At 41.7% G+C, this 144179-nt stretch overlaps 3 protein-coding genes across 3 annotated transcripts; 1 reads left to right on the top strand and 2 right to left on the bottom strand.

Annotated features, from left to right (window-relative positions):
- Positions 1 to 49555: 49555 nt before the first annotated feature.
- On the bottom strand, positions 49556 to 96732 carry MPHOSPH9 (M-phase phosphoprotein 9). The gene is made up of 24 exons (XM_065417775.1): positions 96610 to 96732; positions 90586 to 90724; positions 86879 to 87032; positions 81828 to 81917; positions 78094 to 78617; positions 76538 to 76664; positions 72983 to 73073; positions 71777 to 71883; positions 70069 to 70191; positions 68956 to 69410; positions 67591 to 67749; positions 67418 to 67505; positions 66053 to 66268; positions 63310 to 63357; positions 62556 to 62620; positions 58532 to 58633; positions 57020 to 57157; positions 56014 to 56193; positions 54906 to 55048; positions 54435 to 54555; positions 53440 to 53543; positions 52213 to 52463; positions 51620 to 51688; positions 49556 to 50149 (listed from the first exon to the last, which is right to left on the bottom strand). Exons 2-24 carry the CDS (start codon positions 90690 to 90692, stop codon positions 50048 to 50050), a joined length of 3564 nt encoding a protein of 1187 aa, XP_065273847.1. The 5' UTR covers positions 90693 to 90724; positions 96610 to 96732; the 3' UTR covers positions 49556 to 50047.
- A 341-nt stretch (positions 96733 to 97073) lies between these two features.
- On the top strand, positions 97074 to 103315 carry MTRFR (mitochondrial translation release factor in rescue). The gene is made up of 3 exons (XM_065417880.1): positions 97074 to 97187; positions 100673 to 100990; positions 102274 to 103315. Exons 1-3 carry the CDS (start codon positions 97095 to 97097, stop codon positions 102484 to 102486), a joined length of 624 nt encoding a protein of 207 aa, XP_065273952.1. The 5' UTR covers positions 97074 to 97094; the 3' UTR covers positions 102487 to 103315.
- Positions 103316 to 105326: 2011 nt separating this feature from the next.
- CDK2AP1 (cyclin dependent kinase 2 associated protein 1) lies at positions 105327 to 127834 on the bottom strand. The gene is made up of 4 exons (XM_065417852.1): positions 127606 to 127834; positions 110121 to 110227; positions 108784 to 108910; positions 105327 to 106118 (listed from the first exon to the last, which is right to left on the bottom strand). Exons 1-4 carry the CDS (start codon positions 127832 to 127834, stop codon positions 106051 to 106053), a joined length of 531 nt encoding a protein of 176 aa, XP_065273924.1. The 3' UTR covers positions 105327 to 106050.
- Positions 127835 to 144179: the final 16345 nt, after the last annotated feature.

Here is a 144179-nt window from a genome sequence, read left to right as displayed (position 1 = left end):
TTCTTGTCGGGGGGAGAAATATTGCATTAAACAGAGCAGCACAGCATCTATTTTAGATTTAAGTAATGATACCATCACACAAGCTTTCTCTTACAATCCTTTGATTTACCACCTTATATGTACATTTTCCAGGGTTTGTTCACTTTTGTTTTATTAAGTAAGATGCCAATATCCTACAGAGTCTTGCAATATTGACAGCAAATTATGCTTAATAATGCATTACACTTCCATAGAAATTTGCATCCAAGAATCTCACATCAGAAGACAGACAGGATAAGAATCATTTGTGGAACAAAAGTACTGTTTCCACTTCTGGAAAAAGTCTGGCCATGGAAGTGATCTACACTTTATGAACAGGTTATTCTTATTTATTTGTAAGCATTTCCATGGTGCTCACCATTGTAATATCCGAGTATCTATTGTCACCTTTGTACAGTTTAAAAGGGAGAGAACAAAAGCAAGGGATTAGCCTATAAAACCAACATAGAAAGCCTTCTACATGCTTAAATCTTCAGCACAGAAATATAAGCACAAGTTCAATAAGAGCTCAAATCACGGCTTCAGACCCTAATGGCTTCATATCAGTAATTAAGGCTTCGCCCTGACTTGATAAATACACTATAACATATTGATCAAGAGCAGATTACAACAATATATGCATTCACTCCTTCCTTAGTATTTTGACAGCTCCCCTTAGACACTTCTGTCAATATATATAATCTCACATAGTCCATGTCACATGGCAGGGCTTCTCAACAGCTTGCCAAGGCCTCAAAGCCACAACAACAGTCTCTTTTAGGCACGTTTTTATTATCCAAACATAACCAAAAAACAGTTCCTCAGTTCACCCTTTGCATCTCAGGCTTTCACTGCCTCCCCTCCCAAGGGACATTGGCAGTCCTGCTTCCAGCAGCTTCCTGTCTCTCTCTGGTTCACTCTCCCTCATCCAGTTTCTTCTCACTGGAACTCCCTCAAACCCCTTACAGCAACAAGTGCAGTCCCGCCTTAACTGGCCCAACTGGGACCACCTGCTCTGGCAAACGGGAGCTGGACCTAGTTCAGTTATGGGGCCAGCCACTGTGTGACATACCCCTCGCCCCTTCAGAAAAGTCTGCCTCTTTCACATGCAGATTTTTACACTGGCCTGTGGGGCTCTATCTGGACTGCTCTGACCCCTAATCCAAAACACAAAGTCTCTATGTGAACTCATACATATAAATGTATTTATATCTATTTCCATATTCCCCAAGTTCCCCACAGGCCTTAACACCAGTCGGACAATTCATATCTTCACTAGGGATCTTCTAGAATCTTATCCTCTCTGGGGTTTTGAGGTCTCTGCATGCAGAGTCTCTACTTCCCCATCATGCTCACTGACCATCAGGATCAGGCAACCTCTCTCTTCTTGAGCAGCCGGAGGTCCTGCAGCCAGCTGCTCTCCCTCTTTCTCGTCCAACGATTTGTAGCTAACATTCTGTGGCCTCCGGTCATTCCAGGAGCTCTCCAGTCCTCAGGACGGGAGCCATAAAACAGGTGTCCGTTTCCCTTTCCGCAAAAGACCACTGTTTTTGCCCTTGGCCTCTGACCTGGCCCCCAGCACGCTGATGAAGCTCTGTCTGGGTCCCTACTGTACCCCACTCACTCAACTTCAGCCTCTAGGCCCCCACTATACTCTGCCCCCCGTTCTCTATCTGGAGCCTAGCCAATTCCTGCTCTAGCAGTAAGCACTACCGATTCTCACTCTCTGCCTCCATCCTAACCCAGGCTAAACTGATGTTCCAGTTCTATTGAATGATTGATAATCTTCTGCTGGGAGGCTGAAATCATCTTACCCATCTTTGGGCTGCCATCTGTAGTACCTTCAAAAACTTTTCCAGGATGACTTGGTCTATGATTTTCTCTACTGAGCTGATGTGGGGGCATAGCCACCAAGCTGTGAGGTCCTGTAATTTTTGAGCTACTACCGAGGGTCATATCCCATGCTGGAAGGGTTCAACCAGTTCTGGAGTCAGTCCCAATCTATCTAAGATGGCAGCCTTCACCACAGGATAGGAGCCTTCCTGCTCATTGCTTACAGCTCAGTAGGCTGCCTGTGCCTCACCAGTCAGGAACGGAGGAGCTATATGGGCTGCCCAAATTGATTCCTACCAGCACTCACCACTCTCTCAAAGGTCTTGAGGAAGGCCTCCGGGTCATCTTCTGGCCCTAGCTTTGCCAGGCCAGAGACTAGCCAGCCCAAGCTTCCCTCTCCAGCACCAACCACATTCCACTGATACCCTTGGTCCAGCAGCTTCTGCAGCCACTACTATTGCTGGAACTGGGCCTCTTGCCTCCACTGTTGAGTGCCGAATTCTGCCTATTCTTGCTTCTGCAGGCTCTCCATCAGCTACCAGAGCACAGTCTGTGTTTGTTGCTGCTGTTCCTGCTGCCACTGTAATGTATGTGGCTGTCTGCTGCCGCACCATCACCAGTAGACGATCGCCTTCTCCATGTTCCTTAAACATTCAAATGAGGTGGGGGTCAGTCAATCTTAGAGGGAAACTTAAAGTCCCTTTCTTTTCTTTCACCAGCAATCCTCATTCTCTCTTGGAATCAGAAGCTGATTGAAGAGCCTGAATTATCCATTACGGGTCACATGACAGGGCTTCTCATCAGCTTACAGAGGCCTCAATGACACACCCAGAATCTCTTTTTAGGCAGGTTTTTATGGTCCAAACTTAAACAACCAACCAAAACGAACAGTTTCTCAGCTTACACTTTGTATCTCAAGCTTTCACTGCCTCCCCTCCCAGGGGACTCGAAGTCCTGCTTCCAAGCAGCTTCCTGTTTTTGGTTCACTCTCCCTCAGCAAGTTCCTTCTCACAGCCAACCCTATACTGGAACATTGGGAACTCCCTCAAACCCTTTATAGCCGCAGCTGCAACCCCACCCCCTTAATTAACCCAACTAGGAGCACCTGCTCTGGCACAGGAACGCTGGATCTACTTGAGTTACAGGAGCCAGCCACCCTGTGACAGTCCAATTAAAGAGATCATAAAAACCAAATCATGTGCTATAACCACAGCTACAAGTTTTTAAGTGCTCCAATAGGCATGTGAAAGATGTACAAACACATTTTGAATACAATGACGATGTCATACTAAGAACAACTCTGGGAAATTGGAAGGGTGGGTTTTTTAAGCATCTGGGGGGAAAAGTTATTCATGAGCTTCTTAGTTTCATTGCAAATGGAGGAGAGATTTTGACAGTAGAGCTTTCCCATTGTCATGCGCATTTTGGAATCTACTCAAGCTCCTGACTTGACAAACTGGAGTGGGAATTCTCAAAAAAACCCAAACAAACACACACACATACCACAATGTGCAACATACAGCAGAGTTTTCCCAAATGCATAGGGCTTCTCAAAGTAGAAGGAAAAAAATAGAGTTAATGAATTACTTCCCCTTTCTGCCCTCAACCCACCTCCAATGGGCTGTGACAAGCACCACAAAAGAGCACTTTTCAGAAGCTTGTCCCAGTATCTCAGTTGTGTGGATTTCTTCTCCCTCCTTTCCCCCACCATGCTGTGGCAAAAATGAGTCTACACCACAGGTTCAACTGCACGACAAGCTGTGCGTAGGTGAAATTCACAGTGTGATGATTGCTACTGGAAGTGCAAATCCAAGTGGGTGAATATTGGCATGAACTGTGCTGTATGTAACTAAGATTAGGACTAGCAATATGGAGAATCCATAATATCCTCTGCAGCCTGGGTAGCTCAATACATCTCTAGCCCAAACATGCTATAATTACAGGAGGAGGGAGCAAAATACAGATGGCCTTCCTCCCCTATTTCCATCAGAAGAGATGCCGGTGCTAAATCTCCATTATTCATCCTGCTGAAACAACAACTCATAGGCTTTTAGTGCTGGATATAGGATAGCAGGTTCCCAATGTGTCCAACACAAGACAGAATAATTTTAAGTCCTAGAGATGGTTTACAATTTGGTACAGTCAGTGGTTCTCAAAATTTTTCAGACTGTGGACCAACCACTTCTAAAGAGAGGAAGATTTTCAAAGGCACCAACTCAACTCCCAGACTCTCAACCCTTGCCCTGAAGCAGCTTCTGTGCTTGATTATATAAAGAAATAATGCTAGGCAGTATTAAAGATGACAAGAGTAAAACAAACTCACTTTACTGTGCAGAGCAGAAGGTGCCATCTGCCCCCCAATTATTTTTCCCCTTTATCCATACTTTATTTCCTGTGAGGGCAAAGGTAGAGTTTTATTGGTTCTGAACCTCCTCTTGTAGCCTACTGCACTGCAAAATGTGATCACGGTTGAACTTACCCCAAAAGGGATATGAAGCAGCCATGCAGGATGCAAAGGAGCACTTGGAAATTTTTTTATTTTAATTTGTCAAGAAAGCCTCTAGAAGCCCTGACGATTAAAAGAGTTCTAGGCTGGGCTATAGCTAAGAGGCAACATAACTTGAAAACTAACGTGACAGAAAACCACCTGGAAGTGTTACACTAACCCCTGTGTGAAAACAATGGACAGTGCTATACAGGGGACCTTTTCTAGGTTACAATCCAGAAATGGACTGTGACCTTTCATTCAGTTACATACTCTTGAAACAAAACCTTTCCTGTGCTGCCCACGGACTCTCAGCTACAGCAAAAAAAAAAAAAAAAATTTAATTACATATTCTTTTTAAAAGAGTTCACCCAAGATTTTCTCAGAGAGCTCGTCTTCATTGAGTGTAGCTCCACAGATAATCTACCAGTGTTGTTATTACTCTAAATTCTTCCCCAACCTCAATACCCAATTTCATTCCTCCTGACATTCCCTGATGGAATCAAGTCAGGATTCTCAAGCTGAGCCCATCAACACCACTCCTGAAAGCAATGCGCTCCAAAAGAGCGCACACAACAGAATGCAGGGCCTCATATTTAAAAAGAAAGTGTTTCTGCTCTTTCTCCCCTGTTGATGTTCATAAGGGGCTTTTCAGTTATCTTCTCTTGTGCTAATTGACCACACATGGAAACAGTGACGATGACTGAACATGAAGCTCTACCAAAAGCACAGAGTAAACAAAGAGATTTAGAGGTTACTTGTAACGATAGGAGGTCCAAAGATTCCTGGCAAAACAAGTTTAAGAAGATATCCCTTTAAGTTGACTGGAGAGGTAGCTGTTGAACAATGCAAGGTATTTTCCCTCAGAATCACCTGCTCTGGGAGTGCCTCAGAGTGAGAGTGGTCTCCAATTCCCTCAATCTCTGACAGTTTCTACCTGCTCAGTAGGGTTGCCAACGCTGCATTTCAAAAATACAGGACAAACCCATGGGCCACATAGGGATGATGGAGGGATGGCCAGGCCAAATTCGAGTGGCGTTTGGCATTGCAACCCTGTGCCCCAGGTCAAGTTGCCAACCAGAAGTATTTCTCTGATTTAAATACTGAATAAAAGGCGTCCCATACTGATTTAACACAGGATGGGCAATTTTTTATGTAAATAAGGGACATCTCTTATAATACAGAACTGTTGGCAACCCTATTGCTCAGGCTGTTCTCTGCCAGGTCCATTTCTCTCCCTCACTTGCAGGGAGCCAGGCACCACTTAGAGAAACACTACTTGCTTCCCTTACGGGCAGCCTGGCCATTTGTTTCAGGCAGAGCAAGGAGTGCTGATGATTGGACTAACTGAAGCAAGAGAGTATGCCAGCAGTGTAGGTTTCACCCTGCCAGCAGGCTGGAAGGAGTGGAGGGGAATACAAAGGAAAGGTGCAGGTTCAGAGAGGGCAAGGAAGACAATGAGGGGGAAAGAAGGACAAGGAAATCCAAGAGTCCTTCCAGCCCAGTCTCCCTCTCATCATGAGAGTCTCATTAGTCCCTTGGACTCTGCCAGGGACTTATCACACTGAGCCTCTAGCATTCCAATCCATGTCACTGAGAGAGAGGGACACGACATATCTATTACAAACCTCAACTCTATGTGTCCAGTAGCATAAGTCATGACACCAGCTCACGATGCCTCGCAGGCATAGGATCCCATTGACAGAGCAGAACTCTAGAGCCCTTCAAAAGACGTGGGCTTATTTCTCACACGAGTAACATTGCTCACACGCTAGCTCCACTGAACTTTTATTGCTTCGCACATCTTTGTACAGCCATTTTCCTCCTGGGAGTCCTACCAAGGCTTCACAGTCAATTGCAGTGAAATGAGAAACTGGATGTGATGCAATTTAAAAAATTTCGCCCAACAAATGTCAGCAATCACAACTGTCAAATAAATAGTCAAGATGTACTCTGCTTCGAAACAGAGAGGAAAAACACATCATTGTCCAGATACCCACGTCTACAAACTGCCCATACCACTGAGCTGGCAAGAGATGTTTATAGCCCATAAGATGCTCGAGCCTAGATGGAAAAGCAATTGATCTCTCTGCCTCCTCACTTGGCACATGATATTTCAGAGAGGGAAGAGTTGTCTATTTCAAGGCTGGACTGTGATTACGTAGACAGCACCTAGCATATTGTGGGAGTCACAAGAACACAGATAATAAATCGTGGAAAGAAGATTTGGGTTTTTTTAAATGAATTATAGAAAGACCTTTATGTGAAAAACAAGCACATCACTTTTTTATATTGAAATTTCACTTTCAGCACGTTCCACTTAGCCATCCGTTACTGAGCCAAAAACAACAAGGCACAAGGGACTTGTTCAATGAGCAGCAAACAGGAAAGATGAAGATGTGCATAGTGTTTAAAGCACAAATGGTACACACACCTTTGCATTTTGCAGAAGGTCATACACTGGGTCTTTATATTTAATGTATAAAATTATACTTGACTCAGCATTGGATACAATATGTGCAGGAGCCTTGATTTCAAGATTCTCTAGGGAGTGATCAAGTTTCTGCATACATTTCCCCTCTCCTTCAAAAGAGAAATAAAACAACATTTTCCATTTCTACAGCGATTTACATCTGAGGATCTCAAAGTGCTTCACAAAAAGTACCTCTTAAATAGATATTGACACTCATTCTACAAGTGATCTACTGAGGCACAAGGAGGTTAAGCAACTTGCCCACAGTCACATAGCAAGTCAGTGGTAGTTCCCATAACAGAGCCCAGGTCTACTACTCACTCCAAAACCCCAGATCTAAACACTAGAAATACTGTCTCCCCTAACAAGCAGTTTTTTTATCCTGCATTGTTCCAGTGTATTCACATCATAAAAAATATTAGTGTTTACTCATGAGTAATTTGAGGAAAACCAATATGCTGCCACTATATGGTGGTGGAATTTATGCAGATCATCATCAAAGAACAGGACTGTGCATCTCTGTCAACTATCAGCACCATTTTAGCCTTTAACTCAAAGAACCCAGAGGCATGTGTGTTCCAATTGCATTATTCTGCCCAAATAAAATTATTTTTTCCTTTTCTAAGATATGAAACGACAGCATTATTATAGTCACAACCACAATGATTTAATAATTTAAACAAAGGCACATACGAGAGGAGCATATTAAGAAGTGTTTCATTACTGCTAGAAACTGGATTTCTGATCCCTGAAACTACAAGTACTATTGAAAATTATATGCCAAAAATACTTAGTTCAAAACTACAATTTAATCATATAAAATACTGTAACAGCGCTGTAAAAACCACTGACACCTTTTTAACATGAAATAAAGCTCTTGGAGTTAATGAGTTATCTGATAGTATACGATTCCCACCAGTGGAAACGGATTACTCACAAAATAGGATTTACAATGCAAACAGTGAATCAGGAAGCTGTACACACCTTACTCTTCCTCATCCATCTTTAGCCAAGCCTCTCTTACCAACTTGGCCAATGTCTGAGGCCGGAGACTGAAAGAATTCTCCACTTGCTCAATGCCGATCCGTAAGACAGGGATGATACTATTTACAGGGCTATTTTAGGATTTAATTAAACTACACAGAGATAGCACCAGGTACATGCAGGTGCTTTAAAAACTCTAGACCTGGCTGTGGAGATAAGTTATTATAGTAAGACATTTTGGAACTCTCAGCTATAGCTGAAATCTAGTTATTAGCCAAGATCAATGACTAACATGTTATTACCTAACATTTAATTATACACCCATAAACATAAGCTTAGAGCAAGAGCATATAAGCATGTCTCTTTAGATCTACATTTATTGTTCTAATAGTCCATTAAGAATTAAAAAAATAATTTTGTATTCATTGTAATAGCACTGAACATGATTTATTTATCTGGCATTAACGTCAGTGTCATTTTATTTCCATAGGACTTTTACTGTTTCCATATTAATTAAATTATACCAACAAAACACAACATTAATAAAAAACCCATTCATTTTAACTGGACAGTTGTAATATTTTATATATTTAAAATCAGTAAGATTATTTTCAATTAACAAAGCAAAATTTCTAGAACTAGTTATTTTCTCCCAACCTATCAAATAGAAATGTTTTTAGAAAAAGGGGAAGAGGATAGGGTGGGGGGAGAAACCTTAGTATTACAGTACTAACAGTTGCCTTAGATCAAATGAATCTCTCTCATATCCCAAGTAGAGAGAGAGAGAGAGAGCAATGCAGCTCTTAGCATACAACACAACATATAACCTATGTATTTTTCTTTTAATGCAGTTTTGCAACTAAAAACAAGTTGGAGACAGCAGCATGTGACCAGCCAGCCTTCTGCAAACCACTGGCAACTGCTCTGTGGACCATGATGGTGGAATATTTGTACTAGATCATAATGAAGACTCTGCCCCTGCCAAGTTTCAAACTTCAGCCATGTTTATAATGTTATAATAAAAACTCTTCTGTAACCTTATCTTTAAACAGGCAGTACCAGGAGACCATTATAACACTCAAAATGGTAACATTTTAGCACTTAACAGAGAGTCACCAAGGCTGGACAACACACCATAACTACGTGAGTAGAGGAGATGTGATCATACACCCAACATTGGCAATTTCAGTGAACTATAAGGGGCTACTTAGAAAAAGTATTCGCTGAAAGCATATGCTTTGCCTATACATTGTGTAGATGTTTCTTCCCCTTCTGCCACATTATGCGATGAACATCAAAATGTTGTCTGAACAAGATGCCATCTTACCTCACTTGATGCGGGCAGGGGACTGGACTCGATGACCTCTCGAGGTCCCTTCCAGTCCTAGAATCTATGAATCTATTAATCTGCTTGTACTTTGATATCAAGTTTTCAATTGCTACGGTAGATCTGGGTAATACGTTTCTTTCTCAGAATCTTTGGTATGTAAGTGGATACAGACATTTTTGTATCTCTTCCCCCTCCTCACCCCACTTTAAGTGCGTGTTTATGTAAGCTGGACTGGAGTGAAAACAGCAGACAATTTTAATGGAAGTGAAGGAATTAAATTAACAACAGATCTTTAAAGTCATTAGAGGCTACACTAATGGGTCACTCAGGATATGGAGGTTACTCATCTGTAACTGCAGGTTCTTCGAGATGCATGGTCTCTATCCGTATTCCACGTGGGATACACATGCACACTATGTGCTTCAGTCCAGAATTTTTGCAAACAGTGTCCATTGGCCCACACATGCGCCATCGCTCTCCCATGCTTCTAACCAAGGGCATAAAGGGTGGTGCAGGCTGACGCCTCTCCAGTTTCCCATTCTTACTGCAGTGTAATGAACCTGCAGCAGAGGGAATGGAGAGTGGGTAGTGGAATACAGATAGGAACCATACATCTTAAAGGACCTCTAGATACAATAAGTAACCTTCATTTCTTCTTCGAGCGATGGTCCTTAGGTGTATTCCACACATGAGAGATTAACAAGCAGTAGTCAAACAGGTGGTGCAAGGACGCAGAAGTAATGGCTGATCATAGTACTGCTGTCCCCACAGCCGTATCAACAGCTGACGATTGTACCAGGGCGTACTGTCCCGTGAAAGTATGCAAAGAGCTACAAGTGGCTGCCCTACATATCTCTACTGTAGGTACGTCTCTAAGAGATGCAGATGAAGTAGCTTGCCCCCTGGTGAAATGAGCCTTTGCTCTTTCTGGGGAGATGAGGGGTGGGGAAGCAGGTGGTAACAAAGGATAATACAACCCAAGATCCATTTTGAAAGTCTCTGCACTATATAGGTTGACCTCTTGATCACTCTGCTATGGAAACAAATATTTAGGTGTCTTTCTACTGTCCTTTGCTCATTGCAAATAAAAGGCCAAAGCCCTCCGAATGTTCAGAGAATGCAGTCGTCTCTCCTCTTCCAAGGCATGTGGTTTAGGGAAAAAATACAGATAAGTGGATGATCTGACTCGTGAAACTCAGAAACTGCCTTGGGTATGAATCTGGGGTGGAGACATAGCAAGACCTTTTCCTTATAGAAAGGTAGTACATGGTGGGCCCAATCGGAGTGGGTAATGCAGGTAGGAGCAGCATATATGTCTTCCAGGGAGATGTATGTCTCTGACCATCCTGGAGTATGAGGAGGGTCTATTGATGGAGCCAGAGTCTGTCTGGTCACCATGGCAGTCTGCTCCCTCTGGGGCTGCGTCATTAACTGGTACCACCTCAGTTCCAAAGTGGATGGAAGCACCAGGAGCTGTCTATCCCATGTCTTTACCACCAGAGCCAGTGCTGGAACTGTCAGATCTGTACCCTTCCGCACCACCTTCTCTTGTTGAGAAGATTTAGTCGGGCCTAAGATCTTAGCGCCCAAACACACTGGCTCTCCTGACTATGGCGAGGTTGGGGAGGGATCTCTTCTCTTTGGGACAGTCTTAGACATAGATGACTTGTCCTTATGTCTATGAGAGTGTCCTTACTCTCCTGTGAAGCCTTCTCTGTAGACTTAGCAGACAGCCTCCATTCCCAAGCTCATGCTCGGAGGAGCGCTGCCTGCTTGTTGAGGCCATGTATGAAGGGAGGGGGAGAGTGGTTCCTAGACTGCATTTGATTGGGGCTTCACTGACTTCTCCAAGAGGTGTTTTCTGAGTCTCAGTTCCTGACCCTCACAAGTTCTGGGGAGAGTGAAAGACTGGCAGATGCTGCACTTGGAGGAAACATAAGCCTCCGAAGAAGTAGAGGCAGTGTTGATGTTTGTCACTAACAGAAAAGGAGCAAGGCCAGGAAACACAGTTTTTGAACCCTATGACTCTGGGCATAATCCCAGACTTCCTGGGGGGAAAGCTATCTATCTATCTATGCTATACTATAAAAACTACTATAAACTAAGCTATATATATTTCTTAAAGGAATGACGTAGCAAAAAGGAACTGAGGACATTGAAGAGTCTAACTCAGACCACGCGACAGTGAGAAGGAAATGGAGAGGTATTGGCCTGCATCGCCCTTTATACCCTTGGTTTGGCACACGAGGAGAGCTACGGTGCATGCATGGGCCAATGGACACTGCTTGAAAGAAATTCCAGACCCAGGCACATGGTGTGCATGCATCTCCCACGTATGGAATACAGATAGGGACCATCACTCAAAGAAGAAATTAATCCATCTGAAAGCTTCCATGCACTACAATAAAGTACATATTTTTTTGTAAAGACTTATTTATAGAAGGTATAAGTCAACTTAATTGGCAAAAGTACCATTTGATTTAGCTTAGCTCTCAACAAGTCTTCCTCAGTAGGATTTCGTATTTGTATGCAACAGATGTTAGGATCAGGGCTGGTTCAAGAAAATTTGGCAGGCTTCTGCAGAGCCGTTCATTTCAATCCAAAGCTGCAGAATGAAGTAGTCAGTGTGCTGTATGTTTCCACTCACCTGCCTCAATTCCCTCTTCTATAACAGAGGGAGGGTGTGGGGAGATGTTTCACAGATGAGGGAAGTCAATAGGTAGCATGTCCAGAACTGATGTGGTTATTTGCGGAGGGACATAGAGGGTTATTGGCTGGATGCTTTCCATTGAACAGAAGGAGGGGGCAATTATGAGAGGCTGGCCTATGGGGCAGATACCCCAATCCCCTACACGGCTCTCACTTGGCATGAACCCACTCAACCCCAAGTCAAGTGGCAAGAGAGCAGAAAACGTCACGCTGGCTTTTCAACATGTCCCTGGTGAGATGGGGCATCCCATGACTTGAGGCCACTGTTGGCTGCAGGTTTGGCAAAAATGTGTGAGACTGGTTTCTCTTAGAATATGACTACTTTAAAAAAAATATGAAAAAAGATGTATTGCTACATTCTACAGCAAGGGTCCCAAGCACTGCAGCTTATACTACCTGGTATGTTTTTTCATTGGTATAATTTAATTAATATTGAGATAGAGGTAGGAACCTCTTATGGAAATAGGCATGGAGGATTTTTTTTTTCCGTTTATAAAAAGGGAATGATTCCGAGAACACAATCAAGTGAAATAAGTTCCCCAAATTATATAAATTTTTCTGACACAGTCACATGCCCAAACAACATCCTCATTTTGCAATGATCACATATTTGCTAAAAGTGTGTTTCTAGATGTTTAGGGAAGCAGATATATGTCTAATGCCAACTGTAAAGGTCCTGTTTTTATAATCCTCAGTACAATAAGAGTTAGAGATGGGGCCAAACCAAAACCCTGGGTCCAGACACCTCAGAACTTGGGACAAGTCTCGATCCAGACAAAAGCTTTTCATCTTAGTCTTTATCTCTACTCACAGCCATGGTGACGACCTAGGGTTAAGTGCAGCCGTCTAGCGAGACAATGGGTAACGCACTGAGTACGCCAGGAAATGAAGTACAGATCCCACCAACACAAAGCGAGCATAAATCTAAACCAGGATTGTATGCAGCCTGCGGTAACCCTGGATCATACTACTGCTTCCTGCTTTCCCACCTTCTGAACTTCCTGGCATCCTGTTTGGAGAACAGGTCTTTGTCCTTGAATTAACACTGCTAAAGACAGCACAAAGAGCACAAGCACTTCAGTGTTCATTTTACTACAGGTGGCCCCTCCGGTCCAATAAGAACGCTGGATTAACAGTCTGTTCATTTTGTCCCAACACAACTCATGCTATCAGGAGTTTAGTCATGTGAGGTGGTAGTGCCCTTTATTCCTATGGACTTGAGTGGGAGCCAGCGGCCCTCAGCAACTCACAGCACTGGGCTCTGTGTTCACAGTAAAATGGCTGGTGTACGGTCAATTTTAAAGTTGCCTCAACTGCCCACAAAGTGAGGATGCTGCATCCCGGTGACTCAGCCCACCCAAAAACGAACAAAAACAACTGAATTTGTTAAAGACAGAGACATGCACAAAACAAAAACACCACCCTGATTACCAGGAAGTGTAGATGTCCCCCTCCGCCCTGCCCCCATTGAATAAAACAATACATCTATCTCATGCCTCCACACCCCTCTGCCAAATTCTAACTCCCACTTGAATCCAAGGAAAGGGGGGGGGTGTTAATCATTGATTCAAGATGGCAGATAAGTCAAGAGTAGGGATGTAAAAATGGGCTGGGGATTCAAGAGAAATGCCACATGAGTCTACCTCCACAGGTGGGGGGAAACAGCCATGAGTAAAGGGGAAGGGGTTGAAAATACATCTGCGGGAAGATCTCAGTGCAAAAAGTCGTTAAAGGGCTGTGAGAGAGATCTTACAATCAATGCCTGAGCTCTGTTGGCAACTCTCACAATTTTATCACAAGTCTTGTAACATCTGGCATTTTTCTTAAGAGGCTTAGCTTCTGGAGTCATGTGATTACACTGCACAACAATCTCAGCTTTCATTTTAAAATGTTGTTTCTTGTCCTCATGATTGCTGAGAAAACCTTGAAAAAAAATGAGATACCTAAAAACTCAAACCAAAAAGGCAAATTAAAAAAATTATGTACTCTTTTTAAAATTCTCATAATCTTTTGGGGCCAGACTCACGATTTTTCAATGCTTGGAGTTGGGAATATTCTGAGAGAGGGCAGGTACCAGCTGAAGGACAGTACTTTGGCCACTACACCTCTACCCTGATATAACACGACCTGATATAACACGAATTCGGATATAACGCGGTAAAGCAGTGCTCCGGGGGGGCGGGGTTGCGCACTCCGGCAGATCAAAGCAAGTTCGATATAACGTGGTTTCACCTATAACGCGGTAAGATTTTTTGGCTCCCGAGGACAGCGTTATATCGGGGTAGAGGTGTATTTATAAACCAAAAAAACCCAAAGTCTTATTAATGTTTCAATAAATGTATCACAGCAGCATTCTACCAGTGCCATTCTATTTTCTTCAATAGTAATCCAATACTTATAACTCTTACTCTATCTACTTGTGAATCTGCTATGATTTTAATTAATGCACCATTTCACATGGACATGATGTGACAAACCTACTGAGCAAAATTCAGGTCAGTTTTAACTTCTCTGTGGTCAAAAGTGTTACATCAAGGGGCTCTCTGTCCACAAGTCCTATAAATTCATTGCGAACACGACCACAGTGAATGCTACAGCTAAAGAATTTATGGGCACTTTAAGCATCCTCTTTTTTTTGGAAATAGACAAGGGCAAATTTTTCAAAAGTGACTTAAGGCTCTTAAGACATAACATCTCCAGCCACCCCAGAAGAAAGACAGGAGGCAATGGATGTGGTTTACTTGCCGCAACTTTATTCTCTTAACATATCTGGGAGTACCCAGCAACAAATTGTACAGTACAGGTCATCTCCCGTCCCCTAATCATTTCCACAAATCCCCAGCCTGGCCCCAGCCATCTGGTTGCTGGGACCCCATCGTCCCCCATTATAGGAGGTATAAGGGGCTAGAAAAGGAGAGGGTAAACTCTTCGCTGTACCAGATGGAGTCCCAGCCCCCCCCCTCAAGCTAGAAAAAAAAAGGGGGGGGGGGTATTTTCATATACAAAATGGATATGAAAAAAGTCTGCAAACTAAATGCCTTGTCTATCCTTACGCTCCAATTCATGGTCCCACTGGAGCTAGTGAGCCCATGCACAGGAGTAGAGATTAGAGCAGTAGAAACGCTCAAGATTAGGTTCTAGAATCTATCACCCCCACTAAGAGCTCCCTCCCACCATAAAGGAGTACACATTTTCCATTTGGAATTAAGGAAGCTAACAAAATAAGTATGAAAATTAAGGGGGTGGGGAGAGAAAACAGACCATAAGAACATTATAACAGCCATGCTGGGTCAGACCAGCGGTCCATCTAGCCAAGTATATCCTCTCTTCTAACAGTGGCCAGTGCCAGATGCATTCCTTGTCGTCCAGTTCCAGCTTCTGGCAGTTTTTTCACTGTTTATACTAGTCAATGGCACTTTCTGTAGTGCTCTAGCAAAATCCTGCAAAAGCCTGCCCACTTGAATTCCCTTACAGTGCATGCACTCACATGCGCACAAGGAAACACTGCCCCCTAAATCAGCAAGGTATTTCTTTTGCAAGCCAGTTGCTTTGCATGCTCAGAGAATTATGTCACCAAAAATGTGAAAAGCATTTTCCTCATCATGGAGAATTATTTGCATGTCCAGCAGTACTCACCTTGAAATGCAAGAGGTCAAGAATGCTTTAAAAAAAGAAGTTGCTAACTAGATCTTGACCAGATATAGCTGTTGCCATCTAAAGTGCCAAGAACCCATAGCTTAATGAGTTCCCAATTACACAGCTACCCTATACAACAAAAATCAGCATTTCAAGAGCTGAACTGAACCAGTACTCTGAAATTTCAATCAGTAACAACAAGCCTCATTTTTTCTAACGATTTCTTCTCCCAAATATTGCCAATAGGCTCTGAACCAAAATAATCACTTTATGAATCAATGGCATAATTTTCAGAAGTGCTGGGTATCTACAACACCCACAAAAGGAGCTGGGAGACACTAATGACCAGCACTTCTTAAATGTCCACAGTACTTGTCCGAGTTTTCAATTTGTGCTAAGCCTGCAAATACAGGAGGTTGTTTTGCTGGGTTTTTATTTTTGGTTGGGGAGACGGGGAGATTTAAGACAACTGTTATTTACCTTTCTGTAGTGGTCAGTATTGTTTTTTGCCTTCAGTATTGCCTATGCCTTCTCATTTCCACAGCAGGACAAAATTCTGGAAACAGGGCAGGTGGAAGCTATTGTGTCCTTGGTTTCTAACCTGGTATACTTCAGCCACGACAGTTCTAGAAGGCAGTGAGGAAAAGGAAAACTTGGCATCTCAATAATAGACACAGTCACTTCTCTAAAATCTGGTTCAAAATTACATGTCTCAGAACGTCGTTTCTTAAGAAGGAGGGATATCAGAGTAGATTGCTCTATTGGGTCTTTCAGCATGCAAAATGTAAATCTGTTGTAGAGGATACAACCCAGCTGACTTCCATGTACGTGACTAGTTCTAAATTCGCCCCTTTAAAATGGATATACTCTGAACCGATTAACCTTTCCCTGGTGCCACTTGTGACAACGTACCCTCCAGACTGCAAGTGCATGTTACACTCTTCCCTTATGAAAGGGTCCTATCTAATTTCATAGGGATGGAACCAAACTGGTCCTATAGAATTTAATAGAAAATTAGATCCCTTTTATCGTATCCCAGGGAAACAATTCTCTCTAGGTCTTTTCCTTAAAGGTTTGCTCATCAGGTCTTACTTTTAAAGAAACTGGGCCAAATCATCCCTGCTGTAACTTCAATTAGGTCAATGGAGTTACAGCAGGGATAAAACTGGGCCATTATTTTTATGTCCATGAATTATGTGCCCACTAAGAACAAAATCAGGTTAAGTGAATGTATCTAAAACCTATTCTGCAGAGACAAATTAACATCTATATGCAGAATGTATTTTCACCAATTCTATTTCCTGCTGCGCATTTAGAGCTATATAAATTTTATGTCAAATTTGACTTCTTTAGCACTGAGCTACAATGCAAGATTAAAGTGACACGCGGCATTCACACTTTATATCCTGTTTTGATAAAGAAAAGTACCAAGAAAATCTTTACCAGGAAAAGGTCTTTAAAGAAAACTGCAAATGTCAAAAAAAAAGCACCACCAACAACAAATACTGACACAAAGAATTCCCAGTAATTGTTGGTTACTCTAAAGAGATGAGGTAAGTGAAGTAATATTATTTTATTGGATCAACTTCTGTTGGTGGAAAAGAAAAGTTCTGTGTAGCTCAAAAGTGTGTACCTTCCGCCACCAGAAGTTGGTCTCAAAAAAGATATTACCTGACGACCTACCTTGCCTCTTTCATATCCTGGGACCAACACAGAGAAACTTGCAGTGCAGTAGCCAGCATAAACATCACACTCTGCATATCAGGCAGTAATAAAGCCCAATAGCCTTGCTGTGATCCCTTGTCTCTTAGTAAATCCTAACAGGATTAAATATAAATATCAAAACTAACAACATGAAATGGTAGTTTAAACACCAACAATATTCTCCTGTGAATACTCATTACCAGAAAGTCTCAAACACCGACACAGAAGGGGGAGACAAAAACTAGGCAGATGGATGAAACAGGCATTTACTTGGATAACAAAAACAAATAAATCATGGCTCAGCAAGAGATAGTTTCTATCTACTAGTAAAAACCAGCATAGGTTTTCAAAACACTAAATCGTACAGCTCTCATATAATGCATTCCCCCTGCACTCCCTACCCCATTCTCTACAGCATTAGATATTGCTGACTACCTAAGGCAGAGTACTGGACTAAACTGACCACAGGATGTGTCAGACCGGATAAGATCTAACCAAAATTTTCTAAAACTCCATATTCAAAGGTCTGACTGGCGCACGTTAATGCATTTGAGTAAATTTACTCATGTGGTAGTGCCACTATGGGCATGGTTAGAGTTACTCACATGCATAAATATTTGCAGAATTATGTCCTTATGCTTTTAAGGATAAATGGATTACTTTTCAGAAGCATCCATAAATGCCAGTGAGGTCAGCAGGAGCTGCAGGTGCTCATCACCTTTGGAAAATCAAGTCACTTTTCTTTAGGTGCCTAGCTTAGAATATTTCTGCCCCCATGTCCCTAGACGAAGCTCTGGTCAGAAAGGAATGGTCTTATTTGGGATGGTCTTTTTTCCATAGTTTTCCCATAATATTAATAATATTTTTCCCACAACAACCCAGAATAGTTCAATTTAATTTCCACACACACACACACACCCCACAGCCTTGGAATCAACATAACTTGAGCTGGAAAACATGCAACCTCCCTCAGCCTTTATTTACAATATCACAAACCACAAGGGAAGGATCTGGCCAAGTTTCGCAGCTGGAATGGGAACGGCAGAAGAGAGCATGCTCTAGTTTTTGCAACCGTGATATTTTACATATTGAGGAGGGGATGATATGAATCTGTGGAAAGGGTGGAATCAGAGGCCCCAATCCTGTAATCAGATCCCCACAGGTATATCTTTATGACCACTGAGTCCCACTGAAATCAGTAGGGCTTTGTATGTGCAGATCTGATTGCAAAACTGGGGCCTGACATGCTTTGGAGGGGGGGGGGGGTTTGTTGGCTTTGTTATTGTTATCTGTAAAAGAGAGGTGCAGACGTCTGTTTTCATGTTCTTAAATGTTTGATTGTAATGAGTTCTATAATTACCTCACCCTCCAAACACAAGTATGACAAAGGTGCAAAAAAAATAAAAATAAATAAAAATACAACCACCCCTAAACAAAATTCACAATAGAACCTCAGCCAAAAATTAACAAATGAGAGAGAGAGAGACACACACACAGATGAAGAAAGTTCACATCTATAGAGAGTTATACCAGTAACAGGAAACTACTGTCAGTTGATGTTGCGGTTAGAACCACACCAGTGTCGTCAGCTCTTTCCTCCCCGTTACACTGGGTGTCCAAACAGCTCATCACGCCTAGTGCTTTTACTGCGACAATGAGAAGGGGTGAAAAGTTAAACACACCCTTATTTCCACTAGAGATTTAAAAACATCAGTGCAGGCTGAAGTCATAGTCTTTTAAAGAGAGGCACCCTGTACCTGATTGCTCACCTCTGCTGAGAACTAATACCATACCAATTCAAGTTGCTCATAATCCACTTCCCTTACCACAAGTTATCCACACTTGCGTCTCTCCTATTACCGACTCCTTTCTCCTCTCCCGTCACTGTAACTCAACAGCTGCCGTGCTAACATGCACCACCTTTAAACGCTTTTAAAATTGCAGTTCTCTCCAATCTCGCTCAGCTGCATCTCCACACAGAGTCCGGTTCTCTGTCTTTTGGAGAGTGGCTGTCGCCCAGCTCTCTGAAGTGTTATCACCTTGATCTAACTCTCCTCGTAAAATGGCTTGCGATACTTCATATAAAAGATTCTACATAAAAATAGATTGTGTTGTATTGATCCGTTCATCCGCCTTTGGAGTCATCTTCTAAAGCGGCCTACAATTCTCATGCTATGGGTGATGCTCAGACCACTTTCCTCAGACCACATAACTCTAAGACTCTTGCTTAGTACAGCACATGCCAAGGGTTAGATTCAGCCCTGGTTTACTCCCACATAGAGGCCCAGGGCTCTACAGGGGAAAGCTTGCTGCAGGGTTCGTTCAGGCAACCCAACTCAGCTGTGCCCACCTGCTTTACTGGGGGCTTAGGGCAACCTGGAAAAGGGGGCACAACCAGGATATATGGGGAGGAGTCAATTCAGGTGTAATTTATACTTCCCTTTGCGGGGTAGTTCTATGCATTGTTATTTTAAGACATGTGAATTGCCCAGAGGGGGCACTGCTTCCCCAGAGTACAACAGCCCTGCCTCCAATTAGCCCTTCCTGCCCCCCGCCACAACCTCACTCCTGCTGCCCCTTTCCACATAACCCTCCACTCCTGGTCTGTCACCCCTCCACACTCCCTTCCTGTGCACCAGCTCCCAACTGCCCTCTCACCCAACGGAGGTAGAGGCAGAGACTAACCAACATGAGTATGAGGGAGGGGAACATTCACGTTTCCTCCCCTCTGAGGCTCAGGGAAAGGTGGAAGGGCAATGAGGAAATTCTGTCCCTCAGAACAGGTAGGAGCAAGGGAGCAGGGGGACAGGTTAGGCTGCTGGTGCAGCAGGCACTCTGTACCAGCAACCTCTGTCCCCTAGCACAGGTGCTGCCTCCCAGCTGGCTTCTTCCAGCCTCTATGAGGGGCTCAAGCCCCATCACAGGTCCTGGAGGCACCACACATGGACATTCAGTCTGTACATCCACAGAGCCAGCTCTGTCCTTGTGAATCAAGCCCAGTTCTTGTATTTTAATTATAATGCCCCCATGGATGTGGGATATGGTTTCTCTCAGGTGCCGACCCTGTAAGGTGCTGAGGGCAGCGGGGGTGGAAGACCCTCAGCACCTCAGAGGAGCAGCCTTAAGGGAGCTCCCTCCTCTCCCCCCCCCACGCACATTATTTGCTCTGTTTGGCAGTCTGGTCACAAGTCCCTCAGGGACTGAACAGCAGAAGTCTGGCACAGGGACAATGTAGAACACAGTAGGAAAATTACCCAGTGCCTGCATCCAACTGCTCCTAGTTCTGGCCAATGCCATTTAGAACTTTGTTTTCATGAGTGCCGCATTCACCATCAAATTTTAAAGCCAATTTTATTCCCTTATGTACTTAACCTGACGAGCCATAGACATTCCTCGCTCCTTTCAGCTTCCTAGCGACCTGCACTGCATGGCTTCGTTTTGCTGCGTGTAAAGGTAGCATTTCCTTGCTCTCTGAGTAACTGACGACCAATTTTGTGTCTGTTTTACAGAGAAACACTCAGCCCTCTTGATACATTAATCCCTTCAGGAGAGTGAAAAGCATGGGGCTAAGTCCACAGGGCAAAGTTAATCCTGAAAATGGGATGAGACTGCATTTACCTTCCTTTGCTTGTCACTAGTTTACAGAGTCACATTCTTCTCCATTACACAGCCCAGAGGGGAGCAAAGGAGCAGGAACTAGGACATAAAGTGTTTTAAACCCACGGGAAGTGAGAGCAGAGCCAGTTCCTGCCCTTCCGCCAAGCAAGTGGAGGCCCTTCTATGCCTCCACCACACAGAGGAGGCTCAGGGGAGGCTCTTCTCAGGGCCCTGTGGATAGGAGTGAAAATTTGTGCTGCCAAGAGCATTAACCCTGCTGTTAAGCTGCTAACAGTGATATTTACTCCCAGAGAGACCGTCCATGTTTCCTACTGCATGGCTGCAGTAGGGAGGGAGACTCCAATGGCAGCATGGCTCCCTCAGGAGAGAAGCTGGGTCCCAGAGAGGCTCAAACCTTCTGCAGGGTTAGGAACAGTTACCATACCAGTACCTGGGCCCACAGACTTTCTCGGGAGTATCAGGCGGAGATGCTCCAAGGTGAATGCTGCTCCATTTCCTGGGCTCTCTGTCCCTCTCCCTGGGTTTTATGCCAGTACAATACTAAGGGTACCACGTGGCCCTTCATCTTCAGTGACTTCTGGTTGGGGAACCCAAGTGCTAGTTCAAGGCCAGATTACGCTTTCACTCGCAACTGTGAACATTCAGAATAACTACAATGCCTTGAGCGTGTGAATCCAGAATCACTGAAAGCAACTTGTACTCCTCAGCCTGGGTACTCTCACAACTATACTTGTCTATCCTGTGCCTGCTTCCAGCTGCTCTTGAACTGAAGGTCAGCAGCCCTGAATTTTAGTCTACAACAGCAGAATGCAAGATTGCAGCACCCTAGACATCATTCCAAAGGGAAACTTTGACTGGAGAAAAAAGTTAAACCATTTTTGTTACAAATTTTAATGGGTTCAGGGGGAATGGGGTAAGGGAAGTGGGAAAATACAACAGATTCAAACAGAACAGTCATGAATAGTCAAAAGGGTATGCTGAGGCCACACCTACTTTCAAGTAAATTAGCTGCAGAACACCTGTTCATTTGCTAGTTCCATAAGCAGTTTTAGAAATATGAGTCAGGACAGCAAAACTAACATGAAGGACGTTTAATGAAAATCACCAAATATTTAAAATAAACATTAAAAGGAACACACCACAAGGTTAAATCACAATGTAATGACAATGTACTATGTCATTACAAAAAACAAAAACGTCTCTTGATACCTTTAATTATCCAAACAGAAAAAAAATTCCAACTTCTCACCATTTGTGCTGTTTGTATGGGGGGGGGGGGGAGGGAGGTGTTGCATTTCTGTCAGCTTGGAAAATGAATATGAGCCTGTCAATTTCTGGATTACTTGCACTAAAACAATATTGCAGTATTCAGGTTCCAAACACTGCCTGGTTTAAATTAAAAATAAAATACTTACATTCACTGATTTAAAAAAAAAAAGAAAAATGAATATATTTGTATGAAGGTTATTTTTTAAAATATATTAGGTCTAAATTTGGGGAGTAACCTATTTGGTAGCGTCCCTTTAATGAACCCACTTTGCAAACTTAAGAGAGCTCTGGGTGTTGACTGAGCAGAAACAAAAGCACAGGTTCACTCAGCAAAAGTTTTCTTCAAAAGGGGAACAATTATATCCAGAAAACACACACAAGTTAACTCAGCACAGGACAACCTACTCCTGTGACCCTAGGCACGGAGTCTAACCTTCCCAAAGGCTACCCAAGCAGCCACTCTTTGAACTTCCATTATATAGCCCTTCCTCTGAGGAACCTGAGCTGAGGCTAACCGCTTGTTCCCCAGAGATGGTTGCCATTCCCCACAGTAGTGCACGAATGTTTTTTTTTTTTTAAATAGAAAGAGAACTGCAATTCAATGGAACTGTCAGAACATACCGTACATATGAAATCTCTCTGGATGCTTCTGAATGCAGGAGGGAGTCAACGCAGCATTGCTGACGTAGGATGTCACTGTTGGTCCACATATGTCAACATCCTAGAGAAAATAAAGAACATGTACTTAACGACCATGCCGCTGGGAAATTAACAGCAAGAGTGAAGTTATGCCATGCAAATAGCTCCTGTACAAACAACATGAAGCTATAACCTTTTATAATTGTACATCATAGTTCTCTGCAGACATCCCTCCAGTATGTTAGAAATTCAATACGTGATAGTAGGCGGTAACAAGCACCTTAGGGATTTCAGCTCGTTCCAAGCCATGAGTCATCGTAATCTCTAACTCATGGAAATTTAAATTAAGGGGAAAAAAATTGCACTGACCACTACCATGTGCTCTCTTTGCATAAGATAATCATAATCCCCCATGCGAGGTTACCAGTTCACGCAGGGTGCTGAATGATGTAAGTGCACAGATATTTAGCATGGATGGTGTTGAAGAAAAAATTCACATAGCAGCAGTCTACTAAACAGCTCCCCTGAGATGAGGCAGGACCCCTTGCTTTAGGAGTGGGAAGGGAGCTGGAACTGCCTTTATAGAAGCTATTCACTTCCACAGGCAGGGGAGGAGTAAGGAAAAATAGCACCTCCCAGTACCACTACAGAGAGATGGTTCTTTCCCCCTAGTATTGCAAGAGGAGCAGCACGGTGAAAGGGGAGTGGGCTGGGCTACCAGGGGAAGTGAGAGTTTTCAGTGCCCCATCTCTCTGTAGTGGTACTGGGAGGCGCTATTTTTCCTTACTCCTCCCCTGCTGTATTGGGGCAGAGATGGGGAATTTATATCCGAGACACTGCCCCTTCTACCTCCCTGCCCCAGCCTGTGGTTACTGGTATCCTGGCCCCTCGGGCTGTCTTTCCCAGGAGAGCTGAGAGAGGTCTACAAGGAACATAATAGAACAATTATATCCTAAGTAGCTCATGCAGTTTGCTTAATTATGGCAAGTGGCCTATTACCTTTTTTAAAAGATTCCTTTGGGTGGACTCTCAGCATTGCTTTTAACTACTGTAGATCATTTTTAAGGCACGCTTTTAAAGTGCCTGATCAGTACATCAGGTCACACACACACAACCCTCCCCAGTCCTGCCGATCCTCACTCCACTGGCTTCTTGCCCCTTCCCACATTAGAGTCAAGCTCACTATGTCTCTTCAAAGCCCTTCAAAACCTTGGCCTCACCCACACCTCTGCTCCTGACTCCTTCCTTAATCCCTTTCTCCCAGAGGCAGCCAGCACAGACCCTGACAAAGGCTCCTAGCAGTGGACAGTCCAGAGAGGGGAGGGAAGACGGCAATGACACCAGGCATCTGCACGCATCTGCCTTTGCCAGAAGGCCCACAGCCAGCCAACACCACCTCAGAGGTGGGTGTGGCCGTGAGGTGATGTAGCCAGGCCTGCCAAGGGAGTGGTGATGCACCAATTCAGTACATCCACACAGCAGCCCCCATTAACTGGCCTCCTGTTAAAGCTGCCTTACCTCAGCAGAACCTCCAGGGGAGCAGTGGAAACATTATCCCTTTGAGCTTGGGTGGTGCCCAACTGCCCTTTCCGGCACTGGGAGTTGTAACTTGTGCCAGCGCAGGTGATTCTGGCCCCTATCCTGGACTCTAAGCCCCTGCGTTACATAGCAGGAGAAAAAACACTTCATGGCAGTGCAAGTGTTTCCCCAACACACACACTCACAGCAGAGATACATGGGCCCCCCCACCCCCCAAAAAAACCTCCTGTAGATCAAGCATAAAGTAAAACCTATCCTGGCAGGTGCTACCTTGGAACACACACCTACAGAGCAGACTACATACATGCACAGCATCTTGGAGACCGGAACATGGATTACAAGCCAGAAGGCAGGATATACGGAGCCAGGCGTGGAATCACTACACTGTGCACTATTTAGCTGACCCTGCCATGGCTAATAGGGTTGATTTATACCTTACCAAAATAGATCTGAATTGCAGTTTACTCTTCTACCTTCATACAAAGCTATTCAACGTGCTTGCGAGGGTCACAGTCACACAGGAGAAAGAGCAAGCAAGAGCAATGTTTCAGGTCCATTAGTCTCAGAGTCCTCACAGATAGCAAACAGCCAGACAGCTTAAAATATATTTAGTCCTCAAATGCTTATTAATGTCATCTGACGATTCACAGCTCAGTTGGTCGCATGGAGCCCAAACACCACTTCTGCTTTCCCAGCACAGATAAAAACGCTACAACAATTCGACAGCACGTTATTTAACCTATATACAAACCTTTGGTATTGTGACTATTATTAAAGGATGAAATTTGACTTAGAAATTAAGCTGCAGCTCTGGCAACATGGCATAGTGGTCAGATAACAGGACCAATAGTCAGGCAGTCCCAAATGCTAACCTTGGTGCCAACAAAGAAACATCTATTGATAGATTTCAGCTTCAGGCTTGCCAGAATCTGATACCAGACAAAAGTCGACAGGAATTACCTCCTGTCCTCATTCGGGAGGCTTGATTTAAATTAAAGTGATTTAAATAAGCAAGCAGGAAACCTTGTGATTTAAATCATTTTAATTTTGTTTTGCATTTGTATATAGTCCAAAAGAAAGGTCTGTTCTGCTTGGCTGTCATGACCATTCAAATATGTTGATTTGCAATGCAAATATAGCCTTTACACTACATGTTGGTACTTCTTTTTGCTAATCAAGTTTACACTGTACCTATACATATTTTATTTAAGGAATTATGTAGCTTAACATACATTTGTTCAGATTCTTAATTTTTACATTTTTTAACATGATAAAAAATGTATCATTCACCGTTTTCTATTTACGTGACTAGATGGTAATTTTTTTACTCATGATTTCTTTCACACTTGCATTAGGATGAAAATTTTAATTCAATTAAAAATGCACAAAAGCAGCATTTTAAACTAGTTTTTATGAGTTAAATAAAACTACCTTAAATGTGCTAGATACATAAAAAATATTTATCAAATTATGCCTTGCATTTTAAACTAACCGAGTTATTAAATAAAGGAAATATCATCTACAGTTAGTAAACTGACTAACTTGTTTCTGGTCACCATGAGTCAGATTTTCAAAAGTGTTCAAGTGCCTGAAGGTGCAGATAGGCTCCTAGTGGAATTTTCAAAAAGTGCCTAAACAGATTAGGTGCCTAACTCCCATGGGAAGCACTTTTTGAAAATCCTATTAGGTGCCTCTCTGCCTAAATACCATTGAAAACCTGGTGCCATGTCCTTCACATTTTTAGAATTAGTAGACCTCATCCTCTCCCACCTGGTTTTTATTCATAGATTGGATGAGAAAAAATGAGCATGCCTGCTTTTTCAACTCCCGATCAGCTTCTCAAGTTTGAATTAACTAGTCCACATAAAGAAAATATTCTTTCTGCACCTGCTAACTAAAATGAAACCAAAAGAAATTAAGGCAAAAGCTTTTCTGCACAATACTTCTTCAAAGTACTTACATTGGAAATTAAATACCGGCTTCCCTCCATTGTAAAGACTGAAAATAACAGAGATACTTACTGAATACAGTACAGGACATTGTGACATAGCTTGAATTGACCTCAAAAGTTAAAGATTCCCCCACCCTGTTATTCTGTATATAATTTTAAAAAGGAGCACCCTTTAATTCATTAAAATTTGCAGAAGGGTGCTGCAATATTTTAAAAAATTTAAACAATTAGTGGATTATATTAAGTTTAGGCCTTTACATAGCTTGTCATAATTTCAAATTTAATTTTAAACAGGGTTATTTAAAAAAAAAATGTATTTAATTTAAACAGCCCAAGTTCAATATGAAAATGCTTTTTTTCATTTAAAATAACAATCATCGACTTTTAACCACTACATCTTCATTATAAAGACATACCATGAGTGTGTCTTCTTAAACACATAGATCTAAATTAATTCTTGCTGCAACCATGAAGCCTTTAGTGGAGTTGCATCAGAGAGACATTTGGGCCAAGGTGGCTCACACCAAGAATAAAAAGGAAATGCTAATACATGATAGCATATTTAGCATCATGATACCATGCAGAAGACGATCAAAGCAGCTTTAGTAGACAGATTCATATGTAAATACATTTTGCAGTTAGGATGAGGTGCCACCCAGCAGGTGGTGAGTTGCTCATTTTTAGCACAAATGTTGAAAACGCTGCACTACACTAATAGAACTGGCATTTATCTTTCCATGGAAGCAGACTAATTATAACATTCTTTTGGCTGGCTTCTGAAGGCCTGTCTACTTAACTGATGTGTTGTGCTGCAGTTCTCAGTTGTTCCCCCTAAGAGATATCATAAGTGTCACATACAAGTACTTTTTATTGGGGAATGGGTGGCGTTCCCACCCTGAACAGAACAAATACAACAGGGTATACCAGTGGCTCTCAACCTTTCCAGACTACTGTACCCCTTTCAGGAGTCTGATTTGTCTTGCATACCCCTAAGTTTCACCTCACTTAAAAACTACTTGCTTACAAAATCAGATATAAAAATACAAAAAAGTGTCACAGCACACTGTTACTGAAAAATTGCTGACTTTCTCATTTTTACCATATAATTATAAAATAAATCGATTGGAATATAAATATTGCCCTTACATTTCAGTGTATAGAGCAGTATAAACAAGTCACTGTCTGTATGAAATTTTAGTTTGTACTGACTTTGCTAGTGCATTTTACGTAGCCTGTTGTAAAACTAGGCAAATGTCTAGATGAACTGATGTACCCCCAGAAGACCTCTGCATACCCCAGGGTTACACATACCCCTGGTTGAGAGCCACTCGGGTATACCATGGACCAAATATTTATTTGGATTATGGCAGCGCTTACAGTTCCAAGCCAAGATCAGGGCCCAACGTAGTACAGACATACAACAAGAGACGCAGTCCATCCCAAAGGAGCTTACAATCTAAATAGAGAAGACAAAGGGTGAGAGGGGAAATAGAAGCACAAAGAGGGGAAGCGATTTGCCACGGTCAGGCAGCAGATGACTGGCAGAGCTCGGAACATAACCAAAGACTCCCAATTCCCATTCTGGTGCCCTATACACAACACTACATTGCATCCCAAGTTTGGTCCCCACCTAACATTTGGCTTTATCATTAGTTGAAACAAATATAACAATACACCATAAGCCTCAGCCTTGTCCCTATGCTTGGCCGTTCCTAGGGTTTCCCTGCAGAAGCCTCTGTGCCCTAGTTCCCTGTGCCTAGAAGGGCACTTTCACCTTCCTTTTAACCGAACAGAGTTAACAAACCACACCTGCCACAATCAGTCAGTAGCTTTAGGCAGGGCTCTAGCATGTGATAACAGGGTGGGTCAACAGAAGAGCACTGCCACACTGCTACTGAGAAAGGAGTGGGGAGAGAGAGGAAGAAAGATCCCTGTTCTGTTTCTGCATACCCATAAGAGTGGACACAGTGCAATTTTCCAAGGGTAAATGAACCGTTGAAATAGTTCCAAACAATGCAATTGTTATAGCCCAGTCTAATGATTTTGTACAATCTATAATAATACATGTTACATCCTCACAGAGGTCAGCTGCTGCCAAATACTGTACATGCACAATTTGCAAGCGACATTCTCTGGCTGGGTATTCACAGTAGTTGCCTACCCTGAAATGAAAGGGCTTTCCCGTCTTATCAGACCTTTAACCGGTCCTAACGGGCCATATCCGGCTGTAACTAGGTAAGCTGCTGCCAGCACTTTGGCTTTTTGTTTAAAAAAGGAATAAATAAATCCAAAACCAAAAATCACCTTGTATTCAGAATACGCCAGGGAACAGGTGCAGTTTATAACAAGAAAGCTAAATCTGGCAATTAATGCAGAAATAATATGAGGTGCACTGAAAGGGATGTTTCCAGCTCTTCCCTCCCCAATGTCAGTTGCATCTGGATCCTTTACTGTGCTGCTGCGGTTACACACTTTAAGTAACAGAGATGCTTCTGGTTTCACCCACAAAGGGCCTGAGCCAGGAGAAAATATACACAGGCTTCAGGAAAATGCCAGGTCTGAGAGGCTGAAGGTACTGGTTGGGCTGCAGGCGGATCCATCCAAGGGAAAGGACGTGATGCTGCACAAGGCCAAAAAGGGAAAGGGGGGTGGAGTGGAGAATGACAAAGCAGCTCGGGGAAGGGAAGAGGAGCTCATCTAGCCATGCGCTTCACTTCACTGCAAGGCAACCCCATATGCTGGACCTCTCTGCCCAACTACAGCTATGGAGCCCAAGAGAGTTACTGCACACCTGGGGATGGAGTGACACCCTGTGTGCGGCCCTCAGAGAGGGAATACAAGTGGGCCCCCCAAGGCTCCTGTGGTAAATTTGTTTACACAATTACGAGGAGGAAGGTCTTTCTTTCCTTGGTGGAGTGAGATTATTCAGACTCCCCTCCCCCCCGCCCAGGCAGGGCTCCTCACCCTACCATCCTCGCATGGAGTTTCCCCGTCACTTTGTTTGAGGAAGGAAGCAGCTGGGTGAGGAGAGCTCTCTCCTTGGCTGAGCCCCAGGACAGAGATGTCATCCAGGGACAGCTCTTTGGACTGTGCAATGCCTACGACGACACTCAGCATTCACATGGCATTTTCATTCTCAAAGCTCCTTGCAAACAGTAACCAGCCCAGTACCCTGGCAAGGTAGGCAAATGGTTATCCCATTTTACTGATGGGAAAATGGAGGCCAAAAAGGTTAGCAATGGGCCCAAGGTCAGTGATGGAGTCTGCATCACAGCAAAGATCAGAACCCAGCAGTTCCTGTCTTCCGGCCTTATACTCAGAGCACTGTTCCTGACCTCTCGTAAAATTAATGGCAGAGAGCCAAGTTTGTGCTAGGCTGCACGGAGACACATTAAAGTTGCCATATCTATATCCCATGGACTTCGGCAATACTCAGTACCTCAAAGGAGGAGGCCCCACGTACATCCTGACTTAACTCCCCTGGTCCTTGTGTTCTCATTATGGCAGGGAGAACTTGTATTTAATATTATGAGAGCCTGCTGTAAGCTGCAGCCAGTCTGTTTAGAACCCCACCTTCCAAAATGGACACTGGCCTTTGGGTCCCTCTGTTGCCATGCCCCTACTAGAACAATAGCAACTGCTCCACACAGGCCTAGTGAGAAGGCCAGTTACTGTCTCAGACTCTGGGGAGGATCTGCCATAGCTGTCTGTCTAATGTTAGTTTAGGAACTACCACAAAAGGGTGGAAAAAATCCTCCCAAGAGGGAGCATCCTCAATGGGGGTCGCAGACACTGAGGCTAGGTCTATACTACCCGCCTGAATCGGCGGGTAGAAATCGACCTCTCGGGGATCGAATTATCGCGTCTCATCGGGACGCGACAATCGATCCCAGAATCGACGCTCTTACTCCACCAGCGGAGGTGGGAGTAAGCACCGTCGACGGGAAGCCGCGGAGGTCGATTTTGCCACCGTCCTTACAGCGGGGTAAGTCGGCTGCGATACGTCGAATTCAGCTACGCTATTCGCGTAGCTGAATTTGCGTATCTTAAATCGACCCCCCCCCCCCGTAGTGAAGACGTAGCCTGAGATTCCGAAGGGCCAAGCAATTGAGGAAGCTGCTTTCTGCTGGATGAGGGCTTTGCATTTGTTCTCACTGAGGGAACCTCATGTTTTATACATGAAAATGTTATCGCCCCGAGTACACATTTCTAAAAGATCTGCTCTGGCTGGTACATGCAGCTTCCTTTTAGGAAGGCTTTTTTTAATTTAAAATGTATTTTAATCTGCTGATTTTTAACTATTTTCTGATCACTCTCTCTAGCTGAGTATGTTTAAAGCAAAGAACTCCTCAACAGCTCCAGCCCCTACCCTTTTCCAAATACACGTGGCAATTAAAGCAGAAGTGGTAACTACTGCATATTTCAGTTGAAACGAGAAGTCTCAAAAAAAGAAAAAAAAACCCACAACCACATTTGATCAGGACCTGACAGAGAGGAAATAAAGACTGTCTGGGTTTAAATAATATGCTTCAAGAGAGGATACAGAGAGCTTTTCCATCATGTTCTACAAATGAATTGTAGTCTCCCTGTATAGATGAAACCCATAATCCACAATAATATTCAGGCTTTCACCTTTATTCTCTGTTTTATCAGAGCTCATCTGCTTATCACCCATGAGCTCCATGGAATAGCACTTTATATTTCAGTGTCAACACAGAAGTGCCATGGTAATGATTGAAAATATTTACATATTGTCTCACTGATTGGTTCTTTTGACCATCTGGCTAGTCTGCATTTTAAAAGGGTTTTAAAAATACAGTATATATTATTTTTGAAGTGGATTCTTGCACACTGTTTAGGTCCAGGTACAGCATCACACATGAATCCATCCCTGCTGCAATTCTTAATCCTAAATATTAAAGATTGAAAATTTACAAATTTCACCCCAATTTTAGCTGAAATAATAATTTACTTATTTTCCTAACCGAAAATGAGTGCTCAGCACCTACCAGAACGAACGAATGTGCCAGTTCAGCAACCATGTCTCATTTTTAATGAGGTAAATGGTGTCATCTTTTGGACAACTGATGAGTCAAATGGAAACAGGTCATTTAGGTTTGTCACAATTTGCTAGCTTTCATTATTTTACAGATTAAGAAATAATTTTATAGAAAGGTTTTCTTCAAGAGGCAATAGCTCGTAGTAGCTTAAGAACATTGGGCCCCAGTGCTGTCATTTGTATTACAATAGCATCTAGAGGCCCCAACTGAAAGGTAAGTCCCTTTGTGCTAGGCACTGTATGAATACATACTGCGAGACAGTCCATACCCAAAAGAGCTCACAATCTAAACAAACAAGACAGACAAAGGAAGCATTACCCCCATTTTACAGCTGGGGGACGGGAGCACAGAGAAATCAAAAATTAAAACCTAAAAATAAAACCAACGCTACTGCCCTGAGCTACAATAACTTTCTATTTGCTATGATTAAGTTAAGTCGGCTTTCCGGTGTACTGGACAGTGCTTTGGATTTCCCTTCCCTCGTTGCTCCTGTCTTTCCTTATTGGAAACTCAGAGATGTTGAGCTTGTGCTTTTCATGCAGGATTAGTAGTGAGCTCAGCTACATTTCTCCCCTCTCCTAGATATAGTAGCATATGGCCACAATTTAGGAGCCAGTCCTGCTGGCCTTCACTGGTAGAGACCCCAAGTGACTAAAGTAGGAACAGACTTAGGAAGCTGGCTTTAAATTGGATTTATCCCTGAAAACAAACAGCTTTGGTAGGATTTACATCAGAGTTTTAATCATATAAAAAAGCTAACTGTTTTGCTACTGAAATCTTTGCTAGAAGAGCTTTAAATATTTACTCCAGCTATAGCTAGTCAGATTAACATATGTTAACAGAAGGAACATATTGCCAATTCAGCAACTGATTCTGGAGAAAAGGCATCTCACCCATTCCCCCCAAATTAGTGGTTTAACTTCACCCTGGTATGCAGTTATGTGATCTACTGTACAACTCTGATTTTCAGTAGTTTATGAAAAATAAGTAAGTGTAATGTTAACATCTGCCTTACAGATACTACAGTAAAGGGTGTGGAATAAGAACCTGACTAGAGTACACTGAGAAAAAAAATGAATGGACCTAGTTCATTCCCGTCTACAAATAAAGTTTTTAAGAGTTTAATTCATTTACAGTAGGTTTCATAACAATATAACCAAATTATGCACAAAAATTTAACGATTACAAGTTTACTGCAAGATCTCTTTCAAGAACTTAGTAGGAATATTAAAATGCAGTTCTCCTCTGAGAAGCAGCTGCAAAACTGACATCGTGGGGTTCCAGGTTTATTCTCTTGGTGATTTCAGGTCAGTTTACAACAGAAGATGCATATTCTAACTGCTGGTGCTGCAAACTCAACTTGAGGTCTGAAAGCCAAGGTCTGCCTCAGATCATCAGCAGTAAAAAAACTGCTAACTCAACTTAGATGAAAATGTTATTGATGATGCATGAGATAAAAGATATTCCTGCCTGCTCTTTAAGCTCCGCACTGCTGGCAGGTAGTCAAAACAGGGTTTTGTCACTAAAGCAATCAGGTATGGCTCAAAGACACCCAGCATGCAGACATGGTGAGTAGGTACTAGTAGAACCATGCTCATTTTATTACAGCCATGTTTCTCACAATAAAAAACACTGACACTGGTAATTTTAATACTATTCCTGCAGGGGGTGTGTTAGGAAAGGTGGCCCCATTTTGAAAATCAAAAACCAAATCTGAAACGCTCTTTTCTCTGAAGAAGAGCCTGCAACACAGAACAACTCCAGTGCTTACATGGGGGACAGTCTGCTCTCAGTTACATTTCTGCAGCCCTACCGAAATCAACAGGGCTGTATGGTTGTACCAGAGGGAGGGATTTGGCCTCACCAAGGCTTGGGGGGAGGGGAGGGAATGCCATTACTGCCAGAGAGGTTAGCACATGTCCTGGCAGGATAGGTGCAGTAGTTTATTTAAAAAAAACTAAGAATTGGCAGTATCATTCCTTAATGTGGAGAAACCAGCAGAAGGAAGCTGATTCCACAGGAAACTTTAACTGTTCACTGGGGAAAGACAGGGTTCCTCCTCCATAAACTTACAGGCATCCTGACATCCATGCTGGACACAGGCTAGTTGCAGGGCCCAGTGCTTCTACTCAGTTCCACAGCACTTCCCATGGACTCCCCACTGGCAGGTGCTGGAAACTCCCCTCCAGGGCATATCACATCATGCAACATAAGAGGATGCTGGTGATGTCAACATTATCATATGCAAGAGAATCTCCATGGGGGTAGGGGAAGAGAGAAGTGCCCTCACCATCCATGGAGTCCGAGCCCTTTGACAAGCTTACAGAAGAGCCTTCCACAGGGTCAACGGAAAGGAGGAGCATGTAACAGAACTAGTGCATCTCTGTGGTGAAGTCCACTGTGTATGGTGATTAACTCAGAATGGGAAACAATGTATGAGAGTAAAACATTTTGAACAGCTTTCCTCACAGATTTGCAAGAAAAATCACCACTGTTAAAGATCAGCCCCTAATTCAATACAGCTTTTCCCGCTCCGAGCAGCGATGATGCATTTCCAGTGCCCTGGTTCAAATAATATCATTATATGAATCTCTGGCCAAGTAGCTTGTCAAATAGAGCTAGCAAAGTATGCAGAGAGTCAAAAACTCATCCTGTTACACTAAACAAACAAACTGATAAAATACACACGAGGCTAGAACAGAGGCTTGCTACATAGGAGCTGCTGCCGAAAGGTTAATGCTTCAATTAGGCTTGCCCTAATATGCATTTCTACCTGGCAGTTACTGTGTGTTAAATAAATTCTGTCGTTGAAAAGCCCATTTAGGGGAGTTTACACAAGAGATAGTGAGCTTTAAGAGTCGTTCTGGGTTCACAAAACAGATAGGACACATATTGTAGCCATGCTAAATGCATATTTGGGAACAATTCTTCAAAGTGTTACTTTATAGTGGATACAATTAAAAACAAAACAAGTGTTTACCTTCTGCAATAGTTAAATTAACTGCAGTATTTCATAGTCTAAGTAGGGGAAACACAGCAGTAAATTCAAATACGATCTTCAAATCTTTGTAAATGTGGCATTTAATACACACACAACTCCTCAAAAAACCCACACACCATGGTGCCTACTGTGCTTCTGTTCATATCATTTATTTAGGTGGGACTATACAATGCACAGGATAGGGACCCAAATGAGTGATCTGCCAGAACTGCTCAACAGAAAAATAGTCTCAGCTTGGTTACATGGGAATATTCATGAGAGTTAGTGTGGACCAAAAGATAGGGCACTGACTTAGGAGACAGGAGACCTGGGTTCTTTCCCTGGCTTTCTGGCTGACTCACTGTGTGACTTGGACAAACGACTTTACGCTTCAGGGTAAAGATCTGTAAAATGGAGATGATGATACTTCAACCTCCTTTGCAAAGAGCTTTGAGATAGTCAGGTAAAGGGCATATAGAAGAGGTAAGGGTTATCTAGAGAGAGATAAGCCCTCTGTTTTCCCCACAGCATTTTAAATTCTTGTTTTCAGAGGTATCCACAGTTATTTAGACATTAAACTATCTCTCCCCTTGTTTCTCACACTCTAATTCACTTTATTTGCTACTAGAGAGGGGGCAAGTAACAAAGTCTGGGTATGTTCAGGCTAGAACACTAGGAGCCTGACGCCAGGTTGAGAGGCCTACAGAGGGAAGTGTTTCCAGCTGCAGAGTCTGGCTGAGAAATATTTAAAAGAAATTAGGATCCATGTTTCCATCATGCAGGGGGAACAACCGACTCAGTGAAAGGGAAAATTAAACAGCTTGGAAATGCCTACAATTGGTTTTCAACCTGAGATACAGCAAGAAGATGTAAATATTTGGATTTCAATTTAATCTGACATGATAAACATAAAACCATGTTCTATTTCCTTTAAAGAAAAGGGGAAGGGGGAAGAACAACAACATTAAAGTAAATAAACTGCTCACAGAGAAAAATCATTCTACATTGTTCCTTTTCCCTAAAAGGAGGCCCCTTAGATTACCTAAAACTATTGAGCTTAAAAAAAAATCCTAACAGAAATTCACACCCCATTTTGTGCCTTTCTGTGACAGAAGGCAAAAAAGAAAAATCGTAATCTATTAATTCCAAGCTCCTAGCAACTTTGTTGGAAGCAGGAGTGGAACCTGAGCGTAAACTCACATACAAGGGCACAACAGTATTCTTTACCTCTTCAGAGATAGCCACAGCCCTGCCAGCTTTCCCAAGAAGTCATAATTCATTGACTTCAATTCAAAATGAGCTGACAGAAGAGTGACGCACTTAGCCCCAAACCAGATTTCTGATGACTTACCAATTCGAGACACATTGTGTAAGCTGAACAGTAGTGATCCACAGCTGTACTATAAAAACCCGCAATCCCCCCATATCCTTTTAAAGCACTTAATAGAATTAAATCCTTATGATACGTCCAACACCCTGCAAGGACCTGACTCTTCCTATACATCTTGGGATAACGAGGCCTTTCCAGTGGCTCTTGACAGTGAAGTGCTAAGGTATGTCAAGGTCCTCCATATGCTTGTACTGTTACACATGCCCACTTTCTAAGCAGGGCATTGCACTGTTGGAAGGGAATGCCTTTTGAGGACACGGTTGTATGGGTTAAATCAGATAATTTGCTTGAACTAGTAGCTAAGGATTAGTTATGTAAGCACCAGCAATCCAAACAAATTATAGTCAGCTTTTCTATCCATCAAATTAGTTGCACTCACCATGACAAATTAAAAACTTTAAACCATTAACTCACTATTGTCTTTTATAACCTCTCCTGACGGTACAAGAATGCTGGGATGCGCCTTTCTAGATTGCTACAGCACACCATTTAGGACATTAGCCAATTCTCTGCCCTTTTCCCCTGGTCACCTAGGCTTATAAATTAGCTATAAAAATTCACTCCAAGCAGGAATCTGATGTACATGGTCTCAGCTAGGGAGCTAAGCTGCTAAGTCACTCTGGTGGGGGAATAGTTAGTGGTGAATCATCATTGCTTATCTTATTCAAGGTCTCTCTCCAAGCTGCCTAAGTGCTGTTCCTTCCCTGTGCACATAACGGTTATAAAGTCTCCTGTGAGTACTCTCATGGCCCTTACTGAGCACAGCTGTCTAAACACCATGCAAAACCAAATGGAATCTGTGTAACTCTTCCAAAACTATCCAGGATACCCGACTCCTTACATTTTTCTCATTGCTGGGCATCTCACTGTCCACAAGGTTGAGGATTCCTGATCTTATCGCCTTGTCGGACTCATCTGAGCAAAACATTTTGGCTGCTGCATCAAAGCTGGAATACAGTTCAGAAGCAGTTCATTTGGAACCCCTGAGCTGCAACTGAGTTGGGAAGAGATGCAAAAACTAAAGTCCTAATGACACATGGTCATTAAAAGATCCTACTGCTCTTTTATAAGAGCATGGGTAACCTTGGCCTGCTGCCCATATCCCAGCTCAGACAATTACATTCTACCCAGTCTTATTGGCTAAAATAGTCTTTGTCAATTCCTGTCCTCAACTGTTTTGTTGCTGAACACTCTCATACACCTGACATGCCCATCCCAGGAGGCAGCTGCAACTTAGCGGCAGGGGAAGTGATACTCATGCATCCCATTCCAAACATAAAGAGGTGTTGTGCGGCACAGTGGTTCCTCAGGATCCTTAGATGAAAAGGCACCGTATACCAGCAATGCCAGCTATTACTGTTACACAGCATCCCTCCCTGCTCTCCTTTATGAAGATTTACAGATAACTGGATTCATTGGCAGATTAGCCACTGCCCCATTTCGCCCAGCATGGGGGGCGGGTGGGCAGAGCGGGGAAAGCCCCCACACCCCGACCCACTCCCCAGCAAGAGTGCCGAGGGTGAGGAGGTACTTCAGGCGGAAGGGATGGGGCCCCCATTTGCTCTGGTCCAGGGCCCCACAAAACCCTAATCCACCCCTGACTGGACTGTATGGAGAAGAGCACCAGGCAATGAGGCTCAGTCCTAAAAGAGGCCTTCATTCAAAGTCAGAAATATCTTCCTGCATGGATTTCCTCAGGTATCCCCAAGTATTCTCCAGGGGTTGTTTTAGCTCTAAGTTTATTGGATTCTTCCTACTTTTCATTGATGGAGCTTGCAAACACATTTTCAAGCTCAGTTACCTTTTTCTCTGTGGCACATTCCTTCACTATTTATCCTCTGACAAAGAGAATCCTTCCATCCTCCTCTCTGGGCGAAATCTGTCATTGTGCAGAGGGTGATCACAAGGGCTCCAAACCACTTAACCCTGTAGACCTTTGTCCCCTGCAGAATGGAAAGGAGATTTGACTCCTGACATCTGTAGATCTTAGGTGATCCACCAGAAGCCAGGATCATCCATGATAAGATCTGGTGTATTTTCACACTGTTTCCCAGTTCCCTCAGTGCAACTCACTGAAGAGTCACTATTCAGATAGTTACACATATTAACCTCATTGCCCATGTTACTAATACTTTATAAGTAGAATTTTCAGGAGCTCTTCGCCCTGACTTAACACCTCTATTGGGTAAAACTCCTGTTGACTTTCAAGGGAGCCGAGCAAGGCTGATGCTAAGTATTTTTGAAAATCCCACCTTACATTATTAAGATTGAAATAATTTTCCAAAAATTTATTGTTCACTATTTATGTTGTTTGTTTACAATTGGCACCACACTTAACTTAGACACTGAAACTGGACTACTCAGATACACTTCGGGTTTATAAAAAGTTTCAATTTCAGATTCTCCTGCCCTAGTACAATGTTGTACAATGATTCCCAACATTGCCTGGGAAAAGTTATAAACAAATGCAGGTTTAATTTTATTCTCTCCACCCTAGCCTCCCTCAGTTTCGTAACTATATTTCTATTCATACTGGGATTTGCAAAACACTTGTTTGTTTGTTTACAAAACCTGAAATCTGGGCCTGAAAAACACTGTCTTTCACTAATTTTTGCTTTTTTAAATAGAAACACTGATTGCACTCCTTCTCTTTACAAATCACCTTCAAAATTAATTAGAAGAAAAAATAACCATTTTCTCTAATTTGTGAATTTAAGACAATTCAAATAAGAAAAATGCATTTTTGATAGAAAGCTTAAAAGGGAAAGTGACAGGTTAAGAAATATTTCCCAGTGGATTGTACTGGTCCTAGAACACATTATTGCATTCTCACAAATTCACAGTAATGAGTCATGCTAGATTCAGAAAAAAATAAATAGCAGCTACCACTCTACACTATAAAGAGCACCATTTTACTCTGCAGCTCTTGAATCAGGCCCTCACATAACAGTTTGTTAAAATATATAGTGTGGCTAATTAGCTATGAGATAATGTTGATATCACAATAAATAGGACAGGTTTCTGTTTTTTTTTACTAAAGTCTGTAAATTCCAAAAAAACCTGTTTGGGGCAGTTGAATGAGCCTTTTAAAAAATTAGCTTACCTGGAAGATGTGATGCTGCATTAGAGAAAACTCTCAGAAGCAATACAGATTTCAAATTAAAAAGGCAAATCAATAAAATAATTAAACCCCAAAACATCCCACTTTCACTTGCAACTTTTTAGCATTTCTCAACAGGCTAAAGCACAGTCTTTCTAAATTGGTTGTTAACTAAAATTAGCAGACGCATAAAACTCCCACATACCAGATGCCAGCTCACAATAAACGTTTGGGCTGTTCGATGCACAACACTGAAGACATTCAAATATGCTGTCCGAAGCAAATCCAAAATAACAGGGATATTGTATCAGAAATTATTGTTTTGGTGAAAGATGCCCATTAAATAAACTACAATCCAAAAATCACTCTCTGAGGTCTTCATTCTGCTCTCACTAACTGAGGTGTAAATCAGGATTAAGTCTACTGAAGTCATTAGAGTTATTCTTGTGAAAAGTTACTGTAAATAAGAGGAGATTTAGGATCAGAGTGCATTAAGACTGAACAATCCACCTCTACTCGGCAAAACAGTTAAAGCACGTGCTTAAGTTTCAATGGTTTCAGTTTTCAGAGTGGTAGCCATATTAGTCTGTATCAGCAAAAACAACGAGGAGTACTTGTGGCACCTTAGAGACTAACAAATTTATTTGGGCATAAGCTTTTGTGGGCTAGAACTCCTCGTTGGTTTTTTTAATGGTTTCAGTGAGACTTAAGCACATAAATGTTTTGCTGAATTGGAGCCCAACAGCTGATCCAAAGCCTACTGAAGTCAACAAAAAGGCTCTCCATTAACCTCAGCTGGCTTTGGATCAGGTCCTAAATTAGGCAACATTTTCTCATACACGCACCTAGACATACTTTACCACCTTTTCATGTTCCAAGTTACTTAAAAAATATTTTTAAAGATATGAGATAGTTGTTTATTTACATAATTATTGTTTCTTGAACACAGATGCAAAAAAGTTATATTAAAAAGATGAACAGCTGCTACCATATGCTGTTTAAATGGCCACAAAAAGCATCTAAGGGGCCATAAAGGGAATAGTAAGGGAATTAAAAACAATTTTTATTCATGCAGATGGCCTAGCATACGTACATTCATTAAGCTGGTATCAACCATGCTTTAATTAAAAGTTAGTTATGGAAACTTAAATATGATTAATGCAAATTAACATCCTAACAGGAGTCTGCTCTATCTATCAAAGGTAAGACACGTAACAAGCCACATTTTTAACCCCTAAGCCTCAGTCATTTGCTCACATCTCTCTCTCTCTCTCTCTTTTTGAGATGCTAGAATGATCAGAATACATGAACAGTATTGTAAAGAAGCATTGCAACGTAGAACCGCAAGAGAGGACTGGTCTGTGGCCATTCTTCTGTCATGCGTAGCTATTCTTCACTTTGTATTTCATGCTAAGGATTTTCAGCCATCAAACAACTCAGGGACAAGCCCATGAACTGGTCAAGCATTAAAATAACCAGCCGTACAAAGATCAATTGAACATATCAGGCATGAGGTCTGTGAAAGGACAGAACGGTGCACTCCCAACAGCCTACTATTCAAGAGTGGAAAAATCACTTAGAAGCTAGTGTTGTGTTTTGTAACATAATCAATCTTCTTCTATTACTCAGGGGCACAAAACAGACATGGTAGAAACAAACATGATAAAAATATTCCAGAGGATCAAGGATCGGGGTCAGAAACGGGGGTTATCAAGCAATAAAGGGAGAGGGAATTTTATGAGTCCACATTATTCAAATATGAAATCAAGTCAGTGCATACTAATTACTAACTCCTGTGCTTACAAAGACTGCACAGTCCCACTGACTTTAATGGGACTACTCACATACTTGGAGTTGAGCACATGCATCAGTTTACATTTTATTGCACTGTACTGCAAAACCAAGACACTTGGAATGGAATCTGCAGAGTTGGAATCAGTGATGCCAAAGAAGAATGAAATGAAATCAACCCATCTTCAGGAGGCAGCATGGGCCTCTGGAGAGGGCACTGAACTAGGAGACCAGAGACTGGGGTTCTATTCCCAGTCCTGCCAGGGATGTGTGGCACAATCTTGAGCAAGTCAGCTGTGCTCTGTTTCTCTAACTATGGATAGTAATGCCTTAGCCTCCTTTGTGAGCTATGGATAAACAGCACTCTATAAAGCATCATTATTGATGCTGCCAGACCATACCAGTGCAGTGCCATGGGCTCTCCATGGGGAGCATATACACACACAGCTCCAGAACCCAGTCCAAAAGCTCTCTAGGCTGTCAGGGAATACTGCAAATTCAGTCCTCATAATCCTTGCAGGTGGATGGAGGAGCAGCCAGCATGTGTCTTTAGGGCCCGTTTTTGCAAAGAGTAGCATGGAGGTGCTTTCCCCTCCCTCCAAGCAGATGCTCCAACACCCGAATAACCAGAGAATCAGATCCCTGAAAGGGGAAGTCCCTTCCACCTCTCTTCCCAGAGGGGAAAGCCAAGTCAGACTGCAGAGGGAATGGCTTGGGACAAAGCTGCTTAAATTGCAGCAAGGGAGATTTAGGTTACATATTAGGAAAAACTTCCTAACTGTCAGGGTAGTTAAGCACTGGAACAAATTACCTATGGAGGTTATGGATTCTTTTGTCATTGGAGATTTTTAAGGTTAGACAAACACTTGTCAGGAATGTCTAGATAATAATTAGTCCTTCCTCAGTGCTGGGGACTGGACAAGACCAACTGAGGTCCCTTCCAGTCCTACATTTCTATTATTCTATCTGGTGACTCTTCTATAGATTACATCAGCAGTTCTCAAACTGTGGGTCGGGACCCCAAAAAGGGTCATGACCCCATTTTAATTAGGCTGCCAGGGCTGGCATTAGACTTATTGGGGCCCGGAGCCGGGATTGAAGCCCGAGCCCCATCACCTGGGGACAAAGCTGAAGACCGAGCTCCACCACCCAGGGCCAAAGCCAAAGCCCAAGGGCTTCAGCCCGGGCTGGCGGGGCTCAGATTACAGGCCTCCCAACTGGGGCTGAAGCCGATGGGCTCTGGCCTCCGCACCAGGGACAGCGGGGCCTGGGCGGGCTCAGGCTTCAGTTCCTCCTCCTGGGATCATGTAGCACTTTTTGTTGTCAGAAGGGGGTTGCGGTGCAATGAAGTTTGAGAACCCCTGGATTATGTGAACCCAGCTGGTGGTCACAGCTCCATTTCAATTTGAAAAGTGCCCTTGTCCTGAAAGTCAGCCCACTAGCTGGGGACCTTCAGCAGAGAGATTAGAATTGAAATTGGATTGAGACAGATCTGCCCTTCCATCCCTAGAAGTGATCCAGCCAAGTCAGAGTTGACAAGTGTCACAGGGCAGTTTGAGGGAAGCTTGTGCTGCCACAGTCTGTGCTGTACCTGCTCTGGGGATGTGCAGAGTGAAGTCTCCAGGGATGCAAATCTGACACCTTTGGTAGGGCTAAATTCACTTACAAAAAAATCCAAACCAAATCAAAAACCTAACCTTCAAGTCATGAGTTTAAGATTATGGTCAAAGGTAAATAAATCACATGCTTATAATAATTTTTAGCATTAAAATTATATGACCCTTAAAGTCTAGCAGGGTGGTATCCCTGAAGCCCAGCAATATTTCATACACATCAAGTACATGAACTACCTACATTTTTTTTTTTATTATATTATTATTTTTTATTATTTATTTTTTTATATATGTTCCATCTGCTGGTTTGAAACAAGAGACAGGTACACCTGCTACCTCATATTTTCAAACACAAACATCTCCTCAGACATTATATTCAAATTACAGCCTAAAATTAAGAGGAAAGCCACTCTGCACAAGTAGCCAGCAAACAAGAAAAAGCCACATTTTAGGATATTTATGGGTTATTTTAACTAGATCATGAGCAGTTCATCTTTTCTGTAAAACCGCATTGTTATTGCTGCAGCTCTTAGATTTGTTGTAATATAATGAAAATAGTCTGTCTTTCCTACCATGCCACCTCATTTACATAGGAAACTTTTTGCTAGCAAAACACCCTGTTTGCCACAGGGCGGGTTAAAACACAGAAGAGTTCTAGCAATACTTAGTTGGAAACAGCAAGTTACTTGTATTATTCTTCCAGCCTGCTCTCACTGTGCATTACCAGCCCTGTGTTGCTAACTATAGCACCAGAAGAAATCCACGTGAGAAAGCCTGTCAGTGCATACAACAAAACAATGTTGTCTCTAGGATAGACGTGTCCATGCCTCAAGTACATTTAAAAGAAAAACAACCCCCTCCAATCTTTCTGAAAGGTTTCTTTGTAGTAATAACAAACACGAGACTGGATCTGCGGGCACAGAAGTTACCATTAATGCATGAGTCTGTGCAGCAGCTCGAAGAGGTTGTTTCTTAGCAACACAGGGAGCAGGGAGCTTTCGCATCCACAATTCGGTCGTGCTAATAAAACAGACCTGACCGGCTTGAAAAAAAAAAGGGGGGGGGGCATTTTAAAATGTATCTCCCCCCGTCCCCCGAAACAGCTGGTGAGAGGTGAAACTCGCTCCCTGCAGGGACCCACACTCTCGCCCACGTAACTGAGCCGAAGGGGGGACACGCATCCCGCCCCACTCCCGGGTCAATGGGGTTTGGAGCCCAGAGGAGACAGATGTTATTTCCCCTGGGAGTGATGCCCAGCCGGGGGCCTGTCTAGCCACCTGCTGCCCCCTGCACTATCCCGCCGCTGTCCAGGCTGGGGGCTGAGCCCACAGCCCCTGGGGACCCGCCCGGGTCCCAGCCCAGAGCCTGCGCCACACGCCCCTCCAGCCACCACAGCCAGGCCGGCCCCCGCGCTGGCGGGCGCCCCCCCAGAACAGCCGCGTCGCCACGGGGTCGGCCGCCCCCTCCGGCCCCAGCGGCCTAGGCGCCCCCCTCCCGCCGGGACGAGGGGCCCCCGCGCGCAGCAGCGCCTGCCCTGGGAGGCGGCTCCTTCCCCCCACGCACCGGCTCCGGCCCCAGCGCTGGCTCGGCTGCTGCTGCTGCTCTCCCCGGCTACCAGGAGCGGGCTGCCGACCTGCCCGCTTCCCTCTCGCATAATCCCCGGCGAGGGCGGGCAGGGCAGCGGGGCTCCGCGGTGCCGCTGGACAGGGGGGAGCTGCCGCTGCAATCCCCGGGCTCCCGGCGCGGCTGGGCGGCTGCCTGGCAGGTCTCTTGCCGCGGCTGTGGCGGGAGGAGGGGCGCCCCGGCTCTCCCTCTGCCCCTCGGCAGCGACACGGACCCGGCTGGCAGCCTCCTCTCCCGGCGCGAGCCTTGCCCACTGCTGCAGAGCGCGGCCACTTCCTTCCCCGGCTCGCAGGCATTCCCTCACTCTCGGCACCGGGAGCACCAGGGGACAGCCAGGCGGGGTGCGCCCCCCTCCGGCCGCGGCGGGGTACAACAGCTCCTGCCGGGCAGGGGCCACCTGGGAGCTGCACCCCCGGGCTCTGAGCTGCTGAGGGTGGCAGGGGCTTCGGTGAGGCTGGCGAGAAAACCCCAGCACCGGCTCACTGGTGCTTTACAGAGGTGGGGGGAGAGGCCGGGAAATCTCCCCCCTCCAAACGAGCTGTTCCCTGGGACTAAACTCAAGAGCGAGGGAAGTCAGCATCTTTAGCCCCATTTCTCAGATGCAAAACTGAGGTATCAAGAAGTCAACTGACTTCCCCAATGGGCCACAGTGAGTTAATGGCAGAGTCTGGAATGGATCCCACCTCTCCTAACTCTCAGATCCATAAATGGAAGTTTGTCTTGCACAGTGTACACACAATAGCCCCGTTTCTTATGGCACATCTGTACAGGGAGCACCTCATGCTAATAATGCCAGTGTGTTCGGGGATTTAGGAAACACCTTTACCATAGTGCTATTGCTATGGTCATTGCTGGGATCAATGGCTTTAGGGCCATAGCCCAATGCAAGGCAGAGTGCATTGAGGGCTGGATGTAGGGAAAGCATCTGCCAGGCTTGGGCCTTCCCATCCACACTGAAAAGAAACCAGGTCAGCTGGATTTAAGTGAAAGACCTCAGCTCATGCATTGCAACCCCCACCTAGCACAACAAATATTGGTAAAACTCCTCAGATGACTGCTGAGTGTGGGTGCAAGGCCCCAGTCATCGTCACAAGCTCAAAATAAGCGCTATGTCTTAAAATGTCTCAAAATTTTCATTCACTTCTTAGGCCAGGAAAGATCCCCCATTACCCCTTGATAGATATAATGCAACATGTTAATTACTTGAGTCTGCATCTAGGAGACCTGTGTGTGGCTTTTCTAGAATTTCACAAATCAATGTTTTAAGGCTGGTTTGACGATGCTTGCCTATATCATCTGCATGCTAATTTCCATCCCATGATAATGGGGCTTAAAATTAACTTGAAATTAACAAGCAACTGATAAGCTGCATCCTATAAGCTCTCCTTTACTGATTTTTCTTTCACATTACCTTTTCATCACATGCCAGGGTTGGAACTTAATGGCCAGAATTAGGAAGCCTAACATTTTCATTTAATTTGACCTCCCACCAGACCCGCTCTCCTTTAAATTCTCAGCACCTCAGCCCTGTTACAATTTCAACACAGTGATTGATTCTGAGATACATAGCAAGACTAGAGCAGCACTGACTACTCTTACATCTTTGCTCACTAACAAGATTGGATAAAAGCAAAAAATAAAAATAAAAAAAAATACAGTGATCTATAGTGGTTTGAAGCCTGAGAAGTAACCAGCTTCCTTACATATTTTAAAAATAATGACATTAGTTATTGGGTATTTAAAATATATCATGTGAGTACTTCTATCACACAACTATACAACACTGTCAACCAATTTGCAGAGCTCCGAGACACACATTGAATTACATATAAAGTCATTAGCCTTATCCACATAATTGCGCTATCAACACACTGAACTTTCTTCTTTATTTGCAGCATGTTCAGGATCTTTGTTCGCACCGTCAAAGCCTTACATATATCTCACCACTGCCCTCTTATCCTCCAATTTTCATTCCCTATTAACATTCCTATCCTCTCTCCTTACTGCTCCTTTCAGCTTTTCCACTAAATTCCCAAAATTGACCTCCTACCCAAATGTAGTATCTCCCAATTCTTGTCCAGTGCCCTTCATCTCCTCCTTAAAACCCATTCCTCCAAACCTCGCCTCCAATGAGCTCATCTGCTGCTGTCTTATGCCCCAACTCTTGTTTCTCTGTTAGATTATAAATACTTTAAAGCAGGGACCTTGTCTCTTTATTTGCTTTGCAAAGTTCCTGTCCACAGTTACACTATACACTGCTATATAAATAACTGAAACCAGCTAAGTGCAACATACTTAAGGAAGTACTACTGAAATAACAAAACTCCCCATCTGAGGGTCAGGAAATGAGATAGACAACAATTTTATACAACTCCGGACCTGTTGCTTTTGTTTTAAATTTTTTCCCCCCGTTTATTTTTCAGCACATCTCAGTGATTTAGTTCATAGAATAATCTTCCTTAACTATACTTATCAGAGCAGGGATGCTGGTCAGTCAGTTGGTCTGGAGATAACTTAACTGATCTGCCTCTCTCTTCACTTTACCATAATGCTGTAATTTGGGCAACAAATTAAAGCAGAATCCAGCAATGGAAGAGATTTACACCGCAGAGCTGTCTACGAGAAAACTCACAGAAAAGACTGACACACACAAAAGTAGTGATTCCTAGTTAATTTCCTATCCTCCGATGCATAGAAGAGCCATAGGAATTGGGAGGAATTGCAAAGGGAAAAGGGCAAACTTGGAAAGAGCATAAATATGTTCGAGCCTGTTCAAAATATAATTTGGCCCTCAGCACAGAATGAGATTTAAATCTGTGTTAAAGGAAAGCCATTTTAAAATTGTACATTTAAAAATCTAATTTAAAGGAACACCATTCAGAAATGTCAGCTGCAATAACAGATAGTTTCAAAAGCAGCCACTGATTTTGGGTGCGCCTATTTCTTGGTTCCCAGCTTAAGACACCGCTGGCCTGATTTTCAGAAGTGCTCAACATCTAGATTTCCCACTGACTTAATTTGGAGATGCAGGTTCTCAGCACTTCTGAAAATCAGGTATGAGGTGTCTTAAGTAGGGCACCCAAAATCAGTGATATTTTGAAAATGTTGGACCAACACCTAGTTTTTCTCAGCAGTATGAGAACACAAACAGAAATAGCTCAGAAAGCCTGAGCTAATGGGAGGTTACTTTCAGACAGAAATTATATAAACTCACTTTAATGATTCTTCTTTCCGGATGTCAACAAATGACCGTAATAAAAAGGGAACGGCACCAAAGAGGGTAGGATGGAGGTAAATTTAGGTCTAAAATGAAGGGTAGTGGAGCGATAATGGAATAGCTGAAATTGGAAACCAGTAGCTATATCAATTATCCAAGGAAAATTGGTTCTTCTGATAACGGAGGGAAGAGAACAGATTTGTAAACAAGAAAAAGCACTTAAGACAATGTGAAGACTGAAGCCCTGTTTTAATTCCCAAGCGTAAACTTATCCAGTAATGGACTGCTTGCGAGAAATCCTCCAGGCTGAATTATACATTTGAAGGCATTAAAGCAAGCACCCTATGATAATTCAAAATCGTTGCAACACCATTCCTTGTGAGTGGCATTGCAGCTGGTTGGAGGCTGAGATTCTTATTCTCTTTAGGTATTTTGAATCCAATCTACAAATCAGAATATAAAATGCCCAGAAGACTAGTCTTAGTCTATGTTAAATCAGAGGGAGATATTCCACCACCTGAGCTCCCCCTCACTGACATATTCAGTCCGGGGGTGGGTGGGTGTGTGTGTGTGTGTGTGTGTGTGTGTGTGTGTGTGTGTGTGTGTGTGTGTGTGTGTGTGTGTGTGTGTGTGTGTGTGTACACAAATAGGCAAGGTTCCTTAGAGAACTAGGTTTTAAAGCATTCAGTAATGTTAGAATCAAACTTGCACAAACTGCCTTTATGCCAGTGACCCTGCCCTTTCTATTGCAAAGTAATCATATTGTTGATAGCTTGAACCATGGCAGAATTTGAAACAGATGATATGGTTAAAACCTAGATTATCACTGGGTAATATCCCTAAACCTAGTATTATTCTTGGGCAGCAGGAAATAATCTAATTAAATGTTTAATATTAAAATACAAAACTGAAATATTAGGTATACACCTTTGTAATTCAGTAATGTCCCACCTAAGAAATACATATTATTCACCACAACAAAATTTGTAAGTGTAAAAGGCTGATTTTATTTTTTAATGTGTGATGGGCGGGTCATGGCAAGACAATAAGTGGACAACCCGCGTCAGTGACTGGATCCCCAGAGACCACAAGCAACCACCAGGCAGACTGAAAATGCGCTGGGCCGATCCCATGACAAAACTCTTTGGCCAGAAATGAAAAGAATGAGCTTGCAACAAAAAGGAATGGTGTGGCGTCAACTTGCGTTCGTGGAGGGATGGACGAGGACAAGCCCCGACAAAGGCAACAAAGGTGAACATAACTGTGATTGGAATGGGGACAGCATGATGGTTAGCGTCTGGCATATTAAAAAAACAACTGTGGTTAGGTTTTCCAGGTCTTGGAGTGTCATGGGGAGACGGGATGTGTGCTAGCACTCACTGTGATCAGAACTTTACAAACTAGAGCTGTTGAGAAATAGCAAAACAATGCTAGAAATGATCTGCTAACATAGGCCAATGGCAATCAAGCGAGCAAAAAACATCACAATCTACAGTCATCCAGACATAATGCAAGTATTGCTTCTAGTTGCTAAAATGGTATAAAGAAAGCACTCGTTACAAAACTACTGAAGCAAAATCTCAGACTGGAATGATAAATTATATATAAACCCCTAAAAGCCAAAGTGAAACAGAACTCAACCCTCTTTCACTCATATACAATGTACTTCCTGAAGCATAGTACAGAATGCATTTCTGTGTCAAGTATTATTTTCCAAGAGTCATTATACATCCCTTCATTGTGTGCAATTCTCCTTTGTGTGTGTGTGAAGGAGATAATCAGAAGTGAATTTTATCAAGACAAAGTAGAAACATTAAGTACACAGTTACTATAGCAAACTATTTCCTCAAGGGAAGATACCTGTGGAGATTTTTTGAGTGATTACATTGATCAGTACGTTTAATTACTCCTAATGATTACAAATAGAGAGAATAGAGAACAAGAACTACTCTCGCGAAAGGCTAAGAGGGGGGAAATATATGGAACTCTTCAAGTGTCTAGGGCTTGCGCAAAGAGTGTGGCCTTTATCTCAGACTGTGAGGGGCATGAAAAAGATTTCCATACATAGAAGGCCCTCTACCAATGCTGCCACGCATGTAGTTCTGTAGCGCTCTGCATCTTCAACACTCAACCTTCTTGTAACTTGAAAACCCCTTTTCAGCATTAATTTAGGCTCACAGTGGGAAGATGCCCCTCACAGTCTTAGATAAAGGCCACACTGTTTGCACAAGCCCTAGACACTTGAAGAGCTCCATATATTTCTCCCTCTCCAAGCCTCTTGGGAGGGGAGTTCTTATTTACCAACACTAAGATATCTGAGGACAAGACCAGATGGCATGGAACAGAATTTGGCCCTGAATATTTCCAACAGGCTTCTAAATTAATTAGTAAGTCTCAACACTAAAGAAATATTTTTTAATTCACGTGGCTCTGTAATATCCTCACCCCATCACACAAGAAATTCAATTTTGAAACAAAAATATTCAGTGTGTATAACTACTTTCTATGCATTTATACAAATGGATATTTAATAGAATTCCAGTTTGCAGATATGCATTTATTTAAGATGTGTCACAATAACAGCAAATTAAAAACAATATTTTAAATAAAAGGTGTTTACCATATGCTTGTAGTTATAGTCACCACAGAAGCTGTGTTGCTTTCTGCATAATATAAAAGTTCAAAATGTCACAGTACCTATTATTTACAATGTAGCTATTTATCTCTATAAAAATGGTGAGCAAAATGAACTGCAAAAGGATTACAACATGATTTTGTTCAGAAAACAAGCTGCCTCAGTTTACCTTCCTTATTATAAACTGAATTCTTATACACTATTTAAAAATAATTCACATTCTTAAAAAATAGTAAAATACACGATTAACATTGATTTCTCAAGTGTAAGAAAATATGTTTAAATATATGTGGCTATTTGAAGTACAAAATATTGCTGTGTGTAAAGGATAACATGGTTGTAAAACTACTGTTGAGGGTTTACAAAAATACAAAACAATTTGCATTTGCTGAGTGCATAATTATACATTAGTGCAAACAAAAGCATATCTGAATTTAATAGATACACGTCTCAAAGATTTGCAGAGGTACGTAAAACATGAAATCTTTTCAGTGTCATACGGATTGAGCCCAAATCTCTATTAATCCTTTCCAAGCGATCTTCCAAGGCTTCCTAAAGAAAACATTTGAAAAAGATAATACATTCAATATCATACAGTTATAAACAATGGTCTTCTATAATTAATATGTTGGTACTGTCCCCATTTTCCGTCAGTGTCTTTTCTGATGCATTAACAGCTTTCCACTAACACCAGGACATTTGTCTACCTGAGTATGTACTCAGGCAGCTAGCCTGCACTGAAGTCTGTGCTGCCACATCTTCACTACTATTGTTCCTTGTGCAAACTAGATTAAAGCTAGCATGCGTGTGTCTACCTGAGCTACCACTATACCTTCATTTGTTGTGTAGATATACAGTAGAACCTCAGAGTTACGAACACCAGAGTTACAAACTGACCAGTCAACTACACACCTCATTTGGAACCAGAAGTATGCAAATCAGGCAGCAGCAGAGAGAGAAAGACACACACACACACAAACACAAAAACAAATACAGTACAGTACTCTGTTAAACGTAAACTACTAAAAAAAAAAGGGGGGGGGAGGAAGGAGCCTTTTTCTTCTGCATAGTAAAGCTTCAAATCTGTACTAAGTCAATGTTCACTTGTAAACTTTTGGAAGAACAACCATAATGTTTTGTTCAGAGTTACGAACAACCTCCATTCCCAAGGTGTTCATAACTGAGGTTCTACTGTATTCTAACTCAGTGGTTTACAACCTGGGGTCCATGGACTATGTCTAAGGATTCTGCGAAAGGTTGTCGTTGCCATAGAACAGTGGTTTTTCAACTTGTGGTCCGCAGAGCTGTGGGGGTCCACAGACTATGTCTAAGATTTCTAAAGGGGTCCACACCTCCATTCAAAATATTTAGGGGTCTACAAATGAAAAAAGGTTGAAAACCACTGCTCTAACTTACAACAACTTTACATATCAGTAGTTCTAAGTGATTTTAACTGAATCTGATTTACACCCTATCATTTCTTAATTTGGTCCTAAGACATGATGATAACTGGCAAACAATTTCCATAAAAGCTAAAGATTCAAACCAATTCATGGGCAGTGTAGAGTGGTATGGAAAAGCTCCTGTTACAATCCACTAAACCAGGGGTCGGCAACCTTTCAGAAGTGGTGTGCCGAGTCTTCATTTTTTCACTCCAATTTAAGGTTTCGCGTGCCAGTAACACATTTTAACGTTTTTAGAAGGCCTCTTTCTATAAGTCTATAATATATAACTAAACTATTGTTGTATGTAAAGTAAATAAGGTTTTTTAAATGTTTAAGAAGCTTAATTTAAAATTAAATAAAAATGCAGAGCCCCCTAGACCAGTGGCCAGGACCCGGGCAGTGTGAGTGCCACTGAAAATCAGCTCGCGTGCCGCCTTCGGCACGAGTGCCATAGGTTGCCTACCCCTGCACTAAACCATACCTTATTCTGTAGCAAAACAGAGAATACAGATTGAACTTCCAGTATTGGGAGATTAACTGAAAAAATAGTCAGATACACAGAAATAAGTGTTTTCACCTGGTTTAATCTTGCTTGTAAGGTTGTTCTTCCCCCACTACCAGGTATTCGACTCAATGCAGCCTCAATCTAGTAACACACAAAAATATCGCAGCTATAAATTCAAGAGCCAGTATAAACCTGCCTAATCTTTAATCTGCAAGAAAGTCAGGGATAGGTTAGAGATATATGTGCAGTGTAGTTGTTTAGATATTGTAATTATTACTATGTAATTATATGTACTTCTGCCCACCCTCACAAACATCCCTTTGAAGAAGACAGCACTCTAATTAGGTGCTAGAACGGTTTAATGCACAAACCTTTCATCTCTGAAAGGCTAGTTTAAATCTTGGCTTGTTGCAAAATAAATTCACCTCAGACCCTCTATCCCCATTTGTCTGCATCTCAATTGCAGAATATGACTTTGCTTAGAAAAGTCAAAGGACTGGAGTATCTGAAGTTTACTGTGCAAGGAAGATGCTGCACCGTCAGAACAACTCTGGGAACTTTGAATTGGTTTGAGCCAGGCATAGTGCAGCTATATGGCTGTCTCACTAGCCTCTCTCTTATACAAATGCATTTATTCATAAAATTAGAAGAAAAATGGTTTTTACCTGTTGCTTTTCTTGTGTGAGTTCATCAAAAAGTCTCTCAGTTTCAGCCAATGTCTTAATTCCTGATGTATACTTGAAATCAACATCATAAGGTACTACTGGTGGAGGAATACTTTGTTCATTTTTGTGCGGTATATTCCTCTCTTCCCAGGCAGAAGCCACAGTTCCTTTCTTCATTCCAGTGTGCAAAGATTCAGTGCAAGAACTATGTTTAACACAGCTGTCAATGCCTTTACCTGAATGTTGCCTTCCTATGAAAAGATGAAAGTGCTGTTTATTTTTTTTAATTCCTTTTTTTATATATATATATATATAAAATGTATTATACATAACAGAACATAAAGTGAACCATAGGAAAAGCAATGAATCACTGTGATTCTGTAGGACACAAACAGACAAAGGCATGAAAATTCACACTTGACGCTTTCAATACAAACATACTAATGTATTTAATTATGCCTCATGATATCAGAATTATCTCAAGATGAAGCTAAACTTGGGAAGAAGTTATGTAATATTGATTAGTTGCTGTTGATGACTGAAGACCTTAGTAATCTCAGATTTACAACAAAATAATTTTCTACAATATTAAACCAGAATATTTAATATAGGTAATGAAAAATATTTCACTGTAGCTTCAGACTGCTCTTTATATTATAGTTAAAGAATTAAAAACATGATTGAATATTAAAAATATTAAATATTTAAAATATAATATAAAATGTCATACATTCAGTATTTTAATGAAAATGTGATTAAAATAATGTTTTCATCCAACTATTTAAAAAAATTAAATTAACTAGCTTTATTATTATAATTACCCTTCACTATTTGTATGCAACACTTAGTAACAGAACCTTCATTAAGAATATTGAATACACACAATGACATGGTTCTTCGTAATATATACATTGCTTAACTAAATTAGAAATTAGGAAATTTATTTCCTTTCTTATTTTTCAGTTGAATTATTTTGTTATTCTATTGTTTGTGCATGTTTGTGTGTGTATAAAAATTAAATATTTACTGTAACAACAGTAATTTTTTACTGCTACAAGCAATATTACTATTGCATTTATTTATTGCAAAATAAAAGGATAGAGCTTTATCAGAAAAATGTCATGATTCCTCTTATCTAGTCAGTGGAAACTATGTGGAGAAAAAAGAGTTCCCTTTAGGAGGATGAAGAAAAAAAAAATCACAATTCTGCCCATTCTGACAAATTACCTTCTATATCATCTAGTGAAAGAAACTGGAGTCGTTTTCTTGGATTGCTATGTTGTAACGTAGAGGTAGGAGCAGTTTCCAAATCATCCAGAAGTATATTGAATCTACAGAATGATGAGGGGTGGGGTGTAGAAGAGACAACTACTTGTTAGAAATACCTATTATAAAAAATAGTCTATCTTTTTATACTTTTACATATTAAAAACAATTTCCTCTTCAATGGAAAATGTGATCTCTCTGGATTCTCCTAATTACAACCCCACCTTCAGGTTCTTTGGTTTCCATATATCAAAGGCCTTGAATCATGCAACCTGTTTCTTTCTAAAGGAAGAGGCCTGACTCCCATTCTCAAGAGCACTTTAATGTTACACTTAAGAGTGATGCTGAACTTTCCTTTTCCTCCACCTTACATATGCCTGCCCTGTACCCCACCTCCAGAATCAGAATGCTGCCTCTGCAGCTCTGCCAAACAGGATATCCAGCAAAATATAAAGAAAACCCTTTGTTTCAGTAGTAAGTTTAGTCTTCACACAAGTTTCTATGGGGGAGTGAAAAAGAGCTCTAAGTGCTTACTTTCTTTTACCCATTCTTTAAGGCATCACTTGTATCCCTGCATACTGACCCCGATTTACTCTGTGTTGACATAGGACAATGCCTCTACAGTCTTTTCCCTGTCAATATTATTCCATCAAATACAATATACCTAACACATCACCTTGGTGAATGCTAACTGGGGGGATCCAAGGTTATTCTTGCTCTATTTCAGAAAGCAAACTTGACTTCGGATACATGTCCCAGTCATGCAAATCCTTACTTAAGTGACCAGGCCTCTCTCATACGGTAATGTGTAGTATTTCACATTAAATGTGATAAGACTACTGCCATGAGTAAGAGCTATTCATAAAAGTATGGGTATGCTGGATCAAGCCCGTAAATTGTGTAACTACTATCAGAAAATAAACCCCCCTCCAAAATTAATATTTACAAATATGTACCTAGTCATTGTGTTTTCGTTTTTGCCAACCAAGTGGCTAAATCCTGGAGACAGGTTTTCTCTTGGAGATCGTTTTGGGCTGTATGTCACTGACACTGGTGCCAGCATTATTTCTCTTCGTGCTGCAGAGAAGAAAAGATTTAAGTGCCTAACACTTTTTCTATTTAAATAGTTTTTCTGAATACAATTTGATCCCCAAGTCTTAAAGAATTATTTTCAAAGTTCTCCATGAAGTACTGTCCATTTAAATCATATAAAGTATGTGTGTCACACACTGACAAATGATAGTAAGATTACAGCTTTCACATAGTCTGTAACTCATGTACGCAATCCTTTTTTCAGAAAATCCATGATAATGTGAGAATCGTAACTTGTAAATTTCCTACCTTCAGCTGTTTGTAACACAACTTTATGTTATTTAAATACACTGCATTTTGAAGTGACACAATAACCTGTACACAAAAATGCTTACTTGGAGTGTTTGCCTTCCTGTTTGAAGGTGGGAGGGATGATGACCTCTGCCCACTAGGTGAGCTATATCTTTTTGGTCTTTGTTGATCTCTGCATTTCTCTGGGGACCGATTGGCACTAAAAGTGCTTTCATTAAATCCAACAGTTTGACGTCGATGTGATGTTTCTGTAAAAAACCAAACATATAAAAATTAACATTTATATTACACAGGATATTGAGGATTCTCCTTCACTCAGTCCCCATGTAACCTACTGTACTCAACCCTGTACTTGTTCCATCTCAGCTGTTTCCCATGTCAGTAGGTTTGTGTTATACTAACCAGCTGTACATGCTTAAGTCCTATCCCCACTAGAAATTGAGCAATATTTGACATTCATTGAAGTAAGATGTTAACCTGACCTATGAGGAGAGCTGTTCTGCAGCACAGATATAGAAGAGAAGAAATGAATTTAAAGTGAAGGTAAACAGGACAAGTCTGAGCTAGTGAGAAATAGCACAGGCTTAATAGAAATGGGAGACAGAAAGCAGGGCAGCACAAGTATCTTGAGAGACAGGAGTTAGAACAGGACCTAAGTTTTCAAACCTAGGTGCTTGAATTTAGGCTCCTAAATCCATATTTTTGGCGCCTGAGTAATAAAGGCCTGATGCGAAGAGGTACTAAGCACCTGCAACTCCAGCACCATAGAGGAAGAGATTAAGTCTACTCAGTCATATAATACATGCCAGCTTTCATGCCAACATTTAGACGTTACACTACAACAAACAAATGTGGGTGCAAAGACAGCAGGAACTTTGTTAATACTCAGTATATATAAATTTCCGCTAGAGAAAGGACATGAACTAGATGAACTAATATGATGCTATAGAGAATTTCTTACATTCCTATTATTTTAAACAAGTCAGCTAGCTTTGTTATTTCAGGTTTTGTTAGGCAAACTACAGAGCATTGTTTTAGGATACACAAAGACTCTTTGCAAAGCTAACAACTATTTTTACCCTGTCACCTGAGCCAGACTAATTCTAATCCTTTGGGGGGGGAGGGGGGAAGGACACAAAAAACGTGATTTTGAGGATGCAAGTCAAGACAAATCCAAGAATATAAATAAATTTACTAGTTGAAGTGTCTTCTTTTTCTGTCTGTGTGCCCCAACTTTTAAATGCTTTTCCCTCTTCAAGTTCTTTAAAGGCTTTCATGATTGGTGTGTCTGGTGGCTCATTTTCTTTTTTTGCCATTACATTTGTTAAAGAGTCTTCTTGTGAAGGGTCCTTTTCAGGAGGAGAATGGTGCCTTAAATAATATATGAAAGCAGCATATGAGGAACCAAGATTTTATACTGTAAGTAGGCTATCCAAATATCAACCGAGAGTTACACTCACATAGAAATGAATGTAATACTTTACAGTTTGCTGGTGCAAAGTATTGTGTCATCTTACAACAATCCAAATGGAAAATTCTTATAAATGTTCTCTATTTCATCCAGAAACCTCTGACTTCTAAATATTAGTTACAGGATGATGTGAACCCCCAAATCTGAGCAATAGTGGAAATGAGTGAAGTTTGGTGAGCTAGAATTTTGGAAACATCAACTCCGTAAAATCTTAAAATCAAATCTACCCTGACAGAGACTGAGGAACGAACAAAGAACAAGGCAAACTACTAAAAAGACAGAGTGACATCCTCATCAAAACTGAAGTCTGCAGAACCAGCAGAGCTGCAACCAACCATGCCAGTGCAATTCTGACAGAGATCTCCTTTGCTGACCAAGGAACTGAAGTAGAATACTTCCGAGGGCATAAAGGCAATGGCAGTTGGTCAGTGAACAAGACGTACCTATGAGGTCTCTTCAAGGGCAAAAGACCTTTGAGAGCTAAGAAAGTCTCTGCCTGTTTCACACTAGATTAGTAGGTTCTTTCAAAACATGCACAGCACTTCAGGCAATGGATAAATACTTTAGACTTTAGTAAATAAATACAAGCACAAAACTCAAGAACAGTCAATTTTAGAGAAAATTATTTCTAAAATCAGAAATTGCATAGATATTTCTTAGATTACAACTGCTCTGATTCTCCACTAGATCAGAGTGGAGGGTGGAGGTTACAGGAAGCTATCTTACCTAGAAGGAATGTAGGTTTCCTCCAGTCTATTATCCATAATGCTCTCATGATTTTCTAAAGGTTGGCCTGTGAAGATTGAATACTCTGCTCCTGGTATCAACCACTTCCGTCTGTTTACATCAGAAGTTGTCAGCTTGCTATTGGAGTGAAAAGCTTCAGGATTATGAAATGCTTGAAGTTTTGGTTTTGAAATTAAAAAACAAAACAAATAGCACTTATACTAGCCAAAGAGAGAAAGCACCTTACATTCCAACACACAATTACAAATTTGTAAATATTTGGAGAAATAAGTACCTTTTTAAAAAGTGAGTGTTTTAATTAAAAGAACACACACACTCAAATTTCAGTAATTATTTATAATGCATTTTTAGAAGGCAGTATTTTCCACAGATCTATACTTCCATACAGAAACACTTGCTTTTCTGACTTCAAATGCCAGATACCAAGTTGGCTTCTTCGCAAAGATTTTGAATGAATTATACAAAACTAAGATATAACTGTACCCAAGATGAAGCTGTTGGTTTAAAGCCTCCAACTCTTTACTTCTCTTTTGTCTCATCCTATATATTTCTTAAAAAGAAAGAGCACAACTGATAATACAGAGGAGTGTTGAATATAGAGGCCACCAACTATTTTCAATTGAACAATTACAGATTAGAAATACCAAAAAAAGTGATTTTATATACAGATTCACTAAAAAGCACACAAAAATTAGAATAACAGCGTATCATTCACACAATACCAAGAACAATAATTATATTTATTTAAATCTATCCTGCTGTTTGTTTAAATGGAATGATGCTCTTTCTGTGTGTGCTATCAGTTTATAAGGCCTGATTTCATCCCCAGTTCTACACTGGCTTCAGCAAATTGCACCTCTTCCCTACACCAGTGGGGGCAAATCTGTCTCATAACATTTAAGTCTTTCCATTTTTCCTATTTTGGAGGCATCCCTCTCAGTTGCTAATTGGTACATATCTGAAGTTCCTTAATAGAAGGTAAAACTTTTGAGGCATGCTTTATACATCAAAAGAGCAAAGCAGGCACACCCCAGTTTTGCCCCTCTTCTAGCAAAATTTACACTCTAATTTCCACATAATCTAAGTGACATTTGTAAAATTTTATTTTAAAAAATTTAAAAAGTCACATACACCTTTCTGATTCAAAGTATTAAAGGTACAATGACATGGAGCAATTGCAGGTTCAGATCTTATACTTCCTACTGTGTACCTTTACTCACAAGGGTAATCTCTACTCATTTAAGTAATCCCAGTGAAGTAATTGAAACCATTTATGAGAGTAAGGATTATACAGGTAAAGCTTGCAAAACTGGACGCCCATATTTTTTATTTGATCTTTTAATCGTTTCCTGGCATATAATATGCTGGATTATGTAGTATGTCTTTCAACTGCTACAGTCTACTGTTAGATAACCCATTTTTAGCCAAAACAGAAAAACTTCTCAATAAAACACATCACCCACCTTTTCACATGATAGAATATTCACTTACTTGGCATGAGATGTTCTTAAATGACTTTCAGTAATATGACGGAGTTTCAACATATTTTCATGTTCTACCTGCTTGATCTGAGCTTCAAGTTTTGAAATTGTTCTAATGCAGAAGTAATGAAGACATATTACAAGGAGGTTTAAAAGAAGTTTAAGATAGTGTTGTTAGATCTTACACAGTATTAAAATATAGGGATTTTTTAAAATATATGTCCTTGGTGGAGTTTAGGTAGAAAAAGTGTAACCAGTATGTAAAGATACTTCATTGTATCTGATTCCAAGCTCTGTCAAATCAGAAGTTAAACAACATGGATGGAGGGCAAGAAAAAATATGTTGCTGTGGAATAATTCCATCGAAGTGTAAAACCATTTAAAAATACTAATGAGGTTACATGGGTTCTATCTGAATGAAGTCTATTTTTTAAAATTAGCTTCACCAAAAGGAAGAAAAAAAATCTCTTTTCCTCCTTGAAAAGGTGGATTTCTGTAAAAAGCTCCCCCATTCTGGATTTAATGGGCTGATCTTCATCTCACATGTCACTCAGGTAACTCACCCAGCCTGCTGTTCAGACTTTTCACATCATAACTCTCCCCTCCCCCACCACAGAGTAGCCTACACCTTCAATTAATCAAACCTTTGCAAGAATTCTGTTAAACCTGCAATCAGAATTAAAGTGAAAAACCCCAAACCTGGTGGGCTTCTAGATTGGGGACTGTGACACAGACATGCCCAGGCAGGTATATTACCTCTGTGTCCAACCATTTCTCAATATTTCATCAAAGAGGTTGTGTGTGGTCTTGGCTGAAACCTAGGAACTAGCTGATTGTCATGGTTACTGTGAGATGTTTGTAAGGGAAATAACTTAAGAGATATGTAAAATGCAGAATATTAGGTTTCAAAACTGTTGTCACCTGAGGCGAGGCAGGTCTCGGAGCTAACTCAATCAACATTGGGAACAATAGACATCTGTGAAGCCAGCCCTATGGTTACTATCTGGACCAGGTGCAGGCTTGAGGAGTTAAAGTCAAAAGAACTCCAGGAAAAGTCTCTGAATAAGGGAATCCCCTGGGGAAAGGGCACAGGATTTGTTCTATTACAGAGGAGATAACCCCCACTTCTGCTGGCAGTGTCTCATTAAAGGTGGATCGTAGCTTTCTGAACTGGACAAACATGGCCAGGACTGACCACTGAGTGAGCAATACCATATTAGACAGGAAAGTAACTTGTTAATAAGTATAAACTATAGATTTTGTATACATTTTTCTTTTACTTGTATCCTTATGTTTCCAAACCTTTATACTTGCTTTTATTTGAATCTCTATCTCAAACTCTGTTAGACGTAAAACCAAACTGAATTTTATTTAAGTCCTTTGTGCTAAGGAGAATGGTGAATTGAGGTGCACTGCTTCCATGGAGGCCACGGATCAGTGTAGACTGTGAGTTTCCAGTCAATAAAAGGGTTGGGAACTCAAGTGTATCAAAGTGGGGTTTGTGAAATTGCTAGCTTGCATTGGGAGAGGGGCTTGTAGAGCCCAGAGCAGAAGGCTTGTGTTGCCAACAGCTGGTAGTTGGGGAGGCTTTCCTAAAATCTAGGGCAGGAGTGGCCAACCTGTGGCTCCGGAGCCGCATGTGGCTCTTCAGAAGTTAATATGCGGCTCCTTCAATAGGCGCTGACTCCGGGCTGGAGCTATAGATGCCAACTTTTCAATGTGCCGGAGGGTGCTCACTGATCAACCCCTGGCTCTGCACCAGGCCCTGCCTCCACTCCACCCCTTCCTCCAAGGCCCCCACCCCTTCTTGCCCCCTTCCCCGAGCCTGCCACACCCTCGCTCCCCCTCTTCCCCTCCCCCCCCCCGAGCCTCCCGCACCACACTGTGAAACAGCTGATCACGGCGAGTGGGAGGTGTGGGGAGGGAGGGGGAGGTGCTGATTGTTGGGGCTGCCGGCGGGCAGGAGACGCGGGGCGGAAATGGGAGCTGATGGAGGGGCTGCTGATGTATTACTGTGTCTCTTTGGCAATGTACATTGGTAAATTCTGGCTCCTTCTCAAGCTCAGGTTGGCCACCCCTGGTCTAGGGGGCAAAGACAAGGCTTTCTCATGCTGTAAGAAGGTGGTAGTGATCCACCTCAGTCACTGGGATCCATCACAGAAATACAGTTTTCAGATAGGAAAACAAAATATCCTTTTCCATTAAGGTTGCCCCCAATCTGGAATGGTCTATGCCCCAGCAGTTCACAGAACCAGATGAGAGAAACAGACAATGCAAAAGAAATACTAGACTGAACTGCCCCTGACTCCTGCTCTCAGAACATAGCATACAAGTATGGCAAAGGCACCTCAATCTTCACAACAATGCCTAAAAAAAAAATTTTAGACACTGGTCATTTACCTGGCATCTACGTTTCTTTTAGACAGGTGGACACCATGTCAGCTTGGGATGTCTCTACACCCTTTCTGGTCTTAAAAACTCTCAAATGCTTAATAATGTATACTTTCTTGATTGAGGAGTAAATTCAAAGCCTAAGCACGAGGCCTTCTTCCCTCCCTTTTTTTTTGGGGGGGGGGGTAGGGGGGCAGAACAAAATAAATAAGGATTTTGGCTTCCTTAAAATCCTGTGAATTATACAAATATATAAAAGGGCCAGGACAACACCCAAAATGGTCCCAAATTCTCTCTTTGGCTAGACTGGCTTTAGACAAAGCAATAGAAGGTTAATGGCTTAGTAGCAATGAAATCTAGAATTGACTAGGAGATGAAACTGGTGACCATCCTAAGAATAACACTGAAAAACAACAAACAAAAATGTACATGAAAAATTGTAATTTCCCCATCTCTCCTGATCTTTCTGACTTATGAACAGCGAGACTCCAGATGCTCAGATGAACATGGGGAGGGAAGGGATGACAGCACATACCCACAAAAGAGAAACAGTGAGTCATATACCAAGAGAAGTCAGCTCAAAGAAATCCTGTGCGGCCTATACTAGAGCTTTTCCAGAGTAAAGTCCCTCTTCCCCTGCCGGCCGCCCTGAATGCTCTGTTTAGCAGGCTTGCAAGAGAACTGTTGACAAATAGGAGACAAAGACTTTCAGCAGTTGGTAGCCATGCACAATACTGGCTGGACTTTGGCCCTGACATTCATCCCTTGATGGTCATGAGTCCTGCCTGATGCATATCCAGAAAGTGTAAATTCAATGGATTGCGGTTCTATCAGTCAGCAGAGAGGTCTAGATAGCAGGAGGGACAGCCATAGGAGGTATTATTCCTGATCTATACATGGAACACCTTCCTGTCCTTTATTTGTGCCTAGGTGCAATAATCTTGAACAGCAAATTCCTGTCAGCATCCACATTAGTGAAAACCATATCAAAGGGCAGGTCTTCACTACAGGGGGGGGTCGATTTAAGATACGCAAATTCAGCTACGCGAATAGCATAGCTGAATTCGACGTATCGGAGCCGACTTACCCCGCTGTGAGGACGGCGGCAAAATCGACCTCCCCGGCTCCCAGTCGACGGCGCTTACTCCCACCTCCGCTGGTGGAGTAAGATTGTCGATTCGGGGATCGATTGTCGCGTCCCGATGAGACGCGATAATTCGATCCCCGAGAGATCGATTTCTACCCGCCGATTCAGGCGGGTAGTGTAGACCTAGCCAAAGACTGGTTAGCTGAAGATGAGGGCTTTTGAGGAGAGAACTCTGGCATGAAAAGCTTGACCAGTGGATTGGCTGAACTGAATGACAACAGAAAGAGGAGACGCAACCCATTAATTCCAGATTGGGAGGAGGTCCTGATGAGGAAAAAAAATGTTTAAAGTGTTGTAAAATAAGTAGGCTCTTATAATTTGTGCAACGTAACATAAAATTATTCAATATCTGTACAAAGGTGCTTCATTCATTTTTTACAAATTGCAACTGGATCTAAAGAGCTGCAATAATTTTCATTATCAAGGATTAAATGCTAAATGCATTAAACCTAGATTCACATTATTAAGATAGTACTAAGATACTTTCACATTTTACCTTTTCAAATCAGAAATCTGGGTGTTTGCATCAAGCAATTTATTTTCAGTTGCATTCAATGTATCCTGTAAAATACACAAAGAAAAATGTAACAAGTGCAGACACTCTATAAGGGAAAAAATGAGTAACTTCATCTATATTGACAAATTACAATTTGTATCACCTTTTTATTTGAAAGGGAGTTATGTTAAAACAAAATCCTTAGACTTCAATTTGACTTTGCAATACCCTTGTTGCCTAGGCTTAGAATATCATATAAACAATAAGATTTCTTTCTTCATCTGATGTACTCTGAACTCCATGCTCTTCTTCCTTCTATGACATTGCAAACATACTAGGAAGCCATTCGTTAAAATATATGGATTCATCCCTGTAATCCTTTTTTAAATACTTAAAATATTCAATTAATATGTATTTCTGTGCCATGGTGATATATCTGGGCCTAATACTGTGGCCGTTCAAACTTTTCCCTGCCTTTAGTTCCCTTGATTCAAATATTATCCTCTCACTTATAGTTGGATATCTGGACATTCCAGTACTGTCACTCCTTTAAAAAACAAAATTATATATATATTATATATATATATATATATATATATATATATATTATATATATATATATATATATATATATATATATATATATATATATATATATATATATATATATATATATATATATATATATATATTAAAACTATACAAAGATTTTTACTCAAAAGTTTTTAAATAAAATTAATCCATGCCTACTTACCTTTACTCTTTCATGTTCTTTTCCAAGGGATTCATATTCTCCCAGAAGCTAAAAGAAAAAAAACTGCAAGTAGTAAAATTAAAACATAATGGAAAACTAAACTCTTATAATCTAACATGCATTTTAATTTCTTTTAAAGTTATTGACCTAAAGCAAAAGTCCAATTACAAAAACTAAGTTTAAGCCATTTAGCTACAAGCAAAATAAGAATTGTAGCATATTTGCTCCCCTGCACTACGCTAAGGCTAGACTGTATATTTCTGATTGTAAATGTAAGGTGCAGACACGTGAGGAAATTGTGACTTAAGAGAGTTAAATTTCTCTCCTTGGCTGCCCATTTGCTTCGGTGGTTTAGTACACCAGTTTGCTATTGGTCTATGTCCAAAGCAGACTATTTCATTCTCTGTGCCAGTGCAGCTGAAGTGGGTGGCACACTGGAGGGATAAGCCAACCATTACTTGGCTGCCCGCACCAGCCCACCTGCACATGAGTGGAGGGGAAGAAGAAGTTGCATGAAGGCTGCTTTCCTTCCAACACTGGGCCCCAGCAATAGCATATAGAAGGAGGCACCTTATAGCCCCTTACCCTCTGTTTCAATTCATTGTCCCTTGCACTATCTTGACTATTAAGATTTAAATGTAGAATTATTCAAACTGATGAATAGTTTACTTGAGGCAAGAAGTTGAAAACATACTGCCAAATCAGTTATGCCTGAACTTTAGGGTTTGATAAACTTTTGTTTTATGAAGCTTTACGATCTATTGAAAATTTACACACACAAAAAATCCAATGGAAACAGGTTTTCTTAATACACATAGTCCCCTGGAGTATTTGCAATCCAGATAATGTAATATTTGAGTCTGGGTCGTAAAACTGACTAAAGGCTGAATAAAAGTGAAAAATCTTTTAAATGTAAACTGAACAAAATTAATATGGAAAGAATTATGGGCCAGATCCTGCAGACCCAGGAGCTTAACTATGGGAGTCAGAGTTTGCAGGATGTGGACCCAAGTAATTTAACATAGAGCAATCTTCTGACTACAACCACCATGCTGCAAACTATTTTGCACAGAGGCACCTTTGCCTATCTATGGAGCTGCATTAAAGTCAATGGGGCAATGCACAAATGCAGCGTTGCAGAACAATTTGCAAGATTGGGACCAACAACACATGAAAAATATTTAATATAGATCTCCTCATTCACAATGGGTGGAAAGTCACCACTGAGCAGGACGCTTGCAAGAACATCTCCACCATTTAAGACATATTTAAGCACTTAGATCCAGTGCTTTGCTGAGCTGAAGCTTCAAAAAGAGTTTGAGAGGTGTCTTTCACGCTAGAAGAGTATTGCTGAACAATATAAAGAAATTATTTTTGGGAGTGGTTCTTAATGAATTCATGTTTATTGATCAATATAGTTGTCTCTATTCAGGAGTTAGCCCTTTTTATTGCTGACAGCTGTTTTGGTTTTAAATTCACTTTTTTCTTCCAATTCCCAATGGCAGACACACTTTTAAATATTCAGGGCATATGTATAACAGTACACAAACTGGATAAGTCCAGAAAGTCAGATTTTCCCTAGTAGGCTTTATTTCTAAAATACTGGCAGTCCTTTTTGTTTGCACAAATAATGTTAACAGTTTGTTGACTTGTCTAATAATCCTTGTGTGCTTTAGCATTACTCTGCTTGGAGTATGTTAGATTTTTTTTAAATGAATTTTATTTAAAATACAAAATATAAAAACTTCTTATACATGAAATGTCAAGAAAGTAATCAGAAAAAACTACTGAAGAGATAAAAGGAAACAAAATTACTTACCCACCAAAGACGGGATTTTCAAAGGTGCTCAATACTGGCTTTGCTCTGCTTCCAGTGAAGTCAATGGTCAAATTTCCCACTGGACTTCAAAAGGAAAGATTTTGGCCAACATAGAGCACTTTTCAGAATCCCATCCTAAAAAGGGAGCTAAAGCGCCCAATATGTTTTCACAGTGCTAATCTGCATTCTGTAAAGACAGATTAATTTTAATATAAAGTAATAATGAAAAAAGTCAGAAAGCAAGGTTCTATTAATTTGGTCTGCAGTTTGACAGAAAATCTGAACAAACCACAAAGGGTTACAATACAGAACGTCAGTTCATCCCCAGTGAATTAAAAAAAAAAAAAAAAATCAATGAGAAATTTATTCTAAAATTAGTTCAGAAAATGTTACCTTACCAGACACACAGATGGTAAGCTAAGCTAGCACCACTATTTGACTGCTGGAGACAGAAAAGAAACTGAGTAGGCAGAGTCTTTAGAGATCTGTCTCCCTGCTGTTGCAAAACAACACCTAGCCATCTGGACTTGAAGGGTATAAATAATACTTAATTTCTCTATAATGTCAGTAAAATGATCTAACAGTTTAAAAAGTAATAAAAATACAAGATAAGTTATACTATACATATTCTTTTATTTTAGTATGTACAATAACAACAAAATATAATCAAATCTGCACTAATGACCAATTTGAGTAAACAATTTGGTCTCTTAAATAACAATTTTAAAATATCTATTATATTTCTAGTATAATCTTGTTCAACCTTTATTTAACTGCCACCTCCACAGGACTGAATTTTCCTGGTCACTTAAGACAGGTTTTGCTGCAGTAAATTTTGAGTGTTATTCCAAAAGCATCTAAGACTTTTACAGTTCATGGAATATTGTGCAGTTGTAAACTATTATTCATTATTTTCTCACTTACATCTTGAAACATTTTATTTTCTTCCTTTAACCTGGCATCTTTATTATTTGACAGCTTGTAAGCCTTTTCAAATGCTTCTTCTAGATCCTTAAGCCTAGATTTTAGTCGGCTGATAGTGTTATCCTTCTCTTTATGACTTGTGCGCATTTCTTCAATACGTTCTTGCAAAACTTTGGAAGTATTACTGACTGCATAAAAACGTTCTCTCCAATCTGTCTACAAAACAAAAACAAGGTTCATTAAAACATTTACATAACAGATTTTGTCTCTAAATAGTAAAGTTATAATCTTAAATCTTACAAGAATAGAAAGCAGAAGTTAATTTTTAATAATGCACAGGAACTGAAAAAAGTTTAAGCTACTTTCTTTAATGCAATGCATTGGACTAAAAAAATAAGATTCAAGAAAAGACACCCAATTTCCATCTCGTAAAAACATTTCCTGTTCTTTAACAAGGAACCAGTTTGCTGTATAGCCATGAAAGAACAGGCCCAGGACTAGCAGGAAAGCTGTGGGTCACGAAAGGAGGATTCGTATATTTTGGCCCAACTGGGCCTTTACAATCTATAGTAGGGTAAATATAGGTAAAGGGATAGTTCTTTTTGCCTCACTGCACAAGGAATTTGCCTTATCACCCATGTATAAAATAAGAAAAGGACGTAATTATTCCCCCCCCCTTTTTTTGAGAGAGAGAGAGAGAGAGAGAGAGAGAGAGAAATCAGAAACACATGTCTTTAATATTTTATTGGTGAACTTTAGCTCTTGCTAAAATTGGAAGGAAGGTGAGGGGATAGGGTTATTTATAAATAATAAAGTTTAAACATTTACAGAGGTCAAGGTTCTCAACCAAACCCCAAACAGAAATGTTAACAATCAGGGATAAGGAGGATCACATCTGTAGAGCATAGCTTGCCCATCATGCACTGGTAAGGGAGTGTGGGAATAAAATGGCAGAGAGAACTCACATGGTGGCAAAATGTCTTTGCATGAGAATGGGCAGTAGTTGGAGTGGAATGACGCTCAAAAGACAGGGATTTTGTAGATCAAGAGGTTCTAAAGGTGCAGAACTTAGTATCTATGCAAATATGAGCTGGCTGTTCATATTATGTGATATTGGATGAGGCCAACATAACTATCAATTTAATCTATATTTTTAACAGTTGCACACACTCTTACCTTTTTACTTAACAAACAACTTTAATCCCTTTCCCGAGATGCACACAGGAAAAGGACATCAGGGTTTATAATGTGAACTGTAACAATCTACTGGTTTATTTGTAATATTTTTTACTGCAGTTTGAGCTTGCAGATTGCCACGCTCTATAGATCTAACTTTAATCCATGTTACCCACAATATATACTTACCACTTGCATTTCTAGCATATTATTCTTATTTTCAAGGGTTCTCATGCGAGTACTAGCTTCATTGAGAGCAGCATCTAACTGGTCACACCTAGAGGCATAATTTTTTTTAAAATTACCGAAGAATTTATACAATAAAAAAACCCTTTCCCTTATAGTCACAAAACAAATATTACCTATCAACAAGATTTTGATTGATTTTCTTCAGCTCTTCAGATGAAGCAGTTTTATGGCTTGCCTCAAGTTGTTGTTTTAAACTATGGATCTCTGAGTCATAATAAGCTCGTAGATCAGCTATGTGTCGGGCATGTTTTTTCCTCAAGTTCTGCCTAATCCTGATTTTAAAATTAAGAACAAAAAATTATTGTTTTTTTCCACATTACTGAATGTAAATCTTACCCTAGTCCACATTACCATCCACTGGCAACCTAACATTAAAACCATTGCCATATTTATTACTACATGGACTTCTCTCACACAGGACTAGCTACTGCTCCTATTTAGGTCAATGGAGAAAGTTGGTTTTACTGAAGCAGGATCAAGCTCTCAGTGCTTGTAAACAAATTCAAGGCTTTTCTTCTCTCTGCCTGCACAGACCAATAGAAGATATGCATGCTAAATTAAAATGGGTGGGGAGAGGAGGGGACAGAAGAAAAACTCCAAAACTACCTCCAAGCTATGATCCCTTAGAAAAGCCACACACACCTTCTATAAACTGGGTCTGCTGGTCTTTGAGGAAAGCAATATAGCTTAAACAGAGGGAGTGAAGGGATATTTGCTTTTCATTGGATAGTGTGGCTCTTTGCTTCTTTTAGCAGGGCGGCGCAAATAAGAATACATATACATTTTATCCCTTGAAATGTTTTATACATATTAATTCTCACATTCACTCTGTGAAATAGGTATTATCATCTCCATTTTATAAATGGTGACAGAGGCACAGAGACATTAGCAGTCATGTTACCTCCTGTGCAAGCTGTATAATGTTGTGCATAGGATAAGGTGACAGGATTCTAATGGCTCTCACACCCAGTAGTGTGATGTTGGACAAGTTACTTCACCTCTCTGAACCTCAGTTTTTCCTCGTCTGTAAAATGAGGATAATAGTTCAAAAAAGAACTAGATAAATTCATGGAGGATAGGTCCACCAATGACTATTAGCCAGGATACGAGAGGCCTGGTGTCCCTAGCCTCTGTCTGCCAGAAGCTGGGAATGGGTGACAAGGAATGGATCACTTGATGATTACCTGTTCTGTTCATTCCCTCTGGGGCACCTGGCATTGGCCACTGTCAGAAGACAGGATATTGGGCTAGATGGATCTTTGGTCTGACCCAGTATGGCTATTCTTATGTTCTTAGTTACCTCATAGAGTGTATGCACAAATCTCTATTACCCCAAAAAACTTCATTAAGTGACATTCTAGCAGTGTTTTTTTGAACTAGTCCAACTTCTCCCTCCATTTTGCTGAACTTTGTATTTTTAAATTTTATTTTTATGAAAAAAGGACAATTTAAGTAAGACAAAAGCCAAAAATGCTTACTTTGACAACATCACCGGATCTTCGAAGGATGTCACTGAAATACTATATTCTGGTAAATTGTTGTCACCACATGGAAGCTGGGACTGGATGATCGAAGATGGAGTTAAAGTTAAACTTTCTTCATCCTCAGTGTTGATTAACAGATCATTACTAGTATCAGCATATGGCATCGGAAAAGAACAGCCAATCTTGGTTTCATTTTGGAATGCATTATTTTCCCAGGGGTCCAAATGTAAAACTTCAGTGCTGGAAGTATATTTTGGAGAACCACCTAGTTGAGGTGAAGTTATATTGCTTGTATGTGAAAATGAATCGGTGTCAGAATGACTTGAAAAAGTGGGATCCACTATAGAGTCTGGAGAAAAAGGAGTCTTCTCACCAAGAGTACTGACAAAACAATGTCCTGGATTCTGCTCACCGGGTTTCATGTGCAGTGTTGGATCTAGTGTTAAGACCTATGATATAAATAATTAAAATACTAATGAACTATGGTTGGATTTTATGAATGAAGAATCATTTAATCCATTAGAAGGAGATACAAATCTACTGCAGAAACTATTGAAAGTAGTATGACAACAGTTATTTGGTAGCAATACATAAGGGTGGAACTGGATGGACTTGCAACAGCTTACTGAGCTGGCACTTTTTTCTGGTGGCTGTTACTGGTCTTCCTGGTTTTCATTTTAAAAAAGGCGTAAGCTCTAGAAATTGTAGTTGTGAAGAAAACTATTAAAGTGTGAGCCAAATGTAATCAAATTCAGTGATATCTGCCCAAGACTGCAGAGAACGTGAGACAATAACTGCAAGAAAAGTGTGCTGTCCCTAATCATTTCAAGGGATTTTGGTTCTGAAACTTAACAAGGTTGACTCTTAAATAGTCATTAACTATTTCGGTGATGATTCAAGGAAGAAAAGAGAAAAATCAGATATCATGGAGTTTGATACAGTTAGATAAGGTCATGAAGATCTGCACAGCCTACATCTTGTCTTTGTTTCAAGAGTGGGAACTTGGTTTGTGAGTTGAAAATGAGAGCGAACCACCAATCTGAAACCTCATAACATGCCAAATGTTTCTGTTCAAACGTGAGGCATTAATGTGCAAATAAACGTTACCTCTGGTGGGTGACTTGACTGGGCTGGAGAAATGAGATTCCATTCTGGCAGCTGCTTGCTTTCCCTTTGTTTTTTATGATAAATATCCTTCAACGATGGCTTCATCTCATCACCAGAAGATGACTTAAAAAAATAACAAAATAGCTAATTGTTTCCCTGATTAAAACAACCGTGATATTTAAGCAATCTTCACCTAATATACTTAATTTAAAATGGAGACGTTAGGAAGGGCTTGTTCAATGCACTCACATAAAACCACTGAGCTTTCAATTATCTATCTATCTATCTATATCTCCTTAGTAAACAGTAAGCCTCTCTCTCTCTCTCTCTCTCCCTGATGCCTGAAGTATTCAAACAAGATAAAAAGCAGGTGGTAACTTTAATTCTACTGTTCTCAACTATACCCATGTTAAAGGCAGATTAGTTTCCAGTAGACATTACAAGACTGAAGACAATGAGGAGCTCAATAAAACAATTATTCTGGTTGCTTCTCATTCAAAACAATAATGGCTACACATTTAGGAGAGGCAATCCCGTTGTGAATGGCTGAAGAACAGCACTTCTGCCTTTTCCTCAATTTTACTACAATTTCTCCACCTGACACCCCACAGGCCCCAACACAGCAGTTCATCAAATGCAAGTGAATAACGAAGAAGCAGAATTTGAGAGTGGGAGTTAATGGCAAAAAAGACATTTCCCTGGGGAAGTTTACTTCTCTGTGTAATTGACAGGGTTAAACAACAGAAGCCCACCACTCAATCCAAATGAAAATGGATCATCTGAAGTATGATTGCTATGGTAAATTCATAATTGCCTATCCACCTTCTCGTCTTCCCTTTAGGCACCAAAGCGTACATAAGACCACCTAAGTAAATATAATATTGTAAATCACTGGAGTGACAAGACATTCAGGCCCCCAGGGTTTAAAGATTTTTTAATTACTAATGAAGTTTGTATGCAATTGTTTGGGAGGTGTCTCTCAGTTACTTATTTTTTAAACTCTAGACAAATGTACAATAGGATACATACAAACCTTACAAAATAACCTGTTATTCATGAAATCTGTTCCCCACACACCCAACATGTCAGGATTATCAATTAATTATCTCTTTTACTCACTTAGATCCTCATCCATGCACCCCTTCTCAAAAGCCTGCTGAGTGGAGGTCTTGCAGCATGCCTTAGAGTGGGGAACAGGCTCGGAGCACACTTCCCAGTCTGGGCAGACAGATATGTGCAAGCTCTGCTTGAGCTGGTGCAGTGTGGACATTGTAACACAGGCAGTGGCATGGGTGAGCCACCCAAGTACAGATACAGGGGGTTGGGTGGGTTTGTACTGCTAGCTCAAGTAGAGATAGACATGGGCTATCTATCCAGGGTGGGAGCCATGCACCAAGCTGCAGTGTAGACATACTCTAGAAGGTCAACAGATTCTGTTGCTGTCTTATTAAGAGTGGGAAAGGGGGAGGATCCAGAGTTCTGTCTCCTTCATTAAACATGCTAGCCTCTAGCCCCTTCTCTTTAAATTAGGGGGCTGCTATTGGTAGCTTGAGCACCTCTATGACCTCAACAGCCACAGGATCACAAAAGAAATTAGATAGCCCCTATAGCAGGCAGACTGTAGAGACTGACTCCTTTGCAGACTGTAAAGAGCAAATGGGAAACAATGAACAATTACAGGATTTTCAAAGCAAGAACAAAAAGGTACCTGATCGGATGATACTTTTGTGGCAAAAATACTAGAACATTCATTTCTGAAATTTTCAGGCAAAGAGTGATACATTTCCTTTTCATCTAGTTTCCAGTATGTAAGTCCTAAGAAGCAAAAATAAAAGATATCACAATTTTAAAGTTCACTTCTGCATAACAAAAATAGTTAAGTCAGTTATGTAGCTGTTATTTTCATAGCCAACATAGCCACTGTATTAAATACTAGTGTCTACTTAAGCATCTTACTTCAAATCTTTGGCAGCAGCAACTGGTGTTTTGTATCAAGAGGTTTTAACAAACGTATACTAGTATTACACTATACCACTCCAGAAGCAGTGCCAATAAATTAGTGAAAATATTTGGGCTTACTCCTTGGACTCTAGGGGACAGATCCTCCACTAGCGTACGTTGTCATAGACCTATTTAAGTCAATGGAGCTATGAGAATGTTCGCTAGAGCTGAGAATCTAGCCCTAGACATAACTCTGAATTGCCTACTCCTTGGTTTGGATCAGCACTCTGGAGTAAGCTAATAAAATCCTCCAGAAGACCCAGCATCAATGGGATAAACAAACAGCCCTGAGTCCAAGTTGCTGCCTTAAATTCACAGTTCTGTCTCAGTGGGTTGTGAGTGGGTGTAGTAAATTTGCATAAATGTACTTCTGTACTTGGTCTTGTTCCTAAAATGTATCTGCATTATATTCTGATCAAAATATGAGAGTTGATTGTTTGGGTCTGACTGACAAAAACAGGTCTGTGCAGTCTGCTCACATATTTGGGGAAGGAATATGGAAACACGTTTTAGGCTTACAGTGGTGGTGCTTCCAAGTTTCCATACCCCCTCTGATCACTGGACCAGGATTGACAATTGAAAATGTTTATTAATCCATCATAGTGATTTTAGTCCTAGTAGGTTTGAAATATTGCCTTAGATCCTTTGATTTACAGCCTAACACGAGCTGTAGTGAGATATTGGCTGCAAAAGTCATCAAGGGTTTGAAGTGGGAAAATAGCAAGATGATAATCAGAATTATGTGATTTTAAAAAGGCTCAACAGCCTGCCAATGCTAGAAACAAATTTCCTAGAGCAAATAAATAACAGAAGTGGTAACTGTTACAGCACTGAATTCTAAATATTGAGAATCCAAAAGAAAAAAGAATGGAATGTCGGGCTTTACTAGTAATAAACTAGTAATTAACTATACCTGAAGCTTCAGATGCTAAGGAATTTGGACTTTCATTTGGTTGGCTGAGGTAAAAAGTGTAAGACGGTGAAGCAGCAGCAGTAACACTAGTCTAAAATTCCAAAGGGAAAAGAATATGGTTTATGGACTATAAAATAAAAAAGCAGAAAAGAAGGAATAAAGGTGCACCAGTTCAAAAAATTGCATTAAAACATTTTTTGTTAAACAAACATTGAATTAAAAATTTAGTTTAATAACATGATTCATATCCATTCAACTGAATTGATATCGAGGCCCATACATTTTGTGTTCAATGAGCTGCAGCCAACAAACACAGCATACTATATTTGTTAAAAAACAAAAACAAAACACCCATACACACATTTGGAAACCCACTTTTCTATTTAGTTCAAGTGTGATACATTTATTTGAATGTGGTTTTGTGAAATTTCACAAAACTAAGAACTCTCCCATTGTCAGCATGACAGTCATCTGAACTTTTGCTCCATAAAAGGTGCAATTATAGAGACGACTTACTTACCAATAAATGTGTTATTCTCTCTCCTCATCCTAAGACTGGAATTTCTTACATTCAGCTGTTATGACTCCACCTACCAGGAATCAGGAGGCAAATACTCTCTATCATCTTAGCCTTATAATACACCCTTTGTCATCACTCAAAACTATCTAATCAACCACCCCAACAAAATACAAAGTGACACAAAACCTCAAAAGAGGTGGGAAGTAATATGGAGAAGACTACAGCAAATAATTTCAATTTTAATTTTGTCATAACTCTCTCCTCTTCCCTAATCAAAGGAAGAAATGCCTTTCACTAAGCTGATGTACAGAGTAGTTAAACAAGGTTGAGGTCTTACCTTAAAAACAGCTACCTGCAGCACTCTGACAAAAATAAGCATCCATAGAAAAAAAGTAGTCCCATCTTTTAAGAAGGTACACAAAAATATGGCAAATGAACCGGTATGGTTCTACCCAAATGTGTTTTATTGAAGCTTTCATCATCTCAACCGCTGAAGTTGTCAAAACTCTAGTAAAATGACCTTTTTTGTGCATTGGTAATGTATTCTAGATTATTTCAAATTTAATTGCATCATCTTTAAAGCCAACAATACAGCAGAGTGCTTAAAGCTTTCTGACCCTATTTAAGAGCCTGGAATCAAACAGAGCAAGCCTTGGGAATCTCAAAACTCCTTAGGGGAAACTTCAAAAATTGTTTTACATTCAGTGAATGAAAACAGCTTTTGTAACGAAGAAACACTGCTAAAACAGAATATGACTAGGATATGACTAGGGACTTCATCCAAAGAGGTGCCAAGTACTGCAACTCTCACTGAAGACCATCTCTGCAAGACCTTTGATGTAGTACATTGATAAACTAAAACTTTTGGGGGTCAAATTTAAGATGGGAGTCAGAAATCAACAGACAGAGTCTCTAATTTACAAACCCACCTTTAATATTAAAAAATTAAGAGTTTTGGAAGGTATATAAAGCATCATACTTGAGAGCACCATCCCACCTGCAGAGTTTTCTTGAACCTTCTGCTGAAACAACTGGTACTGGCCACTGTCAGAGACAGGATACTAGACTAGATTGACAATTCCTGTGTTGTTCTTCAGAAATGCTGAACTTGCACTCTAGTAACTCAAAGATATTTTCTTGTAAAGGAGTCAAACTCAGCATGTCTGTAGTCTTCTATGAAAAATACAATCTTACCTAAATTTCAATACATTTGATACCTATATAAAGTTGTTTTCTGAAAAGCATGTCCTGTATAAATGCAGTATATTATTTTCCTTAATAACCTGTACACATATTGGCATAAACCAAAGTTGTTACATTGCAGATATCCAATCATTTGCAAGTGATTCCAGGAGATTTCTTATTGGGAAAAATCCCTAATGGCTGCAACTTGAAGTTTTGTACTTTCTAAGAATTACCTCACACAATCCATTACCCCTCCTCCCCCTGCAGAACACACAAAACTGGATTTTACATTCAGGTTGCCCAACAGAAAGATTGAAAGACTAGCTAAGCTCCCTCCAATACCATTTGAAAAGTATGGAAAGAGTCAGAAGCTATATATGTGGGGTTTGTTTGGTTCCCCCCCCCCCCCCGGAAAAAGCACCAACCCACAAAGGACTAGAGAGTGGGAAGTACACCTCAAGAAGGGCTGCTAAGCAGAGCTGCGGAAAAGAGTGAAGAAACACCTAATCAAGACAAAAATACTATCCTGCAGTACATTCAAGTTTACTCAAGAGCATACATGGGTCTGAAGACATTCCAATCAACTAGGATCCCCCCCCCTGCCCCGCCCCTTTTGGCATACGGATGATGCTCAGCCCCAAATGCAGGAAGCTATTGTTGCTCAATAACTATGCTGCTTGGCAGAAGTGAAAAGCTCAGTATAGCTCAAGACTGAAAAAGGGGAGGATTTGCTAAATGGGAAAGTAGAAACAAAAACCAAAACAAAGCAGAAAAACCTTCCCAAATCATTGCATCACATGTTCTCTCCCTCCTGCCCCCCCCCATTTTTTTCTTCTTTCTTAACATCACTTTTAAATTTCTGTCTTCTGCTCTTCAGAAGCATGACAATGAAAAATGAAGAGGTCTCAAATGAGTGCTTCCAGAGCAGCAAAGAGACTAAAAGGAAAGTGAATAGGCAGCACCTTATAAAGCCAGGTGATAAGCAATCCTCAAGGCTGCTACTTCCTGGCAGGTGGAGTCATTAAACAGCTATGTAGGAATTTCTTCCTTAAGATGGTGTCAGGAGAGAGGTGTATGACAATGATTAGTACAATTACCATCATTCTAAAGCTTCATAGTTAGATGTCTGACCAGATTCTGAAATTAGCATGTAAATTATTATACTGCATATTGCTCCTTTAAAGTTAAAAACGTCGTGCCAGCTGGCACTTTTATTCAAAGACATATGGAAGGCAACACAAGAGTGAATGTATTCTGGACAGACAGCATAATGAACATTAAAAGAAAAGGCAACATTATAATTTTAGAGCTACAGCACAAAAAGCATAAATACCAAGGCCATAACTATGTATATTACCATAAGTGATTTTGAACATCCAATCCAGTGTCTCAAACTTCTCTCATAGGTAGGGTTGATTGTGTGTGTTTTAGCACCCTATAGTGTAACTGGATTCATGGGGCAGTTTTTTTAGTGAAGCCATATATGGGGATGGACAAAGTTCCTTGAGCTTGCATCAACTAATGCTTGAAAAAAGAAAAAAACTGCCAGGAGTTTTATTATAAAAGGCCAATAAAAATGGTCAGTGGTTCCTAGCTGCTTAAGGGCCCAATCTGGAAAGGATGCGCAGTGTCTCGTAGGAGACGCTAAGTGCCCTCAACTCTGTAGGACTTCACCTCACATTAGGCCCTATATTTTGTAGCGAGAGATTTTTGGATGTAATACAACACAAACAGTTGCAAAGTACAAGATCATATACAAAAAGTACATATTGTAAAAAGTAACTCATAGTTAAAGCTTTAATTGAACATCCATGTAGGAACATCCTAGGCAGAAGTAGTATATCACTTACATTCTCCAATGTTAATTTTTTTGCTTGCTCATTTCCTTGCACAGAGTTCATGTACCCTTCTTCTTCCATATTTGTTCTTTTCGGTTGGTTTTGTTTCAGCTTTTGTGCCCATGATGTTAGATATTTACTACATGGAAAGAAGAATTAAAAAAAAAAACACACAACAGCTATTCCCTTTATAGTAACGTAAAAATAATTTGTTGAAATTCATTTCTTGCTAAACCATTCAATGTGAAAACAGATATCAAAGTTTCATTGTCCATGTGCATTCTTGAGAAAGAGTGAGAAATAACTGATACCAATTTGCTTTTCTGTGTTTTGACTTCCAGCAAAAGCACTGATAAGGAAAGTTATTGGCCCCGTAAGTCTAGAATCAAACTTTCTATATTTTAACAAATCACAACAGAAAACTTATGTATAACAGAGGCACCACACATACTTAGACAAACACCATGTTTCCTGGTCTGTTCAAGTAACCACACAGTGGATTACAATCAACCAAGTGAGTGCTATGTTAATTCACAGAATTACATTAACAGTGGCACACAGGCTACAGGCTGAAATTGAACAGAACTATGGAATCCTAGCTAGTTCAATAAGTAAAGTGTTTCAGACTCAATCACAACATTAAGCAGGGGCATGGCCACATAGCCTACTATTAGGGGTCCCTTCCAATCCAAGTAATTCTGTAACAGTAGGAGAGATGCAAACAGAGATACAGAAAGAAAAGTTATACAGAGAGAGAGACTGATTACTACTCATCATGAGTAAAGGTCTCTTTGAGAGCCCCACTGCCTTCAATAGGACAACTCATGGAGCTAAGATACTATTCATCAATGAACAAGGTTATCAGAATCTACCCCAATGAAAGAAGGATGAGGGAGAGAAACACACCCACACCCAGAGGATATAAATATGGAGCAGAAATCACACATTCCCATTTCCACCTCACTGAAAGGGAAGGGTCAGCCATATATGGTATTATATGCTGTCAACCAGCCAAGTTAATTTAAACATTTTGACATTCATTTCAGTTTATCGATGATGAAAAGTTCTTCTTACCCTTTGAACTTTCATTCTGCTGGGTACAGCAAAAAAAAACCAACAACAAATTTTGTTTTTTGTGGTTCATGATAGTCCAACCTATACTACAATGCATACACACAAGAAATGATGAGTAGGCTGCCACTGCACAAGCTAGCAGCATACTAATCATATACAGGCAGACATTCAACACATAAATATATGAAATTTGCAATCTATAAATGAAAACGCTGCATATCAACTATGTGTTTTTAGCTCATTTTTGTAATTAGAAATATATCACTGCATTTGTCCCCCCATATCAATAACAGACAAGCATTTCAAATATCATACATAAAAAGCTGGGATAAATGAACTTGACCATATACCAAACAGCACAGCACACTTACGCATGCCAGTAGTCTCATTAAATTCAATGGGATTACTTGTGTGCATAAAGTTACTCGTGTGTTTGCAGGACTGGCGCCACACTGTACTAAATTTACTAATTGGAAAGTCTGTCACTTACTTACCAGTTTTTTTTTCCACAATGACCTTCAGTAACCTCATGTTCAAATTCAGCAGGAAAAACTAAAATACCATCTTTTAGTGATGGACAATATTTCTCAGTTTTTTGTATAAATTCTCTTTTAGTTTGTACATTGGCTGCAATTGAATCCTTCTTCATCACGGGTGCATCACCTTGTCCTTTTGAAATCTTCTCTGGATACCCCATGCACTTCTTAATGTCTTTAGATTTCCTAGGATTCAGTTCTGATGCAGAAAGGGTACCATACCCACTGCTCATTGAAATACTATTTACACAACACTCTTGATGCTCAGCAGATGCTTTTGGCTGACTTTCAGCTTCACTAGATTTAAGTTCATTGACAATGCACCCAGTTTCTTCAAAGGTTTCAGAACAAAACCCCATTTGACTTTCTAGTGAAGAGAAATTGTTTGCATGTTTAGCAGGAGAACTTTTGCTGTTGAAGGAATCCCATGAAGCATTACTGTTCTGCAACTTCACTAAGTGTCTTATCTCATTCTGTATACACTAAAAAAAGAAAAGATGAATAGATAAAATGCTTTTACCATACAATTGTGCCACAAATCCCATTAGTATTTTGATGCATCTTACATTAACTTTCATTGTTAGGAATTAGTGAACTTATCTGAACTAATTCCTGGTTAAGGCTTTTCAATATATAGATATATCATGCATAAAATAAAAACATGTGTCCTATCCATAACAGTAAAATGTGTGTTAAAAAAAAAAATCTTAGTCTTAAGCAGTGAATGACTATCCTGAGCAATCACTTATAAATTTAAAAACATGCACGTGTGTATCCAATATGCCTTCAGAATTATTGTGATGTATCAGCTAAATACAGAGTTATAAATTGTTTAATCACATCCTTTAAAATAGGCAAACAATTTGTCTCAGGGCAAAGAACATGTTTCCTAAATTTAGGTCTAAAGGAAATTTATATCCAAGTTATACATTTCTGACAATAGAGGGAGAGCTTTCATGGAAGTGGAAACTATAATTCAGCTTTAACTGTTATAGGAATAACGTACCTCTGTAAGATTATTTTCTAAGAACTCTTTGTTTTAAAATATCCCTTTTGGGTAATAAGTTTATATTATGCAGTTCATTTTGACACAGAGGTTTACTTTTTGTGTGTTTGCCTTATGGTTGTACAACATTCTGTCATAAATATCCACACTAACTAGATTATCCATATAGATTTGTTAGAATTAAAAGAGTATGAATTCAAACATTTAATTTTCAGTCTGGATTGTCTCCAAAAGAGCCGTTTCAGTATACTGGTAAATAATACACCATTTAAAAAGTGTTTTATAATTGCTGATGTACTGGAACAGTTCCAAAGAGTAACCAAATGTTTTTATCAAGTTCTGTGTTGGTACCTATGGCCATGATCCTGCAATGAGCTGCACTAGAACTGTAACCTGTATCCCCACTGAAGTCAGTGAAGCTCTATATGTACACAGGTGTCCTCCATGCATGCATTGCAAGATCAGGGTCTATAGCTGTTTTCCAGAAATGTAACGTATTAAACTCCCATACACTTTAAAGGAGATTTGACTCCTGTGCACAGAAAACCTATTAATGTTTCTCCCCAAAGCCACATCACGTCAATTATATATAAATACCAACTGGAGAGCACAAATTAAATTATTAAACAAAAACCTTTCTGTCCAAAAATCTGAAAAAGAAGAACAAGCCCTGATTCCAAGAGAAAGTGAGCACCAGCAAAACCCACTGATTTCAGTGGGAGTTGCAGGTGTAATGCACCTCTCAGGATCAGGCCCACTAGCTTTAATTAACTTGTGATAAAAATGAACTATTGCGGGTTTCAACTCAGTCTTTTTCTCTCCCTCGCTGTCCACAAAGATTCAAGGATGGAGTTCCTGTCCTAAATTAAAATTTCCTTGGCCACTGGTGATTTGGATCACAAGACCAACAACATTTTCTGTTTTCATTTTCTTTTTGTGGGTGGGGAGGAACTAGACATAAATGGGTCAGATTCTCCATTGCCTTTCACCATGTGTAGGTATTTACATCTGTGGAAAGTGTGTAAAACACTATTCTGACTGGGCAGCATTTTACACCCACTTTGCACAGCTGTAAATGACTCCACAAGGTCCAAAGCAATAGAAAATATTACATAATATCTAGATGTTGAATTATCTTTTGGAAATGTTCAGACCTATAGTAAACATGTATTTTAGGTACCTTTTCAAAGAATTTCATATATCAGGATGGGAGTGGGTCACACTATCTGAAAGACTCTGGGGCAGATTCAGAGTTGGTGTAACGGAGCTATGACAATTTACACCAGCTGAGGATCTGCCCTGTAGTGATTCCAACCCAAACTCAGGATCTTTGTCCCTTGAGTTAAAATGTCACTGATAGCACAGCAAATCAAATATCTCCGAGTGGTACTAAATATCAAAGAAGCTTCTTGCTACGCTACAAGTTTTGTCTCCTTATTAAATATGTGTTTTCTCCCCATATTTTTTCCACTGATTCGCTGGGCTAAAATCTGTTCTCAGTTAATCAGTATAAATCTTGAGTAACTCCATTTACTTTGTGATGGATTTAATTGAGTTACTCCTAATTTATACTGGAGTAATTGAGAAAAGCATTAGGGCCATTGGTTTTGTATTGAACAGTGTGGCCATTCATGCAGCTAGTCTCTGCTAATACCACAAAGTGCAGAGTTAGCTCTTGCAGAGGTAGGCCCTCCTATCAGTAAAAGCAAGGCAGGTAAAGCCAACATAGTGTACTAGTCGAGGCTAGTAAGAGCAACAACAACTATAATTAACCTCTACAACATGAGGAAGGAAATATAAGAGTACAGGACATGGGTGGAACAAAAATGTTCAGACAAAAAATATTTAAAAAAATAGGGGGGTAATAGGAGATAGGATAGAAGAAAAGGACAGTACCTCTTGTTAATTTTATCAATTCAGGAACTGTTGCTTACTATTAGTGTAGAGGGCATCAGGAAAGGGAAAAAACAGCAATCAAAATGAAGATATTAAATATTATATATGTATATTAAAATATTCTCTCTCGTATGTGCACACATACATTTTCTTCTAGTTTGATTTTATTGTGAAACAAGAATGAGGGAGAATTTGAATCTTGACAACAAGATCTTAACATCTTGAATCATTTTTTCATTGTTAGAAAGGGAGGTTCTCCAAGTTAAGGGTAAAATAGCTGTTAGAATATTACAATGAATGTTGTACTATGTGCAAAACTCCATATAACTAAGACAATCATGTTTCAGATTATGTTTTCTGAAATAGAGCAAATAATATTTTAAAATTAGAAAAATATGTATTCCATATAATGGTAATTATCTATAAAAATCTCATTTGTTGTATATTTGGTCAAAATACATGTTTATGAAAAAGAACAATTTGAATAAAAACACCCGCTTTGTTTTTCCATTTCTAAAAATATACACTATTAAACAGCCAGGTGATAAGGTACTGCAGACATGTATATTAAATATCAGAGGTCCAATTTTCCCACAATATGCAAACACGCAACTCCCATTGACTAAATTTGCACATATGAAAGGACGATCAGGCCCTACATGTATTTACAGAACAAATACAACAGCAGTGGATGATACAGTGCTGTATTGTTTTGTAAATATACAAAAATAGATCAAAACGTTAAAAAGCAGTCAGCCTAAAACTGCTGCATAAACAAATAATTGCTTACTTGGATTTGGTGATGGAACTGCTCTTGCTGGACAACTATCTGCTCTTGACACTGTTTCTCCACCAGTTTGAATAACTGTATCCACCTAGTCTATTAAACCATAAAATGAAATAATTAAAAATCATATTGCTTCCTTATTCCTTTTACTCTAGCAGCACAACGGGACCCCAGTCTCAGTTGAGGCCCCTACCTATAACTGTAATACAAATAATAAACAATAATAGCGGCTAGAGAAACAACTACAGCCAAGAAAAAGAAGTGACACTCATAAAGCAAACACACAGAGAAAAATAAGAGACACTTCTAGTTAATGTATGCATATCTAAGTTTTATTTAAAAAATAAAGGAGGAAAAAATGTTCTCTACAAAATTAGACCATGTTACTCCTCTCTTTACATCTCTCCACTGGCTCCCCCTTCTCTATCACATCAAACATAAGCTGCTTGTCTTCACTTTCAAGGTATTTACTTATTTATTTATTCATTCTCCTGCATGTGTACTGTAGAGTGCACACTTCGTATCATGCATTTCCAGAGAGCCCACTCTCCTGCCAAGGTTGCAGCCTGCTTTATATTAAGGCTGAGGAAAGCAAGGTCGGAAGCCATGACATCCCTCCAGTGTGTGCAAGGCCATCCTCAAGGTCTTCTCCATCCAGCTTTTGTTGGATTAAATGCATAAAGCTGGCGGGCTGGTATGGGCTGCAGCATACGGAGGACATGGCCAAACCATTTGAGCCAGTGTTGAGTCACTTGGGAAGACACTGGAGACTGGTTAGTCCAACACCTGACAGCCTCATTCATAATGTGATGAATCCACCATATGCCTTCAATACATCATTGGTTTCATGTCAAAAACATCCAGCTGACACATTTGCGTCTCTAAAACCTGGTCCGCCACAGAGTCGGACAGAAGCCACTGCTGCTTTATAGATACACATCTTAGTCCCATTGATGCAACAGAGGCTTCCAAAGAGCGTTCATAATACCCATAGCCTTGCCAATTGGATGTTTCATATCAGTAAGGCAACCTCCCTCCTTGGTGACAACAGAACCAAGATACTCAAATGAGTTGATGAATTCAACTTCTTGTCCATTGACTATGATGGGATGGGGTAGAGATACATCAACCACTTACATCATTTTGGTCTTCTTCTAATTGGACTAGAAGACCAAGCTTACTTGCATCTTTTGTAAATACATTCAGGGCACTGATGAGATTAATTCATGAGAATGCAAGTACAGCCATGTCATCTGCATATTCCAGGTCTATTATGCCAAAATCACGCAGTACCAACCCCTGTATGCAGCTAGTGATGGCCTCCAGTCAGTCAACAACAGCATTGAACAGATCAGGGACAGCCATGCACCCTTAAGAGATGCCTCTGTGGTACTCAAACCAGTTGGACACACCTGTACCTAAGCAAACAGCTTTCATTTTGGCAGTGCATATCTATGAGAAGATTGCGGAATTTGCCACGCACACCAGCATCTTGCAGGCAGAGCCAAAGGGAGCAATGCCCCAGAGAGTCAAAAGCAGCTTTTATATTAATAAAAGCTGTATACATGTCATCCTTCCCACACCAAAACTCTTGGGCTTTTTTAATCATTTGTCTAATGGTAAAAATCTGTTCTGTGGTTAATCAGCCAGGCATAAACCTGGCTTGCTATAGAGGTCACAAATTCCTTATAGTGGGCTTAACATGCTCAAGAAGAACCAGCATGAACATGAATTTGCTTGGAATGGAACACAAAGTGATGCCATGGTGAGTTGAACACACCAGACAATCACCTTTCCCTTTCCAAAATAATTCCACGGTCCCAGTCATCGGGTAGTTTCGCATGAATCCATAGTTGGTTGATAATATGTGTCAGCCACTCCAAGACAGAATCCCAACCGTGCTTGATCAGCTATACCACAAATATCAGCAGCACCGCAATTCTTGGGCTTATAGGCTGCACTTCGAACCTCCTCGATAGTAACATCCTCTACATGGAGGGGCAGTTACTGGACTCTTTGCATCCTCCTGGAGCTGCACATCAGCAGCTCTGACGGAGTGGTTCAGAAGCTCCTGAAGTGTTCTTTCCATCCACTCAGACATTCTGCCTTGATGTGCAGTATGTTATTGTGTCCATCTTTCACGGGCGAGGATTTGTTCTGTAGACCAGCTTTTAAGGTGCACAGTTCTTTACAGACAAGCCATAATCATTTCCGGCCAATGACGCTTCCATCAATTGAGCCTTATTTCCCCAAAACATTTCATGGTCCTGCTTTAAAGTTGTGTTATGCAAGGCACTGAGCCATCAGTATTCTTGATACTTCCCATTTAAGTGAGCCACATGTTGTTTTCCTATGATGTCCGGGCTCTGTTGACTGATTCATTAATGTTTAGGGCTGGTGCACCTTTTCCCCAGCACTTTGTTGGGGCATCCATAATAGAAGGCTGGAAACAGTCCCACAAATTGTTGATTTCCTCATGATCAAAGTTTTCATATGCAAGGATTAGAGCAGAGGTGGGCAAACTACGGCCCGGGGGCCGCATCTGGCCCTCCAGGCATTTTAATCCGGCCCTCGAGCTCCCACCATGGAGTGGAGTCTGGGGCTTGCCCCGCTGCAGCGCTCCAGCTGAGGAGCAGGGTCGGGGGCTTGCCCCAATCTGCGCGGCTCCTGGAAGCAGCGGCATGTTCCCCCCTCTGGCTCCTACACGTAGGGACAGCCAGGGGGCTCCGCACGCTGCCCCCGCCACTCCCATTGGCCAGGAACCACAGCCAATGGGAGCTGCAGGGGCGGTGCCTGCAGACAGGGCAGCACGCAGAAGCGCCTGGCTGCGCCTCTGTGTAGGAACCAGAGGGGGGACATGCCGCTGTTTCTGGAGCTGCTTGAGGTAAGCACCACCCGGAGCCTGCTCCCCTGACCCACTCCCGCACTCCAACCCCCTGCCCCTGCCCTGATCCCCCTCCCACCCTCCGAACTCTTCAGTCCCAGCCCGGAGCACCCTCCTGCACCCCCAACCCCTCATCCCCAGCCCCACCCCAGAGCCCAAACCCCCAGCCGGAGTCCTCCCGCCCTCCCGCACCCAAGCCCCCAATTTTGTGAGCATTCATAGCCCGACATACAATTTCCATACCCAAATGTGGCCCTCGGACCAAAAAGTTTGCCCACCCCTGGATTAGAGTGTCAAATCATTTGCAGATTTCAGTCTGGTATTTCATTTTGACAGCAACATCAGTCAGTCAGTCAAAATGACTAATGGAAGGACTGGTTTGAGTTGCCCTCAACTTCGGTTTCACCATGGCCACAGGCAACCTGCAGTCAATATTGCCGATCACCCAACAGAGATGTATACAGATTCTCCACTGTTTAGATACGAGAATGATCTAGTGCTTTGTGGATTCGTCCATCATTCAAACACCAAGTCCAGGCATGTATGTTCTTCTGTTGGAAATCGGTGTCAGAAATATGGAGTCCGGTTGCAGCACAAAACCTGAGCAATCACTCACCGTTATCATTCATGGTCGCATCCAAAAATAAATGCCCAATGCTTTCCGGCAAAGCTGTTCTAGCATTGGCTCCCAGCGTAGCATTGGCATCACATAACACAATGAAAATGTCATGAACAGATACTCTGCTGATGACATCATACATGGCTGGTGCATATAGTTCCTTGTCTTCCTCATCATCAAGGTTAGCAGGTGCATAAGCAGCAATGATGTTGATGTTGCCATATCTATGAGAAAATCTTGCCACCATGGTACATACGGAGATGGGAGACCAGCTTCTGAGGGATTTATGAGTGTTCCTTGACTAGGTCAAGGCAACACTGTCAAGACTCACACAGCCGACACCCTCACCACCGGGGGATGACCATAGACAATTATAGCCATTAATAATCATCTTGGCAGCACCACTCCAACATGTCTTGCAGAGTCCTGCCATAAAAATGCTGTATTGGTTCAATTCTCATGGTCTTTCACGTAACAAGACAACAGGAGCATCAATGGTTTTCAGGGGGAGTATGTTCCAAATAGCAAACATACATTATGTATGCAGTCCAAAAATCCCGAGTCCCCTGAATTCGATGAGGGGGTCGGTTCCAGTCAGAGTAATATTTGTCTAAGGTTCATACCAGCAAAAGCCCTTTCAAAGCCCTTCACAGTATATCCCACTCTACCTACTATCTCTTATTCACTTCTGCCTAGTGGTTTGGGGGAATTTATGTTAAAAAGTCAAGTCATGAAACTCTGAAAAAGTACTGGATTTGCAATGAAGCTACTTTTTTGTAAAACATTAATAATATTTCAAGACATTTCCACTGCTACAAAGTGCTACTACAACGTCAATAACATTATTACAGATTTTAAAAAGACTAAAACAAATGCAAGTTAATAAAATTATGTGAAAGACTTCTAAAACATTAAGTGACTAACAAATTTATAAATAGCACCAGTGAGTTTGGTTTTATTTACATTATCTTATTTTTATACTCATATTTTAATCAAGAATGAGCTAAAATGACCTGACACCTGTTGAAGAATGCAACACACACTAATGCCACAATTCAAACACACTAATAGTTTCTTGAAAATAAAACTAATGACTCACGCTAGTACTTTTCTAAGACTTTGGTTCGGATTCTGATTTCACAGTACTGTACAGTACAAGTAACTCTGCTAACAACTGTGCAGCTACCCTGGTGTAAGATTTTACGTTGAATTTCAGTGCTTTTAAAGGTTTAAAAATTAGACTCAAAGTTATTGGAACATTTAAAAAAAATGTCTATTACATTTCAAACACATTTACGTCTGTACTTTACATGGGCAATATTAAGACATACAAAGCCAAGCTAGGATTGCAATAAGGCACAGCAATGTATCTGATTACACTAGGATGTACTACATTCTAACTCTTGTGTCACAACAGTTCCCTAAATAAGTGTCAAAACACACATTGTCATGTCTTATTTCTAAATTATAGCACCATTAGACCTGTCCTCCATACTGCAACCTTTTTACATTAATACAAAAACTTAAAAAATTAAACTGAACATCAGATACCTCACAGTTCTTCAAAATTTCTGAGTCTGTCCTTCCACTCTTTTGTATATCTTGCATAAAGGAGGCCAGCGCTTCAACAGAGCCAGGAATTACAGAGGGGCTGGTCTTCCCTGAGAAACTGGAAACTCCATTCGGATTGGATGAGGGACTACTTCTGTTGAAACATGAAGAAAAACATTTGAATTATTTATTGTGCCAGATGTTGTCCAACAACAGTACTCAAAATAATACACTAGTAATACAAAAGCCTTTGGTATTGAATTCTCATTTTGAAATCTAATACACTAAAAATCAGATTGATCTGATCACACAAACAAGGAGTGAAGTCCCAGAGAAGAGATTTGGATCCCTGAAAAGAAACAGATTCTAATCTTGAAGAATGCACACAAGTGGTAAGGAAATGAGGGCAGGTAATGGTGTGTAGATGTGTATTGTTTTGTCTTGATCTGTGTATCTCTGGTGCTGTTTAAAGCAAAAAGTGATTGTTATAGAAATCTTTTTGCAAAATCTGTCTCTATTTGCTTCAACTATAATATGTCCCTGAAGGGGTAAATTATAAACCAGTGCGCTCACAAAAGTGGAGCTCTGGGAAAGGGCATGTTTAAGTTACTGGGGAGTCTTAAGGAGGTCAGCACTGGTCTTGGGGACTAGGGAAACTGGGCCCAGGGATCCCACTTCCAGAAAGGGTACCACACAGAATCTATGCCCAGGCAGAGTATCAGAAAGGCCAGAGTCAAAGAGCTGAACCACAGGGAGATTAAAAACAAAATGAACCAGTGTCAGGATCCAAACACAGCAGCTTAGTGAGTGTCCAGAGGAGGGAGATCAACCAGGGCTGTGACAGAAGTATTTTAAAAAATTAACATAATGGCTGTCCAAGAAAAGAGAAAGTGTGGCCCTCACAAATATACAGTTATTATTGGTCACCAGCATAGATTTCAATAAATCATACATTTTCCTTAAAGCAGGACTCCTTAGTAGTTTTTGAAGACAGCAGCTTACAGAAAAGTGTCCTTGTATACTGCTGATGTCTGAAGTTTGAGAGCAGTGCCTCTAGAGCAGTGGTCTCCAAAGTGGGGTGCGCAAGAGGATCCTTCGGGGTGCGCGGCAGGAGGAGCACCTTTTTTTCCCCTCTGCTTCGTCAGTTTGGGCGGGAGTCCGAGCGGCTTTTTTTTTTGCTTTGGCAAAAATGGTAGAGCAGGCGCGGCAGGGAGTGCGTGCTCAAAAATGTACTGATAGGGGTGCGCGATCAAAAAAGTTTGGAGACCACTGCTCTAGAGCTCTAACTTCCTGTGAGAAAATCATACTGATGTATGGCATATAGCCTTCATCTTAGTAGCTCTAGTTAGGAAGAATCTCTTCCCGTTTACCACCTGGTCCTTTAGCCCAGTGCTTCTCAAAGCCGGTCCGCCGCTTGTGCAGGGAAAGCCCCTGGCGGGCTGGGTCAGTTTGTTTACCTGCCGCATCCACAGGTTCGGCCGATCGTGGCTCCCACTGGCCGCAGTTTGCTGCTCCAGGCCAATGGGGGCTGCGGGAAGGGCAGCCAGCACATCCCTCAGCCCCCGCCGTTTCCCGCAGCCCCCATTGGCCTGGAGCGGTGAACCACGGCCAGTGGGAGCCGCAATCGGCCGAACCTGCAGACACGGCAGGTAAACAAACCGACCCGGACCGCCAGGGGCTTTCCCTGAACAAGCAACGGCCCAACTTTGAGAAGCACTGCTTTAGCCCACATTTTCTTTTCATATTTTGGGGGCTGAATAGAAAAAGAATTCAGGTTTTCACAGCAACTGTTTATTACAACAGACAAGTTACTATAAATATCCTAAACTTAATACAGCATATGTTCTTGCACCCCACTGTTAATCTTGTCACACCCCAGTTTGAAAACTAGTGTACTAACAGATTTAAGTACAGATTTACAAAACTCACAAAGGGGTGAAATCTCACTAAGGGTTTCCATTGGCAACTATAAAGGGGATCTAATATACAATACAGATTACTTCAGAGATGTGATATTATTTCTTTGTACTTGAAGATTAACTAGCCCTAACTTCTTGATTAATGGAATAGGTGCAGACTAATGAATACATATAAGTGGTAGATGCGTGTAATACATATAAGCTTTTGGGCTACAATTTAATCACAAATTATAAATCCCTGTTTTCCAGGGAAATGCATCCTCCCCTCTTTCTATTGGGAATCTGGTACAGTCCCAAAAAAATCTTTGTCCTAGCCTTAATTCCTACTTGGAAATTCTAACCCTCACAGGAGGTGAAAGTGTGGGGTAATGCAAGTGAGCACATAAGCTTTCTGTGGCATCTGAAGGCTAACCACTTGGGGTCCTTGCTGAACTAGTGATCACAATCCTATACTTGATAAGCTATCTGGTAGGTTCACTAGCCCAGATTTAGCTTCCTGGCACAATGGCGTTATCTGCTTAAGTGGACAGCTTTTTGTATTCCTTTTTGTGTTTTGCACATTACAGTTGTCTTGCAGAATCCTATTTCATATCAGGATGCTTACAATACATTTTCTTTGTTTTTATGAAGTGTAAAGAAAAAGAAAAGAACTGCAGTGCCTCCTTCTGCATTGATAGATATTATGAGACCATCACGATTACAGAATTTTTCCTTCTTGTCTATATAAAGATGTACCTATAAATAGAATAGGAATTGGCAAGATTCAACAGGTATGTTCTATTATTTTATAGCTTTATTTAATAAAATACTCTGGATATAGACTGGCATTCTTGGCTCAACATTTATTGTTTCAGCTGCTTGGAAATGGTGACTGTTAGCAGTTTGAGTGACATACTAAAAGGTTGTCTAGTTTCATTCTAAGTACCTCTCTATCTTCAGAAGAAATGAGATTTTGTGGCTTTCAACAGCAATACTCATTAATCACAATAGATAGTCCTATCCCTCATACAGCAACAGTATACTAAAGGAATTGAATTATCTTTATTCATTTCTCAATGCCAGAAAACACATCAGTATTACAAAAGGCTGTGCAAGATCACAACTGTCGCTCACACTACACTGATATAACTGATCCCGGACTGAATGGACCTAATCCAAATCCCACTGAAGTCAATGGAAAGGGTCACACTGACTTCATTGGGCTTTAATCAGGCCCAAAGCGAACAAGAAGAAAAAGTTCAATCTTGAAAGGAAGAAAGAGACAAGTAGGAAAGACAAGGAAGATGCATTTTAAGAACAATAAATAAATGTGAACTGTGATGCTTCCTCCTGCATTACAAAATGTAAGTACAGGTAACTGAATACAATTACTATTTTAATAAACAATTTTACAATAACAGTGGTCTTATATTAGCTGCATTTAACATATGAAAGAACAAATTATTCACAATATTATATTTCGGTAGAAGTAGCCTATATACATGTTTACATACAGATTTAATAATGCAGCCGTGTTCTCTACAGATTTAAAATAATCAAGAAGCACACCAACAGCTGAGGGATTATTTCACATGTATGCTTTGGACTTGTTTGTCACCTTTCTTTTTGTCCCAGCAGAAGCTAACAAGGCCACATAATAAATTCTGAAGCTTTGTTTTAGTAAAACGACATCACTTCAAATGAGTTGAGGCATCATCCAAACAGAAAGACAAAAAAACAGCTGTAGTCCAATACATATTTCCTATTTTAAAAAGATATACATCAGTTTGTGCTATACATTACCATTACCTGTTAGTATTCAAGTTACAGCCAGAGTTGTAGGAACTTCTGATGTCAGATTCTATAGAAGAGTGGGAGAGTTCTTGCACAGTTCTCACCAAATCCAAATTTTCCATATTTTATTCCCAAGAACGATACTGTTGTTATCCTTTGAAAATACAGAATTATCATACTCTCATTTCAAAAAGCAGTTTGGCTTCGTTGTTTGATTAAACAATTTGATTAATCTTTAGATGCTCATCATCTAAGCACATTTTCAGTCATAACAGTCATAAACATGAACATCCTAAACTCTAATACATAGTCTGGGGGGGGGAAAAATGAGTTGACATACTTCAAAACCACTTGGTAAATGTTTTCATGACTGACTCTAACTTAGCTAGAATATCAAACAAAATACAGTCTATAAACAAATGTAAATTATCAGTAAGGCAGTGGTGAAAACGATCAAATGGAACACTATGGTTCAATCTTCAGATCTACCCAAGCCGTGCCCAGCACAGGACCAGAGGGGAGTTGGGCACAAAGACAACTCCGTGACATTGAGAACAGTTAGGGATGGATGTGGCTCCCAGTGCTAGTTAAAGTAGTTCCAGGAACTACTTTAATTTATGCTGACTGGTAAAGGTCCCCAAAGGGCAGGGTGGATAAAAATCAATGATTAAAAAAATAAATCATTTTTTTGATTTAAATATAATTTTTTTGATAAAATGCTTTTTGAGAAAAACACCTATCTAAAGATAGTTTAAATTAAGATACATTATAGCTCAAAGATATCTCATCATGGAATAGGGATTATAAATTCTAATTCTAGAATAGGAGACAATATATTCATGTAATGTTTAAGAAAAGTTTTGTAAATGAGTTCCAATAGTTCATGGATTAGAGACCTAATCTTATGATTATTTATGTATTATTATGTATAGATTATTTAGGTTCAATCTTTCTATCTACCCAATGGGACTCAGTGCTCAGTCTAGAAGATACCATCAGAGATGCTTAGTTTTGCAGTTCTCAAACTGTGGATTTGTGTCTCCAGAGATAACATGCTTGTTAACAGCAAAAATGTTTTTAAATAAATAATATCTAGAGGTGAGAAATAACAGACCTCAACCCTATTGTCCTGCAAATTTGTGTACACAGAGTCAATCCCTTACCTCTCTCTAAAAGTACAAAGTTTCAAAAAGTTCAATGAATAGAAGATAGTTGGGGGCGGAATAGATCTGGACAAGGAGAAGAAGTCTGGAGATAAATGTGAGACGGGAGGGACAGGCAGTAGAAACAAAAGAGAAAGTGTTTGAGCAGCATATTCCAGAAGTCTTGAGGACTTTGAGTGTAGCCTTCATTGATTTGAGACCTACCATTCTCTCACTAGAAGCGAAAGCCTATAATGGCAGCAGGCCGTAAAAGAGACCCAGTTTGGGAATATTTTAATGACGTTCCTCTACTTGTGGGTAAGGCAGGCATGCGTGCAAAATGCAATCAAAGTGCAACAAAGAAATGTAAGGCCTGGTTGCCTGAATGAAACAACATCATGAGAAGTGTTCCTTCTCAAGAGGAAGCTCGCTGAAGATGATGAAAGGAACATGTCTGAACATGCAGGATCTTCAGGTTGGTAACAACCAAAAAGCATGCACTTTTATGTAGAAATCCATGATTAAATTGAGTCTTCCTGATTAGTGATTTAAATCAACGTGATTTAAATCAAATCTACTCTGTCTGTGAATATTGTAGAGTGATTCACTCAAAACGTTTTCAACTTTTTTCCCCAACAATATTTCTCTCCAACTAAGAACAAAATGTATCCAAACATGAATTCAACTGTAGTTAAACATTACAGCTAATTAAAAGTATAATAATTTAAAATAACATTGTATGACAATAAAATCAGATTGTGTCTGACACTGCAACAATAAGATTTGTACTTTGGGTTTCTGGTGTCCAAATAAGTAAACAATTTTTTGTGGGGTGAAGGAGGCAGAGGGAAAACAAGAGATTTCTAGTTTGCACACTTTCCCCACTATTAAAAAAAAAAATCAGTAATCTCTATGGTCCTTATCTGAGCACCTACTACACATTAACGAATTTATCCTCACAATACCCCAGTGATGTAGGAAAATATTATTAACCCCATTTAAAGATGGGGAAGTGAGGCACACAGAGAGTAAATGATTTGCCTGAAATTACACAAGAATTCTGTGACAGATCTGGGCAGGGTCAGCTCCAGGGTTTTTGCCGCCCCAAGCAGTGGGGAAAATTTTTTTAAAAGGCCGCGATTGCGATCGGCGGCACTTCAGCGGTAGCTCCACCGCGCTGCTTTCTTCTTCGGCGGTAGGTCCTTCCCTCCAAGAGAGACCTAGGACCGGCCGCCGAATTGCTGCTGAAGAGCCCGACATGCCGCCCCTTCCCCTTGGCCGCTCCAAGCACCTGCTTGCTGAGCTGGTGCCTGGAGCCGGCCCTGGATCTGGGAATAAGATCCAACTAACCTGTATCTCAGTCCAATACCTTCATCACAAGACCATCCCTTCCTCTCTCTACAGAGCTTTTCTAATGCATTGGAGGGACTATAACATTGATTTGTGCAGAACTTAAGCTTTCATTTTTTTAAAAAGCCTATAGAGTTTTTAAGATATTAACATGAACCAGTATGATGCTGTCTTACTAATTCTACAGATAGCTAGTTCCAGTACTCCTACTCATCTTAAAGTTGCTTTTCCAAGCAGCAGCTGATGAAAATTAACTAGACTCTGGTTGTTTCATTGCTGGTATTTAATAACTCTGTAGGCAGCAGTGAAACTGAGAAAAGTCATGTCTGAGAAAAGTACTTTACAGGCAGGCACTGCAGCTATCTCCATGAGAGGAGGACCTAAACAAATAGAAGCTGGGGAAAGGGTAGAATACTAAAGACGCACACCTCCCTAACAGTCAGAGGTGCTTAGAAAAAGAAAGCTCTTTCTCCCTTCTAGCAGCCAGAAGGGATGTGGAAAGGCTTTAAACTTATCAGACACCTAAAAGCAGATATAAAAAATAGAGGTCCCAACCAAAGTTTAGGGACAGCTTCTTGGCAAGAATCCCACCACTCACCACTTTCCATCAGTCTGAAGTCATGGATTATGTTCCTTAGCAGCAAACTGCTCCTGGTATTTGCTGGTGGCTCTCCTGAACCCAATCTCTCATAATTGGCTCTGTCTGGTAAGTTTAGTATTTAAACTAATGGGTGTCTGGTAAATTTGCATCAAGCCCCATACTAAAAGTCCCTGGATTGTGTCAACTGTTGATCCAGCCCAGGAAAGCCAGAAGTTGCTCCCTCAGGAATCCATTAGCACTGCTCTACAAGTCAGCAAAAGAAATCATTACAGAACAATATGAGGTCCTTTTCTCCCTCAAGGACTGAATAAACTGCCTTCACTGCACTCAGACTCAAGCGCTGCCTCAAGAATATCAGATCAGGCCTGGTCCACTCTTGGATATATAACAGCATCTGGAATAATTTTCAAACACAGTTGTCACATGATTTGCATCTACAAACAACACAACAACAAACTATGTTACAAGTGTTCAGAAACCATGCCATGGACTTGCTGGAAGTGGAGAGGTGAAATACAGTGTGTGGTTTCTGTTGGTATGGTAACTCTGAAAAGAACTCTGTCCATAATATGTACTGAAGTCATACTAGTACTATACTAGCTACAAAAGTGTTCAAAAAACACTTGTCAAGCACAGTTCTGCTCTGTATAGATAAGGCCTTGTACCCTTTCTGTACTACAAAAATAATCAAGCCACGTAACCTAGTTACAACATGATTAAAAGGTGTAGTGTGGATGGGACATAACTGTGATGTAAAGGTCCTGTCTAAGGTTGGACATTTGATCATTCCAAAAATAACTGGTCAATTGACTAGTCAAATAATGTCAAAAATAGCCAAATATTGTAAAGCACTACTTTATCAAAACATTAACAACAGTAACAAAAAAGAGTATGACTTTATAGTGTCCAATAGATCTTAGATAAATACTTATACCTAAGTACAAAAAAACAAGTTACTTAACTGAGTTATTTTAACTCAGAAAAATGCAAAACACAATTAAGTGAAGTTCTGAAAAAAATGATAGCATGATTATATTTTATAGCAATATTAGGTTAGCATTTAAATATGAAGTTACTCAAGACTTAACAGTTACAAAAGAAAAGAAACATGAAATTAAACAGAAACAAAAACAAACACATAACTATAAAAGAAAAAAGTCATTTTTAAATGCACTTATGCTAGGCCAACTCTTCAAGCAGCTTAATGGCTGTGCATCTATTTTCTTTGTGTTAGGGGAGAAGGTTTAATGAGTGAACCCTCCTCTCACTTCTGAGTTTGTATGTTTGTCTAGTCAGTTTAGATAGTAAACACTTCGGGACATGGAGCATGTCTTTTAATTTGTTTAATGTGCTTTGTAAGCTGCCATGTACATTGATGGTCTAGTATACAATGATATACATACATACAGTACACAGAATGTTTGTTCTGAAGATTATACCCAGTCAAGATGCTCAGCTTTCAATCAGTTCACCTCCCCCCCCCCCCCCCCCAACAGATGGCATTAGCAGGTAGGAAAGTGAATGACAAGACATTTAAGTAGGCTTGCTAATCGACAGCACTAGGATGCAATCAAAAGAGTAGGCTGCTACCCAGTTCCTGGCATTCTTGCTGGAATATTTGTTGACAATATTTGATGGTGGTCAAATAATAGTTGGCCAGTCAATTGATATTATTTGAGCAGTCAGTTGACCAGCTTGCCAAGCCTAGTCCTGTCCACATTACAAATTTTAACATTATTGTAACAGGATCAGGAAATAACTCAGCTGTCATGGGGTCCCTTATTTTGGTTGTTCTTGCAGTATAGATCAGCCCTTACAGTCCCAAACACTGATCTTCCATTCAGTGTAGAAAGACACTAAATTAGACTAGTCTGCAAAACTAACTCTTATGTGTTTTCCCTCAGATGAACTGATGCAAGTTTTTTAATACACGATAAATACCTGTGAGCAAAAATATGAAGACGTGCACATAAAATTGCATCTAAATTGCTCTGAGCTTTCAGTGTGCAGCAACTACATTTCAGACATTAAATGCTGGCTTTCTTATCACTCTTAAAATAACTGGGCCATAACAGGAATACATTTGATCACTAACCTTCATTTGGGAGAACTAAACTACTTCAACTATACCAGTGCTTAAGAGCGTGACAAGTGACCTTCACTCTTTTACAATTTTAGATTATTCTCATTTTTAATTAAATAGAACAATGACAGGAAACACTTCCTGGGTTCTATTCTTACAGGCCAAGGTACATCCCAGAACAAACTGTAGGACCAACTCAAAAAAACATGAACTAAACATGTATGCTGGTGAGCTGCTACACCAACACATTTACAGGGGGGACTACCCCCTTCATTTAACAACCGCCTCATCTGAGCAGCAGATGGTGCCTTTGCCCTCAAGTACTTTCCTCCCCTCCTCCTTCAGGCCCTCTCTCTGTCCACTATCTCTTCCCTTTCAGGCCCACATCCTATCTCATGTCCCTATCCTCCCACTGGGTCACCCCCCCCCCCTTCTCACCGCCCACTGGTTCCTATCCCCCCCCCGTGTCCTCCCAGTCTCTTCTCCCATCTCTCCCTCAGTCCTCCCAGCTACCTCCTCAGTCACTTGCTCTCCTCTCCTCCCTCTAGCCCCGCCTCCTTTTCGTCAGTTTCCTCTCCCCTAAAAGCTCTCCGCCCCCCCCCCCCCGTTCCAATTTCTCAGTTCAGGCTCCGCCCCTCTCCTCTCATTCGACGTTTACCCACCGCGTTCTAGACTGTTGACAGAGCTGCCGCCCCAGAATTGGTCGGAAAGACCGCCACTCGCTGTTGGGGGCGGGGTCCAAGCTATAAATGAGGACGCCTCGCCTGGGGGGGGGGGCGGCTGAAAGCTGCGGCATGCCAAGACCCGCCTCACTGGGTGTCTTCTACTCCAAGGGGCCATGTCTGGGCTCGCTCAGCCCTTACCTGCATCTCTGCCTGTCCGGAGGGAGGGGGTGTCCTGGTTTCAGCACTGTTCCCCTCCAGCGACCGTTAGGCGGTAAACAAGCACCAGCCGCGATCTCCTTCCTCACGATTGGCGGCTGGGATTCGAACGTTGGGGGGGACAGAGGGCACGAGAGACGGGGCCCCCTCGCGATGATTGGCTGTTCTGGCCGCGCGCCAGACCCAATCGTGCGACGTTATTGGCTGAGGTGCGGGAAGTACAGGCGAGCCATATCCCCGCGTTCCGATTGGCAGGTGCGGCCGCGCGCTGCACGAGTACCCGGGTCATGATTGGCTGAAGGGAAGAAGTGGCCGTAACACCGCCTGCTGCCCAGTGATTGGCTTTTGCGCTCCGGCATAGTGTGCGGGAGGCCTGGCTTTCCTACGCATGCTCAATGACGGACGGTGAGGGATTTTTGCGGATTGTACATGCGCAGAGCGCTCACACAGCGGAAAGTGTATTACTCATGCGCAAATGTATCTCTGGGTACTGTCTTGGGGTGCATGCGCAAAACGGTCGATGGGGATGTTGCGGGGCCTGTGCTGAGCCTCACTCACCCGTAAGTAAGGGCCCCGCGCCCCCTTTTAGCTGGACTTCAGACTCCAGCTCTTCGCCGGGGTTTATCAGGCTACAGGCAGGGGCGAGAACCCGGCTCCTATCCCTGCCCCCCCCCCCGGCTCTAGCCCACTCCTCCCTTCCCAGAGCTGGGGAGTGAACCCAGGAGTCCCGGCTCCTATCCCTGCCCCCCCTTTCCCTTCCCTCCCCGAGCTCGGGAGTGAACCCAGGAGTCCCGGCTCCTATCCCTGCCCCCCCGGCTCTAGCCCCCCTTTTCCCTCCCAGAGCTCGGGAGTGAACCCAGGAGTCCCGGCTCCTATCCCTGCCCCCCAGCTCTAGCCCCCCCTTTCCCTCCCAGAGCTCGGGAGTGAACCCAGGAGTCCCGGCTCTAGCCCCCCCCCCCCGGCTCTAGCCCCCCCTTTCCCTTCCCTCCCCTCCCCTCCTCTAGCTTGGGAGTGAACCCAGGAGTCCCGGCTCCTATCCCTGCCCCTCCGGCTCTAGCCCCCCCTTTCCCTCCCAGAGCTCGGGAGTGAACCCAGGAGTCCCGGCTCCTATCCCTGCCCCCCCACCCCGGCTCTAGCCCCCCCTTTCCCTCCCAGAGCTCGGGAGTGAACCCAGGACTCCTGGCTCCTATCCCTACCCCCCCCCCGTCCCCTTTCTGCTCCTAGAACTGGGGAGAGAAGCCAGCAGTCCTGGCCTCTATCCGTGCCCCCCTGCTCTAACCACCTCCCCCCATTCTCCCTTTGCTCCCACAGCTGGGGATAGAACCCAGGAATCCCAGCTCCTATTCCTTGCATGCCCATCTTGCCCCCACCCCGCTCCCAGAGCTGGGGAGAGAATGTAGGAGTCTTGGCTCCCAGGCCCCCTTCCCCTGTTCTAGCCCCCACTGCACAGACTCCCTTTAAAAATTGTCTGTTTTTCATGGACTTAGAACTGGGATGTAGAACTTCTCTTAAGGTCTTGATGGCTCCCCCAAAAGAGATGCCTGATGGGGGGCCAGCAGGACAATGCATCTGCAACATTGAGTCTCCTGCTTTGTCCCCCAGCTGTCAAGGCTCTGTTTGGTATCACCACTGGCTGAGAGAAAGGACCCATCTCACTCCCCATACACTGGAACCCCAGGTTGCAAACCAAACAGAGCAGGTGTTCAAACTTTTTATTCCCTTGACCTCACATTCTACTCCTCGCCCCCCCCCCCCCGCTTCTCCACGCTTATGCTCACAACCTTAACTCTATCCTAGAATCCTTTATGCTGCCAAGAGGTGGGTCGGGTGCTTGTTAGGGTGCTGCTAGTGTGTGAGGAAATGAAAGCAGACTTGCATGAACCACAGATTGAGAATCATTGATACAGTTTGTGCAGGTCTTACTTACTTAACTATTAACCCCAGTCAGTGACCTTAAGTGGATGGTACTCTTCTTAAGAAATAGACACAAGTTATTGCAAGTGGTTATTTGCATTTCAAAATAAACACTGATGTTTTGGACTAGTTCTTAGTTGCCCTGAGAGAGAGAGAGAGAGACACACACACACACACACACCCATCCATCTGTTATGTATATGCCATAATTGCTTACCATGATGAATACTTTCCAATCTATGTTTTAAATCAGATCATGGTCCCTTGCAGACCTCTTCCTAGCTGATCCTGCAGTAAAATCATGATGCAGTGTTTCTACTACCACAGTTATTTCCTTGACAACTGATAATGTAAGTACTCGATTGTGACTTCACTGCAGGATGAAGCAGAAGGAGAGGATGTGTTTTCACTAATGACTAAATCACATAGGAAGTATTTATTTTTTATGTATAAGGTGACCTGCAAATCAGTATGATAATGCTGATTCATTAAATAAAGCTACTCACTTGTGCAGCACCTCAATAAGGCAGGTATTGCATGTCTTAGAGATGGGTGAAATAAGCAATAGGTAAGGGACTTGTTTAAGGTCATACAGTGGGTCAGGGTAGAAGAAGGAATAGGACACAGGTGTCCTAATACCCAAGTTGTCCACTACTCTTTCTAGTAGGTGACACCCTTGCATTTGGGAATATGTGCTGACTGCTCCAATTAAGAAGTCTAGCAGGAAAATATTCAGCATATTAAAGTACTGACTGTTCTTCCTAGCCTGACTGTTAAGGGCATTTTGTTAAAATTGATAAAGTTTTGTCAGATTGAGTTGCAGGATATATTTAACCAAGAGACACCAAGACATTTGACTATTTAGAAGCCTTTAATCAAAATGGAGTGATATTTCTATGTTTTAAATGTGTGTGGAAACTTCAATAATTAAAATCCCCAGTGTGCTATTGAATGCTATAAATAGAGTATAATAATTGCAGCACTTTCAAACTGCACAAACCACCTGATCTAAGGAATTCTGATAGACTTGACATTTCTAGGACTGTATTAAAAAACCCTAGGATGATACTGTTTTTATAGACTAAGATGTTTCCCCTCATTAAGCTACACTAATGATAGCAAGTTACCACCCATTCTGATTAGGACTAAGGTTGACCATGATTTCCTTTCTCTCCTGCACACACTATACCTAACAGCTGTGTGATTTTTTTTAAAGACCCCGTTTTGTGTAAAATTTAATCCTGGTAGGTCAGTCTTGCTCTGTACATACTTGTTTTAGTCATCTTTTTATAGCTATAGCATCAAGGAACAGTAGCAAATTCACATAAGTCTGCAAGCATTTAAGCATTCCCCAAAGCTTCTCTATTCATGTGTGATGAGTAGTTCAGACAGTTATCCTTTGTTTCAACTAAGGTTGTCTAAGCAACCAGGTATTGACAATAGTAACTGAGCTGGAGGAAAGGGAAAATTGTTACCATAACTCATTGCTGCTATGCTTTGAAGAATTAAGAGTTGCTTTATGGTTTCTGCAATAAAACATTGCATTCCCATCTTTTAGTTTTTAGTGCCACCAAGTGGCCAGTTTGACTTGCTCATTAAAACCACTCAAAACTATTTCCATTTTCCCCCCTTTCTCATACCAGTGTAGATTTATTGCTAGTTGAATGTTAACATTTTTCATCAAGTAGTCATTCTTTTGAGCCAAATAAGATAATAAATGTCTTTGTTTTGCTTTAAATATTTACTTAACGTAGAGCCCAAGGAACAATGCTGTTTGATAGCACTAGAAATCTGAAGTCATGTGTGGTTGCAGTGCAAGCTTCCCTGCACTTTCAGGCCTAGAAGGATCGAAACCCTGACCAGGAGGGATCATCTCTAGGGTTCAAGCGTTCTGTCTTCGTAGTCCATTTGCTCCTTCACCTGCTGTCTTAAATTGTCAGTGTCTATTTTGATGTGGAAACAAACAGTTGTGAAGGGAAAAAAGGAAACCGATGAGGAGTGGGCATGAAAATCACTAAGGAAATCACAAAGGTTTGATGACAGGAGCAACTTATGGCAAACAGCAGAGCACAAAAGATTCTTAATTTGAAATCAAGTAGATCATGTTAAAACAAGATATTTTCTATTTCAGGTTCCAGTCAAGAGGAGGTTTTGTTTCAATTTCTTTATGAATGCTTCAAGTTTGTTTAATTCCACCATCTTACTAACCAAAATAAATACATTGTCTTGGAGGCCATGGCTTTGGAGGCAGCAAAAGTTTTTATCCCCCCGACTGGCTGTACCTTTATTCCCGGTAGCAGGAAAGAAGAATTCTTGTGATCTTCTTGCACTAAGTGAAACAGACTTAGAAGAACAGTTTGTAAGAGGTGATGGCCCAGGAGGTCAAGCAACTAATAAGACAAGCAACTGTGTGGTCCTGAAGCATATTCCATCTGGGATCGTAGTCAAGGTAATTCATTTATTTGGTTCCATTAAATAATTGAAACCAGCGTAATTATAGTGTGTTATTTTGACAAATAAAATATGCAGAATTTTAAAATACTGTGTGCAGAATTTTTAATTTTTGGTGCAGAATTGCCCCAGGAATATAATATAATTAGAATTTAAAGAGCTAAATGATAGCATTTGTGTTACTTTGTCCCAGATTTTTTTTTTTAAGGCAATCCTTTCATGATACCATTCATAGGAAAAGTAGGCAGCATCAAATTTGCATTCAAATGTTACATCCAGTTAAAGGGATCCTGAAATTTTCCTCTTCAATAGCTCCTATCATCTAAAGAACTCCAAAGTACTTTCTAAACTGTAAGCTTTCCAACGTGCTATGCTGTAAGGAAATTTCTCTATTTTACAAATGGTGAAATGGAGGGACAGAGCTTAAGTGATTTTTCCAGGGTCCTAGAGCAGGGAACAAAAATCAGGACTCCTGGCTCTCCCTTCCCTGTTACAAATGCTAGATGAGACTACAGATCCAATAAGCTTGGTACAAACTGAACATACCTATTGCTCCTCAAATTATTCATGAATAAGAATAATTTATTAACTAGGGGCTGGCCATTTATCCTTATGAGACAAATTTTTGCTCACTAGCTATAGCTTAATGTCTTCCTTTTACTCAGTATAATTTAAATTCAAAAGTAACTTCAAAGGAATGGAGGAGCAATCTTCAAGTCTACCAGTGAGAGGATTAAGACAAAAATCAATAGGCAAACTACAAGAACCCTTAAACAATAAATGCTACCTCAAAACATTAACATCACATCATCTGGTGGCTGCTAAAAATGGTTTGCTCTTTTCTGCTATAGCAGAAAGGGAGAGGCTAGCTCATTTAAAGTGGATTTTTTTTGAGCCACTAATTTAATTAATACACTTCATAATTGTTCTAATCATCTCTTGAATGTTACCACATAAAGAGAACGCTTTTCCTTTAGAAACTGTCATGACACAAATTTGGCTTCTTATTTCCTTGTGCAATTTCCCTTACTAGTCTGAAATTAAATATCTCTTATCAGAGTTGCTTTTTTTCCCTTCAGCCAGTACATAAATAAATAAAATCACATTACAGGCCAAGTATTCCACTCCTTACTCATATAAACAGTTTTAAATTTTAGGATTAATTTATATTAAGGATTTTACAGGATGAGGCTCTACAGAAGTACAACATGTTTAGTCAAAGGAAAAATGTGTATGTGTAGAATGAACAGAATTAATTTACAATACAATTTTTTTTTTCAGTGTCATCAAACTAGATCAGTGGAGCTGAACCGACAGAGAGCCAGAGAAATCCTGCAGCAAAAAGTTGACCTCTTTTACAAAGGTGAAAATAGTAACATTTTTAAAGAGAAAAGAGCAGCTGAGAAGAAAAAGCAAGAAAAGAAAAAAAGAGCAAAGGAGACTCTAGAAAAGAAAAGGCATATTAAAGAAATGCAAGAATCAGATGCCAAATAAGTGTGAGAGAAAATATCGATTTGGCTTGTCAGGAAAAGAGAAGAGTGTTTGTCACTACCCTTGAAACATGTGTTAGAAGTTTTCTGGCTTAATACTGTTATAAGACTTCATAATAAACACTATTAAAATGTTGAGTTTAGTGACCTGCTATTAGTGCAAGGCTAAAGTATTTAGCCCAACATTAATAGCAATCATATATTTCATCTTCTACTGTGGACATCCCAGTACACTCAAATTCAATATAATCAGTTCATTTGTGCCAAGTTTAGGACAGGTGTGATAAGAAAACAAGATCCATAAGACCTTAATTAAATAGATGTTACAGGAAAACTCCATCCAATATAGTTAATGGAGGGGGGAAAAATAAAACTCAAGCACAAAAGCATTAGAGATTGTGTCTAAATCTTCTCACAGTGAGGGGAGAATATTCTCAGCTGATTAAGTCAAAGAATGAGGACTTCTCCTGAAACATAGTCGGCCTTATCCTATAGTCCCTACTCAAGCAACTTTTTCATTTAAATCAGAATCCCCTTTATAAATTACAGTAGACAGATTGGATGAGCTATTTAAAAAAAACGTTTCTAGTAGGGTTGTCAATTAATTGCAGTTAATGCAAGCGATTAATGCAAAACAATTAACATGATTTTTTAACAAGAGTTAATCGCACAGCTTTGTTTTGACCATCTTCACTTACTGTACTACATTACTTGGTGGACATTGGCACAGTTCTACTGTGTTTTCATGATCTAGAGTGATTAAATATCAGAAAAAGTAAATGGAGCAAAGCAACAAAAGTTTAGGTCTTTTGAATGGGAAGTTTATTTTTAAGAAACTTCTGGATGGTTCTCTGGATAAAAAGACAGTTATCTGTAGCTATTGCAAGGCTGAGTTCCAGTACCATCGAAGGACTTCGTCTGCAGTACACATATGCGCTAAACATGCTTTCGCCTCCAGTTCTTGTGCTACAGATAACCCATTGACAGCAAATGATTCCTGCCAGCCGCGACAGAGTAGGCTTACAGAGTTTCAGGATTGCTACAAGCCCATGGACCAAACAAAGTACAACAGTTTAACCAATGCTATTGCAAAGTGGATAGCTATGGACTGCAGACCACTCAACATTGTAAACGACAGAGGGTTAAGAGGTGTTATTCAAATTGCATCTTCCAATCAGTGATCTACCTTGCTCTCCCAAGAGCCCATTGCATCACGAATACTTGGTCTATATCATAAGACTACAAAGTTGGAGCTTTGTACAGCACTCAACCCAAGGTTTAAGAATCTGAAGTGCCTTCCAAAATCTGAGAGGGAAGAGGTGTGGAACATGCTGTCAGAAGTCTTAAAAGAGCAATACTCTGATGCAGAAACTACAGAACCCAAACCACCAAAAAAACAAAAACAACTTTTTGTTGGTGCCATCTGTCTCAGATGATGAAAATGAAGGTGCGTCGGTCCACACTGCTTTGGATCATTATTGAGCAGAACCCATCATCAGCATGGAAGCATGTCCTCTGGAATGGTGGTCAAAGCATGAAGGAGCATACAAATGTTTAGCATATCTGGCATGTAAATACCTTGCAACACTGGCTACAACAGTGCCTTGTGAATGCCTGTTCTCACTTTCAGGTGACATTGTAGTAAGAAGCGGGCAGTATTATCTCCCATAAATGTAAACAAACTCATTTGTCTTAGTAATTGGCTGAACAAGAAGTAGGACTGAGTGGACTTGAAGGCTCTAAAATTTTATGTTTTGTTTTTGAGTGCATGTAAAAAAAAAAAATCTACATTTGTAAGTTGCACTTTCACAATAAAGAGATTGCATTACAGTACTTGTAGAAGGTGAATTGAAAATACTATTTTTTGTTTTTTACAGTGCAAATATTTGTAATCAAAAATATAAAGTGAACACTGTACACTTTGTAGTCTGTAATTGAAATCACTGTATTTGAAATTGTAGAAAAACATCCAAAATATTTAATAAATTTAAATTCATATTCTATTATTTAACAGTGCGATTAAAACTCATTTTTTTTAAATCATTTGACAGCCCTAGTTTTTAGACATTACATCTTAGTCATCACATCTTTCTTCAACTGACAATCAAAGATGTGGAGGATACTGTAGGTTGAAAGCAACTTCAGTGAGTTCACTCATCTGAACCATTATGCAAAGTGTCCCTTTCCCAAAACTATTATCGCCGAACATCCGTAGTTTGCACTAAGTATCCCTTTCTTTGGGTTTCATTGTCCAGTTTCAGTAGTCAGTTTTACTTAGTTTACCTTGCAGAATTTTGATGCGACTGAATACCAGTGTTATGCCATTGTCTTTACTATATCATATTACACTTGAATAGTTTCACCTCAGAAAGGGTCTTTATTCTGTTTTTAAAATTTCCTCCAATTTATTTGAATAGGGAGCATCTACTCCGTTTTATTAAAGATGTTGATTTAAAATCACAAGGAAAAGAGGTGGTGATCTTCCATCTTAATGGAGTGGTGGTGGTGGTTTTTGTTTTTTTGTTTGTTTTTACAAGGTGTCAGATCACATCCCTAGAACTTTACAGTATACTTCATTCTTACACATACCCCACACTTTGCTTTTTATAAGTAGTAATGGAGCCGGCAAGCAGCCTTACCTGCTTCCTGCAGAGATTAACTGCATCAGGCCAGGGCTATGGCTGGAACATCTCCAGCAGTCTACAGCACTGTTTCCTAGTCTGTTCCTGGACTTGAGGCTCCTGCATGAAGGTTAAACATTGGCCTATCTACTGAGTTCTTTTGCACTTTTAACATAAGGTTGATTAAAGTGACTGTACATACAGTTTTAATACAAATTGTTAATGAAAATAAGCTTTATTACATCAAGTAATAAATACATACAAAGATGCAAATAACAGTTTTAGTAATTTATCCAGAATTTTGTTTTTTTGGCAAACTTACAATTGAAATCTTCAGCCTCAGGGTGAAAATTAGTTTTCTGGGACCTTGTTATTGTTTGTTAGGTGCTCTATCTTCTGTATTTATAACTCATGCACTTTAAATGGACTCCAAAGCACTAACAATCATGCAAATGCTTATGCAAAAAAAGGGTTATTTCTAAGCAGGGTCTATGCTGTATGGCAAACTGTGAGTATAGCCGACTACTAGGTAAAACATGCTACCAGTGCAGTTATTTAAAAAAAAAAAAAAAAATCCTTAGAGCTTATGTCAAAGGTTGAAAGATTGACCATGTGGGGTTAAGTGAATATAGTCAAAGAAATAAAAAGAATGAGACTGTGGCTGGATAAGAAAGGAACTTAAGTATAGTCTGTGGGAGAGAAAGCATTCCTCTGCATGCAGTTTTAGTCTTAACCTTTTAGAAAGAATTTGGGGCGTTTAACTTCTAAAAAAAAATGCAAACCCTCAGTAAATTGAAAAATCTTCTCATTCTTAACTGTACATTTTCATAAGGGCAAAAAAAGGTAAAACATTCAAAATAAAAAGATTCATCTGCATGTTTCAAAAGGAATAAGTATTACATTTTTCTTCATAAAGAGATGGAAAATCTTGTAACTTAATTAGTAGGCTAGGATCTTGCATTCCGTTCAGTCTCAGCCAAGCATTCCCGAACTAATCCTCTAGCATGAATGATGCCTGCAAAAGAACGGTAGATTTTTTGAAAGCATCAGATTAGGTGACAGTTGAAATTCAAAAAAGTGGTTTAATGTTTCTGTCCTAAAATAGCTTGCAAGGGTGCTGCAATGTACCATAACTAAGGCAGCAGCAGCAGCATCCCCCAGGGTCCCAACTGCAGTTAAAGCAAGTGAGTTTGGTTCTCCTAACTGGCATCTTTTCGCAGATCAATGCCAGAAGGGACCATTGTGTTAAACTTCAGTTAAAAATCTGTCCTGACCAAAACCCTGAATCCAGGCACCTGTGAACTTAAGTTCCACATTCAGCGATGGATCTAAACTTTGCAGCTCAGGCCTATTTTAAACTGCAAATCTTAATTTAAAAAAAAAAAAAAAAAGATCTTGCATAATTGTAATTTGAAAATCTGCTAAAAATAACCTAATCAAAAAGCCTGAGCTGTCCATTGAGTAACTTTCTCTTTGAGAGGGTGTCTCTCAACTCAGAGCCATAACTGTCACCTTGAAAGTCAAAGTCTAAGCTCCGCCAGTGTTAACAACACAGAGTGCTAGCGTAGATAGGACATCATTTTAAGCACCATGTTGTCTAACCTTGCTCAGGTCTAGTTGACATGAACTAGAATTTTCAAAAGCAGCTTAAGTCCCAGCCTTGGTTCTTAAAACACTAGTGGCAGATCTAGAGTAGTGCTACCAAAGTTCACAGCAGTGGAGTCTGAGCTTGTGTTTGGTCCAAGGGAGATTTTGGCATAACTTGCCCAGTGCAGACAGGGCTACACTCTGGCACCAAGGTTTCAGGGCAAGAGAGAATAGTTTGGTTTCTGCTCAGAGCTCACCACTACTGCTCCTTAACTGGGTGGAGGAGCTGCTATTGAGCAGCAGGAGATGCTTAGCCTCATCAAACAAAGTACATTGCCTCTGAAGAGCTGCCAGCCCGGAAGCTTCAAGGTCACAGAGCAACAGCCAGTGATTGCACCCAAAGAAATAATTGCTCATTAAATAGTTACACTAGAAAATTTAGGGATACAAGGATTTTCAAAGGGTTAAATATATATATGCACACTAGGAAATTGGTGCCTGTAGTATGCACAGATATGGACTCAAAGCAGCACATTAGACTTTATGTGGCAAGGTGCCCAGTTTATGCAGCAGAGCTACCCTGAATTAGGTATAAAACTGAGACAGTTAATTGATTTCAAAGCTTGATAGCTTGTGTGGCTTTTAAGCTGGTGGAGCACGAAACAGAAATCTCCTGCAGGAGGAATGCTCCATATAGCAGATACCTTCCCGCTCCCATGTGGGACACCTGCAAGATTCCCCCAGACCTGTCCCATCATACTACTGTATGCTCCCCACACACACACTTAATTCCTCCTCGTAGGAACCTCCTCCGCTATTGAGTGGGCAAGTTTTTGAGTCAGAAGATGTCAGAAAAATTGGCTGATATCCCTGATGCCTATATAAATACATACTCACTGTAATGTAGGAAAGCACAACTTTAATCTAGCAACTGTTCAGCAAGCAGTTGTTCATGCTGACAGTCTGAACTTTTCCAGGTCTCTGCTACGTCCTTCTCATTAGCCTATTGCCATTCTTGATCTATTTTGACACTGACTCAGCCAGTGCAATAAAGAGACTCCTGCAACATTGATTTTAGTCAGCCCAGATTCCACTTTACCACTCTTATCAGCAGACTTTATCACATCCCTTCCAAGAACAGCTACTATTCGTTTTATTGCACATGGTGGCAGAAATATTACTCTCCCCTTAATAGTTGGGCCTTAAGTACAGCTGGCTTAATGCCACCTTTGCACCACCCAGCTGCTGGGCTAATCAGCGACCATTTTAGCCTCTGGCACAGGATAGAGCAGCTTGGGGAACTCCCTTGCACCCAACTGCCCATGGCCCTTATGGGTCACTCCAGCAGCACTTCAGGAATGTCCTTGACATGCCTCCTGCACGGGATGGTGTGGAGCTGGCTACACCAGCTGTAGGGCATGCAGTGATTTCCCCAACCAAGAGGAAAGGATACTTACCATCCTCTTTTGCTGGCCAAAAGGAACTGTGGACCACAGATGAACTAGGCCCTTAGACTCTAGTAGCCTCAGGCTCCCTTAGATCTACTTACATCTGCTTATTGATGTCTAAACAGGTGGAATTTGCAAACAGAGGAGCCAGGAGGAGTGATACATGTGATAGAGGAAGATGCTGGATAGTTCAATGTTAGCCTCCCAATTGTTCCCCCCCCCCCCACATGCCTCTCTACTGGCCCCTCAATATGCAAGTTACCACAACGTAGAATCTCTTCAAGCAAAGTTTGAGGGCCGGCTGGAAAAGTGATGTATAAGTGACACTTTGGTACATGGTTTGGAGTCTAGTTTAGGGGATTCTAAGTAAGTCTTTTGGGAGCCTACATTGATAAGTACACAGTGAGGGGGCTGGAAGAAGGTGCAAGTTACGCCCCTCTGTGCACATGAAATACATTCAGTCATTGGTTTGTCACGTAGGAAGTGAATGGGCGATTGCTAAGCTATGTTAAACAAGCAACTCATAGCTAAACACACTAAGTCAAGCCAGCTGTAAGAGTTCCCCCATCTCTGAAGTAAGGGATGTGGGGAAATGGTTTGTAAATATTGGAACAAAAAAATTGTCTATTCTATAAAAACAATTACCTCGTTTTAGCCTCTCCATGGCACTTTTACTTCCAGCATATGTAGGTCTAATTTCTTTTCCTAATTCTTCTATGATAGCTAGAAGTTCTGCATATTTGCTTTGTGGTACTTGACTGCTGCTGGTACCCTACAGTTTGAAAGAAATTAATCAATTATACATGGCAAAAAATAATAGCGGATTAAAACAATCATACGAATCTGTTTCATAATGTGCCCCAGTTGATCATGGTCACTTGCACTAAATGCATCAAGTTCATAGTTTTACAGGATTTTAAACCCAATGCTGCATTAGCCCCTGCTCCTGCAATCAGATACGAGGAGGTACCATGCAGTTGCAAGGATCTATCAGGGCAGATCTGACTGCAGGGCTGGGACCTTTTAACATTTCATCAGAACAGTATTGCAAATCATTAACTAGCACAACGTACAAGTTCATCCCTCTCTCTCTCTCCCCCCTCCATTCATTGGGGGGAGGGATAGCTCAGTGGTTTGAGCATTGGCCTGCTAAACCCAGGGTTGTGAGTTCAATCCTTAAAGGGGCAAAATCAGTACTTGGTCCTGCTAGTGAAGGCAGGGGGCTGGACTCAATGACCTTTCAGGGTCCCTTCCAGCTCTATGAGATAGGTATATCTCCATATATTATATTCTAATTTTAAGTGGTCAGAAGGGCAGGGACTCATGGTTAGTTTTCAAGTATGTTAAAAATAGGTGGGGAGTCAGTAAGAGAGAGATACAAGAAAGCTGTCCATACGCCCAGAGAAGGCCGCCTCCTCCCTGTTAAATGGTAGAAGCCACTCCACAAAAATTGACCAGTTAGATTCTTGTAGCAGCCAACAGGAAGGTTTGGATCATGCATTTTATAACATTGTTTTGCTGGGGTAAATCTTAATTTACAGTTAAAGATATATTTACTATTAAATATTATTTTGTATTTTAAAAGTCATACTAATAGAGTCCTGTTTGGTGCAGCCTTTACCATCAAATTATAATCTTTGATCATTTTATACCTATGCCTTTGTCTTCAAACACAACTCACATCACGGTTCACCAGTGGTCAGAAGGGCAGGGACTCATGGTTAGTTATTAAATACCCTGCCTCAGCATGGGAGGATGGATTAGACGACCTCTTGAAGTCGCTTTCAGACTTGCATATGATTCTATAACCCCCAGTGAGCACTACAGTTAGTCTAATATGAAACCAGGATGCACGTGATGAATCTGTCTGCCATTTATATTTCATTTCAAAGCAAGGGAGGGTCACATCAGTCTACATGCCACAATTCATACAACTGCTCAAACCTCGTCACCAATACAATTTTAAAAAATTGGAATTTTACCTGCATCCCTTGTGTATAGCCTAGAGACGGGGGTCCATAATCATTTATAAGCTGTCTGTATTGTGCAGAGGTTGCCATACTTGTGGAGGGAGAGTGAACACTTCCAGCTTTTGAGGAAGAAAAAATAGGAAAGCAAGATTTATTATCATTGGGGCATAATTCAGTGAGGTGTTTTTTTTAAATAAACAGTAACCTGTCAACATTTTTTTCCAGATCACTAACTCAAGAGTCACACTGTTCGCTGCAAACAGTACAGACAGTTAAAGTAACCATCCTGTAGTGTACACTGTACGTGTGAAAGTAGTGCAGGCCATAACATTACAGATATATCTAGACTTGGAAGGATTAGATTTTTAATCGGTAAATGTCAGTAAATGATCATTTCACCAAAGCCACACAAACCCATGACAAAAATTCTTCCATTGATGATAATCACAATTTACAGAGAGGCAAAGTAAGAAAAAAAGCTGCTTGAGAACTTCAGAGTCTGATTTAAGGATATTTTGGTATATTTTGACATGTGATGTTGGCAATTTGTGTTTTAACAGTTATAAAGTTTAAACTTTCTGAACCTTAGCGTCTACTGTCTGACCCCACACCCCATCAGTTTGCACAACTGTGAATATTTAAATCATTAATAGAAAAAAATGCTCAAAAATAAACACTGAAAAAGTAAAAATTAAGTTCTGCCAAGCCTGGTTATATCATTTGTACTGTTAAAAATTCAACACTATATAAAATTAAATGTTCTGTAAACTTACTGTAAATATGGCTGTAATTTTACAACTCAAACTGTCACCACATTTGCAATGCAAATCACCCTAAAAGCTATTTTGAGCCTACACCACAACTATTCATTGTGTGACATCAGCAGTGAATATTGTTCATCACGTTCATCTCTTGTGTGATGTCAAACATTTTTAACCAGTAGGATTGGGCTATGCAAATAAACCAAGGAAAGAGATCACTAATATAACACCACTTTTTTTGTTACTAAGTCTGATATTTCACGAGATCATCAGACTTCAGAGTGACGTTAAACTGCACTGACAGAACATTTTTATTATGAACATATATTTACTTTTGGCACTATCAAGCTTTATGGTCCCTTTAGGTAAATACTGACAGACATTACTTCTAGGGTCAATAAATCTTGCATGGATCGTAAAGTAACAGAGGTAATTATCTACTTAATGTTCCATCTTGATTATTTTTAAAATAGTAGGTTCCTCAAAAGATAGCTGCTATACTTGATGCAATCTTTCAGAAAGTGCCTTTTCCTGAAGGAGTTCAAGGTGAGTTACTCATATTGCACAGGAACATTCCTCCTACGCTTCCTCCAAATAAACCCAAAACCTTTTGTGTCCTTTATTATTCCATAAGTTAATGTGGCTTTTTAAATGAACCAAGAGTTACAGGACCTCATTTAACGGTTTTTGCCAGTGTTATCAGTCAAAGATCTGCCCCGGTAGAGGAGAATCTGAACAGATTCCTTAATCAGTTTCTAACATTCAAAATGTGTGTGGGGGGGAGAAACATCAGATCACTTCCCCCTTTTCCTCGAGGGCCACAATCAACAGTTAAAGGAGACGCACACGATAGACAGATCCAGTGTTGTGCATTGCTGATTTAAGGGCTCAACCTCTGTCCACGTGAGTCTGCTAATGGCACCTATTGATCTCATTTCATCTGCCCACTGAAACAGCCTCCTCAGTCATCGTCTATCATCCTTTTCAGGAAAATGCACCATTTTAAAAATAAAAAGGCATGTAAGGGTCCTGATCCTGCTGCTTGTTTTCATAACCTTATTGGGAGTTCTGCCCAAGTAGGGGTTGCAGAATCTGACCTAAGGGGGATTTATATCGTCATGTTTAGCTGTTCTTTCTCTCCTCTTTAAACGTTCCTGCTCCCACGGTAGCTTCCCTCTGTCCAGGCTTTCTCTCCAGCCTCTCAGACACACCAGCTCCCTTCTCTACAAACTCCTTCCCTGAAAATTCCAAGGCTTCTCCCACTCCCCTTCCCATGTCCGTGGCCCTATTTGGAATTTAAATTAAATACAAATGAAAAGGATTTGACGTTGTGAGAGTCATTTTGTTCTGTTTAGTGTTTTACTCCTGACTTATTTTTGCAAGGACACCACCAAAGGAAGCAGAGATCACACGATAAGAAGTGCTACTGAGTGCATGATGGAACCATGAGTCTAATCTTCCTCATTTTGAAAGTATCATTGTGCTTCTATAGCAATCACAGGGAACCATGATGGCCTGGTCTTCACTACAAAAAGAAAGGGTGTTCTTAACTTGAGTTAGCTAGTGCAAGATAAAATCCTAGTGAAGACAAGGTGGGCTGTAGCTTTTTCATGAGTCAGCTGCTTGAGTTGAAGACTCATCTCCCCTTAACCTTTAGCTCAATTTGCTAATTTGTTTGAAAAATTACAGACTGCCTTATCTTGAAAGGGTTGCTAACATGAGGTACAAACACACCTTTTTCCTAATGATAGTACACCTTAACGTTCTCAATTCTTACACTCTGTAATGTGGGTTGTTGTCTCAGGACACACTTACACTTGCAATATTTTTATATCCACATTTTACCCAACATTTCAAAAAATCTATAATAATGATGTCAAAGAGACATCCATGATGCTACTTTGCAGGTAGTAGCACCTTTCCTCCAAGGGTCTCATAATGCTTTACAACCATTAATTAGCCCAGCACGCTCTAAGGAAGGGGAGTTTGGTTATGCCCATTTTACAGAAAAGAAAACTGGGCATAGGTAGGTTAAGTGTCTTTCCCTACATTCACAAAGCATGGGCCCAATCCTGTGACTGCTTGCCACCAGGTGATTCTGAAAAGTCTAATTGAAGTCTGTGGAACTGCTTGCAGTAATAAGTACACCACCTGGGCGGAAAGGCATTTACAGGGTCAAGCCCTGAATCCGTTTACAAGGACAAGACATTCAGGAGTCCAGACCCCAGTCACCTGTCCTAGCAACTAGCCACCACATCTTTCCTATTGGTTATGAAGTAGTAAAAAAAAAAAAAGTAGAAAACAACTAAAATTATTTGTTTCAGCTGGCTTCTTTTAACAACAATACAGAACAGACATTTCATTGATCTCCTGCTTAGACCATGTTAATTTGAACTATGTCACGTTCCCAGTCTGGATAGAAGTCAAGATTACAACATAAGGAGCCTACAGATAAGAACAAAAACCATCAGGTGCCTGATGCATGGAGACAAAGCAGTGACACCACAGCAAGGTGTTGCATGAGAAAGTTTCACAGATCTGGACGCTGACAACAATATGGCATTGCAGTATAGAGTAGCTGCAGATTCTGACAGTGGCTGAATTAGCATTAAAGGGAAAAGTGTACAACCACTAAGGAGAATGTACTAAAAGCCTGATCCTGTGAGAGAGCAATGGGGAAAGGATTGGAACTGGGATTTTGTGACACCAAGGGCATCACTTCTCATTAATAATCAGATCAATGGAATTTTGGCACTGGAGAAGCCAGGGACACTGTATTGTCTACTTTACCCACAGCATATGCAAAGCTGTGATGCAGACACTAGAGGCCATTACAGAGCAAAGAATGTCCTGCCGAATGACAAGTAGCGGTAACCATGGTGAGTTTACCTGTTTCTTTGCAGTCTGCATCAAAAATGTAATAAGACATAATGCCATGCGCCAACCACTTTATCAGTAGCAGCAGGCACAGAGAACAAAGAAGGGGATTTAGCTTGGCTGTGATACCAGTTCTTCATGCACTGCAAGCGCCCATGTCAGACACCTGCCAGTCATTCCCAGAGGGAGTGGGGGAGTGTGTGGGACTCAGCACAATAAAAAGAAAATCAAATTTTTGTATTTATTTAAAATGCGGTTGTGATCCTGATAACGAGCTTGAGTGCAGGGTATTTCCTGACAATTAATGTCTGGTGGGGGGTAATGGACCTTGGCCTTTTCTCAGCCTCTCAACTCTCCCATTAGTCCCCTGGAAGGGCCCTGGATCTTAGATGTTTTTACTTTGTGTGCATCAAAGCATTTAATAGATTTAAAATTATATTTGCTGGCCCCTGTCATTATAATGAGCAGCAAAACCAGGCCAGCGAGCCTCAAATGGCATCCTAAGTCATAGGAGACCACGTCAAGAGGTCAAAATGACTGTACTGCCTAGAAGAGGGTAAAAGATCCAGCATGGCGTTTGGATGTCGTCTTTCTCTGGCATCAGCCCTGGACTGATCCCAAGTGCCGATGAGATCTGCAGCGCACAATATGGCTTCTGTCCAGGCTACCCGAGCAGCTTTCTCCCTCTGCCAGCACCAGGGATGAGGCAAGCCGGAGTCAGACTCTAGACCTGAACATCTGGGACCTGGAGCAGTATGTTCTCATTATACACGTGGAGGTGGAGGGGAGAGTAGCAGGGGCAGGGACAACTCAAATTCACTCCCCTGGTTGATCCAACTGAGGTCAAGGCTACTGACCTTCACCGAAGGGTGTAAGGTCTGATGGCGGCAATTTTGGGATACACATGTCGCCTAACCCTAGGCTGGTAGCCAATCCATGCTGATATTGATAAAGGAGGCGTGGGTGACAAGATGATAGGCATGCTGATGTATCTAGCTTTAGACGTAAACACTGCCAACAACGCTCACGGATTTATCATGAGCCTTGCACTATTTGATGTTCTTCTTAATGCTCCGGGTGCTGGAGGAAAGTGATCATGTGAGAATCTCAGCTTGCATCGTTTTTAAAAAGAGAAATTTTTAGCAATTTTTAGAGAAGTTCAAAAAGAGAAGTTTTTAAGTTTCAGTTTCTCTTGACTGCAGGAAAAAAGCTTGAAAATGTGCCCCGAGTGCCCCCGAAGGTTCAGAAACCACATGTCAAACAAGAACTCCAAATGTATTTTTTCTAAATCTCATGATTTTAAGGGACACTCTCATGATTTTGGGGCCTGACTCATTACTTTTGAATGCTGGCAGTTAGCAATACCGCAAACAGACAAGAGAGACTAATGCTGGAGTACGGCTGTCACCAGAGCCTCTGGACGAATGGCAGATGCTAGTTGCACTCCGCAGACTCAGACATCCCCTCCTCTCAAGATTCAGCTGCACTCTTGGAATGACTTATCACATTTACTCCCAATCCTCCCCCTTCCAGCCCCCCAACTTACCTCCAGCTGCTCTCTCTCAACCTGATTCAACACCCAGTGAAATTCAAGTAAATGGAAAGGTCCCATAAACTTCAACGGGCCTGGAATCAGGCCCTATATGCACAACCTAGCTCCCACTGAAGGTAACAGGAACCTTTCCACTGACTGCAGTAGGAGCTGAACGGAGCACTATCTGCCTCCCACCCAGCTGCCCTGCCTTTAACTCCTCTTCCTTCCTGCAGAGCTGCTCCTCCAATTCTCTCCGGTTTCACTCGTCTGGTTGATGAGAATTTGTATTTTTAAATCTACTGCTGTTGCCAGCAAGTGAAGTGGATGGGAAGTCAGGTTGTGCTTGGAGAGCTCACAAAACCCTGTGCATGCTGCAAGGTAAACTGTGTTTCTGTAGCCAGGTCAACGCACTCTCATCTGATCTGCTTACAACACACACAGGCCTTGGCTACCCTTAGGGATTAACAGCGCTGTGAAGCGCAAGTGTAGTCGCGCCGCCAGCGCTGCGAGAGCTCTCTCGCAGCGCTGCAAGTACTCCACCTCTCCGAGGGGAATAGCTTGCAGCGCTGCGAGGGAGCGTGCAGTGCTGCAGGCGCTGATTACACTGGCGCTTTACAGCGCTGCACTCGCTGCGCTCGGGGGGGTGCGTTTTCACACCCCTGAGCGCAGCAAGTTGCAGCGCTGTACAGCGCCAATGTAGCCAAGGCCACAGACAGTTACAGATACATGGTGGCAGCTTTTGTCACCACACAACCATGTGGCATGTTTACTGCATCCAAGCCTACTGTGCTGCTTAACTGCGGCCTCATCTACACTCAAAAGTTGTACTGCTTTAATTACACAGAAGTAGTTAAAGTGGTATAACACCCCCACCTCCACTTGCATACAGTTACAGATGCTTAGGCCTGGTCTACACTATGAGTTTAATTCGAATTTAGCAGCGTTAAATCGAATTAACCCTGCACCCGTCCACACAACGAAGCCATTTCTTTCGAAATAAAGGGCTCTTAAAATCTATTTCTGTACTCCTCCCCGACGAGCGGAGTAGCGCCGAAATCGATATTGCCATTTCGAATTAGGGTTAGTGTGGCCGCAATTTGATGGTATTGACCTCCGGGAGCTATCCCACAGTGCACCATTGTGACCGCTCTGGACAGCAATCTGAACTCGGATGCACTGGCCAGGTAGACAGGAAAAGCCCCGCGAACATTTGAATTTTATTTCCTGTTTGCCCAGCACAGGAGAGCACAGGTGACCACAGAGAGCTCATAAGCACAGGTAACCATGCAGGCCGATAATCGAAAAAGAGCACCAGCATGGACCGTACAGGAGGTACTGGATCTGATCGCTATATGGGGAGAGGATTCAGTGCTAGCAGAACTTCGTTCGAAAAGACGAAATGCCAAAACTTTTGAAAAAATCTCCAAGGGCATGATGGAGAGAGGCCACAATAGGGACTCAGATCAGTGCCGCGTGAAAGTCAAGGAGCTCAGACAAGCCTATCAAAAAACAAAGGAGGCAAACGGTCGCTCCAGGTCAGAGCCGCGGACATGCTGCTTCTACGCCGAGCTGCATGCAATTCTAGGGGGGGCCGCCACCACTGCCCCACCTCTGACCGTGGATTCCGAGGCGGGGGTAATCTCAACAGCCACACCTGAGGATTCTGCGGACAGGGAAGAGGTGGAGGAGGAGGACGACGACGAGCTTGCGGAGAGCACACAGCACTCCGTTCTCCCCAACAGCCAGGATCTTTTTCTCAGCCTGACTGAAGTACCCTCCCAAGCCAGTATCCAAGACCATGACCCCATGGAAGGGACCTCAGGTGAGTTTACCTTTTAAAATATAAAACTTGTTTTAAAAGCAAGCGTTTTTTAATGATTACTTTGCCCTGAGGACTTGGGATGCATTCGCGGCCAGTACAGCTACTGGAAAAGTCTGTTAACGTGTCTGGGGATGGAGCGGAAATCCTCCAAGGACATCTCCATGAAGCTCTCCTGGAGGTACTCCAAAAGCCTTTCCACAAGGTTTCTGGGCAGTGCAGCCTTATTCCGTCCTCCATGGTAGGACACTTGACCACGCCATGCTAGTAGCAAGTAATCTGGTATCATTGCATGACAAAGCCTGGCAGCATATGGTCCCGGTGTTTGCTGGCATTCAAGCAACATCCGTTCTTTATCTTGCTGTGTAATCCTCAGGAGAGTGATATCGCTCATGGTAACCTGGTTGAAATACGGGAATTTAATTAAGGGGACAGAGGTGGCCGTTCCTACTGGGCTGTTTGCCTGTGGCTGAAAAGAAATCCTTCCCTGCAGTTAGCCAAGCGCAGGGGGCGGGGGGGAATTGGCCCTGAGCTTTTCGCGTTTGGCTAGCAGGGATCTTCCCTGATACCAGCCACGCGGTGGGGGGAGGGGTAAAGCGATCATCCCAGAGAATTCATGGCGGGGGGGGGGGGGGAGGGTGTTAGTTTGGTTCCTGCAGGGATCTTCCCTGATACCAGCCACGCAGTGGGGGGAGGGATAAAGCGATCATCCAGAGAATTGGATTGGGGGGGGGGGTTAGTTTGTTTTCTGCTGCTGAAGGTTAACAGGAAAATCGCAGCACTCAACGGGCTTTGCTTGGTATGTGGGAAAGGAGGGCGCAGAAGCCGAAAGACAATGGCTTACCATGGCCGCATGCAAGCCGAATTCTGTTGCCCGGACCTGCGTCTGTGATCTCTAGCAGCAAAGCCACAGGCACTCAATATTAAGAGGCAAAATTCGACCTTGCACAGAAATCACATGTGCTATGTAATGTGAATAGTGTTGTTCACCATGAAAGAGTATAAGCATTGTTCTGTAAAATGTATCTTTTTAAAAAATTCTCTCCTTTTTTCCCTCCCTCCAGCGGCTGCAAATTTTTCAAGCCTCCCTCCTCCGTCCCGAAGGCTATCTCAGATAAGGCGTCGGAAAAAGAGGACGCGAGACGAGATGTTCGCGGAAATCATGGAATCCACCCGCAGTGAAAGAGCTCATCTGAATGAGTGGAAGGACACGGTTTCAAAGTATAGGAAAGATGCCAGTGAACGTGAGGACAGGAGGGACCAACGTGAGGACAGAAGGGACCAATGTGAGGAGAGGAGAGACGCTCGAGATGAGAGGTGGCGGCAGGAAGATCAGAGGAGGCAGGATGCAACGCTGGGTCTGCTGCGTGAGCAAACAGACATGCTCCGGCGTCTGGTGGAGCTTCAGGAACGGCAGCAGGATCACAGACTGCCGCTGCAGCCCCTGTATAACCACCCTCCCCCCTCACCATGTTCCATAGCCTCCTCACCCAGACGTGTAAGAACGCGGGGGGGGAGGCTCCGTGCACCCTCCCATTCCACCCCAGTGGATAGCCCAAGCAAAGGGCTGTCATTATTTTAACCTTTTTTTAGTGGCCTTTTCCTTCCCTCCGAACCTCCTCCCAAACCCCACCCAGGCTACCTTCACAGTTCTCTCCCTCTTTTTATAATCAATCAATTAAGAATACATGATTTTTAAACGATAGTGACTTTATTTCCTTTGAAAGCAAGCTGTGATCGAAGGGGGAGGGTGGGTTCCTTACAGAGAATGAGTCAATAAAGGGGGCGGATTTTCATGAAGGAGAAACAAACAGATATTTCACACTGTAGCCTGGCCAGTCATGAAACTGGTTTTCAAAGCTTCTCTGATGCGCCACGCTTCCTGGTGTGCTCTTCTAATCGCCCTGGTGTCTGGCTGTGCGTAATCAGCAGCCAGGCGATTTGCCTCAGCCTCCCACCCTGCCATAAAGGTCTCCCCCTTACTTTCACTGAGATTGTGGAGCACACAGCAAGCAGCAATAACAATGGGGATATTGGTTTGGCTGAGGTCTGACCGAGTCAGTAACGATCGCCAGCAACCTTTTAAACGGCCAAATGCACATTCTACCACCATTCTGCACTTGCTCAGCCTGTAGTTGAACAGCTCCTGACTCCTGTCCAGGCTGCCTGTGCATGGCTTCATGAGCCATGGCATTAAGGGGTAGGCTGGGTCCCCAAGGATAACTATTGGCATTTCAACATCCCCAACGGTTATTTTCTGGTCCGGGAAGTAAGTCCCTTACTGCAGCCATTTAAACAGAGTAGTGTTCCTGAAGACGCGAGCATCATGAACCCTTCCCGGCCAGCCCACGTTGATGTTGGTGAAACGTCCCTTGTGATCCACCAGTGCTTGCAGCACCATTGAAAAGTACCCCTTGCGGTTTATGTACTGGGTACCCTGGTGCTCCGGTGCCAAGATAGGGATATGGGTTCCATCTATCGCCCCACCACAGTTAGGGAATCCCATTGCAGCAAAGCCATCCACTATGACCTGCACATTTCCCAGAGTCACTACCTTTCGTAGCAGCAGCTCAGTGATTGCTTTGGCTACTTGCATCACAGCAGCCCCCACAGTAGATTTGCCCACTCCAAATTGATCCCCGACTGACCGGTAGCTGTCTGGCGTTGCAAGCTTCCACAGGGCTATCGCCACTCGCTTCTCAACTGTGAGGGCTGCTCTCATCTTGGTATTCTGGCGCTTCAGGGCAGGGGACAGCAAGTCACAAAGTTCCATGAAAGTGCCCTTACGCATGCGAAAGTTTCGCAGCCACTGGGAATCGTCCCACACCTGCAACACTATGCAGTCCCACCAGTCTGTGCTTGTTTCCCGGGCCTAGAATCGGCGTTCCACGGATAGAACCTGCCCCATTAACAACATGATCTCCAAAGCACCGCGGCCCGTGGTTTGAGAGAATTCTGTGTCCATGTCCATGTCCTCATCACTCTTGTCGCTGCGCTGCCGTCACCGCCTCCTCCTCGCCTCGTTTTTCTGGTCCTGGTTCAGCATAAACTGCACGAGAATGCGCGAGATGTTTGCAATGTTCATGACTGCTGTCTTGAGCTGAGCGGGCTCCATGCTTGCCGTGGTATGGAGTCTGCAGTGTTCACCCAGGAAAAAAGGCGCGAAACGGTTGTCTGCCGTTGCTTTCATGGAGGGAGGGGGGAGGATGTACCCAGAACCACCTGCGACAATGTTTTTTGCCCCATCAGGCACTGGGATCTCTACCCAGAATTCCAATGGGCGGGGGAGACTGCGGGAACTATGGGATAGCTATGGGATAACTACCCACAGTGCAACGCTCCGGAAATCTACGCTAGCCCCGGTACATAGACGCACACCGCCGAATTAATGTGCTTAGTGTGGCCGCATACATTCGACTTTATACAATCTGTTTCCAAAATTCGAATTCTGTAAATTCGGATTAATGTAGTGTAGACATACCCTTATAGCAGTGTAGTTATTCCTGTATGGGAAGGGGGGAAAACTATACAAATATAAGGAACACTTACTCCAGTATAATTGTGTCCACCCATAGGGGTCCTACAAGTATAACTATTTAGTTAGGGGGTTGATTTTATTATTTTAACTAAAGTATTTATACTGGTACAAAATCTGTGAACATTTTGGGGCTTGCTGGAGAAAATCCATGCAATTATCCCACAGTGCCTCTGCAGGAGGTCTGAATTTTTCACAGAGTGCTTTTATCCCAAGTGTTTGTCAAGCATTTGAGCAAAAACAGGTGTTAAAAAACACGTCTTAAACAATCTGAATAAAAACCTACTCTCCTCTCAGTTGCTAAGCTGTCATTTTCTTGTGATGTCAAATCCCCCCACTTCTCTAGTCATCCATAGAATCCTCTGGCAATCAATCAAACAAGGCAAAACCTGATATTTCTAAGTAGAGCAGAAAATAAAAGCTTTTTCTTAAGAACAAAACCCCACACACAACTCTCAGCCCTAAGAAAAAGCCAGTTCATCTGAAGTTGCATTTTTAATACAAGTGGATTAATTGTGAGTTTAACACATTTGCCCAACTAAGATTGTGTAATGAACATATAGGCCTGATTCTACTCTCAAAACCACCAATGTAAATCGGAAATAATTCTATTGAACTTATTGGTGTCACAGCCATGTAAACCTGGTTTAAGTGAGAGCAGAATTAAGCTCATTGGGTAAATTCCTCCACTGCCTTGTACTCTGGGCAAACTGCTGCCTTTTTGATTGGGTGGAATTCTATAGCCCCTGGGCACAGGTGCAAGTGACGACCCACAAAGAGAGAAATCAATGGGGCCAGGATTTCACCCCAGATGCCAGGCCCAATGTGTGGAATCTGGCCATTTTACAATCACATCAGTCTGAATCATGGTTTTAATGTTCAAACTTAGAAGGAAAGAACATGAATTCTTAGCACTCAAAACATCTTGGCTTCGTTTATACAAAATTTCACTGCAATCTCATGGAGGACAGGTGGAGAAGGGCAAACATGGTACCTATCTTTAAAAAGTGGGAACCAAGAGAACCCAGGGAATTACAGACCAGTCAACCTAACTTTGATACCTGGAAAGATACTGGAACATTATTAAACAATCAAATTGTAAGCACCTAGAGGATAATAGGGTTATAAGTAATAGCCAACACGGATTTGTCAAGAATGAATAATGCCACACCAACCTAATTTCCTTCTTTGACAGGGTTACTATCTTAGTGGATGGGGGGAAGGTGTAGATGTGATGTATCTTGGTTTTACTAAGGCTTTTGACAGCCCCACATAATGTTCTCAAAAGCAAACTAGGGAAATGTGGTCTCAATAAAATTACCATAATGTGGGTGCAAAACTGATTGATAGACCATACTCAGAGAGTAGTTATCAATGGTTCACTGTCAAACTGGGAGGGCATATCTAGTAGGGTCCAGTTCTGGGTCTGGCATTATTCTATATTTTCATTAATGACTTGGCTAATGAAGTGAAGAGTATGATTATAAAATGTGTGGATAACTTCAGGCTGGGAGGGCTTACTAGCACTTTGGAAGAGAGGATTAAAACTCAAAACCCTCTGGACAAACTGGAGAATTGGTCTGAAATCAACAAGATTAAATTTAATGAAGACAAGTGCAAAGCATGGTTAGTCTTAAGAAAAGAGGACTGAGAGGGGACCTGCTAATAGTCTTCAAATATGTTCAGGGCTATTATAAAAAGAGGATGGTGATCTATTGTTCTCCATGTCCACTGAAGGTAGGACAAGAAGTAATGGGCTTAATCTACATCAAGGGAAATTTAGGTTAGTTATTAGGAAAAACTTTCTAACTATAAGGGTAGTTAATCTTTGAAATATGCTTCCAAGGGAGGTTGTGGAATCCCCATCATTGGAAGTTTCTAAGAACAGGTTGGACAAACACCTGTCAAGGATGGTCTAGGTTTACTTGGTCCTGCCTCAGTGTGGGGAGTTGGACTAGAAATTGGTTCAAGGTCCCTTCCAGTCTGACGGTTCTATTATTTTAATCATTGAGATGCCACATGGGCATCAGTGTCTATGCAGGCAGATCCTATTGCAGCACCAGGGCAAAGCACGGGACAGGCACTGCCAACCTAGCAGTGAAACACTCTGTGTCCCATTACGAATTCCCCTAAACACTCCAGTCCCACTGAATATTTAAATAAACAAACAATAAAAAAGCCATTTCCGTAGAAAATATTGGGACTGATCCCCTTTACAAAGTCCCCTTACAGTGCTCTCACAGTGTACATGAAACATGCATTATATCTATTTATTTACACCCACTTTAAATCCCCTTTACATTGCCAGAGCCTGGAAAGGGGCTTTGGTGTCAATGGAAGGCAAATGAGAATCAGGCCATTTCCTTAAAAACAAAAACAAACAAAAAATGCCAGGTTATTCTTCTGCAACAGCCAAAGAACCTCTTTTAAGTTTTAACATTTTATACATAGACAAAGGTAATTCATTTTCGGTTTTGTAAATTCCACACCTTTTTTTGCTCAAAACAGCGAAAAATACCTGTCAGTGTCCCCCTGCCATTATCCATTCCTATTTTGGGGGGGAGGGGGGGAGGGTAGTACTCATTTGATAAAGGACCAGGTGAGTTACATCTGGAAAAAGTAAACTACTCAGCATGTTTAGCTCAGTTCTTTTCAGACTATTTTTAACATGACTTGGACTTCCAGTGAATAGTGAGCAAGCGCTGTATTACATTTTAGCAAACTGAATTACAGTCATAAAAACAATGCCACTGCGAATCTTTGAAAGAGTGAATCCAAGACAAGAGATTTTTTTTTTTTAAATAATGTAAATCTGGAAAACCAATGTTAAAGCTCTTATAATGCCCACAAATTACTCCTTGTGTCTAGCATAGTTGAGTATGTAAAAGCTTCCACAAACTGATATCTTAACAGAGTACTTCATTTTCTGCACTGCTGTGGCACAATAGACTCCCCCACTCCATAAAACCTGAATACAGACAACAGGATCACGTTGAATATAATTACATAAAGAATGTTAAGGAAGCAGTTTGTTTATGGAGCTGAGTCAGATCCTTAATATTAATAATGTAACATATTATTGGACATAAGAGACTAGCTAGCGTGCATACGTTCTACTGCCCTCTTCTGGCTGGAATCAGAACTCTCAGCTGTGTTGTGCCCCTACTATACGGATACCAGGTAATGGAGATTCTCTTTTGGCTCAAGTGGCGGGAGGTACTTGTGATTTTGGAGCCGGAGAATCTCAGTCACTGTAAAGTTTGAGTGGTGACACTGCAGGCACAGTGAGAACTACGGAAGTCCTAGGTTACAATATTTTTCTGTTTAAAGGGTTGCTGTTGAACAACGTGGATCCGGGATGCAGCCTACTATCTTAATATTATAATAATCTGCTGGAATTTGATTCTAAACATGGAAGTTTTAAAACTTCACTCTGATCTTAGCATTTTGTTAAGCTGTCAAAAAAAAGAAAAAAAAAAAGACTGATACAGTATGCACCTTGCAAATACCATTCCCAGAGCTGTGCAGATTCCAGGTGAAATTATTAAAGATGTTGGCGCGCAAACAAAATACAACCATAATGGCTCTAGCCCTGTTTAAACAAACAAAGCAAAACAAAAAAAGTGAGTGAGATAATAAAAATAAAGAGGACCTTAAAAAATGAAAGGTTTTGTGTTTGAGATTAAGAACATGTCTGCGAGTGGCTGGTTTCGAAACACAGGACCAGCACTGAACGTTACACCACAAGAGCCCAGGCTCCAGAGTGGAAAGTCCCATGGGAAGACTACAGATACCTGGAAAAACACTGCAAGTTTAATCACATGGGGCCTAAACCCCCACTGCCCTGAGCTTTGCATCATCACTCACAGCTGGGCAAAGCGAGTTCAGAGCCAGTGTAAAATTCCACTTTGGAAGCAATTTACTCTCTCTTTGAACTAGTGTAAATGACAAAGCTGCAAGGCAGTGGAGAATCAGGCCCCTGGAGTGCCCACAGTATTATATAGCTGGGGAGGGGGTTTAAACCACCTGTGGAGTAGACAGACTTTCCTTACACAGCCATCCCAAGATCTGCAGGGAATCCCCACAGATCTCCCATTAACCCTTTGCAGCCTTTCCTGCCCCTATGGCAATTCTCCTCTCTCTCAGGGCTTGCCTTCACTGCACAAGTAACTTGGTTTATAACCGGAGCATTGTCCCTAATTCGAGACCCATCCACACACACAAACCCCAGGGTGGTGGACCGTTTAGCTGGTGGTGGCTGGCCTGCCTGGCGGTATAGTCTGCAGCTCAGGTTAGCACAACTCATCAGCTGCTAATAGAACCACTCTGGGTAGCTCACGTGTTATTTTGTAGAGTGGCCACTCTCACTCGAGCTAGACTAAGTGGAGAGGAATTAACCAGAGCGTAGATAACACAAGTTAACTGTGCAGTGAAGACATAGACTTCGGCAACATGGCACCACAGCCCCTCTAGTCCCACTTGCACCAAAAACCCTGCAGCACAGAGCAGCGGCATTATTATATAGATACCCCAAGCTGGCCACATCCCCTCAAACCACTGAGCCCCAATCACTCCAGGTTCCCGCAGAGCAGCTTTTGCAGGGCTGATTTCAGGCCAAAGGGACAGATGTCCTGCTTTCAGCCCCTCCACAGGGATTCAAAGACAAGGGATGCTCTAGCCCCAGGTTCGGAAGCAAAGCCAGGATTTCCACTTCTAGCTGAGCTGGTGGCATGTAATTTAAACACAATAGAGAAGGAACCTCCTGAAACTCGGAATTAGGGTCCAGCAAGGAGGGAAGCCATTTGCAGTCACATCACTGTGAATGCAATGTGTGCCCCTGCAAGGACTGCTTTGTCTAACTCCCTTGGCCTCAGGCCATCATGCTGGCATTGCCACTAGCTAGAGGAAGGGCTGGTGAATGAGGGATAATGGCAGGAGATCGAAAGAAAGAGAGAGACCATTTTGGATACCGATTAAAATATTTTTCATTGCTAAGAGTCTGTGGGTGTTAAGGATGACATGAACCCAGCAAGCACAAGTTCGGGGATCACGGAAGCCTCACAGGGGACTGCTGAAAAGCCACTAAAAAAGGAGGACAAACTGAATGAAAGAAATGTAAAGCTTGAATCATGGCGTGGATCATTAGAGAGCATATAGACCGAACAATGACAGCAACAAAAATCACAGAAAGAACTTTCAGAGTTACTTAAACCAATATCCTCAGTAACATGTTTGCCACGGTCTTAGCCGTTGCTTTTCATCTGACGTGCCGTTAGCCTTGTGTATTCCCCTCGCTCCATGATGTAAGCCAAAAATCAAAACAAAAAGCTCAGTGTCCCTGCTCTTCTATGGAGGTATTTTAGAGAATGAGACACTGGCTGTAGTGGGAGACAAAAAAGAACAGTTCCATCGCTTGGTTCTTTCTGGTGACACTGCTTTAGTATGTCACAAGAATCTGAAGTCAGGAACATGCCTTTTCCTGGCTTATTTTTTTAAGAAGCACGCTGATCTCAGGCCATGATCCTGCAAATACTTACATGCATGCTTAATTGTACACACCTGAGTACCCATTTAAGTCAGCTACTCACCTGCTTCAAGCTATTCTCACGTGTAGGTGTTTGCAGGATCAAGGCTATATAGTTCATTTCTTTCTTCTCTATCAGCTGGTTACAATTCCTTGCAGCAAAATGAGATCTGCTATAATTGCCACTCATTGTAGCTTCTTTGGGGCACATATAATTAATCCCTTTAGCTCATCAATACCCCAGGAACAGAATCACAGACAGTGCTGCAAAACCACTGTACTATATTTCTACTCCCTTCTAAAACACCAAAACTTCTCTCTCTGCCTTTCTTTTTTTTTGTTTTTAAGTCACATTTCTTCCTGTTGATATTTGGATGTCAGACCTGTAGACACTATATGTGTGACCGAGCTGTTAAGACCAGAACAGTTAAAGACAACTTCTCCATTTTTTTGTTTTAATACCCGTCGGCGTGCAGAGATATGGGATCTCCTGAAAATATCCCTCAGTGAATGAATTGCGGCTGCTTTGTTCCAAATTTTCCGAAATACACGCGCACACCCAGCAAAGTTCACCGCAGAAATTAAATTTTTTAAAAATGACGGTTACCTTTGAAAATAAAAAAGTTCAATCTACCCGAGTCACTTTCCGGGGGGGGGGGGGGGGGAGATGGGGAATAAAAATAAACACAGACAGAAAAATAAATAAATACATAAATACATAAATAAATAAAAGGAGGCTCTCTTTAACAAAAATGAAGATCTCCAAAGCTCCTAACTGAATCTCATGCTGGCAGAGGAAGACTTATCCAGCACAGACTCCAGCACTTTGAGGGACTCTCCCCTGAGGACAAACCCTGATGGAGAGGGGGCCATTTCAGATCAGGAGGGGCTGTTTCGAAGTCTCTCTGGGGCGCAGCCCTGGAGAAAGGGGGGACCCAGAGCGCGAGCCCCCCGGCCCCGAGGAGCAGAGAGAGCGGGGCTGCCTTGCCACACACCACGCGCGGCCAGGCACTTGCAGCGTCTTGCCAGCAGCGGTCGCGGCTGAGCCGCGAACAGAATATTCCTGATCCAGATCAATCAGCAGCCCTGGGGAGGCGATCATGGAGGAAAGCGAACGGCCGGATCAAAAGAGCCACCAACTGAGCGGCGCCGCGCGGAGGCGGCCGGCACCTGGGCGCCAGGCGGGGCGCAGCGCCCCGGGGCGCCGCGGGGCCCGGGGAGGGAGAGGGGGGGAGCCGAAGTTTGCTCCTTGGGAAGCGCAGCGCTGTGGGTGATTAGTAATAATGGCGGATATGAATCAGCTCCGAGGATCTGACCCTACGTATAGAACTGGACAAAAACTACAGTCTGGGGCTTTCCCCAGGTATTCACGCTGCACCACGGCGCTCTTTTTGTGCCTCCAAAAAGGGCTGGAAAACTTGCCCTCCAGTTGCAATCGGAGACTTACCCTGGTTGATGGAAGTCCCGGGGAGGTGGGCGTTCAAGTTGGGCTTGTAAGACATTCCTAGAGACATGGCAAATGCAAGAAATAAAAATGTCCTGACATTCAGTGGAGCGTCTCTGTGTCTCCCAGACACTTTGGGTTGTTTACAGCGGTAGCAGCACCGGCAAATATGGCCGTCACTTATATTGACACCCACAATGCAATATATCATCCATACATCATTAGGAGACATGAATCCAAAAACTTTAGAGGAGAAAAGGAATTCACACGTCTCTCGCAGCCACAGTCCTCCTCACCCAGAGCACTTTAGATTTTTATTTACTGGGGGGTCATTTTTATTTTTAAAGAGCAAACAATAGAGTTCTTTCTTTTTTTTTTTTTAAATAACATGGTTTTCAAATTAACTTCCGAAACTTTTGGCAGAACTTTTGGGTTGAAATCTTATCCTGTAACTTGTTAAAAGGGGGTAGCTGGGCATGTGAGGAAATGTTGAATGGGCATTCTTAAAAGGATAAAAAGAGTTGGATTTGTTTTAGGGTGGCTGGGATGGTTTTTATGGGAGACTAGACAATAATCTGTATTTTTTTAAATTTAATATTATAATTTTTCCAATTCATTTGAGTGGTGGGCAATATCTGCTAATAAGTTATAAAACCTTTTTTTTTCTTCAATTTTCTATGCAAATTCTCCTAATAAAGTGAAGGAGGTGTTCCTTTCAATGATTTTATATACTAAATACATTTTCTGTCAGACCATCAATTCGGTCTGATCAGAGGTTGAAGGTTAATATAGACTGCAGCAACTGAGAGTTTTAATAAAAATAAAACTAGATAATAATTAACTGGTTTTCTGTTTGCAAAGAGATGGTAATACAAAATAAATGTCCACTCCGATTCAGAAGAAGGCTAAATTTTAAAAATAAATTAAAAAAAAAGTCTTAGAAACATCAATCTGTGACGCCAAAACTCATTCAGACAATGGATCAATTTAATTGCAACAGAGTTATCCTCAAATTAATGCACGGTAAACCTGTGGCATATTCAGTTAAAGTTATTCCAGATTTACATGAGTGTAATTGATCAGAATCTGGCCAACTGCCCTTTCTAGTGGGTTCTGCAACTGGAATTAAGCACCATGCTGGAAATTTCACATGACATGGCATTTCCATTGTAAGATTGTCACTCTGAGAAGGCTGTAACACTGTTATAATTTCTACTAATATTTTACAACCAGATGGGGCCCAATCCTGTTCCTTTTGAATGGAATCTTCCCATTGACTTACATGGTACAGAATTGGGCCTATATCATCTTTCAGTTCATTAGTGCTTTACAAAGGAAGGTAGGTATGATCTCCATTTTATAGGTGGAGAAACTGAGTCACAGAGGTTAAACAATTTGTGTAAGGTCACACAACAGGCACTACAACTCAAGTCTCTGAGCTCCACTCCCCTGTTCTACCCACTAAACACTACATAAGAGCACTGTCCAATAGGAATAACCATCGCTGATGCCTGATCTACTGTTAAACAAATTATCTGGATGTTCTGAAGTTTCACTTTCAACTCCAAATGCATCTCAAGTTATGGCAGTGGAGCCCAGAGTGGTGCGGACTATTGCTTAAACAACTGATGTGTGCTGTACTCCATTAGCACAGGGCCTGAAAACCTCAGGCATAGAATTACATGCTTTTTACCCCATATTTTCAAAGTGGTGCATAAAGCTTGGCTGCGCAATTCTCATCAAAGTCAACAGGAGTCACACAGCTAAACCCCCTCATTCATCACTTTGCAAATTGATGCCTGACTGTCCCTGAAACTTTGCTGCAGGATTTGGAAAGAATTGTGTTTACACTGATCCCTCGAATGCTTGTAAAACTTTACAGAACACACAATTCTTGGCCTAGCTGTTTGTGGGCCTGATTCTCCCTTGCCCTGACCCTTCTGCAGTTATTTACACGTCTATGAAGTAGGTGTAGAATGGTACCTTTCCCAGTTAGTAGTATTCTACAGCCACTCTGCATTAGTGTAAACAGCTGCATGTGGTGCAGAGCTTGGAGAATTGGAGTCTGGGTGGTTTACCTAGTTCTCACACTGGTAGCTTAAAAATATACAATGCTCCTATAAGAAATATCTTTAAAATAGATACATTCTTGACAGCTTCCTATCAGTGGAGAAAGAAAAAAAGGGATTGCTCAAAAAAGTAGAAGGGTCCCTCTGCATCTTGTACTATTGTATTCTAAAGAGAGATGTTTTTATAGGGTCTTTAGGGTCTTTGATATTTTAGTTGTTTAGTGTAAACAACTGCATGTGGTGCAGGGCTTGGAGAATTGGAGTCTGGGTGGTTTACCTAGTTCTCACACTGGTAGCTTAAAAATATACAATGCTCCTATAAGAAATATCTTTAAAATAGATACATTCTTGACAGCTTCCTATCAGTGGAGAAAGAAAAAAAGGGATTGCTCAAAAAAGTAGAAGGGTCCCTCTGCATCTTGTACTATTGTATTCTAAAGAGAGATGTTTTTATAGGGTCTTTAGGGTCTTTGCTATTTTAGATGTCTTTAAAATAGCAAGGACCCTATAAAAACCTCTCTTTAGAATACAATAGTACAAGATGCAGAGGGACCCTTCTACTTTTTTGAGCAATCCCTTTTTTTCTTTCTCCACTGATAGGAAGCTGTCAAGAATGTAGGGCCGGATTCTCCATCACTGAAACCTGTGCAAAGTGGGTGTCTATTGATACCCTGTCAGAACAATAGGATTTTACATCCACTCCTCAACTCTCTCGGATCTGTAAATGACAACACAAGGTGCAAGACCACAGAAAATCAGACCCTTACGTTTTGGGACCTGCAATACATGTCAGCTTTACTTGGCTTGACTGGCTATCTTTTGTTCTGACTTTTCACTCTGGGCAGCTCCCAGTGAAGTTGGCTTGGGTACAAAGTGACCAAAAGTTGTTTCCATCTGTCTAATGGTCTGTCGTCCATGTAAAATTAGTGGTCTCAATTCAATCATTTGTGGCTGCAACAAAGAAAACCCCATCCCAGCTATCTACCTTGTTGGCAATTTTAGCAAGGATGCCAGAGATGAATTCCCTCCGAGATACTGCTTTCAGGTGAGGGTCAGGTCATGTTGCACTGCTGGAGTCCACATTCTGTAGATAGGTTTCAGAGTAGCAACCGTGTTAGTCTGTATCCGCAAAAAGAACAGAGAAGTACTTGTGGCACCTTAGAGACTAACAAATTTATTTGAGCATAAGCTTTCGTGGGCTACATTCGAAGAAGTGGGCTGTAGCCCACAAAAGCTTATGCTCAAATAAATTTGTTAGTCTCTAAGGTGCCACAAGTCCTCCTGTTCTTTATTCTGTAGATAGAGGACATCACTTCCATTGTTCTTCATTCAGCACCTGTCAGGTGCAACAACCTCTCTTCATGGGACACTCAGCAGAGAGAGAAGCTAGGAACCTTCTGCACCAAAATCACGTCTCTACTACCTGAGCTGACTGTTAACTGGTAGCAGTAGTGGGCTCTTAATCTCTATGTAGGCCAGCCACTAGAAGGGGACATATCCTCCAGAGCTAATGTGGTATATGAGTTTGATATTCTCTCCCACGCTCACACTCTGAAGGCAGGAGTAACTTAAAATAAGTTTGTGTTCTTCATTTTTCTTGTTTTTTATCAAGGGAGAAAAGGCCATAAGTGGGGCTAGTCTCCACTAAGTCATCTCCTTCTCTCTGTACACATTGCTTCTGGCCCCCTTACATGCAGTTACATTTCCAAAAACGACTGCACTAGCTGAAAGACATAAGCTGTGCCTGTGTGAGCCCTCACCTGGTTCTTCTCCTTCTGTGTACTTTCTTCATTTCCATTACCAGTGTTTCTCAACCCCCTTCCTCCAAGGCCATTGGGCACCCTACGGAAATACATAGCATTACTAAGGCCCCAGCCCTTTTTAGGCAAAGCTTCTGCTGAGTTTCTCCTGAGAAAGTACTGCAGGACTGGATCCTACATCCCTCTAGCTTTTGTATAAGAAACACACACAAACTACATTTAAGTGATGATATAAGACTGAAACCCAAAACAAAGGAATTCTAAGTTCACCTGACATATTACACGTCCCTCTTGCTGCTGGTGCATCCGAAGAAGTGGGCTGTAGCCCACGAAAGCTTATGCTCTAATAAATTTGTTAGTCTCTAAGGTGCCACAAGTACTCCTGTTATTTTTGCGGATACAGACTAACACGGCTGCTACTCTGAAACCTACACTTATAAGGTGGTAACTCCTTTCTAACTGTGATCTGTTAGATAGTGTATTGGGTTAGGTGCCAGGACACCTGGGTTCATGTCTCATCTCTGCCAATGACTTCCTGTGTGACCTGAGGCAAATAGTAGTCAATATTTATATGATGTTAGTGCCCAAAGCCCCCAGTTAGGTTCGGGATCTTATTGTTCAGGGTGCTGTACAAACACAGAAAAAAAGACCATCCCTGCTTTGAAGGACTACAGTCTAAAGTCACAAGTGGCCTGATTTTCACAGGTGCTGAACATCCTTAGTTCCCATTGACCTCAGTGAGAGTTGTGTATGTTCACCAGCTGTGAAATGAGACCAGTAACCTCTCTATGATCTCTTAAAATAAAATAAAAGAACAAGAATTAATGATGTAGATCCATCTATATAAAGGACTTAGAGAGCTACAAACAGAAAGCGATAGCCGAGTGCAAAGTAGCCATGTTTATTATCCTATTGGGTTAAACCATTAAATTAGAGGAATTCAAAGTGGAGCATCAAAATCTCGGCATTTCCTTGCCACTGTGATTTGTGTAAAAAACTGCTTGTGGGAGTTAATATCAATTGAACTAATTTGGTTAATTTTAACTAATTAAGTTGTGTGTGTTTTAACATTAACTCTCTACCTGCTGCAGAAACATACAAACCAGCTAGGAGTGAGGGGAAGAAATTAGAGCTTTGTCTCTGTTCTGGAAGGAATTTATATTCAATAATTTATGTAAATATCCCCAAGATGTTAAGGACCTAAATAATATTTATTATAATCAAATAATCATATAGAATATATGCAAATAAATCATTATATACAATATAATCATTACATAAACAGCCCCTTGTATATGAGAGGTGGTAAAACGAGCTGTTGAGATCTCATGTAAATATGTCTTTAGAGATTGTTCAAAGCACAAATTACTGAGCCACAAGTTGATGACAGCTCCTCCAGATCTTTTATCGTCTATCTTTATAAACGTACAACTGCTTCCAAGTCGGCTGGGTAAATACATATTTAGGAACTTCCACAAATGCTGATTATTTGCCTGATAATCTCTAATGGCTCTTCGGTGGCAACTGGTGAAGGCATCTCCGGTGAAGACAGATCAGCTTATTCCCTTTCTGTGCCTCCAGTGTGGGGTCTTGATATTCCACCCCAACCATCATTTTTCCAAAGCCTCCCAGCTTTCTTACACTCACAAGGCTTCTGTTCCTCATACAGCTCCCTCTCATTTCCTACCATCATCACTTATTGCTCCTATCCAACAAGATTTCCCTCCCCGGCCTTACTGAAATCCCACGCCATGTGTCTGTAGTACTAGATGTAGTTTCTTTGTCATGCTTCTTGCTGCTTAACGTGTGCAGCACCAGAAGTCTGCAGAGCCCTTCCTGGGTATACACAGAATGGAACCATTTGAGAAGCTAAGCAGTGGGAAACAAGAGGGTTGCAAACAGAGGAGAATGCGCGAGGGAATCTTTCTCTTACAAGTTCTCTGGACATTAGGCTAGTGGCTTTTTCCTGAGCATCTTTGCTTAATTTCTTTTCTCAGATGTTGCATTGTGTAATTTGTTGCTCAATACTTTGCATCTATCTGGTAGAGTCGCCCTTCTGATAACAACACTTGACCCTTTTTATAAAGCACCCAGAAGATCTCAAAACATTTTACAAACAATAATACATGAAATCTCCCAACTCCCACTTCACAGAGTGGTGAATTCAGATACAGAGCGGTTACGCCACAAAACTAGCAGCAGCTGATGGGGGAATGAAGTCCAAGAGTCCTGATTCCCTGCTCTAACCCCTAGAGCACATCATGGGTGGATTCAAGGTAACCAAAGCCTAGGTACAGCAGTATTTCAGGCCCCCAGACAGCCTCTCTCTCCAAACTTCCCCAAAACAGACTTCTTCCCAGCCCAGCCCTATCCCCTCACTAGCTCTGGAGAGACTGACTCTCCCTTCCAGCCCTAGGATAGTCTTGTTTCTCTCCCACACCTGAGTCCTTCATCTGCCTGCCAAGTGGAACAGTCCTGCCAGGAAGACAGTTGGGTGCTGCCTCCCTGTCTGCATCTCTGACTCCAGGTTCTCTCTGTTTATCAGGCCCATGTCCCCTGGATTCTGCCTTAAAAGTGACCAGTAACATAAAACTGTCCAGGGGCCTCTTTATGAATGTGTAACAAAAGGCTGAGGGGGTTAGGATAAAGGGGCCTTGCTGCTGCTTGGAAATATTAGGAGTATCAAGCAGGGCCGGCTCCAGGCACCAGCTTACCAAGCAGGTGCTTGGGGCAGCCACTTCAGAGAGGGGCAGCACGTCCAGCTGTTCGGCAGCAATTCGGCGGACGGTCCCTCACTCCTGCTCGGAGCGAAGGACCTCCCGCCGAATTGCCGCCGCAGATCGCGATTGCGGCTTTTTGTTTGTTTGTTTGTTTGGCTGCTTGGGGCGGCCAAAACCCTGGAGCCAGCCCTGGTATCAAGTCTGGTCTTCCCTGGTTTGCTGGAGGTCTCCTTGAGCACTAGAGAACTGAAGTGAGAGATTTCTTAAACCTCAGTCACGCAATTGTGTGTCTAGAATCTTGCACACTGAGCACCTCTTCCCCGCCCCCCCTCAGCTCTTTGTCTGGAATCTAAGTGACAGGTGTGAACAAAACCAGCTAAAGAGCCTGACTACAAATCCTTTCCCCTCTTGTTCGCTCAGCTCTGAGGCTCCTGGCGCTGGGTGATGCCATCACTCGAACGGCTCTCCAGAAAAGAGGGCAGACAAACCCTGGATGTCCAGTGCAAAATACAACAGAAAACAAGAACAGGGATGAACTTTTGGTTTGTTTTGCTTTGTAATAACAGGGGATCTGCCTATATCTACCCCTCCTGAAGACAGTGATGGGAAAGGATGGGTCCAGCACTGCTGGGGCACAGACACCAGGGACTGTGAGGAAGTGCTGGGGAGTTCCGGTCTGGCAGTAGGGTTGCCAACATTGTATTTCAAAAAGAAGGGACTGTTTTCTTAGCACCCCCGCCACACCCCTGCTCCCGGTATTATCATTAATAATAAGCAGCACTCACCTACATTTGCCAGGGGTATTTTGTGCTGCTTTTTGCAGCGCTCAGCAATTCCCGACCTTGTTGTAAAGAGATGAAAAAAGACGGGGCCTCCCTTGTAATAAGGGACTGTTGGGAACCCTACCTGGCAGTGAGTGAGATGAATCCCTCTGTGACAGTGCCGTGTTTCTAGGACTCTTTCTTTGGTACGACCGTTTGCACAGGTGGATTAAAATCTCTCTCTGTTTCTCTGCTTCCCTGGGCAGACTTCTTCCCAGACTAAGGCCCCATCCTAGACAAACTCTCATTCCTCCCAGCCCAACCCCTTCAGCTCCCCTGGATGGAATCTCTCTTCCAGCCCTCCAGGCAGTAGACTCTTGTTTTCCTCCTACTCCTGAGTCCTTGATCTTCCTGCCAAATGAGGAAGCCCAACCTAGCAAGTAGCTATCTGGCACCACTCAGCTGTCAGTCTGTATCAGTGCGTATTGCTCTGTCTCTTACTACTGCCTGCAGGCTGTGGTATGAGATCCCAAAGATCCTGTGTTACTCCAACTCCGCTCCCTGGACGTAGAAGCACTGCCTTTCAGCTGCTGCAGACAGCATTCTGAGAGGTGGTGGGTTCTGAGTAGCAGACAAGGGACTTTGGGACTTACTTACGGCCAATCCTGCCCCAGGGTCTATTGTACAGCTAATTGCAGGGAGCAAATCTAAAGCAAAGCACCATGCCTACTTTCCTGGATCAGGCTGCTACTCCTATCATTGCTCTAAAGCAGGGGTGTCAAACATACAGTCCACTCGCTAGACCTGGCCTACATGACGTATTTATGGGGTCACATGCCAGAGAGAAATAGAAAAAGGAGGATGGGATGAAAGAGAAATGAAGGGCAATAACAGCAATGGCTTAAAGGGGAACAGACTCTCCCACTGACCAGTGAATGGGATAACGAGGCACTGAACAAATAATACCCAGCCCTTATGTCACTATGTATAGGCTGCACTCTCCTTTTGATCTCTGTGCAAACCTCCTGGCATCTGTGGGCACTCCCTGTGCATTGTGGGGGGCATAGGATGGGCAGGGATGGTGTCCCTAGCCTCTGTTTGCCAGAAGCTGTGAATGAGTGACAGGGAATGGATCACTTGATGATTACCTGTTCTGTTCATTCCCTCTGGGGCATTTGGTATTGGCCACTGTCGGAAGACAGGATACTGGGCTAGATGGACCAGTGTCTGCTGTTCCACACACAATTCAGCCCTTTCTCCAAAGGAGTTTGACACCCCTGCTCTCTCAGTGTCGGTGACCTCTCAGCGAGGCAAACTGGACTGGAGACAAAAGCCCCGAAGCAGATGTTTCCTGTTAACTGAGATCGGCAGATATAAATCAGCACTGGGAAGGTCCCCATGGCTAGAAGGCTGCCCAAGCTAGAAAGCTTTTCTATCTTCACTCTATCTGAAACCTGGTGCAGCTGAGATACTGATCCAGCTCTTTCAAGTCCAACATATGCTGGTCCTGCCTGTTCTCTTGGGGGCACTGAAATAAATAAGTGCTGGACAATTTCCCCATGGAGAGTCACTGCCGTGGCTTGAATAGCCTGGAAATGCTGCACTATATTGATAATTCCCTTTTCCCTCCCTTTATTAATTGAAAAAGAGTAACGGGGGGGGGGGGGGGGAGGAGAGCCCCAAGAGCGCCCTGAATCTCTCTGGGGCGGTGGTCAAGGCCTTGAGCTAAAAAGCCTCCGCCACTCTAGAAATGCAGCAAATCTGACCTCTGTGATTGTTATGGCAGTAGCACGTAGAGGCCCCAACCAGACTCAGAGCCCCCTGGTTCTAGATGCTCTACACAGTGTCCTCCTCCTACTCTTGAAATACATGAGACAACCCAGTGCTGTGCTAGCCCATTGGGGGCCCTAAGCAGGATTTTTGGAGGCTCCCCCAAATACTAAAACAGGCAAGTTCTTATGAAAATAAGTGAATAGGGGAGACCCCTTGAGCTGCTCAGGCTAAGCAATTGCTTAGTCTGCGTATGCCTACCACCGGCTCTGAGACAAACCCAGGAAGTAGTAGTATCCCGATTTTTAGACATGGGGAGCTGAGGCACAGAGACGTGCCCCCAAGGTCACACAGGGAGTCTGGCCAAGCCAGCAGTTGGACCTAGCTCTTTAGAGTGCTAGCCGAGTGCCCCAGCCACTGATTCTTCCCTTTCTCTCCTCCAACAATCTCGAAAAGTAGATGGTCAATAGGCCTCTCAGAAAGGGCAGGCCAGATTACCTCAGCCCTCCCTCAGAACGAGCTGGAGTTAATGGAATAGTTACTCAGAGTACACGCCTCCCTAGCCAATGAAAGGAGGAAACATGAAAGTTAAATTTAAGCCAGTTATGAGGAGCTGATGAGGATCTAAGTTTCTCCTGAGTGCCCAGTCTGCTTGCTGTGTTCTTGGCTGGGTACACAAGGGCCTGGTGTAATATGGCCTCAAACTGAGCTGCAGTCAGCCACGTACAGCTGAGCCACAATTTAGCAGAGCTCCCTCCTGACCAGGGTAATATACACAGCTCTGAGAGACTGAGGGCAGCCATTTTGCAGGCTGAGGGTCCTGAGCCAGTTTATGGTGTTCCCAGCTCTGTCCCCAAGACTGCAATGATCTAGCCCTGCATTACACTTAAAAATTAAATCTAGCCGGCTATGTTGCTCAGGGCTGTGAAAAATATGGCATCCTGTGTGCCGTCGTTAGGTCAAACTAACCCACAGCACTGATGCGGTTAGGTCAACGGAAGAATTCTTCCATCAACATAATCCACCTCTCTGAGAGGTAGCTAACTACACTGATGGAAAAACCCATTCTGTCCAAGTAGGAAGCATCTACACTATAGCGGCACGGCTGCAGCGGCATAGCTGTACTGCTGTACCATCAACATGCCCCTAGAGGCCCCTATGGACAGAAAAGGACAGAGCAGCCCTAAAGGCACTTAACCTGTGTGAAATGTGGGGAGGGCAGGAGACTGCCATCTCCCTGACCCTTCTTGCTGCAACTATGGCAACAGGGAACAGCATTCTAAGTGTCAGGAGTCTCATTAACACTGAATCCAGGGGATCCTGGCAAAGAGCCTAGAATGGTGCATTGACTGTAAAGCTCCAAGAGGGAACAATGTCCTTGATAAGGGATGCTTCCCTAAATGCAGTGGGGAAGGGGAATTTGTGAAAACGAGTGGTGACTGCTCAGAGGTTCTTTGCAAGGTCTTATAGCAGCAGGGAGGTTTTAGAGCTGGGCAGAAGTATTGGACAGGGCCAATTTTAGTAGGAAACGTTGCTCAACTGTCACAAACACATTAATTAGTAGGATAAAGGGAAGGCTCCCATTGGAAATAAAGCTGGGGGGTTACCTCTAAGCATCTTGGCAATATGCTTGAAGAGGGAGCAGCAGGCCTGCATGAAGATGTTAAGGGAAATGCTGCATGAGGTGGTCAGAGCTGCAGGAAGAGGTTGGGGTAAAAATAACCTTCTTAGCCAGTGCAGCTGGGTTGCCTATCTTCAGAGGAGATGGAGCATTTGAAGGTTCCACTTGTATTCTTGTTTCAAAGGGCACTTGTAGTCTTGGTATTAAAGAGAGTCTGGTTAAAGTTACTGTCTTAACATCCTTATCTCTTCTTACTACTGACAGACATTTCCCTGCCTCGTTTTGCCTTTTGTTTTCTTGCATTTCACTGAGTTTGACCCAATGAAAACTGACTCTGGCCCTCAATGGAATTTTGATCTCCTACCTGGCTATTCAGCCTCTGGGAGGGTTCCAAACTGGAAGCGAGCTAAGCTTGTTGGATTAAAGCTTCTATTCCTGAGACCTAGCAGGCTGAGGCAGCTCCATGTCTTCTCAAAATCAGGTTCCTCTCTTCTCTGGCAAAAGAATTGGGCAGGGAGGGGAGAAGGATCAGAATGTGTAGGAAGTGTCACTATGTCTTTCCCCTCTGCTCTTCCGTGCACTCATTCACCTGCCGTTGCAGGCTCAGACAGATGTTATTTCATTGCTCATTCGGACATGCACACAATTTTTATTCACTCCCAAATAACTGCAGTGAAGATCAAATCTAGGAGTAATTAAATCCCTCTCAGTTCTAGTGTGGATGATTTAAAAGAAACGACAGCAAGTCTGCCTGATCACATACATCTCTCAGTTTCATGCCCTCTAGAACCCATCGTAAATTTAGCTGAGTTACAATAAATTCTGCATATGTCTACTTGTAGCAGGGTCTCAAGGAAAGAAAAAAAATTATCTAGATTTAGATTTCAAAGGCATGCTGCAGATAGGGGACTTCAGTTTGCTAGCTGGCAATTTGACATCCTCCTCCCTCCACCCCAATTCCTTTCAGAATTCCACCCCTGCTCCCAGGCAAAAGAAAAAAAAAAATCAGTCAATAAAAATGAAGAATGCAGCTCTAATACACGAGCATCTTCATTAGTCACAAAGAATTACTGGCATCACTCAAGCGTTAGAATCTGAGTGCACAATTTTGGGGAAACAGTAAAACAAAGAAAAAAGAATCCGATAGAAAATGTAAAGCAATTCATCCAAAAGGGAACAGAGAAAAGACTGGTCCAGCTCCGATGGTAACTTTGGGTTAGACAGGGATCGGCAACCTTTGGCACGCAGCTCGCCAGCGTAAGCACCCTGGCAGGCCGGGCCAGTTTGTTTACCTGCCGCGTCCGCAGGTTCGGCCGATCGCAGCTCCTGGCCGCAGTTCGCCACTCCAGGCCAACGGGGGCGGTGGGAAGTGGCGGTCAGCACATCCCTTGGCCCGCACCGCTTCCTGCAGCCCCCATTGGCCTGGAGTGGCAAACTGCGGCTAGTGGGAGCTGTGATCAGCCGAACCTGCGGACACGGCCGGTAAACAAATGGGCCCGGCCCGGCAGGGTGTTTACCCTGGCGAGCCGCATGCCAAAGGTTGCCGATCCCTGGGTTAAGAGAAGCAAAAGCACTCAGAAGATAAGTTTCTGAGCTCTATTACACAGTCCAGCCAGCCCTGTTTTTCCCCTTTGGTTAAGGAATCCCACAACTAGTTTTTAAGTAGGACTGGTAACTCCCCATTCTTATTAAATAATTGTTTAAATTCTTGAGAGCCTCTGATAGGCGCTAAAAGTATCAGATATTTTAGTTTTCTAAACAAAATGTAAGGGAAATATTTTTGTGCTATACCAAAATAATCTTTAAGGGTTAAAGGCTCCTAGAAGTGAGGCAACAATTAACATCTTCAGTGTATGCAAGTAGGGCTTGAAGGTAACTCACAGATGTAACAGTTGTGTATCTAAATGTTACAGTAGATAAGCAAAGAAAAATAATCAAAGTAGCAGCCAGTTTAATTTACTTAAGAATGTTTACAAAAAAGAAAACTAGTTACAAAACTCATAATGTTCCACAGTTTGTCATTTTTACTTGAGTATAAAACCTGCTAATCCATGCAGCCATCAAAATTTTACTGCATGACACCCCAAATCTTCTGCCATCTTGAATCAAAACTGTTGGTGCTTATGTATACTTTGTATTATTGTTAACACAGGAAAGGCAAGGAGATGCAGTGCAGTACTGTACCAGCATAGGGTGAAGTCTCTAATGGAGTCAGAAAATCCAAATTAGGGTTAGCAATACATAAAAAAAAAAATCATACAATTCACCTTTATTTTAAGTGTCTTTGGAATCCATCATGTACTGTTAAAATGTATAGTAAGAGAACATGAATAGTGAAGTTCTACTTATACAAGCAACATCTTTTGCTCTGAGTTAGTCTCGTAGCAAAAGTTATTGCAGGGGCAAAACTCCACAGGATTAGATGGTAGAAACCCTCACCTAAAATAAAATGCAGTAGTTTGTGGGATTCTATGTAAATGGCTAATGGGTCTGATAACTTTACATATAGCTATATGATGGGCCTATGATGAACATGCTATTTTATTAAAGTTATCTTCTCCAACTAGGTTTGTGGACATTGTTTGTAAGAACAAAAACATTAGTAGTAAAACCTCTTTATCCTTTCCAGTGCAAATGTCAAATATAGCAAGAGACTGGTCCCAGACAGGTAACTCAGCCCATGAAAGTTTGTTTAAAGTTAAAACTGAAAAACTGGATATTCAAAATCTCAGCTCAGAAGTGGATTTAGTTATTACAAAATAAAATTTAAAGCAAACTGATATGAGGATTTAAATGTGTCTTAAACCCCCTACCAATTAAACTTAAAAAAAGCCCATGTTTCTAGATTTGGTCAGGAATGATAGTCTGGCTTTAAGTGCAGCTACCACTATTTCTATTTTATCTTTACTCCAGGAAAGGGTCTCTTTCTTTTTGAAAATGGCCTCTGATTTTTAAGAGCATATTATACAATACTATGAAAAGCTGCAGCATTAGTAGACCTGGATGACATGGTAGCTCCTGAACAGGTGGTAACAGTTTGGGCTTGTATAGGACCAATCTATACTCTGGAAACATCCTATAGCTTAGCGATTTTGTGGACTGTCATATGATTTGAGGATCACAGTCTATATTACAATTTTGGGTTATGCAGGTCAAACTAGACAACAATGGACCCATCTGGCGTTAAAAATCCACAGGACCACAATACTACTACAAGACCAAAGTGTGGTTTAAGAGCATCTGTTGCTACTGGTCATAACCATGTGCTGCAAGACAGTAGCATTTCAAGCATTTCTTTCCTCTTTCTAAATAGAAAAGCAGTTACTGTTCAATTTCAATGTGTCTCATAATTAGCAAGTTATGCTATCAATTGCACTCTGGATTTACTTTTACACTCTAGTCTTTAGCACCAGAGATGGACCTGGTTTACCTCTAGATACATTCACATGGGTAGTTGCTTTGTTATTTCTGCTAGCTTTGTCAGTCTCTGGCATGATATTGTTCCAAGGACTCCTACTGTGGCTGGAACTTCAATGGAGAAATGGTTTAAATATTTCCTAAGGCTCATAGTTTCTTAGTGAAGCCTGCAACAGTAACAGAATTAGCACAGATTAATTTTGTCTCATGTGTGGTGAGATTCTTCCTTTGATGATATTCCAGTCTGTGGAATGTACAATGCAGTAACAAACGTGTTAAATAAATCCTTCTCAAAGATAAGAGAAGACGGAGAGCAGTGCTTTTAGGTTTGGATGGCCTCTAGTTTTTAACAGCAAAGTAAGGCACAAACTAAAAATTACCTTAATCTTATCCATTTCTTTTCCAATCCCACACTGCTTTGGAATTACTTATGAAACAAAGCTTCCCGTACCACCCATAATAATGGGGTTGTGAAAATTATACCAAAATGTAAGTAACTTCTACAGGTATATGGGTGGTCTCCCTGTGATGAAAGTTTAATGGTTTCCCCATGAGTTCTGACCTAGATTTAAATGTGGATCATTTGCATTTGCCACTTGCTCTGCAAACACTCAATTTCTGATTAATTCTCAGTCTGCACTTCCTTGTCATGAATCGATGCATTAAAATAAAGCTTAAGGCCCTCTCTGGGATGAGATGATTGCAGCAGCATCTTCTCCCTTCAACTTACCCACCTTTGTAGAGCACTTTGAAGAGCTATAGTCATGATAAGTATCGATCACTATACCTTTGTGTTTTAGGACTGAGGACAATGCTGTTTAGGGCGCCAACTCTAGTTGTAGATCTTGTGCTTGCAATCATGCCCTAGTTGTAGGAGTTCATAACGCACTAGTTGGAGATATTCTCTTCCCACTCTACGCTAAGATGAATTTACTCAGCAATGTATGCTAGAGCAGCCAGTATGCACTGAAAAGGCTAAGGAGACTGAATATCAAAATGTATGAGCATAAGCTGAATCAAAACTCAAACTATTGCTTCCCTCTGGTACAGGCAATAAAAACTGAGTACTAATCCAAAGACAACATCAGGAATCAGTTTCTTTCAAGACAATGCATTGCACACTAAAAATATGGAATTAAAAATACATAATACACTTTGAAAACTTTTTGGAAGACGACACTTGATAGTTGTGAAAATATGACTGCAAAACAGAATTATCTAGTCCAGAGGTTCTCAAACTGTGGTCCGTGGACCACCAGTGGTCCGCGAGCTCCATTCAGGTGGTCCGCGGATAGTTCCCTCTAAAGTGTGTGCCTGGGCGGCTGTACACGAGAGAATGAAGGGCCACCCACCTAATTAGTGGAGCCACGCAGGCATGGCTCCACTAATTAGGTACCTGGACCCTGGAGAAGATGCACATGTAAGGTGAGGTGGTGGCCTTGGGAGGGAATAGGTGGGAGGTGGCAGTGGGGCGAGAAGAGGGGGTGGGAGGAATTTGGGACATGCAGGGTCCAGAGAAAGACGACTTTTCCCAGCTCCAGGGCTGCAGCTGCCGGGGAGAGACGGCCCTCCTTCCCAGCCTCAGCTCTGTGGCTGCCATGACAGGGGAGAAATGCCCCTCCTTCCCAGCCCCAGCTCAGGGGCTGCTGCGGCGGGGGAGAGAGGGCACATCCATTGCATTAGAAAGGTAAGACTACTGATATTAAAATATGAGTTGTGCGCTTTTATTCGTAGAAAAAAGTTGTTTATTAGTTTTTTTTTAATATAGTACTTTTCTCCAAAGTACTTTACAATAGTTTAACTGTACAAACAACATTTGGAAAGATCATTAAGTGGTCTGCTGAGACCCTCAGCAATTTTCAAGTCTTCCGTGAAAAAAAAAAGTTTGAGAACCACTGATCTAGTGTATGCAGATACCCCTGGAAAATTTTGTATATTTTAATGTACATACAAATGCTGTGTGTGGCAAGTAAAGAAAATGGGAATAAAACTCTTGGGACATATGAAAGGGAAAAAGACTAAGAACAAGATCGCTAGAGTATCTTTACAGGAGATATTTAAATTAATGAACTCAGTTGTCTTTAAGATCTCTATATACACATGTTCTATCTATATATGTAGATAACATACTATGGGATTTAAGCAAGATTTATCCCAACAGTAAAAGCAAAACTCCAAAACAACTCATTTCCCAACATGTTTACAGGTTGCAGAATTTTCTTCATTTATATAAAGCGGTTCAAGACACGACTAAACAATTGGCATCTTTGGAGGACTACAAAAGTTTAGAGAGTTACTGGACAAGACAGTTTCAGCAGAAGTTATAGATTTATCTGTAGTGCATTTGAGCATACTAGTAGAGGCATAACTGAAATAAGTGAATAAGGTCAGTGGATTTTGACTCAGACATGTAAAACTGTCCGATCCCTTATCTAACTCCAGGCCAAGACAGTTCAAAC

The sequence above is a fragment of the Emys orbicularis genome, chromosome 16, assembly GCF_028017835.1.
Source record: "Emys orbicularis isolate rEmyOrb1 chromosome 16, rEmyOrb1.hap1, whole genome shotgun sequence".
In the NCBI taxonomy this organism is placed as follows: Eukaryota; Metazoa; Chordata; order Testudines; family Emydidae; genus Emys; species Emys orbicularis.
Note: the sequence above shows the minus strand (reverse complement) of the source record. Positions and strands in the feature narration are given on the sequence as shown.

Bases quoted from the DNA above. Each gene is read 5' to 3' on its own strand.
- MTRFR (XM_065417880.1), top strand. From the start codon at position 97,095: ATGCGCAAATGTATCTCTGGGTACTGTCTTGGGGTGCATGCGCAAAAC. The intron at 97,188-100,672 runs GTAAGTAAGGGC...TTTCTATTTCAG, and splicing joins GTGCTGAGCCTCACTCACCC to GTTCCAGTCAAGAGGAGGTT. The intron at 100,991-102,273 runs GTAATTCATTTA...TTTTTTTTTCAG, and splicing joins CATCTGGGATCGTAGTCAAG to TGTCATCAAACTAGATCAGT.
- MPHOSPH9 (XM_065417775.1), bottom strand. From the start codon at position 90,692: ATGGAAAATTTGGATTTGGTGAGAACTGTGCAAGAACTCTCCCACTCT. The intron at 70,192-71,776 runs GTACCTTTTTGT...TATTTTTTTAAG, and splicing joins CAAAAGTATCATCCGATCAG to TCATCTTCTGGTGATGAGAT. The intron at 62,621-63,309 runs GTAAGTAGGCAT...TGTATTTTACAG, and splicing joins AAGAACATGAAAGAGTAAAG to GATACATTGAATGCAACTGA.
- CDK2AP1 (XM_065417852.1), bottom strand. From the start codon at position 127,834: ATGTCTCCTAATGATGTATGGATGATATATTGCATTGTGGGTGTCAAT. The intron at 110,228-127,605 runs GTAAGTCTCCGA...CTTCCTCAAAAG, and splicing joins CGGGACTTCCATCAACCAGG to CTGGAAGTGTTCACTCTCCC. The intron at 106,119-108,783 runs GTAATTGTTTTT...GTTCTTTTGCAG, and splicing joins CATGGAGAGGCTAAAACGAG to GCATCATTCATGCTAGAGGA.